Here is a 121,896-nt window from a genome sequence, read left to right as displayed (position 1 = left end):
TAAAAATATTTATTACAGTCGGTGTGTTTGAACGGTGACGGCCACAGTGCGTTTGTGGTTTACGGAGATCACGGGACCCCGAGCCGCTGGAGTCGCGCTGCGCTCCAGTTGGCGGCCAGACCCCTGCAGAGCCGACACTTGCTAAATGGCCCGTTCTCCTCCTGAAAGCGCGCCCAGCGGGGAACAAGTTACCATGGCAACGACGCTCATGCGTCAGGGCACGACCCGGGTGAAAGTTCAGGGGTAGCGTCGCGAATCCCTAGGCGCTGCGGCCCCGTCTAGGCCCGAGTTGAAGCCAGAGGCAGAACGACTCCCACAGTCCTGGCCGGGAGAGCCCGGCCCAGGTCTGGCGCGAACGACGCGCGCCTCTTGCCCTGCTCCGCCCCGCCCGGCCGGCGGGTAGGGGAGCACCGCGCGGATGCGCGTTCAGGCCGGGAGGCGGGGCGGCCTGCGCGATCTGGGTTCCTCACCGCCCGGCGCCCGCGGGAGTTGCCGTTAGCCATGGAAACGCTCGGCGGACTCCGGCGCCGCAGCGGTGAGCTGGTTGCCCGGCAGCCACAGCCTCTCGGTCTTCGGGTTCGCGCCGCAGGCAGCGTCCGAACGGGAGCGACTAACCGGAGTTTACCTGCAAAAATGCGGTCCCCGGGATGCCTTCACGTCGCCTCTTCTCTCGGGTGACTGGAGGTACGTTCAGTCTCTGACACCCACCTGGTGACTTGTTGGTCGCCTTAATTTCCAAGTCTATGCAGAGTCACGTTGTTCTGGCCTTTTTAATTGCCACAGGTTTCTCGCTCTTCGTTATAAAAATCTTTAAATTTAACTGATGCTAGAGGTATCAATCCAGTATGATATTCACTTTCTTTCGAAAGGCTACTTTAGCCTGGTAGGTACAGCATTTTGTTTCCAAGAAACACTTGCTAAATGGAAAACGGCACTTAGAGCCTTGATTTAGGGATGGCCTTGTTACCCTAGTAAAGTTTGCAAATTATATGTCCCTTACGTAGTACTCCACTCTTTATCTCCTTATTTCTAACTAAACCACTTTTGCCCCAAAATGATCCAACTCCTGGCCTCTTGCACGTGAATAATTTTCTTCAGTGATCTGCCCCTTCTCCACAACTCTATGTTAAGGACCAGCCTTTTCTGCAATGAGTCTACTCCATCAAAAGTTATTTCTCAGGGCTCTACATGGGTTATCTGCTCTTTACCAATCATTTCTCTCTTATTCGGCTGTACAAAAGGTGTTTTTTCTCTTCATTAAATTACTCCTAGGGCAAAGACCTTCCTTTCTGTTATTCACTACCACCCACACCAAATCTCAAAACCATTACCATAACTCCAGAGCCAGACTCCAAGTCCAGATTTTACCATTCTAGTAATTTAACTGTTTGGGCACCTGTCATCTACTCAAATTGCCCACTTAAAAAGCTGGCTGCTGTTAACTGCCACAGAAAATACTAGATTGGAGACATTTTCTGTTTCTTTTTCTTTTGTAAGAACTTTATTGAGTTGTAATTCACATTCCATACCATTTATCCATTAAAAGTGTACAATTCAGTGCTGTTTAGTATACTCACAATGGTGCAACCATTACTACAGTCAGTTTTAGAACTCTTTTGTCACTCCAAAAAGAAGCCCTGTACCCTTTAGCAATCACTCCCTCCTCACCCTTTCACCTTCCCCCCACCAGCCCTAGGCAAATACCAGTCTGTATAGATTTTTGTGTATTCTGAACATTTTATATAAGTGGAATCCTAGTGTAGCCTTTTAAGATTAGCATGCAGTTTCCAAGGTTCATCCATGTTGTGGCATGTATCAGTACTTCATTCATGTTCATAGCCTAGTAACATTCCGTTGTATGAATGTACTACATTTTATTTCAATCATTGATGGATATTTGGGTTGTTTCCATTGTTCAGCTATTAACAATATTTCTGCTATGAATGTTCATGCACAAAGTTTTGTGTAGACTTATGTTTTCATTTCTCTTAGGCAGATCTCTAGGAATGAAATTGATAGATCATGTAATAATGCTATGTTTAGCCTTTTGAGGAACTGCCAGGCTGTTTTCCAAAGCAGCTGCACCATTTTCCATTCTAATTTGAGGGTTCTAATTTTTCCACATCACCAATGCTTGTTATTATCTCGCTCTTTGATTGCTAGTTGAGTAAATTTGAAGTAATCTCTCATTGTGGTATTGGTTTGAGTTTCTCTAATAAGTAATGGTGTGTTGAGCTTTGTCTAATGCTTATCAGGCATTGGTGTATTGTCTGTGGTGAAATGTCTTTTCAGATTTTTAAATTGACCATTTTTTAAAATTGAGTGATTTGTTTTTTCATTATGGAGTTATAGGAGTTCTTAATACAGTTGACTCTTGAATAATACAAGAGCTGGGGCACCAACCCCACACAGTTGAAAATTTGTGTATAACTTTGACTCCCCCACAGACTAGCCTACTGTTGACTGAAAGCCTTACTAATAACATAACAGTTGACTAACACCTATTTTGTATGATAGATGTATTATCAATATGTCTTCTTACAATAAAGTAAGCCTAAGAAAAAAATTAAAATTACAAGGAAAATATATTTACAGTACTGTATTTATCAATACCATAAGTTTACATTGTCTATTTACAAGATGAATCATCTGTTACTACCTTGTTAATCCTGAAAATAAAATATTTTACCAGAAAAAAATTGGACTTGTTTGGGAATAAAAAGCAGTGAATTACAATTCAAGACAAGCAAGCTCCAGCAAGATCATAGGCAAGTCCACAGGAAGTGCAGAATTGGGAGGGCTGTTCTAAGCAAAAAGACCATTTAAGTACACTGGGAGTTCCAAGTATGGTGGCTTCTTATTCGTTTGAGGTATGACAGCCTGTCATTGGCTGAGCTCTTGACAGGGGTGGAAACCTTCCTCCTGCTAGGCAGTAAAGTAGTTAAAATAGTGTACACTTGAAAAGTGTCCCTCCCTCTTTCAGGAGGGTTGGGGTCTGCAATTGAGGAGGAGTAGGAGGTAAGTACTCCCTCTGTTGGCCTCCCATTGTCATTTTGGTGAGGTCACATATTATAGTATTGGGCATGCCTAACTTTTTCTTAAATGTTTTTGGTATTTCTAGACCATTTGGTTTGTCTGCGAGTTATTTCAAAATGCTGCAGATCTCCAAAAAGTTTTCCAGTATATTTATTGAAAAAAATCCAAGTAAAAGTAGACTTATATTGTTCAAACCCATGTTATTCAAGGGTCAACTGTATATTCTAGATATGAGTCTCTTTTAAAGTGACATGTATCTATGCACACACACAAGCACATATACATACATGTAATGAATATGCTCAAAGAGGTAGACCATATGCATGAAATAATAATAGGATTCTATAGAAAGGAGCATCCAGGAATTAAAGAAGTTCTCTTAGAAATTAGTAACATGAGAGCAAAGATTTAATAAAATTTCACAAACATACTAGAAGATAGTAAGTTTCCTGAAAGTATAACAAAAATATAGGAGGCAGAATGCAGAGGTATTCAATAAATATGTGTAGCTTTTTTAGGTTGGCTCTGATTTTTTTTTAAATGAAAGTGTTGGCAGGAATGTGGAGAAACTGGAACCCTTATACACTATTGATGGGGATGCAAAATGGTGTGTCCTCTATGGAAAAACAGTATGGAAAGCTCTCAGAAGATTAAAAATAGAGTTACCATATCATCCAGCAATTCCACTTCTGGTATTTATCCCAAAGAATTGAAATCAGAATCTTGAAGAGAGACTTGCCCTCTCAAGTTCATTGCAGCATTATTCATAATAGCCCAAAAGTATAAACAAACCAAGTATCAATCAGCAGATGAATGGATAAAGAAAATGTGATATATTCATGCAATGGAATTATTATTCAGCCCTCAAAGGAAGGAAATACTGCTATATGTGATAACATGGATGAGCCTTGAAGTCATTATAGTATATGAAATAAGCCAATCACAGAAGGACAAATACTGCATGATTCCACTTACATAAGATATCTAAAATTGTCATACTCCCAGAAACAGAGAGTAGACTGATGGTTGCTGGGGCTTGAGAGAGGAAGAAATAGAAAGTTGCTATTCAGCAAGTCTAAAGTTTTGGTTATACAGGATGAATAAGATCTGGAAGTCTATTGTTCAACTTTGTGTCTAGTTAACAATATGAAGAAATACTTAAACATTTGTTAAGAAGGTAGATCTCATGCTAAATGTTCTTGCCATTAAAAAATTTGAGTCTAATAGAACAGGGGAAAAATGTGTGTATTCAATGGATGAAATCAACCAATCAGTAAAAATAATGTGATTTTTTAAAGAAACCTTCACTGAACAAAAATTAGACAATTGCTAAAACTTCTATTTTTAGGAATTCTATTTGCCAAACTTAGAGAACCATTCATTTTGTATAATTCCCCAAAAGTGCCACATTTTGCTGTCCCTTTGTTTTAAGGGATTTTTCAGGCTGGTGTCTTACATGCTTGCTAAATTAAAGTTTTCATAACTAAGAATTCCCTTCTAGTACATAGCCAAATTGATCTATATTTCCTACCCTTCTAGATAATTCATAAGAAACATGATTCAAATTCCAAATAAAGCAGCATTTCTCTGGCTATTTTGTTGGCCCACTTTTGGAGTAGCATATGAAGAAAGCATATAGCCTAAATCAGTATTGTGATGCCATCTTTATCCCTTAACCTCTCTTTTCACAGCCTTTTTTTTCCCCGATAAGCCTTGAGCCATTTTTCATTTTTAACATGTTGGAGGTAGCTGCTATATGGATACATCAATCCAGCTGGGAATTGACACTCTTTCAGAATTTATGTCAACTTCTCTCACATTCAGGGAGTAAGTTTTAATTGTTGTGATTTTATTTTCCATGCTAGTAATACAGATGAAGATTTAGAAGATTTCTCCATGTACATGTGACTGTTGCTTCCAACAAAGAAAATATTTTTTTAATATTCCAGGATCTATAATTAAAAGTCAAACAGTACCAATTTATCATAATTTTTGCCTTAGTGAATATCCAGTATTTGTCATGTAGTCCTCTTTTATCTTTAAGATAGTAGGAAAAATACACTTTAAGTCAGTTTTTTAGCAATGTGATATAGAACTTGCTACCTGTGAATTTTCCCTCATAGTTTTTTCCTTCTGTACCTTTGTTCATGACATTCTTCCTTGACTGGTATGTCTTTTTAATTCTCCTTGACTTAGCTAAATCTTTAAGGTTCTGATTAAAGCCTAGGTCAATCTATTTCTCAAAGTAGTTTACATAAAACACTACACAAGTGATCTGTTACTGGATACTGTGGAAAAAATGAGGTCTGTGGTCAAATAAGTTTAAGAAACTCGATACATTTTAAGCAGATTTGCGTGGTTACTTTTTTTTAACTTCAAAGATGTCTCAAAGTCTTTAGTTTGCTGATACCCATTGTGAGTCTTCAAAATGATAGTCTTGGGTGTCATTTCTCCAATATCTTTGACCATAGACCCCTTTTCAAGAAACACTGGAACAAATCCCAAATCCTTCAGCATTTCTTTTACTATCCCATTAAAATAAATCTCCATTTCAGTGTCCTTCCCCATGCTTTCCGAGGCTTCTTGACGGAATTTATATTCTCTCCATGCTTGATCTTGTCTCACCTCATTACTGACTGCTCCTGCTTTATTTGGCCTTTTGTGCCTTGTGTTCTTTATCTGCTTTTCTCTCCTACCATGAACAAGCTCCTCCTTCCTGTGAAGGAGACAGAGCAAATTAAAACTGGACTGCTGACATGCTAAAGTCCTCTGGCTGTTTCCTTCTCCATGGGAGAAAACCAGCGGTGTTTGTCCCTCAGCCCATTGGCTCCTGTATTTCTTTGGGATATACTGCTCTAGACAGAATCTTCTCTGAGCCAGTAATACTAACAGTAGATGTCATTGTTTGTTCCATAATAAAAATAAATGAAGATACTTCCCAAACATTTAAAAACTGGGAATAAAGAATTTATAGGCTTCCTGTTTTGAGTAGCACAGGCTATGCCAGAAGTAGTTTTCAAAATTTCCTTTTTAAACAGTAATATTTAATGGTTTCTGATTTTAATCATTGAGGCCAGAGCATTAATGTATTACATGCCTTTCCATGCCATGGTATTCTGCTGATTATGGAGAATCAAAAGTATCTAAAGATTGGGCCCAGCTCACAAATAACTTAGTAGAGAAAATATATAGATAATGACACATGAAGAAGTGCCCTATGTTGATACATGTTACAAGATGAATAGTATGAACATGTAATGTTTCTGATACACAGAGAGAAGGGAGGCACAGTTTGGCCCAAGTGCTTTGGGAAATTGTCAGAAAGGATTAGACTGAATCTCGAAAGTTGACAAAGATTATAATTAGGGAAGGGAGGAGAGGCCATCTTCAACAAAGGAGAGAACAAGAACAGAGGCACCTAGAAATGTGTTTGTGGGGCATGGGATCAAGAGTTCTAGAAGATGTTTGATAATTTGAAGAGGTGTCAAAATATTATATGTAAAATACATAGACACACACACAGAAAACAGCCTAGTGTGATGCCCTGAAACTTTACACAGACTGTATACCATATATACACACATGTATTGGTACTCCTTTTTTTTTTAATACAGATGGGGTCATCAGTGTCTTTATTTTACTTTTCATCATATCATGGTCATCTTTCTACATTTCCACATCAACAATAGATCTTTAGACTATTCCACTGCTTGGGCTATAATCAGAGTATTCCATTGAATGGGTGGGGACATTTCAACTAAACTTTACAGAAGACTCAGTACTAAACTTTTAAAGGTAAATGAGTATGAGTAGTAATATGCAGCTAGATAATCTGATTTTTATAAAGTATCTTCAGTTTCTGGCTTTCCCCTCTCCCCACCCTGGCTTTCTTTCTTTCTTTTTTTTAATTGAAGTATTGTTGATATATAATTTTATATTGGTTTCAAGTATATAATACAGTGTTTCAAATTACCCATGTTATTAAATCCTCACCCCCACTAGTGAGTTATTATCTGTCAAAATAGAAGTCATGGAATCATTGGCTGTATTCTCTGTGCTGTACTACCATCCCTAAGACCAACTTATATTATGACTGAGACTTTCTGTGCCTTTTTATTCCCCTTACCCTCCCAACTCCTCCCCCATGGTAATCACCAGTCACTTCTCATTCTACTGCTGTTCTGTTCATTTTGTTTTTAGATTCCACAAATAAGTAAAATCATGCAGCTGCTGATGGTATCCTTTGCTGTACAGAAGCTTTTTAGTTTGATGTAGTCACTTGTTTATTTTTGCTTTTGTTTCCCTTGCCTGAGGATAAGTGTCCAGGAAAAAATTGTTCATGCTTATGTTCAAGAGATTTTTGCTTGTGTTTTCTTCTAAGAGTTTTATGGTTTCATGTCTTACATTTAGGTCTTTGATCCATTTTGAGTTTACTTTTGTGTATGGAGTTAGGTGGTAATCCAGTTTCATTCTCTTGCATGTAGCTGTCCAGTTTTGCCAACACCAGTTATGAAGAGACTGTCTTTTCCCCATTATGTATCAGTGGCTCCTTTATTGTTTATTAAGTGACCTTATATCTGGGCTCTTTATTCTGTTTCACTGATCTATAGGTCTTCTTGTGTCAGTACATACTGTTTTGATTACTGTACCTGGCTTCCTTACTTAGTGAGCCATCTTTACCTTATTCCTGGATTGTGTCAGTGGAGCAGGAGGAGCCAGTATTTACCTGTCTTCCTGGGGAAATTTCAGACACATCCGGATTTCAAAAAGCCCAGGCCATCCATCCAAGTTCTTTTACCTGTCTGATTGTATCTTCCCTAGATAATTGAAATGAGAATGTTTAACCCCTCTCACAGGAATGTGCCCTTGTTTACTCTGTGGCCACTACAGAATAATCATATGAAAATAGAGTATGGTGAGCCTGACGTCAGTATAGGTCATGAGCTCACTCAGAGAGGTAGGAGGCAGTCTTTATTTCGAGACCATCAGTGACTAAGGTTTCATTTGGCCCTGCAGTTCTGGTATTTTGTGAGTTCTTGTAGGGCTGTCATATGAGTAAGAGCTGTGACTTGTTCTGTGTACAATTAAGATCAACGGCTGTAAGATACAAAGTGGTGGTGTTTATAGTTTTAAGAACTTCCTAACAGTGTAACAAGAGGTGCTGTGAGGTCATAATTCTGTTACTGAGTCCAAGCTTATTCCTTGATGGACACTTGAGTTCCATCTTTTAGTTATTGTGAATAATACTACTATGAAAATGAGTATATAAATATCTCTTTGAGAACCTTCTTTCATTCTTTGGGGTATATATCCAGAACAGAAAATCCTAGATCATATGGTAATTGATTTTCAGTTTTTTGAGGAACTATCATAGTGTTTTCCACAATGGTTATACTATTTTATATTCCCACCACAAGGGTTCCCTTTGTCCCACATTACTGCCAACACTTGCTTTCTGTTTTGTTTTGTTGTGTAGTAGTCATCCTAATCGGTGTGAGGTGGTGTGGTGATAGTTTTGAGTTGCATTCCCTTAAAGATTAGTGATGTGGACCATCTTTTCATGTGTCTATTTCCATTTGTGTATCTTTTTTGGAGAAATGTCTATTCAAGTCTTTTGTCAATTTGTGATTGGGTTGGTTTTTTGTTGTTGAGTTTTAGAAGTTCTGTCTTTTCTGAAAATCTGTCCCTTATCAGATATGTGATTTGCAAGTATCTCCTCCCATTCTGTGGGTTGCATTTTCACTCTGTTGATAGTACCTTTTGATATACACAATTTCAAAGTTTTCACGAAGTCCGACTTTTTTCTTTTGTTACCTATACCTTTGGTGGTGTATCTAAGAAGTCATTGTCGAATCCAGTGTCTTCTAAGAGTTCTACTGCTTTAGGTCTGACACTTAGATCCTTGATCCATTTTGAGTTGATTTCTGTGTATGGTATTAGGCCAGGGTCTATCTTGATTCTCTGGTATGTGGTACCCAGTTTTCCCAGCACTATTTGTTGCAAAGATCGTCCTTTCCCCAGTGAATCACCTTGGTTCCCTTGTCAAATATTTGACCATGTATGTGTGGATTTATTTCCCAGCTGTTTTATTAAGTTGGTCTATCCATGTGTCTTTGTGAATGAAGGTGGCTTTAAAGTTCATTTTTTTGTAGCCCAACATATCCCTGAGGTAATACTTCTTTAGCTGATCTGCGTCAGGTAACTTTTTCAGAATAGCTGCTGAATATATCCCAGGAAGAGGAAAACTTGAAGAGAATCCATGTTATATCATGCTTAAATTTTTGTGGCCCTTAAATGAAAATAATCTAGACTAACGCATACACATGCTATTACTGTTTTTTGCTTTAATAGTTCTGGTGAGTTTCTGGAAACTGACAAGAAAGACGCTAAAAATTGATTCATGAAGTAGTTTGTCTGTGGTAATGTAGCTAATAATTAGCATTTACTCTGAGACCTGGAGTCTTTTGATATCCAGTTGATTGTTTGCCCTAATGCATGTTGAGCTGCCAATCAAAATGCTACTATTTTAGCAGAGTTCAACTTTTAAATTACCGGAAAAATCCTAAGATTACTGTAATTGCTCATTGATGTGTCCAAGAGTTAGTATTTCTATTTCCATATTCCCCTTCTATTTCCATTTAAATTCAAGGGAATTAGATAGAATATCCTTTTATAGAGCAGGAGGTTGGCAAACTGACCCACAGGACAAATCTGGCCCAAAGCCTGTCTGGGTAAATAATGGAACACAGCCACTCATACCCATTTATTTATGTGTCATCTATGGCTGCTTTTTTGCTACAACAGCAAAGTTTAGCCATTGTAACAGAGATCATATTGTCCACAAAGCCTAAAATATTTATTAGCCCTTTACAGAAAAACTTGCTGACCCTTGTAATAGAGAAAATGTTTAAAAATAAACAACAAAAGTTCACAAAGGAATGATTAAACCATCGACAGATCTGAGTTGAGAGAGTACTGGCTTTTTAAACTTTCCTTTGACCTCAGAATCTAAAAATGTGAGTTATTTTAATATCTCATTTCATATATTAAGTTCCAAATAAACTAATAATGAATGTGATTTTCTTTCAAGGGAAAAATAACCTAGCAAGTGCTTAGGGCCAAGTGTGTGTCAGACAGTGGGGAAGGGCTAGAGAAGTAAAGCTATAAATCCTGCCCTTGAAGGAGCTAAGGAGATAAAATAGAAATGTGAGTTTCTCTTACCATATTTTAAGTATGACATTTTCAAAAACTGACTTTTTTCTTTTTCCTAGAAACTGCTGTATTACAGAAAAGGATGTAACTTTCAGAGTAACCCTGAGCAAGAAGGATGAGTCCAGATGTGCCTCTGCTGAATGATTACAAACAGGACTTCTTTCTGAAGCGCTTCCCACAAACTCTTCTTGGAGGCCCTCGACTCAAATTAGGCTATTGTGCCCCTCCTTATATATACATTAATCAGATTATCCTTTTTCTGATGCCATGGGTTTTGGGTGGCACAGGAACACTTTTGTACCAGTTAGGCATCCTGGAAGACTATTACGCAGCAGCACTTTCAGGGGGACTAATGCTTTTCACTGCATTGGTCATCCAGTTCACAAGTGTATATGCCAGAAACAAATCGGTGACAGTAGAAAGAATGCTAACCACAGATATCTTAGCAGAGGAAGACGAGCATGAATTTACAAGTTGTGCTGGTGCCGAGACTATCAGATTTCTAATTCCTGGCAAAAAATATATAGCCAATACAATTTTTCATTCTGTTCTTGCAGGGTTAGTGTGTGGCCTTGGAACATGGTATCTGCTCCCGTATAGAATAACCTTGCTGTATGGCAGTGCAGGAGGCACTGTTCTACTGTTTATCTTTGGATGGATGACATTATGTACAGGAGAATATTCATTAATTGTAAACACAGCTACAGAGACTGCAACTTTCCAAACCCAGGATACTTATGAAATCACTCCTCTTATGAGACCTCTGTATATTTTTTTCTTTGTTTCTGTAGATCTTGCACACAGGTAATAAGCTATCAAATATTTTATAACTTGATTTGTTTTTAAGCAGAAATAGTAAGAGCACTCCTTAGTATTAAAAAATTGAATATGAATTGAAAGCCATCAAGACCAAACCATGGTGATAGGGTTTTGATGATTAATATTAGGATTAACCTCTATTAAACAATCATACCGAAGCAGTCATTAAATCTTATTGATGAGTAAAAAGAAAACCTTTTATAAGATAATATAAATAAGCAAAATCTCAATCCTGTGTCTTACTTTAATAAGAGCTATGAATCTTACGACAGCCTGGCTGAAACCTGTGAAAAGAAGTGGAACTTTCCTGTGAAGGGAAAGTGAAGAATTTAAAATTTATACATATAAATAATATGTACAGACTGAGAAATTTAAGATGAACAGAATAACATTTTTAATTTTGTTATAGTAACTACATAGACAGAATATTGATTTTTAAAATTAGTTTGGTACATAAGGAAAAGAGAAAACAGCATTAAAAAAAATTGTTTGATAACTCCTTTTGCTTGCCTTTTCTAAATTTGACTTTTCTTTCTCTGCCTCTAGAGATTGCAGCTTTCTCTTTCACAGATTTGTGTCCAGGTAGAAAGGTACAGGCATGTTAGCGACTGAATGCTTTTCTGTCCCAACCCCCACCCCTACCCAGATTCATATGTAAAGTCCTAACGGGCAAGACTGTATTTGGAAATGGTGGTCTTTGATAGATAATTAGGGTAATGAAGGTGGGGACCTGATCTCATGGGGTTACTGTCTGTGTAAGAAGAGACAACAGAGCTTGCTTGCTCTCTCTCTCTCTACTCTGTGAGGATACAGTGAGAAGCTGACTGCAAACTAAGAAGAGAGCTCTCATCAGAACCTGATCAGGATGGCACTCTGATTCCAGGCTTCCAGCCTCCAAAACTGTGAGAAATAAATTTCAGTCTGTAGTTTAAGCCATCAGCCTGTGGTATTTGGTTACAGCAGCCCAAGCTGACTGAGATAGTTGATACCAAGAGGTAGGGTGCTCCTATAACAGACACCTAAAAGTGTAGAAGTGGCTTTGGAACTGGGTAATGGATAGAGACTGCAAGAGTTTGGGGTGCATGCTAAAAATATAGACATTAAAAGCATTCTGGTGAGGTTTCAGATAGAAATGAGAACATGTTACTAGAAACTGGAGAAAAGGTAATCCTTGCTATAAAGTGGCAAAGAACATGATTTAACAGTTTTCTAATGGGTTGAGGGAGGTAGAATGATGAAATTAGATATATAGTAGAGGAGATTTCTAAGCAAATTGTTAAAGCCTGACCTTCCTGACTGCTTATAGTAAAATATGAAAAGAGAGAGATGAATTGAAGAAGGAATTGCTAAGCCAGAGGAACCAGAACCTGAAGATTTGGAAAATTTTCAGCCAATCAATATTGCAAAAAATGAGAAACCATATTCTGAAAAGAACACCAGTGGTGTGGCTGGACTAGCAGTCGTGAAGAGTATGTGGATTATATGAGCAGAAATACTGCTAGTTTGAACTAAAGGGGATGGAGACAAGCTGGAATGAATGAAGCCTCTTAGATTTGACAGGACGGGAGTGACAGAACTATTTGGCTGTGAACATGTGCTATTCTTTAAAGAGAGGGAAAAATTACCCCCCAAGTGATTTAGAGATTACCAGGGCTGCCACCATGGTTTCAACAAGCTAGAAGGCCTCTGCTGGAAGCCCAGGTGTTGGTACCTCCTGCAGAGAATTGAGGTAGGATTCCCCTTCTAGGGCTGTTTGTACTACTGGGGGCCAACTGTGGAACCAAAGAGGATAATTCAGCCTTAAGATTAATGGAATTTGCCTTACTAGGTTTTGGATTTATTTAGGACCTGTCACACCTTCCTTCTTGTTTCTCCTTTTGGAATGGGAATGTCCATCCTATGCCTGTCCCATTACTGTATTTTGGAAGCATATAACTTGTCTGCTTTCACAGGTTCACAATTAGAGAGGAATTTTGTCTCAGGATGGATCATACCTCAGGTTTCACCTATGCTTGATTTAGATGCTCTTCAGATGAAACTTTGGACTTTAGAGTTGATGCTGGAGTGAGTCCAGATTTTGGGGGCTGTTGGGATGAAGTGAATGTGTTTTGCATAAAAGAAGAACATACATTTGGAGGACTGGGGTGGAATGTTGTGAACTCTGTGTCCCCACAAAATTCCTGTGTTGAAGCCCTGCCCCCGAGTGTGATGGTATTTGGGAGGTAATTAGGTCATCAGGGTGACCCTAGTCTGATTGAATTTATGTCTTTAAAAAAAGAGATACCAGGGAATTTGATTTCTCCCTCTCTCATGTGAGGATATAGCAAGAAGTTGACTGTCTGTCTGCCAGAAAGAGTTCTCATTAGAACCTGACCGTGATGTCACACTAATTTCAGCCTTCCTGCTACCAGAGCTATGAGAAATAAATGTCTATTGTTCAAACCACTTAGTCGATGGTATTTTGTTATGGCAGCCCGAAATAAGACAAAGCATTTAAAAATATTTAGCCAGTTTGCGTAATGAATCTGACCTATTCTTAGGTATCCATTTACCATTCCTTAAGTCTTAATCTCTTCTAATTGTGCTACGTTTATGGGTTGAGGATACTGTAATACCCTTATAGTTCTTCACCTACAAATACGTAGAGGGAGAATTAATTTATGGGAAATTCATTTGTAACTGGTTTCTTAGTACCACTACTATTTACTACCTATAAAATATAGGTAAATACTCGATTTTGAAAAGTTGGCAATAAAATTGAGTTTGAATGTATGTGTATACATTTGATCCCTTTTAAAAGATTTAAGTTTATAACATTATTTTCAGAATATAGATTCTTGAGTTACTATCCCACTGTGCTGTTTCTGTAATCAGAAATTACATACTGCTTTAACACATCTTTGCATTTATAATTATGTCCTAGGTTCTTTAGTATATTTTTTTAATCTCAATAATTCGATTATCTTGACTTTCTGCATTAGTTATTTCTAAATAAAAAAGTTTACTACATTCTAGTTGGACTTAATACAGTTTCAGTGTTTACAGTTTAATAGTTTACAAAGTTTTTTCAAACTACAACTAAAGACAAAAGCAGTCCCCAAATCTGTTTTTAATGGAAAAAAATGGCATGTTTGTGTTGAAAAATTACTTCCAACTTCACTTTTAGAAATTTTTAGCTTCTGATTAACAAAAGAATCAAGATGCTCTCTATATAGTAAGTATAATAATGCAAATAAATGTAAAGTGTATATACTATCCAAATTTGGACAGTTGTCAGATATCAAATTTTGTATTAACTTTATTTCAGAGAATGTGAGGGTTGAAGAGATGAGCGCCACAATGTAGTAATCTTTTCTCTTTCTCCATTCTTTATTCTACCTCATTCAGTTTTGTATTAATACTTTTAAATGACTTTTTCTGTTCATTTTTATCAAAGGCAAATGTTAATCTACAGTGCTTAGTTCTAGACTCAGAAATTGAATGAATAGTGCATATTTATATCATTTTAGCCATTATATAGAATTCCTTTTACTTGATATGTGGATCTTAGTGAGTGACAGAATCTGGAATGTTTTTATTTCTGGATTCAAAACAAGGTTTTTTTCTTGAGGGCTTAGAATTTTTGCCCTAGAAAATTCCTGTTGCATTATTAGAAACATTAGAATTTAAACATTTTTGCATATAAAAGAACCACAATAATCACATATTTAGGGCTGAGTCATGCAGACAGGAAAGTAACCATGATGTTTGGTCTAAATTACATGTGCTTATATTTATACAGATTTCCTGTATATAAATACTTTTCTGTGCCTTGCTTGTTTAAAAAGAAAAAGAGATTTGAGGGGTAAAATTGAATGTGGGTAAAATATTTCTTGAGTATTAATTATTTTTATACAAATGATGGTATACTTGAGCATATTGGCAAGAAAAGTGCTATCTTAAAAAAAAAACTACATAATAGGCATATTTTCCTTGACCTTCCTGTGGCTTATTGTATGTGGTTTGATTCCATTATTTAAGGGTTTTTCTCAGAATGAAATGAATTTTAAAATTATATTACAAAAGATATGTCTTTTAATTTAGTATCATGTTGTTAACCTTGTATTCATCAATTATCTGCTTATAAAAATTTGAAGGACATACAATTGAGGCAGAGTATGTTAGCTGGCATACTCCTGGTATCTGTGTGAACACACATTATGCCATATTATATCCATAGTTGCTATACATTTGCTTCTGGGCTGTTAACATACACTTAAGTGGATAATTAATACCGAATTATTGTTGTCTTTCTCCTTGACTTTGATTCCTCACAGCTCAGGTATTCAAGTACAATTATGGTATAAATTTTGAGATATCGTTTTCTCTTTTGAAAGTTGTCTTTGGAGCTCCTAGTTTCCAGGCAAAGTATTTGGTTAGCCTTATTCCAAAAAATTATAATATATTGATGTTTATTCTTTGGTGCTTTGAAGTTTTTTATTACTTGCAGTGATTGAATGATGTTACATTTAACTAGTAAGTGCTGCACCAAGAACCAGTTTCTCTACTTAAGATAGAAGCCATCTCCAATTTATGAGATTGTTCTGTGCAAGTTTGTGTTCTCAAATACCACTGTTTATATTAAATAGAAACAATGTTATAAATGTGAATATTATGTATTTTATTTCAGAGATACATGAAATCTCAATTTCTGAAGTCAAATTATATACCTGCTGTGATACATCTTTGCATTTAAAATTACGTCCTAGGTTCATTTACATTTTTTGAATCTCAGACAGTTAATAATTTGTTCTCAGGCTAACTCATAGAGACACATGCATAACCTAATGGTGCTGATTTCTGATACTAATGATACTGACTTTAAGTTCTGGGACCTGCAAGTAGTAAGCCAGTACAGGAGAGAAGAAGAAAGAGAAGTGCTTTCTGTCTTTGCTGGCTTCTAATGTGTGAACTGCAGTAAGGCTTTGGCTTTTCCAGTGCTACTTGCAATTTCAAATTAAAAAAATTTTTAGATCTAAAGCATCTTTGGTAGGATTTTGCTGACATAGTTGAAACATTTAAGGCAGAAATATTTTTGCCCTGGGCTCAGTTTGATTCTACAAATCCCTAAATTCAATTTCATTCAGTAAATTACTTTTAATTACTTCCTCCCCACATTTGAATCCACATATCATCTAACTGCCAAATTTATACACAATTGAGTAGGAATACTTTCTGGTACTTGGGAAAGACAGTGGTTACAATTTATATGTGTTGATCTTATAATGATCTTCTATGAGCAAGTTGGGACTAGGACTTTTCTGTAAGTGTTCTTTTGTTTGGGTGGGACAGAGTATGTGTTTCGTTTTTCCTGGAAAGATCCTCTTCTATATATAACTATGATTTAAGTGTTCTATTTTTCTTACAGGTTCATGGTAAATATACCAGCTCTAGGACAAATGAATCAGATTTTACACATCTTGTTCATATTTTTACCCTTTCTGTGGGCACTTGGGACTCTGCCTCCACCTGATGCATTTTTCTTGTGGGCAATGGAGCAGATTTTAGAGTTCGGCCTTGGAGGCTCATCTGTGTCAACCCATGTTCGGTAATTATCCTAAATATCAAAGTTACATTAAGTTGAAGATTTTTTATTTTCAAGCAAATCTTTTTTCTTTTTCTTCTCTGCAGGTTATTAATAACATTCATCATTTCTGCTGGAACAACTGTAACATCGTATTTCATTCCAAGCAGTGTTGGTGTGGTTCTTTTTATGACTGGCCTTGGGTTCTTACTGAGTCTTAACCTAAGTGACTTGAGTCTTGTCTTCAAACACAGTGTGATCAGACACACAGTTGGAACCAAATCTGAGGCTTTACCCAGTGGTTCAGAAAAACAGTTTACTTGGAAGGAATGCCTTTTCTATATCATCATATTAGTCTTGGCTCTCTTAGAAACTAGTTTGTTACATCACTTCGCTGGTTTCTCACAGATTTCAAAAAACAGTCCCCAGGCCATTGTTGGCTGTATTTTGATGATATTACTTGTAATATTATGGATACTTAGAGAAATTCAAAGTGTCTACGTCTTTGGAATTTTCCGAAACCCTTTCTATCCCAAGGATATGCAAACTGTGACTTTATTCTCTGAGAAGCAAACAAGGCTTGTGAAGATTGGTGTTGTCCGACGGATTTTGCTAAATCTAGGTAGGAAGATAAAATTTGTTAACCTTTTGTTATTTCTAGAAAGTGTACACAAATATTATGGAATGTCTATATTTGTGTAATATTATATTGCATACAAGTGTTCTTTCATGTTTTGGATTATTAGTTTTTTTAGTTTAATGTTTTTGCTCACAAAAAACTCATAACTGAGCAAAATAAAATATGATAGAAGGGGTTACTTTGCCTTAATTATATTTGCCTCTCTTTTTTGTTTGTCTTAGTGTCACCTTTTGCTATGATAGCATTTCTTTCACTGGACAGTTCCTTACAAGGGTTCCACTCTATGTCTGTCTCCATTGGATTCACAAGAGCTTTTAGAATGGTAATAGTATTTTCCTCTTGCTGAGTTTAATTGTAATTTTGTTTATTCCAACAGTTTACTTAGATAATAAATTCTACCTAATAAAATGGATAATTTGTGTACTGCAGGTATGGCAGAATACAGAAAATGCTTTATTGGAAATAGTCATTGTATCAGTAGTGCACTTGTTGATCTCCAGTACAGATATATGGTGGAACAGAAGCCTGGATACAGGAATCAGACTCTTACTGGTAAACACAGTTTTTAACAGCTTTGTTGAGATGTATTTCACATACCATAAAATCATGTACTTAAAGTGTGTAGTTAAGTGCTGAACAGAACTTTGTAGTCATCACCGCAATCTAATTTTAGAACAATTTTTAGCATCCCCAAAAGAAACCTCATACACATTAATAGTCATTCCCTATTCCCTTTCTCCGTCCTATCCATCCCCCACTCCAGCTCCAGCAATCATTCATCTATTTTCCATCTTTTTAGATTTGCCTATTCTGGACATTTCACATGAATAGAATTAAATAACATGATCTTTTGCATCTGGCTTCTTTCATAAATATATTTTCAGGGTTTGTCCATGTTGTAGCATGTGTCAGTATATTATTTTTTATTGCCAAATAATTTTTCATCATATGGGTATATCATATTTGGTTGATTCATCAGATGATGGATATTTAGGTTGTTTCCACTTTTTGACTATTATGAATAATGCTGCCATGAACATTCATGTACAAGTTTTTGTATGGACATATGTTTTCATTTTTCTTGAGTATGTGTGCCTAGGACAAGAATTTCAATCATATAGTAACTCTGTGTTTAACATGCCAAGGTAGTGCCAAAATTTCTTCCAAAAGTGGTTGTACCATTTGCATTACCACTAGCGATGTATGATTCTAGCGTCTCTACATCCTAACCAATGCTTGTTATTTGAATTTTTCATTGTAGTCGTCTAGAGATTGTGAACTGCTGTCTCACTGTGATTTTCATTTAATTTCTCTGAATGCTAATGATGCATCTTTTCATATGTTTATTGGCCATTTCTATGTTTTTGAGAAATGTTAGTTCAAATCCTTTGCCCGTTTTTATTTGGCTTATTGACTTTATTGTTGAGTTATAGGTTTTTTATATATCCTGGATACAAGTTCCTTGACATATCTATGATAGTCAGAATTTTATTTAATATTCTGTATGTTTTCTTTGACTTTCTTGATAATGTCCTTTGAAGCAAAAAAATTTTTAATTTTGATATACCATTTATTTTTTTCTTTTGTCATTTGTATTTTTGGTGTCTGATCTAATAAACACTGTCTATTCAGAAGTCATGAAGATTTACAATATTTTCTAAAGAATTTTGCATTTTAATTCTTACATTTGGATCTGTAATCTACATTGAGTTAATTTTTGTATATGATGTGAGGTAGGGTTCCAAATTCATTCTTTGGTATATGGATATACAATTGTCCGACACCATTTTTTGAAAAAACTATTCTTCCCTCAGATTTTTCTTGGCACCCTTGTCAAAAATCAAGTAACAAATGTAAGGTTTACTTCTGGACTTCTAGTTCTTTTCCATTCACCTGTGTGGCTATCCTTATGCTAGCATGACACTGTCTTCATTACTATAGCTTTGTAGTAGGTTTTCAAATTGGAAGTGTGAGCCTCTGACTTTGTTTTTTTTTTCCAAGACTGTTTTGGCTGTTCTGATACCCTTGCAATACCATATAAATACCAGTTTGAGCATTTCAATTTTGTAAAGAGGCATCAGAGACTTTGATACAGAGTGCATCAAATCTGTAGCTCAATTTAGAGAGTATACTGCCATCTTAAAAATACTAATTCTTCCCATTTATGGACATGAGATGTCTTTACATTTATTTAGGATTTATTTATTTGAACATTTTTAAATTTTCAGTGTACAAGTCTTATGCTTTTATAAAATTTGTTCCTAAGTACTCTTTTTGATGATATTGTAAATGTATTGTTTTCTTAATTCATGTTTTGCTTGTTACTGCTGGAACATAAAATTCAATTGATTTTTAAATGTTAACCCTATATCCTGAAACCTCACTGAACTCCTTTATTCTAAAAGATTTTTAGCATATTGTTTAGGATGTTCTATATGTAAGATCTGCCAGTCTACCAATGTCATCTGCCAATTAGATGTAGTAGAGATAGGTTTGCTTCTTTCTTTCCAATCCGGATGGCTTTCATCTCTTTCTTACTTAATTGCCCTGGCTAGAACATCCAGTATAATGTTGCATAGAAGCAGGAAGAATGGACATCTTATGAGGAAAGCCTTCCATCTCTGTCCATTAAGTTGATGTCAGTCTTTTACCATTAAGTGTGATATCAGGTAAGAGTGTTTCATAGATGCTCTTTATCAGGTTGGTGAAGTTCCTTTCTATTCCTAAGTAAGTCTTTTTATCGTGAAGGGTGTTAGATTTTCTCAAATGATTTTTCTGTATCTACTGAAATGGTCCTGTGGTTTTGGTCCTTTAATCTCTTAACATGGTATAACATATTACTTTTTGATTGTTAAGCCAACTTTGCATTCCTAGAATAAATCCCACTTGGTCATGTTGTATAATCCTGTTTATATGTTGCTGGATTCAGTTGGCTAGTATTTTGTTGAGAATTTTTGTGTGATTGATATATATATATATCTGTAGCCTTCTTTTCTTGTTAAAACTTTGGTTTAGATATCAGAATATCATTGACCTCATAGAATAAGTTGGACATTTGTACTAATTATTCCTTTTTTTTGTATCATTAATCTACAATTACATGAAGAACATTATGTTTACTAGGCCTCCCCCTTCACCAAGTCCCCCCCACATACCCCTTCACAGTCACTGTCCATCAGCGTAGTAAGATGCTGTAAAATCACTACTTGTCTTCTCTGTGTTGCACAGCCCTCCCCGTGCCCACCCCCCACTATACATGCTAATTGTAATGCCCCCTTTATTTTTCCCCACCCTTGTCCCTCCCTTCCCACCCATCCTCCCCAGTCCCTTTCCCTTTGGTAACTGTTAGTCCATTCTTGGGTTCTGTGATTCTGCTGCTGTTTTGTTCCTTCAGTTTTCCTTTGTTCTTATACTCCAGATTTGAGTGATATCATTTGGTACTTGTCTTTCTCCACCTGGCTTATTTCACTGAGCATAATACCCTCTAGCTCCATCCATGTTGTTGCAAATGGTAGGATCTGTTTTTTTCTTATAGCTGAGTAATATTCCATTGTGTGTATGTACCACATCTTCTTTATCCATTCATCCACTGATGGACATTTAGGTTGCTTCCATATCTTGGCTATTGTAAACAGTGCAGCGATAAACATAGGGGTGCATATGTCTTTTTCAAACTGGAGTGCTGCATTCTTAGGGTAAATTCCTTGAAGTGGAATTGCTGGGTCAAATGCTATTTCTATTTTGAGCATTCTGAGGCATCTCCATATTGCTTTCCACAATGGCTGAACTAATTTACATTCCCACCAGCAGTGTAGGAGGGTCCCCCTTTCTTCACAACCTAGCCAACATTTGTTGTTGTTTGTCTTTTGGATGGTAGCCATCCTTACTGGTGTGAGGTGATATCTCATTGTGGTTTAAATTTGCATTTCTCTGACGACAAGCAATGTGGAGCATCTTTTCATGTGTGTGTTGGCCATCTGAATTTCTTCTTTAGACAACTGTCTATTCAGATCCTCTGCCCATTTTTTAATTGGATTATTTGCTTTTTGTGTGTTGAGGTGTGTGAGCTCTTTATATATTTTGGATGTCAACTGTTTATCGGATCTGTCATTTATGAATATATTCTCCCATACTGTAGGATACCTTTTTGTTCTATTCATGGTGTCCTTTGCTATACAGAAGCTTTTCAGCTTGATATAGTCCCACTTGTTCATTTTTGCTTTTGTTTCCCTTGCCTGGGGAGATATGTTCAAGAAGAGGTCACTCATGTTTATGACTAAGAGAATTTTGCCTATGTTTTTTTCTAAGAGTTTTATGGTTTCATGACTTACGTTCAAGTCTCTGATCCATTTCGAATTTACTTTTGTGTACGGGGTTAGACAGTGATCGAGTTTCATTCTCTTACATGTAGCTGTCCAGTTTTGCCAGCACCATCTGTTGAAGAGACTGTCATTTCCCCATTGTATGTCCATGGCCCCTTTATCGTATATTAATTGGCCATATATGTTTGGGTTAATGTTTGGAGTCTCTATTCTGTTCCACTGGTCTGTGGCTCTGTTCTTGTGCCAGTACCAAATTGTCTTGATTACTGTGCCTTTGTAGTAGAGCTAGAAGTTGGGGAGTGAGATTCCCCCCACTTTATTCTTCCTTCTCAGGATTGCTTTGGCTATTCGGGGTCTTTGGTGTTTCCATATGAATTTTTGAACTATTTGTTCCAGTTTATTGAAGAATGCTGTTGGTAATTTGATAGGGATTGCATCGAATCTGTATATTGCTTTGGGCAGGATGGCCATTTTGAAGATATTAACTCTTCCTAGCCAGGAGCATGCGATGAGTTTCCATTTGTTAGTGTCCCCTTTAATTTCTCTTAAGAATGTCTTATAGTTTTCAGGATATAGGTCTTTCACTTCCTTGGTTAGGTTTATTCCTAGGTATTTTATTCTTTTTGATGCTGTTGTGAATGGAATTGTCTTCCTGATTTCTCTTTCTATTAGTTCATTGTTAGTGTATAGGAAAGCCACAGATTTCTCTGTGCTTATTTTGTATCTTGCAACTTTGCTGTATTCCGATATCAGTTCTAGAAGTTTTGGAGTGGAGGCTTTAGGGTTTTTTATGTACAATATCATATCATCTCCAAATAGTGACAGTTTGACTTCTTCTTTACCAATCTGGATTCCTTGTATTTCTTTGTTTTGTCTAATTGCCGTGGCTAGGACCTCTAGTACTATGTTGAATAATAGTGGGGAGAGTGGGCATCCGTGCCTTGTTCCCGATCGCAGAGGAAAGCTTTCAGCTTCACACTGTTCAGTGTGATGTTTGCTGTGGGTTTGTCATATATGGCCTTTATTATGTTGAGGTACTTTTCCTCTATACCCACTTTGTTGAGAGTTTTTATCATGAATGGATGTTGAGTTCTGTCAAATGCTTTTTCAGCATCTGTCAAGATGATCATGTGGTTTTTGTCCTTCTTTTTGTTGATGTGGTGGATGATGTTGATGGATTTTCGAATGTTGTACCATCCTTGCATCCCTGGGATGAATCCCACTTGGTCATGGTGTATGATCCTTTTGATGTATTTTTGAATTCAGTTTGCTAATATTTTGTTGACTATTTATGCATCTACGTTCATCAGGGATATTGGTCTGTAGTTTTCTTTTTTGGTGGGGTCTTTGCTTGGTTTTGCTATTAGGGTGATGTTGGCTTCATAGAATGAGTTTGGGAGTATTCCCTCCTCTTCTATTTTTTGGAAAACTTTGAGGAGAATGGGTATTATATCTTCTCTGTATGTCTGATAAAATTCCAAGGTTAATCCATCTGGCCCAGGGGTTTTGTTCTTGGGTAGTGTTTTGATTACCACTTCAGTTTTGTTGCTGGTAATTGGTCTGTTTAGATTTTCTGTTTCTTTCTGGGTCAGTCTTGGAAGGTTGTCTTTTTCTAGGAAGTTGTCCATTTCACCTAGGTTTTCCAGCTTGTTAGCATATAGGTTTTCATAGTATTCTCTAATAATTGTTTGTATTTCTGTGTGGTTCATCGTGATTTTTCCTTTCTCGTTTCTGATTCTGTTGATGTGTGTTGACTCTCTTTTTCTCTTAATAAGTCTGGCTAGAGGCTTATCTATTTTGTTTATTTTCTTGAAGAACCACCTCTTGGTTTCATTGATTTTTTCTATTGTTTTAATCTTCTCAATTTTCTTTACTTCTTCTCTGATCTTTATTATGTCCCTCCTTATGCTGACCTTAGGCCTCATTTGGTTTTCTTTTTCTAATTTTGATAATTGTGACATTAGACTATTCGTTTGGGATTGTTCTTCTTTTTTTAAATATGCCTGGATTGCTATATACTTTCCTCTTAAGACTGCTGTTGCTGCGTCCCACAAAAGTTGGGGCTTTGTGTTGTTCTTGTCATTTGTTTCCATATATTGCTGGATGTCCATTTTAATTTGGTCATTGATCCATTGATTATTTAGGAGCATGTTGTTAAGCCTCCATGTGTTTGTGAGCCTTTTTGCTTTCTTTGTACAATTTATTTCTAGTTTTATACTTTTGAGGTCTGAAAAGTTGGTTGGTAGGATTTCAATCTTTTTGAATTTACCGAGGCTCTTTTTGTGGCCTAGTATGTGGTCTATTCTGGAGAATGTTCCATGTGCACTTGAGAAGAATGTGTATCCTGTTGCTTTTGGATGTAGAGTTCTATAGATGTCTGTTAGGTCCATCTGTTCTAGTGTGCTGTTCAGTGCCTCTGTGTCCTTACTTATTTTCTGTCTGGTGGATCTGTCCTTTGGAGTGAGTGGTGTGTTGAAGTCTCCCAAAATGAATGCATTGCATTTTATTTCCTCCTTTAATTCTGTGAGTATTTGTTTCACATATGCTGGTGCTCCTGTATTGGGTGCATATATATATATATAAAATGGTTATATCCTCTTGTTGGACTGAGCCCTTTACCATTATGTAATGTCCTTCTTCATTTCTTATTACTTTCTTTGTTCTGAAGTCTATTTTGTCTGATGTTAGTATTGCCACACCTGCTTTTTTCTTCCTTTTGTTTGCATGACATACCTTTTTTCATCCCTTAACTTTTAATCTGTGCATGTCTTTGGGTTTGAGGTGAGTCTCTTGTAAGCAGCATATAGATGGGTCTTGCTTTTTTATCCATTCTATTACTCTGTGTCTTTTGACTGGTGCATTCAGTCCATTTACATTTAGGGTGATTATTGAAAGATATGTGTTTATTGCCATTGCAGGCTTTAAGTTTGTGGTAACCAAAGGTTCAAGGTTAGCTTCTTTACTATCTTACTGTCTAACTTAACTTGCTTATTGAGCTATTATAAACACTGTCTAGTGATTCTTTATTTCTCTCCCTTCTTATTCTTCCTCCTCCATTCTTCATATGTTGGGTGTTTTTTTCTGTTCTCTTTTTAGGAGTGCTCCCATCTAGAGCAGTCCCTCTAAGATGTCCTGTAGAGGTGGTTTGTGGGAGGCAAATTCCCTCAACTTTTGCCTGTCTGGGAATTGTTTAATCCCTCCTTCATAGTTAAATGATAATCATGCTGGATACAGTATTCTTGGTTCAAGTTCCTTCTGTTTCATTGCATGAAATATATCATGCCACTCTCTTCTGGCCTGTAAGGTTTCCTTTGAGAAGTCTGATGATAGTCTGATGGGTTTTCCTTTGTAGGTATAGGCGACCTTTTTTTTCTCTCTGACTGCCTTTAATACTCTGTCCTAGTCTTTGATCTTTGCCATTACAATTATTATGTGTCTTGGTGTTGCCCTCCTTGGGTCCCTTCTGATGGGAGTTCTGTGTGCCTTTGTGGTCTGAGAGGCCATTTCCTCCCCTCGTTTAGGGAAGTTTTCAGCAATTATTTCTTCAAAGACACTTTCTATCCCATTTTCTCTCTCTTCTTCTTCTGGTACTCCTATGATGCGAATATTGTTCCATTTCAATTGGTCACACAGTTCTCTTAATCTTTCATTCCTGGAGATCCTTTTATGTCTCTCTACATCAGCTTCTCTGCGTTCTTATCCTCTGATTTCTAGTCCATTAATGTTCTCTTGCATCTTGTCCATTCTGCTTTGACGTCCTTCCAGAGATTGTTTTATTTCTCTATTCTCCCTCCTTAGTTCTTGCATATTTCTGTGCAAGTCCATCAGCATGGTTATGACTTTTGTTTTGAATTCTTTTTCAGGAAGATTGGTTAAATCTATTTCCCCAGATTCCTTCTCAGGGGAAGATGGAGAAGATCTCTGGGTTAGTCTTGTACAGATCAAATTTATTTGCCTTTTCATGTTGATACATGCAGTGGTATGCTATTGACTCGTCTGTCAGCTGGGAGAGTCAAGACTATTTCCACTTGCTCCTGGCCTTTCTTTACTGGGACAATGGCAACCCCTAGCACCTTGTTTTGGGCAATTGCATGTAGACTGGGTCTCTGTATCTTGCCTGGCCGCTATGGAGGAAGCTCCCTTGCTGTTGGCATGGCCAGCCTCAGGCTGCTACTCTGCTATGGTGGGGCCCTGGAGGAGGGATAGACAGGGGGCTGTTTGGTTGTTTACTGCCGTGAGGGGTCTCAGAGCTGTTGCCCAGGGGGTTAGTGTCCCTGGAGTTCCCTGGGAATCCCAGCTGCTGGGCTAAGTGTCCCGGGATGCTTCCATCCAGCTCTGGGGTCCCTGCCCCTTTAAGACTTTCAAAAAACACTCGCTTTTCTTTGTACCAGGGGCACCGGCTGCGGGGACCCACTCACAGGTCTTACTACCCTGTTTCCCTAGTTTCCAGCACCCCATGCACGCACTGTGTCTGCACTCTGGTGCGGATGGCTGGGGCTGGGTGATTAGCAGTCCTGGGCTCCCTCTCCCTCCCTGCTCCAATTCCTCTCCTCCTGCTGGGAGCTGGGGTAAGGGGCGCTCGGGTCCCGCCGGGCCGGGGCTTAAATCTTACCCCCTTCACCAGGCGCTGGGTTCTCGTGGGTGTGGATGTAGTCTGGCTGTTGTCCTGTGTCTTCTGGTCTCTCTTTTAGGGATAGTTGTATTTGTTGTATTTTCAAAAATATATATGTTTTTTTGGAGGACATTCCTATTGTCCTACTCACGCTGCCATCTTGGCTCAGCCCCTCCTCTCTCACAACCAGCTTTTCAGACCACAAAGGTATAAAACTAGATATAAATTGTACAAAGAAAGCAAAAAGGCTCACAAACACATGGAGGCTTAACAACATGCTCCTAAATAATCAATGGATCAATGACCAAATTAAAATGGACATCCAGCAATATATGGAAACAAATGACAAGAACAACACAAAGCCCCAACTTTTGTGGGACGCAGCAACAGCAGTCTTAAGAGGAAAGTATATAGCAATCCAGGCATATTTAAAAAAAGAAGAACAATCCCAAACGAATAGTCTAATGTCACAATTATCAAAATTAGAAAAAGAAAACCAAATGAGGCCTAAGGTCAGCATAAGGAGGGACATAATAAAGATCAGAGAAGAAGTAAAGAAAATTGAGAAGATTAAAACAATAGAAAAAATCAATGAAACCAAGAGGTGGTTCTTCAAGAAAATAAACAAAATAGATAAGCCTCTAGCCAGACTTATTAAGAGAAAAAGAGAGTCAACACACATCAACAGAATCAGAAACGAGAAAGGAAAAATCACGATGAACCACACAGAAATACAAACAATTATTAGAGAATACTATGAAAACCTATATGCTAACAAGCTGGAAAACCTAGGTGAAATGGACAACTTCCTAGAAAAAGACAACCTTCCAAGACTGACCCAGAAAGAAACAGAAAATCTAAACAGACCAATTACCAGCAACAAAACTGAAGTGGTAATCAAAACACTACCCAAGAACAAAACCCCTGGGCCAGATGGATTAACCTTGGAATTTTATCAGACATACAGAGAAGATATAATACCCATTCTCCTCAAAGTTTTCCAAAAAATAGAAGAGGAGGGAATACTCCCAAACTCATTCTATGAAGCCAACATCACCCTAATAGCAAAACCAAGCAAAGACCCCACCAAAAAAGAAAACTACAGACCAATATCCCTGATGAACGTAGATGCATAAATAGTCAACAAAATATTAGCAAACTGAATTCAAAAATACATCAAAAGGATCATACACCATGACCAAGTGGGATTCATCCCAGGGATGCAAGGATGGTACAACATTCGAAAATCCATCAACATCATCCACCACATCAACAAAAAGAAGGACAAAAACCACATGATCATCTTGACAGATGCTGAAAAAGCATTTGACAGAACTCAACATCCATTCATGATAAAAACTCTCAACAAAGTGGGTATAGAGGAAAAGTACCTCAACATAATAAAGGCCATATATGACAAACCCACAGCAAACATCACACTGAACAGTGTGAAGCTGAAAGCTTTCCTCTGCGATCGGGAACAAGGCACGGATGCCCACTCTCCCCACTATTATTCAACATAGTACTAGAGGTCCTAGCCACGGCAATTAGACAAAACAAAGAAATACAAGGAATCCAGATTGGTAAAGAAGAAGTCAAACTGTCACTATTTGGAGATGATATGATATTGTACATAAAAAACCCTAAAGCCTCCACTCCAAAACTTCTAGAACTGATATCGGAATACAGCAAAGTTGCAAGATACAAAATAAGCACAGAGAAATCTGTGGCTTTCCTATACACTAACAATGAACTAATAGAAAGAGAAATCAGGAAGACAATTCCATTCACAACAGCATCAAAAAGAATAAAATACCTAGGAATAAACCTAACCAAGGAAGTGAAAGACCTATATCCTGAAAACTATAAGACACTCTTAAGAGAAATTAAAGGGGACACTAACAAATGGAAACTCATCGCATGCTCCTGGCTAGGAAGAGTTAATATCTTCAAAATGGCCATCCTGCCCAAAGCAATATACAGATTCGATGCAATCCCTATCAAATTACCAACAGCATTCTTCAATAAACTGGAACAAATAGTTCAAAAATTCATATGGAAACACCAAAGACCCCGAATAGCCAAAGCAATCCTGAGAAGGAAGAATAAAGTGGGGGGAATCTCACTCCCCAACTTCTAGCTCTACTACAAAGGCACAGTAATCAAGACAATTTGGTACTGGCACAAGAACAGAGCCACAGACCAGTGGAACAGAATAGAGACTCCAAACATTAACCCAAACATATATGGCCAATTAATATACGATAAAGGGGCCATGGACATACAATGGGGAAATGACAGTCTCTTCAACAGATGGTGCTGGCAAAACTGGACAGCTACATGTAAGAGAATGAAACTCGATCACTGTCTAACCCCGTACACAAAAGTAAATTCGAAATGGATCAGAGACTTGAACGTAAGTCATGAAACCATAAAACTCTTAGAAAAAAACATAGGCAAAATTCTCTTAGTCATAAACATGAGTGACCTCTTCTTGAACATATCTCCCCAGGCAAGGGAAACAAAAGCAAAAATGAACAAGTGGGACTATATCAAGCTGAAAAGCTTCTGTACAGCAAAGGACACCATGAATAGAACAAAAAGGTATCCTACAGTATGGGAGAATATATTCATAAATGACAGATCCGATAAACAGTTGACATCCAAAATATATAAAGAGCTCACACACCTCAACACACAAAAAGCAAATAATCCAATTAAAAAATGGGCAGAGGATCTGAATAGACAGTTGTCTAAAGAAGAAATTCAGATGGCCAACACACACATGAAAAGATGCTCCACATTGCTTGTCGTCAGAGAAATGCAAATTTAAACCACAATGAGATATCACCTCACACCAGTAAGGATGGCTACCATCCAAAAGACAAACAACAACAAATGTTGGCTAGGTTGTGAAGAAAGGGGGACCCTCCTACACTGCTGGTGGGAATGTAAATTAGTTCAGCCATTGTGGAAAGCAATATGGAGATGCCTCAGAATGCTCAAAATAGAAATAGCATTTGACCCAGCAATTCCACTTCAAGGAATTTACCCTAAGAATGCAGCACTCCAGTTTGAAAAAGACATATGCACCCCTATGTTTATCGCTGCACTGTTTACAATAGCCAAGATATGGAAGCAACCTAAATGTCCATCAGTGGATGAATGGATAAAGAAGATGTGGTACATACACACAATGGAATATTACTCAGCTATAAGAAAAAAACAGATCCTACCATTTGCAACAACATGGATGGAGCTAGAGGGTATTATGCTCAGTGAAATAAGCCAGGTGGAGAAAGACAAGTACCAAATGATTTCATTCATATGTGGAGTATAAGAATAAAGGAAAACTGAAGGAACAAAACAGCAGCAGAATCACAGAACCCAAGAATGGACTAACAGTTACCAAAGGGAAAGGGACTGGGGAGGATGGGTGGGAAGGGAGGGACAAGGGTGGGGAAAAGTAAAGGGAGAATTACAATTAGCATGTATAGTGGGGGGTGGGCATGGGGAGGGCTGTGCAACACAGAGAAGACAAGTAGTGATTTTACAGCATCTTACTACGCTGATGGACAGTGACTGTGAAGGGGTATGTGGGGGGGACTTGGTGAAGGGGGGAGCCTAGTAAACGTAATGTCCTTCATGTAATTGTTGATTAATGATACCAAAAAAACAAAAACAAAAACGTTGGTTGGTAGGATTTCAATCTTTTTGAATTTACTGAAGTTCTTTTTGTGACCTAGTATGTGATCTATTCTGGAGAATGTTCCATGTGCACTTGAGAAGAATGTGTATCCTGTTGCTTTTGGATGTAGAGTTCTATAGATGTCTGTTAGGTCCATCTGTTCTAGTGTGCTGTTCAGTGCCTCTGTGTCTTTACTTATTTTCTGTCTGGTGGATCTGTCCTTTGGCGTGAGTGCTGTGTTGAAGTCTCCCAAAATGAATGCATTGCATTCTATTTCCTCCTTTAATTCTGTGAGTATTTGTTTCACATATGCTGGTGCTCCTGTATTGGGTGCATATATATATATAATGGTTATATCCTCTTGTTGGACTGAGCCTTTTATCATTATGTAATGTCCTTCTTTATTTCTTGTTACTTTCTTTGTTCTGAAGTCTATTTTGTCTGATAGTAGTACTGCAACACCTGCTTTTTTCTCCCTGTTGTTTGCATGAAATATCTTTTTTCATCCCTTGACTTTTAGTCTGTGCATGTCTTAGGGTTTGAGGTGAGTCTCTTGTAAGCAGCATATAATGGGTCTTGCTTTTTTATCCAATCTATTGCTCTGTGTCTTTTGACTGGTGCATTCAGTCCATTTACATTTAGGGTGATTATTGAAAGATATGTACTTAGTGCCATTGCAGGCTTTAGATTCGTGGTTACCAAAGGTTCAAGGTTAGCTTCTTTACTACCTTACTGTCTAACTTAACTTGCTTATTGAGCTATTATAAACACAGTCTGATGATTATTTCTCTCCCTTCTTATTCCTCCTCCTCCATTCATATGTTGGGCATTTTTTTCTGTGCTCTTTTTAGGAGTGCTCCCATCTAGAGCAGTCCCTCTAAAATACCCTGTAGAAGTGGTTTGTGGGAGCCAAATTCCCTCAACTTTTGCTTGTCTGGGAATTGTTTAATCCCTCCTTCATATTTAATTGATAATTGTGCTGGATACAGTATCGTTGGTTCAAGGCCCTTCTGTTTCATTGCATTATATATATCATGGCATTCTCTTCTGGCCTGTAAGGTTTCTGTTGAGAAGTCTGATGATAGCCTGATGGATTTTCCTTTGTAGGTGACCTCTTTTCTCTCTCTGGCTGCCTTTAATACTCTGTCCTTGTCCTTGATCTTTGCCATTTTAATTATGTGTCTTACTGTTTTCCTCTTTAGGTCCCTTCTGTTGAGATTTCTGTGTGCTTCCGTAGTGTGAGCAACTATTTCCTATCCCAGTTTGGGGAAGTTCTCAGCAATTATTTCTTCAAAGACACTTTCTATCCCTTTTTCTCTCTTTTATTCTTCTGGTACCCCTATAATGCAGATATTGTTCCTTTTGGATTGGTCACACAGTTCTCTTAATATTGTTTCATTCCTGGGGGTCCTTTTATCTCTCTCTGTGTCAGCTTCTATGCGTTCCTATTCTCTGGTTTCTATTCCATCAATGGCCTCTTGCATCTTACCCTTTCTGCTTATAAATCCTTCCAGAGATTGTTTCACTTCTGTAATCTCCCTCCGGCTATCATCCCTTAGCTCTTGTATATTTCTCTGCAGCTCTGTCCACATGTTTATGATTTTTATTTTGAATTATTTTTTAGGAAGACTGGTTAGGTCTGTCTCCTTATCAGGGGTTGTGATTTTGGTCTGTATCAAATTTTTCTGCCTTTTCATAGTGATGGAGATGGTTTGTGGAGCTGGTGCAAGTGATGGCTGGGAGAATGTCCCTTGTTGGTTTGTGGCCTTCCTCTCCTTGGAGAACAGCAACCTCTAGCAGCTTGTGCTGGGCAGCTGCGTGCAGACGGGGCTTCTGGGATTCTTGCTCAGCCGCTATGAAGTTTAGCTCCACGTTTGCTGTGGGTGTGGCCTGCCTTAGGCTGCTGCTCCGATATGGTGCAGCCGCGTAGAAGGGCAAATGGCCAGGAGGCTGTTTATATCCATGAGGGGCCTCCAAGCTGCCCTGCTGCCCAGGGAGTTAGAGTACTCAGAGTTCCCCGGGATTCCCAGCCACTGGACTAAGTGTCCCAGGACGCTTCCATCCAGATGTGGGGTCCCTGTCCCTTTAAGACTTTCAAAAAGCACTCGCTTTTCTTTTTCCCAGGGGTTCTGGCTGCAGGGACCTGCTCACAGGTCTTACTATCCTGTTTCCCTAGTTTCCAGCACCCCATGCACGCACTGTGTCTGTGCTTTGGTGTGGATGGCTAGGGCTGGGCGTTTAGCAGTCCTGGGCTCCCTCTCCCTCCCTGCTCCGACTCCTCTCCTCCCGCTGGGAGCTGGAAGGAGGGGCGCTGAGGTCCCGCAGGGCTGGAGCTTGTATCTTACCCCCTTCACGAGGCACTGGGTTCTCGCGGGTGTGGATGTACTCTGGCTGTTGTCCTGTGTCGTCTGGTCTCTCTTTTAGGAAGAGTTGTATTGTATTTACAAAAATATATGTGGTTTTGGGAGGAGATTTCCACTGCTCTACTCATGCCGCCATCTTGGCTCCGCCCATATTAGTTATTCTTAAATGATTTTTAGTATTCAGTGTGTATCTTAAATATTTTGTAGTATGTAATATTTTGTGGTATGGAAGCCATCTGAGCCTCAGCTTTTCTCTGTGTGTAGCTTTTAAATTACTAGTTCAGTTTCTTTACTTGATAAAGTTTACTCAGATTTTCTATTTCTTCTTGAGTTGCTTTTGGTAATTTATGTCTTTCTAGGAACTTTTCAGTTTCATCTAAGTAATTTATTGGCATATAGTAGTTATTCAGTGTTCTCTTATAATCCCTTTTACTTTTTTTCTGTAAGATTGATAATAATTACCTCTTTCCTGATTTTCATAATTTGACTCTTGTTTTTTTTTTTTTCTTGGTCTTTCTAGCTTAGTTTTCTCAGTTTTGTCAATCTCCTCAAAAAAGAGCTTCTGTTTTCATTAGTATACTCTATTGTTTTTCTGTTCTCTTTTTTATTAATTTCTTTTCTAGTCTTTATTATTTCTGTCCTCCTACTTACTTGAGAAGGTTTAGTTTACTCTTTATTTTCTAGTTTCTCTAGTTTCCTAAGGTGAAAAATTAGTTTTTGATTTGGGATCTTTCTTCTCTTTTAATAAAGCATTTACAGCTATAAATTTCCTTTTGAGCACTGTTTTAGCTGTGCTAACAAGTTTGGTATGTTTGGTTTTTGTTTTAGTCATCTCAAAGATTTTTTTATTTTATCTTTTGGTTTCTTCTTTGACCCATTGGTTATTTAACAATGTGTCTTTTTTTTTAAATTAAATTATCATTGATATACAATCTTATGTTGGTCTCAAATATACAACACAGTGACTCAACAGCTACCCATAGTATTAAATCCTCATCCCCTCTAAAGCGGTTACTATCAGTATAGTAAGATGTTAGGGAATCACTGACTATATTCTCCATGCTATACTGCCTTCCCCATGACCAACTTATCTTGTGATTGCAAATTATTATGCCCCTTTATAAAACCCTTCACCCTCCCCCAACTCTCCCTACCCCATGCCCTCCCTTTTGATAACCACTAGTCCCTTCTTGGTAACTATGAGTCTACTGCTATTTTGTTCCTTCTCTTTTGCTTTGTTTTTATACTCCACAAACAAATGAAATTATATAGTATTTGTCTTTGTCTGACTGGCTGATTTCACTGAGCATAATACCCTCTAGATCCATCCATGTTGTTGCAAATGGGAGGATTTCTCTTTCTTTTATGGTTGAGTAATATTCCATTGTGTATATGTACCACCTCTTCTTTATCCATTCATCTATTAATGGACACTTTGGTTGCATCCATATCTTGACTATTGCAAATAGTGCAGTGATAAACATAGGGGGGCCATATGTCTTTTTCAGTTGGGGATTTTGTTTTCTTCAGGTAAATTCCGAGGAGTGGAATTACTGGGTCAAATGTATTTCTCTTTTTAGTTTTAGTTTTTTATTTTTTTCTGTTTTTTTAATTAAGGTGTCATTGATACACTATCTTATGACGGTATCATATGAGCAACATTGTGGTTAGTGCATTCACCCATATTAACAAGTCACCTCCCACAACATGTTGTACTCACTATCTATCAGCATAGTTAAGATGCTATGGAGTCACTGCTTGTCTTCTCTGTGCTATACTGCCTTCCCTGTTACCCCTCCTACATTATGTGCATTATGTGTGTTTATCATGATGTACCATAATTCCCTCATCACTCCCTCCCCATCCACCCTCCCTACCTCCTTCCCTTTGGTATCCTCTGGTCTCGGAGTCTGTGAGTCTGCTGCTGTTTCCTTCATTCAGTTTGCTTTGTTGTTATACTGCACAAATGAGTGAAATCATTCAGTACTTTTCTTTCTCCTCCTGGCTTATTTCACTGAGCATAATACCCTCTAGCTCCATCCATGTTGTTGCAAATGCTAGCATTTGTTTTCTTCCTATGAGGGGATAATATTCCATTGTGTATATGTATCACATCTTCTTTATCCATTCATTTATTGATGGGCACTCAGGTTGCTTCCATATCTTGGTTATTGTAAATAGTGCTGCAATAAACATAGGGGTGCATATATCTTTTTGAACTTGGGATCTTTTTTTCTTTGAGTAAATTCCTAGAAGGGGAATTCCTGAGTCAAATGTTATTTCTATTTTTATTTTTTTGAGGAACCTCTGTATTGCTTTCCACAATGGTTAAACTTGGGAATTTACATTCCCACCAACAGTGTAGGAGAGTTCCTCTTTCTCCGCATCCTTGCCAGCACTTGTTCCTTGTCTTTTGACTGATGGCTGTCCTGATGTGAGGTGTTATCTCATTGTAGTTTTAATTTGCATTTTCCTGATAATTAGTGATGTCAGGGATCCTTTCATGTGCCTTCAGCCATCTGAATTTCTTCTTTGGAGAAGTGTCTTCATATCCGCCTCCCATTTTTAATGGGGTTATTTATTTTTGGGGTTTGAGGTGTGCCGGTTCTTTATATGTTTTGGATGTTAATCCCTTGTCAGATATGTTGTTCTTGAATAAATTCTCCCATACTGTAGAATGACTTTTTATTCTACTAATGGTGTCCTTTCTGTACAGAAGTTTGGGGTTTGATGTAGTCTCATTTATTCATTTTTCTTTTGTTTCCCTTGCCCAAGGAGATGCGTTCAGGAAAAAGTTGCTCATGGTTATATTCAAGAGATTTTTGCCTGTATTTTCCTCTAAGAGTTTTATGGTTTCATGACTTGCATACAGATCTTTGATCCACTTTGAGTTTACTTTTGTGTATGGAATTAAACAGTAATCCAGTTTCATTCTCTTACATGTAGCTGTCCAGTTTTGCCAACACCAGTTGTTGAAGAGGCTGTCATTTCCCGATTGTATGTCCATGGCTCCTTTATTGTATATTAATTGGCTGTGGATTTATATTAATATGTGTGGGTTTATATCAGGGCTCTCTAGTCTGTTTCATTGGTCTATGGATCTGTTCTTACGCCAGTACCAAATTCTCTTGATTACTGTGTCTTTTTAGTAGAGCTTGAAGTCGGGGAGCATAATCCCCCCAGCTTTATTCTTCCTTCTCAGGATTGATTTGGCTATTTGGGTTCTAATGTGGTACCATATGAATTTCAAAACTATTTTCTCTAGTTCATTGAAGAATGCTATAGGTATGTTGATAGGAATTGCATTGAATCTGTAGATTGCTTTAGGCAGGATGGCCATTTTAACAATATTAATTCTTCCTATCCATGAGCACGGGATGTGTTTCCATTTATTGGTATCTTCTTTAATTTCTCTCATGAGTGTCATATAGTTTTCCAAGTACAGGTCTTTCACTTCCTTGGTTAGGTTTATTCCTAGGTATTTTATTCTTTTTGATGCAACTATGAATGGAATTGTTCTCCTGATTTCTCTTTCTGCTGGTTCATTGTTAGTATATAGCAATGCCACAGATTTCTGCATATTAATTTTGTGTCCTGCAACTTTGCTGAATTCAGATATTAGATCTAGTAGTTTTGGAGTGGATTCTTTAGGGTTTTTTTTAATTTTGGTATCATTAATCTATAATTACATGAGGGGCATTATGTTTACTAGGCTCCCCTCTTCACCAAGTCCCTCGCACATACCCCTTCACAGTCACTGTCCATCAGCGTAGTAAGACGCTGTAAAATCACTACTTGTCTTCTCTGTGTTACACAGCCATCCCTGTGTCCCACCACACCATACATGTTAATTATAATGCCCCCTTTCTTTTTCCCCGCCCTTGTGCCTCCCTTCCCACCCATCTTCCCCAGTCCCTTTCCCTTTGGTAACTGTTAGTCCATTCTTGGGTTCTGTGATTCTGCTGCTGTTTTGTTCCTTCAATTTTCCTTTGTTCTTATACTCCAGATTTGAGTGATATCATTTGGTACTTGTCTTTCTCCACCTGGCTTATTTCACTGAGCATAATACCCTCTAGCTCCATCCATGTTGTTGCAAATGGTAGGATCTGTTTTTTTCTTATAGCTGAGTAATATTCCATTGTGTATATGTACCACATCTTCTTTATCCATTCATCTACTGATGGACATTAGGTTGCTTCCATATCTTGGCTATTGTAAACAGTGCAGCGATAAACATAGGGGTGCATATGTCTTTTTCAAACTGGAGTGCTGCATTCTTAGGGTAAATTCCTAGAAGTGGAATTCCTGGGTCAAATGGTATTTCTATTTGGAGCATTCTGAGGAACCTCCATATTGCTTTCCACAATGGTTGAACTAATTTACATTCCCATCAGCAGTGTAGGAGGGTTCCCCTTTCTCCACAACCTCACCTACATTTGTTGTTGTTTGTCTTTTGGATGGTAGCCATCCTTACTGGTGTGAGGTGATATCTCATTGTGGTTTAAATTTGCATTTCTCTGATGACAAGCGATGTGGAGCATCTTTTCATGTGTGTGTTGGCCATCTGAATTTCTTCTTTAGAGAACTGTCTATTCAGATCCTCTGCCCATTTTTTAATTGGATTATTTGCTTTTTGTTTGTTGAGGTGCATGAGCTCTTTATATATTTTGGATGTCAACTGTTTATCGGATCTGTCATTTATGAATATATTCTCCCATACTGTAGGATACCTTTTTGATCTATTGATGGTGCCCTTTGCTGTACAGAAGCTTTTCAGCTTGATATAGTCCCACTTGTTCATTTTTGCTTTTGTTTCCCTTGCCTGGGGAGATATGTTCAAGAAGAGGTCACTCATGTTTATGACTAAGAGAATTTGGCTATGTTTTTTTCTAAGAGTTGTATGGTTTCATGACTTACGTTCAAGTCTCTGATCCATTTCGAATTTACTTTTGTGTATGGGGTTAGACAGTGATACAGTTTCATTCTCTTACATGTAGCTGTCCAGTTTTGCCAGCACCATCTGTTGAAGAGACTGTCATTTCCCCATTGTATATCCATGGCCCCTTTATCGAATATTTGTTGGCTATATATGTTTGGGTTAATGTTTGGAGTCTCTATTCTGTTCCACTGGTCTGTGGCTCTGTTCTTGTGCCAGTATCAAATTGTCTTGAATACTGTGGCTTTGTAGTAGAGCTTGAAGTTGGGGAGTGAGATCCTCCCCCACTTTATTCTTCCTTCTCAGAATTTCTTTAGGGTTTTTTATGTACAATATCATGTCATCTGCAAAGAGGGACAGTTTAACTCTTCCTTCCCAAACTGGATGCCCTTTATTTCTTTGTATTGTCTGATTGCCATTAGAAGTGGGAAGAGTGGGCATCATTGTCTTGTTCCCGATCTTAAAGGAAAAGCTTTCAGCTTCTCGCTGTAAAGTACAATGTTGGCTGTGGGTTTGTCATATATGGCCTTTATTATGTTGAGTTACTTGCCCTCTATACACATTTTGTTGAGAGTTTTTACCATGAATGGATATTGAATTTCGTCAAATGTTTTTTCAGCATCTATGGAGATAATCATGTGGTTTTTGTTCTTCTTTTTATTGATGTGGTAGATGATGGTGGATTTTCGAATGTTGTACCATCCTTGCATCCCTGGAATAAATCCTACTTGATCATGATGGATGATCTTTTTGATGTATTTTTGAATTTGGTTTGCTAATTTTTGAGTATTTTTGCATCTATGTTCATCAGGGATATTGGGCTGTAATTTTCTTTTTTTCTGGTGTCTTTGCCTGGTTTTGGTATTAGACTGATTCTGGCCTCATAGAATGAGTTTGGAAGTATTTCCTCTTCTATTCTTTGGAAAACTTCTTTAAGGGGAATGGGTATTAGATCTTCACTAAATGTTTGATCAAATTCAGCAGTGAAGCCATCTGGTCCATTGGTTTTGTTCTTAGGTAGTATTGTTATTACCATTTCAATTTCATTGCTGGTAATTGTCTGTTCAGATTTTCTGTTTCTTTCTGGTCAGCCTTGGAAGGTTGTATTTTTCTAGAAAGTTGTCCATATTTTCTAGGTTATCCAGTTTGTTAGCATATAATTTTTCATAGTATCCTCTAATAATTCTTTGTATTTCTGTGGTGTCCATAGTGAATTTTCCTTTCTCATTTCTGATTCTGTTTATGTGTGTAGACTCTCTTTTTTTCTTGGTAAGTCTGGCTAGGGTTGATCTACTTTGTGTATTTTCTCAAAGAACCAGCTCTTGCTTTCATTGATTCTTTCTGTTGTTTTATTCTTCTCGATTTTATTTATTTATTCTCTAATCTTTATTATGTTCCTCCTTCTCCTGACTTTGGGCCTCATTTGTTCTTCTTTTTCTAGTTTTGTTAATTGTGAGTTTAGACTGTTCATATGGGATTGTTCTTCTTTCCTGATGAGGCCTTTATTGCAGTATACTTTCCTCTTAGCACAGCCTTCACTGTGTCCCAGATTTTGTGGTGTTGAATTATTGTTGTCATTTGTCTCCATATATTGCTTGATCTCTGTTTTTATTTGTCATTGATCCATTGGTTATTTAGGAGCATGTTATGAAGACTCCATGTGTTTGTGGGATATTTCATTTTCTTTGTGTAATTTATTTCTAGTTTCATACGTTTGTGGTCTGAGAAACTGGTTGGTACAATTTCAATTTGTTTGAATTTATCGAGGCTCTTTTTGGTGCATAGTTTATGATCTATGCTTGAAAATGTTCCATGTGCACTTGAGAAGAATGTGTATTCTCCTGCTTTTGGGTGTAGAGTTCTGTACGTGTCTGTTAGATTCATCTGGTCTAATGTGTTGTTCAGTGCCTCTGTCTCCTTATTTTCTGTCTGGGTGATCTGTCCTTCAGAGTGAGTGGAGTGTTGTAGTCTCCTAGAATGAATGCATTGCATTCTATTTCCCCTTTTAATTCTGTTAGAAATTTTTTCACATACGTAGGTGCTCCTGTGTTGCATGCATAGATATTTATAATGGTTATATCTTCTTGTTGGATTGACATCATCACATAATGTCATTCTTTGTCTCTTGTGACTTTCTTTGTTTTGAAGTCTATTTTGTCTGATACAAGTACTACAACTCCTGCCTTTTTCTCCCTATTAGTTGCATGAAATATCTTTTTCCATCCCTTCACTTTTAGTCTGTGTATGTGTTTGGGTTTAAAGTGAGTCTCTTGTAGGCAGCATATAGATGGGTCTTGTTTTTTATCCATTCAGTGACTCTATGTCTTTTGATTGGTGCATTCAGTACATTTACATTAAGGGTGATTATTGATAGGTAAGTACTTATTGTCATTGCTGGCTTTAGATTCGTGGTTACCAAAGGTTCAAGGTTAACTTCCTTACTATCTAAGAGTCTAATTTAACTCATGTAATATACTATTACAAATACAATCTAAAGCTTCTTTTTTTCTCCTCCTTTGTCTTCCTCCTCCATTCTTTATATATTAGGTCATATTCTGTACTCCTTGTCTATTCCTTGACTGACTTTGGGGTTGGTTAATTTAACTTTGCATTTGCTTAGTAATTAGCTGTTCTACTTTACTGTGGTTAAACCTTAGGACACTTCCATCTATAGCAGTCCCTCCAAAAAACACTGTAGACATGGTTTGTGGGAAGTAAATTCTCTCAGCTTTTGCTTATGTGGAAATTGTTTAATCCCTCCTTCAAATTTAAATGATAATATTGCTGAATAAAGTAATCTTGGTTCGAGGCCCTTCTGCTTCATTGCATTAAATGCATCATGCCACTCCCTTCAGGCCTATAAGGTTTCTGATGATAGCCTGATGGGCTTTCCTTTGTATGTGATCTTATTTCTCTGTCTGGATGCTTTTAATACTCTCTCCTTATCCTTGATCTTTGCTGTTTTAATTACTATATGTCTTGGTGTTGTCTTCCTTGGGTCCCTTGTGTTGGTAGATCTGTGCACCTCCATGGCCTAAGAGACTATCTCCTTTCCCAGTTTGGGGAATTTTTCAGCAATTACCTCCTCATAGACACTTCCTATCCCTTTTTCTCTCTTCTTCTGGTACCCCTATAATGCAAATATTGTTCCGTTTGGATTGGTCACACAGTTCTCTCAATATTCTTTCATTCTAAGGGATTCTTTATTTCTCTCTGTGCGTCAGCTTCTTTGTATTCCTCTTCTCTAATTTCTATTTCATTCATCCTCTCCTCCATCATGTGTATTCTGCTTTTAAAACTTTCCATTGTATGTTTCATTTCTCTTATTGTATTACATAATGATTGGATCTCTGACCGGAATTCATTTCTGAGTTCTTGAATTTTTTCTGTACCTCCATGCGCATGTTAATGATTTTTGTTTTGAAATCCCTTTCAAGAAGATTCATGAGGTCAATTTCATTTGAATCTTTCTCAGGTGTTGTATTCATAATTTTACTTTGAACCAGGTTTCTTTGGTGTTTCATATTTGTACATGGCACCCTCTAGTGCCCAGAAGCTCGACTCTCTGGAGCTTCTCTGCCCCTGAAGCAATGTTGGGGGTCACAGAGGAGCAGTATTGGTGCCTGGGGGGAGGAAAGAGTTGTTTTCCTGCTTCCCTGCTGCTGCTATGCCTGTCTCCCCTGCCAGAACCAGTGGGCCAAGCCCACAGTTATAAGCCTCTATGCTTTGCATTTGTAGTTGCTGTAGACAGGGCTTCCCTCTAGTTGGCCTAATGCCAGGGTAGGGTTTGCTGGTTTGTGAGTCAGGTGGGGCTGACTGGGAGAAAGGCATAGTAGGCTGCATATCATGGACGGAGTCCTTGGAACTGTGTAGCCAGCCAGGGAGCTGGAGCGCCTGAGGATCGTGAAAGTTTCCAGCCTGATGGGTAGAGTGCACCCAGACAATTTTGACTACCTGTCCTTTCTCCTGAGCAGTAAGCTCTGTGCTGTCCTTGCCCCTTTAGTAGCTGTCTTGCTGTTAGGAAGTCTCTCAGACTGCCTGCCTTTCTTTTGTCCCAGAGCAGCCAGATATGGATCCCTGCTCTCCACAAGTGGTTGGAATCTCAGTGTCTCCAGGAATTCTGCCTATCTTAGCTTTCCAACCCCCTAATCACAGGAGTACCAAGAAAGCTCCATGGAATGTAGGTTTGTGCTCCCAGAGCAGATCTCCAGAGTTAGGTATTCAGCAGTCCCTGGCCTCCAGTCCCTCCCCACTGTGTTTATGTTCCTCCCACCAATGAGCTGGGGTGGAGGAAGGGCTTGTTTCCTGCCGGGCCATGGCTTTGGTACGTTATCCTGTTATGTGAGGTTTATTCTTTTCTCCAGGTATATGCAGTTTGGCGCAGACCTCTTTCCTGTTGCTCTTTCAGCATTAGTTGTATTAATTATATTTTCATATTATATGCAGTTTTAGGAGGAAGCCTCCTTGCCCCTTTAGCACCTCTCTTGCTGTTGAGAAATTTTTCAAAGTGCCTGCCTTTCTTTTGTCCCAGAGCAGCTACTTGTGGGTACATATTCTCCACAAGCAGCTGGAATCTCAGTCTCTCTGAGTATTCTGCCTCTCTTTACTTTCTAACCCCACTAATTAATCTCCAGAGCTCCATGTAATGTGGGTTCTTGCTTCTGGAGTACATATTCGCCGGTTGGTGTTTAGCAGTCCTGGGCTTCTACTCCCTCCCTTCTCTGTTTCTCTTCCTCCCTCCAGTGAGCTGGGGTGGGGCGAGGGCTTGGGTCCTGCCAGATCGCCGCTTTGCTACTTTACCCTTTTCTGTGAGATTTTCCTCTTTTCCCCAAATGTAGGCCATCTGTTGCAATCTTCTTTCTGGTCACTCTTTCAGGATTTGTTGTATTTGCATATTTTTGTGTTATATGTGGTTTTGGAAGGAGGTTTCTGCCTCACTTCTCATGCTGCCATCTTCCCCCACCACCACCAAAACAATCTTATTTTTTTTAACTCTATTTTTAGTTTTTTGAGGAACCTCCACATTGCTTTTCACAATGGTTGCACACCAATTTACATTCCCACCAACAGTGTAAGAGGGTTCCCATTTCTCCACATCCTTGCCAGCATTTGTCATTTCTTGTTTTTTGGATAGTGGCCATCCTAACTGGTGTGAGGTGGTATCTCATTGTGATTTTAATTCACATTCTCTAATTATTAGTGATTTGGAGCATCTTTTCATGTGCTTGTTGGCCATTTGTGTTTCTTCTTTGGTAAAGTGTTCAGGTCCTCTAACCATTTTTTAATCAGATTTTTGGGTGTTGGGTATATGAGTTCTTTATATATTTTAGATGTTAACCCTTTATCACATGAATTGTTCATGAATATATTCTCCCAACCATGTCTCTTAATTTCCAGATTTCTTTCTGTTACTTCTTTATTTCTGTTGTTGATTTCATTCTGTTTTGGAAAACCATACTTTGCATGATTTGTATGAATACACTTAATATGATTTCAGTCTACTGAGGCTATTCTTATGACATCACTTTTGTTCCTTAACCTGTAAAATTCTGTCTAAAGCAAGGATAAATTAAGGATGGGAATTTAACTCTTTACAACTTCTGGTCTTCTCTTATGACCTAGCAAGCATGTAATATGAAGCTTAGTCAATCCTAAGATATTGCTAAAACTGTTTGTTTTCCTTAGTATTACATTCTTTTTTTCATAAAAGAGTCCAACCTTTTAAAAGTGTAGATTCATTTATTAACTTTGGGATTTGAGAAAATTTTAACAAAACATCTCATATCAGGGGTATTGGCCCAAAAATATTAGGGCAATAATAAAAGTATATAATTTTTATGAATACACTTTAGGACTTAAATCATTTTTATGTCTCTACAGATTGGTATCTTGCGTGATCGTCTGATTCAGTTCATCTCTAAATTGCAGTTTGCTGTGACTGTACTTTCAACATCATGGACAGAGAAAAAACGTCGAAAATCAACCACCACTTTATGTATAGTTAATATCATCTTCTCTCCATTCGTGTTGGTCCTCATAGTTTTTTCTACACTACTCTCCTCTCCCTTACTCCCCCTCTTTACCCTTCCTTTATTCTTGGTGGGGTTTCCCCGACCTATTCAGAGCTGGCCTGGAGCGGTGGGCAGCACGGCCTGTGTGTGTGCAGATACAGTATACTACCGCCAGATGGCCCCAGGCTTGACCACGGCACTGCAGTCTGCGATGGCAGCTGGGAGTTTGGGTAAGAAGATGGGCAGTGTTTAAGAAACTCTTGCCTAATGTGTTAAGGTACAAAAAAAATGAACATGTGGAAAAAGTCTTTTGTTTCATCCATTATACTGGTTCTAATCCTTTGATATGTAGACAGAAGGACTTAGTATAAAGTAGAAGTATATCCCCTGATCCTTATTTTGAGATAAAGTTAAAAAATAAAATACTAAGAGAAAATTTCATTACGGTGATTTGACAAAATTTTTAAAAATGTTTTCTTGAATAAAATTAGGTTATAGTCCCCCACCAGTGAAACATGAAAACAGCTTATTACCCAAAACTTCCATGAATTTATAATGAGTTTATGTGAAGTAGATGTGATAGTTTAGATCCATAAAGAGTGAAAACTAGCTTTACATTATATCAGAATGAAGAGCTTAAGGTTTTGTTCCTACCTTCTTAGTTATTGTATAGCAACACAAGCAGTCTGACAAGGTTAAAGGTCAAAATAACATGAAAGCTATGGTCAGTGATGAGTAGCCTCCCCAAAATGAAGCACTTTTAGCAAGGAAGTACATTTTTGATGAGCATGAACTAATATTATGTGTCAATGTTTATATCATACATAAATAGTAAATTCAACTATATTGTACTTCTTAAGGTAGGTTTTAGGTAAGATTTAAGTTTGATGACAATAGTATGTTGATTCTTACCCTATACCTTAGCCTCTGAATCTGATTTTAGAAATATCCAGTGACAGTTCCTGGTAAACTAATTCCAGGCAAAGTAGTGATTTTGAATTAGCATTTTAATGAAATGCTTAAGTTATAGAGTCCAAGCTCGTGCCACATTCTGCATGACATGCCAATAAGTTGAGAAGCAAGGTGTTTTTATTTGGAAAACCAGCAGACCAAGAAGATGGCAGACTAATGTCCTGAAGAACCATCTTACCTCAGGGTTAATTTCAAGCTGCTTTTATGCTAGGGAAAAGGAGAGTGGGGGGAAGCAGGTTAGGAGGTGACTGAGACTGTAGACATACGGGCACCAGCGAGGGCCCAAGGAGAGCTGAGAAATTCCATGTCCTTGGTTAGTTGACTCTCACTGACCTAGGTCTGGGTCATGGTATTCTGTAAATCTTTGACAGGTCAATCATTTTCATACATATTTCTCCATCTCCTCAGGGGAGGCAAGCTTTGGGTAAGGGGCTATTTTCAGAAATCTCAAACTATAAGCAAAATTCTTTTTGATGATTAATAAGCCTACATGCATGGCTGTAGGGCTGAGCAGAAGCACCCCCATACACACTTTTTTTTTTCTTTTGGCAAAGGTTAAGGCAGCAAAGGAGACATATATAAAATGGAGGCAGAGATGCCAAGCTTTTTCTATCTGTTACACTTACTTGGGTTTAGCTTTTCTAATTGTCTAGCTATATATTACCTAAATATCTTCATAATAAGGTGGAAATTATGCTTTATTATCAAATCAGTAACACAGCCAAAATGTGTATAGTATATAAAGTGTCTCCTGGGAAGAAAAATAATGAGGTAGGTAATATTTCACACACATCTGATTGACAAAAATGTAGAAGTCTGATAATATCAAGTTTTGGCTAAGGTGTGGGGAGCCGGAACTTTCAAACTCTGCTAGAAGGAAATGTAAATTCATACAACCATTTTGAAAAGTAAACCAAATAATCTGTAGTGAAGATGTACAGAGCCTATGGCCCAGCAATTCCAGTTTTAGATTACTCGATCCATGATTCTATTTCTAGAGAAACTCTTAACACATGGGTTTTGGATGTCCCCAAGATGACCCTCAGGTTTGATTCATTAGGAGGATTCATAGAATTCACCATATAATGATACTCATGCGTAAGATTTATTATAGCAAATGGATACAGAGCAAAATCAGCAAAGGGAAAAGTCACATGGGGTTAAAGAGACCAGGTGCTAGCTTCCAGGCATCCTCTGCAAGAGGAGTCACACACTTAACTCCACAGCAATGCACTGTGACAACATGGGTGATTTGTTGACTACCACGAAGCCTATTGGAGACTCAGTGCCCAGGGCTTTCACTGGGGTCTTGTTATGTAGGTGCCTTCTGCCTACACATACCAAAATTCCAGACTCCCAGAAGGAAAACAGTTGTTCAGTGTATAATATTGTTTGTACAACAGTTTAGGCACAGTGAGAGATTCTTAGTCAGGCTGGGTGAGAACTCTTCTGAAAGTTCCCAGATACCAGCGAAGGGCCAACTTTGTAAGCAGGCCTTTCAAAGCATAGCAGTCAGTTCTGCTATGTGAACTCCTTCTGCATATGCTGTACAAGCAGACTTGTACACAGATGATTTCTGCAACATTATTTGTAATAGTGAAAAATTGGAAATATCTGGAATATTAATAGGGAAATGAATATTCAAATTTAGTTATATACATTCAGTGAATTCTCAACAGCAATTACCTTGAAAGACAGCTGTCTGCAGTTGACATGCCATTTTGCAGTTGAAATCTCAGAGATGTAAGGTTGAGAGAAAAACTTAAGTTTTAAAAGTAGTTGTTTGGTGTGGTAGGTAGCAGTTTATAAGTTAAATTTTAAATAGCAGTTAAATTTTTAACACCACAAAACAGTTTTGTATGCATGTATATAAAAATGTCCAAATGCTAAGTTAGCTTTTATATATTTAATATTGATCCAAATATATTTAACTTGCATTTAGGATTTTAAATAGCAGGTTCAAATTTGTTGTTTTTCTGGAAAATATATTCTTGAATTCTTATGTATTATCACCTGTGGATATTCTCTTCCAACTGTTGCTGTAAAGAACTTAATTTAATGCCTCCTGATATACATTAGTTTTTGTTTTTGATGTAAAAAGAGGGTAGAAGGAGTTATGAATCATTTCCAAGTGTGTTATTAATATTAAAGGTTCCTGTGGCAAAATAAAACAAGCTTGAATACTTACTTTCTTTTTCTGATTTGTTTTAGGTCTCCTCTTACCTGGATCTCATTACTTGGGCCGTTTTCAGGATCGTTTAATCTGGATAATGATTCTGGAACGTGGTTACACTTATTGCTGTATTAACATTAAGGTCAGTGTACATTTGAAACCTCTGGTATTTTTATAATACGTGAGCAGAATTTTACTTGTTATGTACACATCAAACATGTAATAGCTCAGTTTGGAAAAGTATCCTTTTGATTATCTATGGAAACACCTACAGATTTTTCAAATATATTTCAGTATGTCATATTGATAGGCATACTAGTGTAAATAGAGCACAGTAACAAAATATACCTGTCCCCTTTTAACCTAGTTAAACATCTCAAAGTGTGACTCAATAGTATTTTTTCACTCTACCATATAAGCATTCTCAACTTAATACAAACCTCTTCTCACCCAAACCCCTTCCTGCGATACCATTTTTCTCCTTCCTTTTAAAACAAAATGCCTTATTAGAGTTGCTTATAATCATATCTCCAATTTCATTTCACCTATTCTCTCTTCTGCTTACTCTAGGTTTTTGACTCTAATACCTGTTACATCGCCAAAACTACTGTTGTCAAGGTCTCCAATGGCTGTCATGTTGCTAAATCCAATGATCACTTCTCAGGCTCAGTTTTACTTGTCAGTAGCGTTTGACAGTTGATCTCTTTTCTCTGCTTGTTTCATTTGTTAATAATCTTGTCAGGCTCCTTTGATGGTTCCTTTTCTTTTCCTTCATCTCTTAATGTCAGAGTGTCTCAGAGCCCAGCAGTTCTTGGCTACAGGTCTATCCTTCTGATTGCTCAGCCCAAAAACATTTGGGCTTTAGTCCAGTGATACCTGGTTTCTTGTTTACTTCTTTATCCCACATCCAGTCAAACAAGAAATCCTGTTGGTTCCACCTTTAAGTTATATCTTTATCCCACCACTTCTCACCCACTGCTTTAGCCACCCTCATCCCTTTCCTGGGTAATTGTATGAGCCTCCTAGTTGGTGTGCCTGTTCTACCTGTGCCCCTCTACAGTGTCTTCTCAACCAGTGATCTTTAAAATCTAAGTCAGATCATATCACTTATCTACTTAAAACCCTGCAGTGGAATATTCATATTTGACCCGATTGTTTATAGTTCATAATGCATGATCAAAACTGAAAGTTTCTGTGATGACTGCCCTTGTACTCTTCACCATGTAAGAACTTATTCACTATGTAAGAATTTGTTCACCATCTAAGAACTTGTTCGTTATGCTTCAGAAGATTGGAGACTGATGAGAATTAGGCTTGAGATGGATTAATGATTGTGCATTGAGCATTGACTTCCCTATACAGAATTTTATTGTTGTTAACAACCATTTGATCAATAAATATGAGAGATGCCCTCTCAAAAAAAAAAAAAAAAACCCTGCAGTGGATCTCTTTTATTCAGAATAAAAGCTAAGGCCCTACATGGTCAGGTTTCCTATTTCCTCTTTCGCCTCATCTACTACTTTAACCTTCTCACTCTACTCCAGCATACTGGCCATTCCCTCTACCTGGAACACACTTCCTTCAGGTAACATTCAGCTGACCCCTTCACCATCTTCAAATATTTGCTCAAATGTCACTTCTCAGTGAGGTCTACTATGCCCATCCTATTTAAAATTGCATTCCTATGCCTATCCCAGCACTTTCAGTCCTCTTTGCCTTACTTTGCTTTTTCATAGCTCTTATTCCTTCTTAAAAACTATACTTAATTAGTTTCATTTAATGTTGATTGCCTGTGTCCTACCACTCTCCAATGTAAATGTCACAAGGTCAGAAATCTCTTGTTTTTATTTGGGGGATATATCCTAAGCCCCTGGAAGAAATACATGGCACATAATAGGCCTTTAATAAATATTTATTGAATGAATAGTGAATGAATAATTTTTTTGTCTTAGCACAGACTGGATAAAATTGCTAGTGAGTAAAAAGCTGTTACTTTAGTCCAGTGGTTCTCAAAATGAAATTCCCCAGATTAGTAATATTAACATCTGTGAACTTGATAGAAATGGACATTCGTGGGCACCACCTCAAAACCACTGAATCAGAAACTGGGGGAGGACTTAGGAATCTGGATTTTAATTACCTCTCCAGTGACTCTGACTCACTAAAATTTGAGAACCACTGCTCTAAGTCTAATCTGTACAAGTAGGAGAAGGCAGAAAAAAATCGTGCAAAATGTTGACTTCCCATTGCTTAATTTAATTCTATGTTTAAAATGGCATGTTTTATAATACCTGATAATGTGGGTCTCTTTATTGATCTTTTGTGCTCCATAACATATGTGGCATAAAGATAAAGCTTTTGGTGGCAATTCTTTTTTCTTTCTTTTGAATTTTTTGGAAACAAGCTGGCTTAACAATATCATCCACTAACATTTATATAATGCTTGAAAGTTTACAAAGCACTTTCATTACTTCTTTCAATCTTCACAACCCTATGTGCTAGGATTATTTTTCTTTGAAAGAGAAGGAAAAGGAATCTCAGAGAGGATAGGTGACCTCAAGATTGTGTCTTAGCATCTGGTAGAGCCATGATTAAAAAACAGGTTCTGATGTCACATTCCTGGATCATAATATAACCTGACAGCACTGCCTTTTATTAAAGGCACTGTTACTTTCTTAAAAATGTATAAATAAGAAAAATATTAATAGTAAACAGTGACCTTGTACATCCTCTTCTCGTGATTCCTTCTAGGGAAATATCAGAAAGCGTTTAAAATTCATATAAGAACACATTCATAAAATCCATTCTTTCAGCATATATTTGTTGCATACCTGTGTGTGCCAAACACTGGTTTAGGCCCTGTGGATACAGTAGTGGCCAAAATAGGGCTGCCATATGGATTTACATCATAGCTGAAGGAGACAGTGACCCAGCACAGACCTGTATTATGTTGTCATCATTGTGATTCAGAAAACTGGAACTAGAGAGCAGTCAGATAAATGGTGGTATATCCATACAGTAGTATAATGCACTCATGATCTAGGATGGAAAAGATACCAAATTACTGCATATAATGTATAATTGTAATTTTGCTTCCCCTCCCCCAATTGTTAAATATAATTTTTAAAAGTTTATAATAACTTGACTGTCTCAACTACAGATACAGTCTTTTAAAATTATGGTCATAGGCAGTAAAATTGTTTTCCCAATTTCTAGTGGGATTTCTATAACTTCTTTTAACATAATAGCATTATTTTTCATTTCTATATCCAACATCAAATGTGTTAAATATCAGTAAGTTTGAGTGAAGGTGTAGCTCTTGAATTAAAGAAATTTTTTTATATTTTTCCATGTTTCCATTATGAGAATCCACTCCACAGGTATTTACAAAACTAGTTGCTTTTCCCTGTAATAAGTGATTACATACTCAAGTACTTCTCTGTTTCCTTTTTAGGGGTTAGAATTGCAAGAGACAGCCTGTCATACTGCTGAAGCTCTAAGAGTTGATGAAGTTTTCGGAAGTGCCTTTGAACAAGAAGAATATGCAAGAATATGTTTTATTAATGAACACTTTGGAAATATCTTGACACCCTGTACTGTTTTGCCAGTGAAACTCTATTCTGATGCCAGGAGTGTCCTATCTGGCATAATTGATTCTCATGATAACTTGAAAGAATTTAAAGGTGACCTTGTTAAAGTTCTTGTGTGGATACTTATTCACTACTGCTCCAGAAGGCCCAGAATGCAGGAGAGTTTTCACAAAACTGAAAGTAAAAGGAAAGCATCTCTAATAATCCTGCCTACTTTGAATACTTTACCGCAAACCCAATCCTCAGAAGACACAGATAGTTTAAATTCAGAAATTTTGGATGACTGGTCTGATGATATTTTTGGTAATGAGCCAACTATCAAAAAACCAAAAGAAAAAAAAGATCAGTTGAAAGTTTTGCCAGGTATAAGTTTGCCTATTCCAGGATCAGTAGAATCACAGAGGGTTGGTGATCATTCAACAGGAACAGTTCCTGAAAATAGTCTTTACAAAGCAGTTGCATTGGGATACCCTGCTATTGACAAGGGAAAACAAGAAGACATAGCTTATATCCCGCTCATGGAGTTCAGTTGTTCTCATTCTCATTTGTTAAGCTTACCTGAAGAGTGGATGTCTAACTGTTTGCCTCATTCCAAAATGAGGGAGATGAGCTCATTATTTCCAGAAGACTGGTACCAATTTGTTTTAAGGCAGTTGGAATGTTTTCATTCAGAAGGACATACCTCAAATGTACTGGAAGAAATTGCAAAGGACAGAGTTTTAAAAGACTTTTATATTCATGCAGTAATAACTTGTTATTTTAGTTTATTTGGTACAGACAATATGGTTCCTAGTCCTGCTCATATATTTAGAGTTTACAATGGTGTTTTGCCTTGGTCTTTTGCTTTGAATTGGCTCTTAGAAAAACCAGAACTGTTCCAACTAACACTGAAAGCTTTCAGGTAATTCATCTTGATATATACAAGTCGTAACATTGTCAGAAAAAAATGTTGATATTTTTTTGCCTATCACCTAGAAGGAGTTGCTCCTTCATTTGCAATTTAAAAATAATCACTTTCCTAAAAATGAAAAGAATCTTAGTAGGTATTATGACTGTATCAGGAGTACACTTTAATTTGTACTTCCATTTGTTTATGTGGAGAATCTATTTTACATATGGTTTACTGGATTTTTTCACTTTAACTCCATCATTTCTTTCTGCTCTTTTTACCTGAAAAACATATGACTTCAGCTTAATGACTTTAAAATATTGGTTGTACAAAATCTTATTTCATCTATAAAGTTAATTTTTTTTTATTCTACAATCTTTCTCTACTTATAGGTATACTCTGAAGCTAATGATTGATAAAGCAAGTTTAGGTCCAGTAGAAGACTTTAAAGAGCTAACTAACTGCCTTGAAGAATATGAAAGTGACTGGTACATTGGTTTGGTATCTGATGAAAAGTGGAAGGAAGCAATTATACAAGAAAAGCCATATTTATTTTCTCTGGGGTATGATCCTAATATGGTAAGGTTAAAAATTTATTTAAACATTTTCATATATTCATCTTAAAGAATGGGAATAGTTATAAAGTATTTGAACTAAGTGATAGAGATATAACATTCTAGGCATGGATATATACTAATTACAGTTTTAAGGTGTTTTTAATCATGAATGTATGGCTAATATAATCTAATCCTAGAATGACGGATTATTTAGTTTTGCGAACCTAATAGTCAATTTAAAATGTTGTGTAGCCATTGTGCAATAACTGACCTATGAGATAATCAATTAAATGTAATAAGCTATATCATTTGACAGAATAGATTGTATTCCTGTGCCAAATTCAAGTGTATGAATTATCAGTTTGGATTTGACTCCTAGAAGAAAAGTTAGTTTGTTAAGTGGCAAAATAATTTCTTTTGCTGGTACCTCTGTTTTATTTGAAGCAAATCTGACCTGTGAAAATTCAGAGATCCCCAATAGGGAATGACTTTTTAAAGATAATTTAGTACTTTTCTCATTGAATTTAAAATGTCATCAAGAATGCACAACATGAAAGATTCAATGTTATAAGCTTATTGTGGTTTCCATGTCTGGTATTACAGCTTGAGGGGCTCCACACATGTGATCCACAACTAAAATGATCAAAATTGTTTCAAGACTTGGAAATGGCCCTAAGGGCATGCAGCAAATGAAGAAACTTACTTATTCAAGAGTATCAGCTAAAACCCAGTAAGAATAGTGAGGGACTGTAGTATTTGAAGCAAAACCCATCCCCTCCTAGCTCAGAAAGACAGAAACTCCACCTAGACTGGTACAGCCAAGAAGGGTTACCTCTCTACTGAGCTCCCAGTTGGAAGACTGTTTCCCAGCTGAGGAAGAACTTCACATTCCTCCTCTTAATGCAAGTTACCTTCCTCAAAACTTACCTGTTGGGAGGCTAGGTACAAGGGATGGAAACTCCCTCTGGCCAACGTGACTTTGCTGGGTGGAGGCTTTACTCTGAATGTGGTGCCACTAAGAATAATGAGGCCCTGATCACCCACACCTACTAAGAAGGTGGAGGTTCTATATTGCAAGAGGCATGCCAAGATCTCAGGTCACTGTTCCCCCTCTACCAAGTGCTTCCCTCCTAAAGTAGAGGTTTTGCTCAAAGAGAAGCATGATATTGTTTCACCACCAGATCCAGAACTCTGGCTCAAAGATTTTGCCCAGTGGGAAAAGCAGACCATTAAAAAAAAAAAAAAAAAACCCGCATCTCTTCCCAAAGGAACTAACTTTATTTGCAACATAGTGTGAACACAATAATGTCTAAGATACTCTCAAAAGCAGTGAAGGTTGTGGAGAAAAGTAATTAAGAGGTTATTGCTAAATTTATTAGATTAGATACACTGTAGGCTGGGTAGATTAACAGAGAGAACCAGTGAAAGAAACAGCAGGCAAGAGCCCTCCTGTGGTCAAAAATACATCTCAAACATTGACCTCCAAAGCTCTACCTTTGAAGCAGTCCAAATTTAATTGGATCAGTCTGTGAAGCAATTTACACCCTGGGTTATTGTTAAAAACTTAAAGCAACCAGCTGGCATTCGTTGGACCTTAACAGCTGGGTGTGAGCACTTAAACAGATAAAGGGAGCCCTGCCAAAATCATTTCTATCCCTTGTTAACTATGGACATTCATAAGGCTGCACGACCTGAAGTACAACATCAAAGACTTCTCACTTGTGAAAGGAAGTTATCTTTACTAAAATCAACCAGACATTCACTAAATAAATGATAAGCAAATAAAAAGCTCTGGGGTAGGAGTGGGCAGGATCAGTTCCTAGAATTTCTACAGTGTTATCTAAAATATATAGTATTCAACAACAAAAAAGAGTCATGAAAGGAAACAGGAAAGTCAGACCATACACAAGGAGGAAGAAAGACAGCAGAAATTGCCTGTGAGAGCTACAGGATTTCAGATTTAACAAAAACTTCAAAGTAGCTGTTATAAATATGTTCAAAGGACTGGAGGAAACCATGATTTAAAAAGTAAACACAGAAAGTCTCAATCATAATATAAGTTGGTCATGGGGATAGTAGTACAGCATGGAAGAATAGCCAATGATTCTGCAACATCTTCCTATGTTGACAGTAACTGCACTAGTGGGGGTGAGGATTTAATAATACTGGTAATTGTTGAACCACTACATTGTATCTTAGAAACCAATATAAGATTATATATTAATGATACTTCAATAAAAAAAAATAAACAGAGTGGGTATGTAGGGAATATACCTCAACGTAATAAAGGCCATATATATCAGCCCACAGCCAACATCATACTCAATGGTCAAAGGCTAAAAGCTTTTCCTCTGAGATTAGAAACAAGACAAGGATGCCCACTGTCACCACTTTTATTCAGCATAATATTAGAAGTCCTAGCCAGAACAATCAGGCAAGAGAAAGAAATAAAATTCATCCAAACTGGAAAGGAAGAAGTAAAACTGTTTTTAAACAAAAAGAAGATTTCAAATCCATGATTGTTGGAAACAGAAAGAACATTTCAAATCAATAGCTTAACCTTTTCCTTATGACACTGGGGAAAAAAACAAACTGAACTTAAGACAAACAGAGGAAAATTAATATTGGAGAGGTAATTATGAAATAGAGAACAGACAAAAAATAGAGATCATCGGTGAAATGAACAACTGCTTCTTTAAAGATATCAACAAAACTGGAAAACCTTTGGCTGGTTTGACTAAGACAAAAGAGAAGATTAAGATTACCAGAATCAAATGAAAAAGGGGACATTACTACTGAGCATACAGAAATAAAATGATTATAAAGAAATACTATGAACAGTTGTATGACAATTAATTATATAACTTCAATGAAATGGACAAATTCCTGCAAAGACAAACTACTGAAACTAACTCAAGAAGAAACAGACATTCTAAACAGACCTATAACAAGTAGAGATTGAATCAGTAATCAAAACCCTAACCATAAATAAAACCCAAGAACCAGATGGCTTTACTGCATAATTCTGTAAGGTATTTAAATAATAATTAACACTAATTCTTCACAAACTCTTCGAAAAAAACGGAAGAGGATGGAGTTCTTTGCAATTTACTCTATAAAGCCTGTATCACCATGATACCAAAAGCATACAAAAACTACAGACCAGTATTTCTTACCAATGTGGATGTAGAAATCCTTAACAAAATACTAGCAAACTGAATCAAGCAATATATAAAAAGAATTATAGACCATTACTAAGTGATATTTATCCCAGGATAAATATTAAATCAATGCAGGCTTGCTTTAACATCCAAAAATCAATGTAATACACCATACTAATGAAAAAACAAAAAAACATATAATCATCTCAGCAGACACAGAAAAAGCAGTTGAGAAAGTTCAACACCCTTTCATACTGAAATGAACTAGGAATAGATAGTAACTTACTCAGTTTGATAAAGACATCTATGAAAAACTCATAGATAACATTATACTTACTGGTGAAAGACTGAATGCTTCAAAGATCAGCAATAAGACAAGTATGTCCACTCTTACCACATTTATTTAATGTAACACTAGAGGTTCTAGCCAAACTAATTAGGCAAGAAAAAGAAAGAAATGGCATTCATATTGGAAAGGAAGAAATAAAATTATCTCTATTCACAGATGACATCTTATTTATAGAAAAATCTAAGGAATCCACTAAAAAACTTAGAACTAAAAAACAAGTTCAGTATGGTTGTAGATTACAAGATGAAAATACTAAAATCTTTTGTAATTTCCATGTACTGGGAATGAAGAATCCAAAACTGAAATAATTAAGAAAACAATTCTACTTATAATAGCATCAAAAAGAATAAAATACTTAGAAATAAGTTTAACAAGAAAAGTACAAAAGTTATTCTATGAAAACTGTAAAACATTGTTGAAAGAAGAAATTAAAGATCTAAATAAATGGAACATCCCATGTTCATGAATCAAGCTATATTAACATAGCAATACTCCCCAGATTGATCTATAGAATCAATGTAGTCCCTATAAGAAAGTCAACTGGCTTCTTTGTGGAAACTGGCAAATGGATTCTAAAATTCATACGCAATTGCAAGGGACCCTGAATAGCAAGAACAATTTTTTAAAAGTTGGCAAACTAATGTTTTCAAATTTCAAAACTTACTACAAACCAACCAAAAAACTGAAGACAGTGTGGCACAGGCATAAACATAGATATATAAATCAATAGGATTGCATTGAAATTCAGAAATACACTCATGTGTCTATTATGACCAACTGATTTTTTAACAAGGATGCCAAGACCATTCTATGGGGAAAGAATATAGTCTTTTCAACAAATAGTGCTGGGACAATTGGATAGCCACATTCAAAATAATGACATTTGACCTATATTAGTTTCCAGGGGTGCTGCAACAAATTATGTAAACTGGATGGCTTAAAACAGTAAAAATTATTCTTTCACAGTTCTGGAGATCACGTCTGAAATCAAGGTGCCAGCAAGGCCACACTCCCTTAGGAAACTTAGGGAAAACTCCTTTCTTACCTCTTCCAGTTCCTGGTGACTCCAGGCATTTCTTGGCTAGTTGTAGCATATACTCCATTCTCCACCTCTGTCTTCACATGGGCATCTTTCCTATATTCCCCTGTGTCACGTCTCCCACTACTTTTCTCTCCTTAGATTTAGGGCCATCTGAATTCAGAGTGAGCTCTTCTCAAGATCCTTAAATATATCTGCAAAGACCCACTCCAAATAAGGTCACATTCAGAGGTACAGTGGGTTAAGACAGAGATATACCTTATTTAAGTGATACTGTTCAACTAACTGCAAACCTTTACTTCATACTATATAAAAAAATGAACTCAAAATGGATCAAAGACCTAAATGTGAGAGCTAACAACATGAAAATCTTGGAAGAAAACATTGGTATAAATCTTCATAATCTCAAACATCTCAGTGGATTCTGAGATACGATACCAAACCCATGAAAAACAAAAGGAAAAAAAGATAAGTAGGACTTCATCAAAAGTAAAAACATTTGTGTTTTAAAGGACACAATCAGGAAAGTTAAGATACCTTACTGATTGGGAAAAAATATTTGCTATGATAAAGGACTTGTTACTAGAGTATATAAAGAACTCTTACATTTCAGTAAAAAGACAAATAACCCAATCTAAAAATGATCAAAGGATCTGTATATCTATTTCTCCAAAGGAGATATGCAAATGGGGCAGCTAAGCACATAGAAAAATGGTCAGTATCGGCATCCAAGATTAAAGATGGCAGCATGAGAGGAGAGACAGAGGCTTTCTCCTAAAACCGTATACAATTAGAAAATAGCGTTGGTGCAACTAATCCTGAGAGAGCAACAGGAAAGAGGATGGCGCCAGACTGCACACACCTGGAGAAAAGAGCAGACCTCACGGAACACAGTAACGTACCAGAGCCATGGCCCAGGAGGACCCAAGCCCTTCCCCCACCCCAGCTCGCTGGTGGGAGTAAGAGAAATGGAACAGGGAGGGAGGGGAAGGCCTGGGACTGCTGAATACCTAGCTCTGGAGATTTGCTCTGGGAGCACAAACCTACATTTCATGGTGCTTTCATGATACTCATGTGATTATGAGGTTGGAAAGCTAATACAGGCAGAATTCATGGAGAGACTAAGATTCCAGCTGCTTGTGGAAAGCAGGGATCCGTATCTGGCTGCTCTGGGACAAAAGCTTATACTTGTGTGCTCAGCCCACTGGTTCAGGCAGTGGAGACAGGCATAGCAGCTGGGAAGCAGGAAACAGCTCTTTCCTCCCCCCAAGCACCAATACTGCTCCCCTGCAACCCCCGACATTGCTTCAGGCGCTGAGCAGCTCCAGAGTAGAGCTTCTGGACACAAGAGGGTGCCATATACAAATATGAAATACCAAAGAAACCTGGTCCAGAGTAAAATTATTAATACAACTCCTGAGAAAGATTTAAATCACATGGACCTCATGACTTCCTGAATGGGAGTTCAAAATAAAAATTATCATCATGCTAATGGAGGTACAGAAAGATATCCAAGAACTCAGGAATGAATCCAGGTCGGAGATCCAATTTTTGAAGAGCATGATGGAGGGTATTAAAAGCAGGTTGGATACAGTGGAGGAGACGATAAATGAAATAGAAACTAGAGAAGAGGAATACAAAGAAGCTGAGGCACAGAGAGAAAAAAGGATCTCTAAGAATGAAAGAATATTGAAAGTACTGTGTGACCAATCCAAATGGAACAATATTCGCATTAAAGGGATACCAGAAGAAGAAGAGAGAGAAAGGGATAGAAAGTGTCTTTGAGGAAGTAGTTGCTGAAAACTTCCCCAACTTGGGGAAGGAGATAGTCTCTCAGGCCATGAGGTGCACAGATCTACCAACACAAGGGACCCAAGGAAGACAACACCAAGACATATAGTAATTAAAACGGCAAAGATCAAGGATAAGGACAGAGTATTAAAAGCATCCAGACAGAGAAATAAGATCACATACAAAGGAAAGCTCATCAGGCTAACACCAGACTTCTCAGCCGAAACCGTACAGGTCAGAAGGGAGTGGCATGATGTATTTAATGCAATGAAACAGAATGGCCTGGAACCAAGATTACTTTATCTGGCAAGATTATCATTTAAATTTGAGGTGGTATTAAACAATTTCCACATAAGCAAAAGCTGACAGAATTTACCTCCCACAAACCATCTCTACAATCTATTCTGGAGGGACTGCTATAGATAGAAGTGTTCCTAAGGTTTAATAGCTGTCACCAGAGGAAATAAACCCACAGTAAAGAAAGTAGAACAGCTCGTTACTAAGCAAATGCAAAATTAACATAACTATCCCCAAAGTCAATCAAGAGATAGACAAAGAATACAGAATATGATACCTAATATATAAAGAATGGAGGAGGAAGAAAAAGGAGGAGAAATAGAAAAGAACCTTTAGATTGTGTTTGTAACAGCATATTAAGTGAGTTAAGTTAGACTCTAAGATAATAACGAAATAAACCTTGAACCTTTGGTAACCACGAATCTAAAGCCTGCAATGGCAATAAGTACATATCTTTCAATAATCACCCTAAATGTAAATGGACTGAATGCACCAGTCAAAAGACACAGAGTAATAGATTGGATAAAAAAGCAAGACCCATTATATGCTGCTTACAAGAGACTCACCTCAAACCCTAAGACATGCACAGACTAAAAGTCAAGGGATGAAAAAAGATATTTCATGCAAACAACAGGGAGAAAAAAGCAGGTGTTGCAGTACTACTATCAGACAAAATAGACTTCAGAACAAAGAAAGTAACAAGAAATAAAGAAGGACATTACATAATGGTAAAGGGCTCAGTCCAACAAGAGGATATAACCATTATATATATATATATATATATGCACCCAATACAGGAGCACCAGCATATGTGAAACAAATACTCACAGAATTAAAGGAGGAAATAGAATGCAATGCACTCATTTTAGGAGACTTCAACACAACACTCACTCCAAAGGATAGATCTGCCAGACAGAAAATAAGTAAGGACACAGAGGCACTGAACAACACACTAGAACAGATGGACCTAACAGACATCTATAGAACTCTACATCCAAAAGCAACAGGATACACATTCTTCTCAAGTGCACATGGAACATTCTCCAGAATAGACCACATACTAGGCCACAAAAAGAGCCTCAGTAAATTCAAAAAGATTGAAATCCTACCAACCAACTTTTCAGACCTCAAAAGTATAAAACTAGAAATAAATTGTACAAAGAAAGCAAAAAGGCTCACAAACACATGGAGGCTTAACAACATGCTCCTAAATAATCAATGGATCAATGACCAAATTAAAATGGACATCCAGCAATATATGGAAACAAATGACAAGAACAACACAAAGCTCCAACTACTGTGGGACACAGTGAAAACAGTCTTAAGAGGAAAGTATATACCAATTCAGGCATATTTAAAGAAGGAAGAATACTCCCAAATGAATGGTCTAATGTCACAATTATCGAAATTAGAAAAAGAAGAACAAATGAGGCCTAAGGTCAGCAGAAGGAGGGACATAATAAAGATCAGAGAAGAAGTAAAGAAAATTGAGAAGATTAAAACAATGGAAAAAATCAATGAAACCAAGAGGTGGTTCTTCAAGAAAATAAACAAAATAGATAAGCCTCTAGCCAGACTTATTAAGAGAAAAAGAGAGTCAACACACATCAACAGAATCAGAAACGAGAAAGGAAAAATCATGATGGACCCCACAGAAATATAAAAAATTATTAGAGAGTACTATGAAAACCTATATGGTAACAAATAGGAAAACCTAGGCAAAATGGACAACTTCTCAAGTGCACATGGAACATTCTCCAGAATGAACCACATACTAGGCCACAAAAAGAGCCTCAGTAAATTCCAAACAATTGAAATTCTACCAACCAACTTTTCAGACCACAAAGGTATAAAACTAGAAATAAATTGCACAAAGAAAGCGAAAAGGCTCACAACACATGGAGGCTTAACAACATGCTCCTAAATAATCAGTGGATCAATGACAAAATTCAAATACAGATCAAGCAATATATGAAAACAAATGACAACAACAACACAAAGCCCCAACTTCTGTGGGACACAGCAAAAGCAGTCTTAAGAGGAAAGTATATAGCAATCCAGGCATATTTAAAGAAGAGAAACAATCCCAAATGAATAGTCTAAGGTCACAATTATTGAAATTAGAAAAAGAAGAACAAATGAGGCCTAAATCAACAGAAGGAGGAACATAATAAAGATCAGAGAAATAAATAAAATTGAGAAGAATAAAACAGTAGAAAAAATCAATGAAACCAAGAGCTGGTTCATTGAGAAAAATAAACAAAATAGATAAGCCTCTAGCCAGACTTATTAAGAGAAAAAGAGAATCAACACACATCAACAGAAACAGAAACGAGAAAGGAAACATCACGATGGACCCAACAGAAATACAAAGAATTATTGGAGTATACTATGAAAACCCATATGCTAACAAGCTGGAAAACCTAGAAGAAATGGACAACTTCCTATAAAAATACAACCTTCCAAGACTGACCAAGGAAGATACACAAAATCTAAACAAACCAATTACCAGCAAAGAAATTGAAGCAGTAATCAAAAAACTACTGAAGAACAAAACCACCAGGCCAGATGGTTTTACCTCAGAGTTTTATCAGACATACAGAGAAGACATAATACTCATTCTCCTTGAAGTTTTCCAAAAAATAGAAGAGGAGGGAATACTCCCAAACTCATTCTATGAGGCCAACATCACCCTAATACCAAAACCAGGCAAAGACCCCACCAACAAAGAAAATTACAAACCAATATCCCTGATGAATGTAGATGCAAAAATACTCAACAAAATATTAACAAACAAATTAAAAAATATATCAAAAGGATCATACACTGTGACCAAGTAGGATTCATCCCAGGGATGCAAGGATGGTACAACATTCGAAAATCCATCAGCATCATCCACCACATCAACAAAAAGAAGGACAAAAACCACATGATAATCTTGACAGATGCTGAAAAAGGATTTGACAGAATTCAACATCCATTCATGATAAAAACTCTCAACAAAATGGGTGTAGAGGGCAAGTACCTCAACATAATAAAGGCCATATATGACAAACCCACAGCAAACATCACACTGAACAGTGAGAAGCTGAAAGCTTTCCTCTGTGATCAGGAACAAGACAGGGATGCCCACTCTCCCCACTGTTATTCAACATAGTACAGGAAGTCCAAGCCACGGCAATTAGACAAAACAGAGAAATACAAGGAATCCAGATTGGTAAAGAAGAGGTCAAACTGTCCCTGTTTGCAGATGCCATGATATTGTACATAAAAAACCCTAAAGACTCCACTCTAAAACTACTAGAACTAATATTGGAATTCAGCAAAGTTGCAGGATACAAAATAAACACACAGAAATCTGTGGCTTTCCTATACACTAACAATGAACTAAGAGAAAGAGAAATCAGGAAAACAGTTCCATTCACAATTGCATCAAAAAGAATAAAATACTTAGGAATAAACCTAACCAAGGAAGTGAAAGACCTATACCCTGAAAACTATAAGACACTCTTAAGAGAAATTAAAGAGGATACTAACAAATGGAAACTCATCCCATGCTCTTGACTAGGAAGAATTAATATCGTCAAAATGGCCATCCTGCCCAAAGCAATATACAGATTCAATGCAGTCCCTATCAAATCACCAACAGCATTCTTCAATGAACTGGAACAAATAGTTCAAAAATTCATACGGAAACACCAGAGACCCTAAATAGTGAAAGCAACCCTGAGAAGGAAGAATAATGTGGGGGGGATTTTGCTCCCCAACTTCAAGCTCTACTACAAAGCCACAGTAATCAAGACAATTTGGTACTGGTACCAGAAGAGAGCCACAGACCAGTGGGACAGATTAGAGACTCTAGACATTAACCCAAACATATATGGTCAATTAACATATGATAAAGGAGCCATGGACATACAATGGTGAAATGACAGTCTCTTCAACAGTTGGTGCTGGCAAAACTGGACAGCTATATGTAAGAAAATAAAACTGGATCACTGTCTCACCCCATACACAAAAGTAAATTCGAAATGGATCAAAGAGCTGAATGTAAGTCATGAAACCATAAAACTCTTTGAAAAAAACATAGGCAAAAATCCCTTGGACATAAACATGAGCGACTTCTTCATGAACATATCTCCCTGGGCAAGGGAAACAAAAGCAAAAGTGAACAAATGGGACTGTATCAAGCTGAAAAGCTTCTGTACAGCAAAGGACACCATCAATAGATCAAAAGGCTTCCTACAGTATGGGAGAATATATTTATAAATGACAGATCCGATAAAGGGTTGACATCCAAAATGTATAAAGACCTCACGCACCACAACAAACAAAAGCAAACAATCCAATTAAAAAATGGGCAGAGGAGCTGAACAGACAGTTCTCCAAAGAAGAAATTCAGATGGCCAACAGACACATGAAAAGATGCTTCACATCGCTAGTCATCAGAGAAATGCAAATTAAAACCACAATGAGATATCACCTCACACCAGTAAGGATCGCTATCATTGTAAAGACAAACAACAACAAATGTTGATGAGGTTGTGGAGGAAGGGGAACCCTCCTACACTGCTGGTAGGAATGTATATTATTTCCACCATTGTGGAAAGCAATATGGAGATTCCTCAAAGAGCTCAAAATAGAAGTACCATTTGACCCAGGAACTCCACTTCTAGGAATTTACCCTAAGAATACAGCAGCACAGTTTGAAAAAGACAGATGCACCCCTGTTTATCGCAGCACTATTCACAATAGCCAAGAAATGGAAGCAACCTAAGTGTCCATCAGTAGATGAATGGATAAAGAAGATGTGGTACATACACACAATGGAATATTATTCAGCCATAAGAAGAAAACAAATCCTGCCATTTGCAACAACATGGATGGAGCTAGAGGGTATTATGCTCAGTGAAATAAGCCAGGTGGAGAGAGACAAATACCACATGATTTCACTCATATGTGGAGTATAAGAACAAAGAAAAACTGAAGGAACAAAACAGCAGCAGAATTACAGAACCCAAGAATGGACTAACAGTTACCAAAGGGAAAGGGACTGGTTAGGATGGGTGGGAAGGGAAGGATAAAGTTTGGGAAAAAGAAAGGAGGCATTACTATTAGCATGTATAATCTGGGGGGCGGGGCATGGGGAGGGCTGTGGAAACCAGAGAAGACAAGTAGTGATTTTACAGCATCTTACTACGCTGATGGACAGTGACTAATGGGGTTTGTGGGGGGGACTTGGTGAAGGGGTGAGTCTAGTAAACATAATGTTCTTCAAAAAATAAATTCTCAGTATCATTTGACATCAGGAAAATGAAATCAAAACCACAAGATAACACCTCATGCAAAGATATATACACAGTAGGATGGCTAAAATAAAAAAGGCAGATGATTAGTTTTGTTGAGGATATAGAGAACTAGAAATTTAATATAGTGCTGGCATAAATGTGAAATGGTGCAACTGTTTGGAAAACATCCTGGCAGTTTATTAAATGATTAAATATAGTTAGTATATGACTTAGTAATTCCACTCCTAGGTATATACCCAGGAGAAATGAAAACATAGATTCACATAAAAGCTTGTACATGGATATTTATAGCAGCATTATCTGTAACTGCCAAAAGGTGGAAACATCCCAACTGTCCATCAACTGATGAGTGAGTAAACAAAATTGATTACTTAAAATTGTAGTTTATTCATACAGTGGAATATTATTCATCCATGGAAAGGAATTAAGTACTGATACATGTTATAATATGAATGAACCTTGAAAGCAATATGGCAACTTTAAAAAGCCAGTCAAAAACACCACATATTATATGATTCTATTCATATGGAATGTCCAAAATAGGCAAATCTATAGAGCTAGAAAGTACATTAGTGGTTACTTAGGACTTGGCGGAATGAAGGGATAGGAGGGTAATACCTATCAGGGATTGTTTGAAGTCATGAAAATGTTCTAAAATTGACTGTTGTGACAGTTGTACATACTTGAGTATATTAAAAACAATTGTACACTTCACATGAGTAAGTGTTTGAAATGTGAAATATATCTCAATAAAGCTGTTTTTAAGAAGAACCTATTGGATGGTTCCCCTGATTAGTATATGACTTACACATTGCTCAGGCCAGATCGGGTGAGGAAATAGAATAGAAAAGGGAAGAAAAGTAGCTGAGATTTTTGCTTTTCTGATCCTTGAGTGAAATGGCTTGAGGGAATGTTTCCCTTCATACTTTTGAGTTCAGAGAGCTACTAAATGGAAGTATTCTTGATTCTGAAGATAAGCAACTTGTGTATACATTTTAATACACCACTTTGTTTAATTTTACCTAACTACCATGTAATTTTGCTCTCCATTTCTAAATAGAATATAAAGGCCTGAATATCTCTTATTTATTTTTCCCTCCCTTCTCCCCATTGTACTTTAAAGGGCGTTTACACTGGGAGAGTACTTACCCTTCAAGAATTATTGATTCAAGTTGGAAAGTTAAATGCTGAAGCTGTTCGAGGTCAGTGGGCCAATCTTTCCTGGGAATTACTTTATGCCACGAACGATGATGAGGAACGTTACAGTATACAAGCTAATCCACTACTGTTAAGAAACCTTACAGTACAAGCAGCCGATCCACCCCTGGGGTACCCAATTTATTCTTCAAAACCTCTCCATATACGTTTGTATTAGAGCCCATTTTGATTTGTAAGTGTGTTGTCATCAAATTAAATATTTTTATTTTTCCATTTTAGAAAAGTAACATTATTCTTCTTAACTTCCCTGGACTTCCCTCTCTCCTCCCACAAGTCAGATGCCTGAGAAAAGCTAAGCTCTATAAAGTTGATTCTCTTAGCTACCTTAATGGTTAAACAAACAACTTGATGTCCAACATAAAAGGTAGAATTAGTTGGCCAACATTTGTGCCCCATGGATTGTGGTAGGCTTTGGTAAATATAAAACATTTGTATAAGATTAGATAATGAATTTTTTAATGCTGTCTTAAATGTGATAGGTGACTTGCATAACAGAAGTCAACAACTATGTAATTTTTACATGCTTAAAAGATACACATATAAATGTTTTTAAATAATGACTGAATCCTTTTGAAGGTTGCATAATGTATATCTACTTGAAATATAATTTTATGGTATTTTCAAACTTTATGCTGTTTTAACATTTTAACTCTTTCAGTAAAATCTTTTCCTTCTTTTGCAAGTATCCTTTTGACATATGTGAAAGGAAAAGGGTTCACATCTTGTTCATCATGTGAATACTCATAGGATTAACAGTGTTAGGATAATCTGAGTATGACTGCGAGAGGCCATTCTGTAGATCTGGCTCCATGTGATTTGCTCTGCAGTTGAGTAAACTGCCTCCAAGGAATGACTTACCCAGTGGGACTTTTGGTTATTAGTGTCTTAAAATATCTGACCTGAAGGCAGAAAGAAATGAAAAATTTTTTTCATAATGTGATCAGGATTTTATTTTAACTCTCTTGCTGCTCATAGATAAAGAGAACAGATTGAGGAGGGAGTAGCAAAATGGTAAAGGGGAACAAAAGGTACAGACTTGGTTATAAATAAATAAGTCATGGAGATGTAGCATGGTAATGATAGACTATTAACTGAGAGAGTAGATCTTTAAAGTTCTTACTGCAAGGGAGTATAAGAACAAAGAAAAACCTGAAGGAACAAAACAGCAGCAGACTCACAGAACCCAAAAATGGACTAACAGTTACCAAGGGGAAAGGGACTAGGGAGGATGGGTGGGAAGGGAAGGATAAGGGGAAAACAGGGCATTACAATTAGCACATGGGGGGGACACGGGAAAGGCAGTATATAAAGAGAAGACAAGTAGTGATTCTATAACATCTTACTATGCTGACGGACAGTGACTGTAATGGGGTATGTGGGGGGGACTTGAAAATAGGGGGAGTCTAGTAACCATAATGTTGTTAAAGTAATTGTACATTAACGATACCAATATATATATTTGAAACAAAAAAAAAGTTCTTACCACAAGAAATTTTTTAACTGTGTGACATATCAACTAGACTTATTGTGATGATAATTTCACATTATGCATAAATAGCAAATCATTGTTGTACACCTGAAACTAATATGTTACTGTTAATTATACTGCAATAAAAAAAGGATTAGTAAGCATTTTCTTAATTCTATGATCAGTGTAACCAACAGAAATATTAAAACATCCTTCTTCTAAGGTTGCCCTTTGGAAAAGCACTTATATGTGTGGATTTGTTTTACTTTCTTAGGTATTAAAGAAATTATAAGATCTAAGAGAAAAAGGGATAATGAAATCTTCCTCTTTGACCTTGAGTTTTAAAATCTCAAATCTCAATGGAAAACAGTATTAACTCTTGCTTCAGGGAATCATAACCTTGGAAGTTAATCTTTTAATGGTTAATTTAAAATCATTATGTTAGGCAGAAGACAGACATGAAAGGGTGGAGAGAATTAAGGCAGTAAAGCCCACTAAAAAGGACTCATAGTGTTACCAAAGAGCCAGAAGGGACTCACAGAGTTAATCAGTAGTTGAAGTTTCCGAGGTTAGGAGTGTCTTGGGATGTCCAGATATTCCCCAGATGAAAAATAATTCTCCAGATAAAAGTATCAGAGTGCACGTGCCGGGGGATGATCATCAAAAAGCCTCCACAGGGATCCGGACGATGCTGCGGTTGTGGCTGCATCCAGCCCACCGTCTCCTGGACTTGCCATAAGAAGGAGGAGGGAGATGTCTAGGCTGGCATGTGCATACAGTGAGACAACGAATTTGACTGGATCTGTACTGTTGGAACTCAACCAGGAGTTGGGAGGGGTGCAAGTTGTAGCACCCCAAAATCTCATGACTATAGACTATCTATGGTTAAAAGAACATATGGGATGTGAACAGATCCCAGAAATGGGCTGCTTTAATTTGTCTGATGGTTCAAGTACAGTTGGAAAATATCCATCATATCATAGATAAATTTTCACAAATGCCTAGGGTGCCTAAATGGTTTTCTTGGCTTCACTGGAGATGGCTGGTAATTATAGATTTGCTTTGTTTATGTCACCGTATTCCTATTATGTTAATATGTGTGTGCAAATTAGTTAGTAGTTTAAAACCTATACATACTTAAGGTACTCTACAAGAAGATATGTCAAAGAAATAATCAATCCTCCCAAGTTTCCTTCATATGCTACATCTATAGCTTTTCTTCTTCCTTCCTAATTACAAACCTTAAATAGAATTCGTGCCTCATATCGAATTTACCGAGTATCATAATTCCTCCAGGTGGTAAAGATACCTCGAGACAAGTGCTGGGCATAGAAGCCACAGGGCATAAATCTGCAAAGAAGTAAAAAGCTAACCTTTGCAAACAATATGGCTTCTCTCTCACTTACCAACTTTACATTTCCCTGTATGGCCCCGGAAGATGACTGGTTAGCCAGAGACGGGTAAGATTCCTCAAGGGAGGAACAACCTAAGACAGGCACAGTCGCAGGGGGGCCATCAGGTGAGAATTTGGGGATCAACAGAGGTGAGGCTCAGAACCTCACCCCCCCTGCTTTGAGAGAAATCTTCTGCATCCGTGGATGTCTTGCTGCCCTTGTCTAGCCTGGATTAATACTTAGTCCATAGGCACACACCTGATCATCTGATCATCTACATTTGCCTTCTTACAGCACTAAACTATGTTTTCTACCTTTATCTTGCATCTACCTACCACTTCAGCATTTTATTAAAAATAAAAATAATAATAATAATAGGAGAAATGTGGGATCAACATATAAATCAAGTACAAAAATCAAATGAATATTCATATTTGACCTGATGGTTTATAGGTCATATTGCATGATCAAAACCGAAAGTTTCTGTGATGAATGCCCTTGTACTGTTCACCATGTAAGAATTTATTCACTCTGTAAGAATTCGTTCACCATGTAAGAACTTGTTCGTTATGCTTCAGAAGATTGGAGACTGACGAGAATTAGGCTTGAGATGGATTAATGATTGTACATTGAGCATTGACCCCCCTATACTGAATTTTATTGTTGTTAACAACCATTTGATCAATAAATATGAGAGATGCCCTCTCAAAAAAAAAAAAAAAAAAAAAAAAGTATCAGAGTGCAGCCCATGTCTTCATTGTACCAATTAGATCAGGCCTTCAAGGCCAAAGATTGTCTATCAAGGACTTCTGTGTCCTTCCTCATGAGGTAGGACAGGGAAATAGAACAAGGTCATGCCATTGTAAAATCTACCTAGCCTGAGAGAAAGGCCCAGTTTATTCTTTAACTTAATTGATATGCTGTGTTCTTCCTCTTCTTCCAGCCCCTTAATCAGTTAAGTAACTTTGTAACTAGGATAGGAGATAGACCTTTGAAAAGTAAATAAGCTTTGTGGATAAAGAATACTGAGATCTGAACGAACAGTCACCTAAATAACCCTATTCTTAAGACAAAACTTCAAAGGAATTATAAATCACCTGTATACATCATGCCTTAGGCTGACTCCTACCCATAAAGCCCTATAAAACCCCAACCCCTAAACCCTTAAGTGTGCCTCCTGAGGTTCCCCACACTTCCCTTTCTTCTAGTGTGTGTACTTTTTGCCTTAAATAAAGACTTCTTACTATGCAACTTAAATTTTGTCTCTGCGCTTTTCCAGTGGTGAGCGCCTTTGTCACTTTGCTGTTTCATTCTGTTCTCCAGACTTCACTCTGTCTCTGTGCTGCTCCAGATAAGTAGGAAGGGGCTACTGAGAGCTCTGATTTGGGCTTGCAAGTTCCTGTTGTTTGGGTGACCTGGCCAGGCCTGCAGCTATATGATCATGCCTGCCTGAAAATCTCTTTTCTTTGCATTTGGGAAGTTCCCAGAGCATAATCTCACTGCATCCAGTGCTCTGCGGCTCCCCCAAGTCCTGGGGTGATAGGGACTTAGTTCCTTTGCAGTGCAGATTCAGGTGGACAATGGACACCAGTTGACTCTTTTAGGAGCTGGCAAGGGATATGCCCTATGCTGAGCAGAGTTCAATGAGCTTCCCTTTTCCTCCCTGTTTTTCCTTGCTCTCTGTTGCCTGCAAGGCAGCTGCCATTCCCTGCTATTCTCACTTTAATGAATTCCTTCCTTCCCATTCTCTCTGACTTCACTGCATCTTTGAAGAGACTTTCTTCCCAATTAGAGCTTCTTATTCTTTTTTTTTTCTGAAGAGCACACCCCCCATAATTCTATGAAGCAATGGCAAATACTCTTAGAATGAACAGTTGGGATGCTAAGAAGGGAAACATAGATGTTTATTAGTATGTGGTTATAAAAAGAAAGAAATGAGGAAAGGTCTCAAAATAATAACTTAAGTTCCTACCTCAAGAAACTAGGGGAAAAAAGCAAAATAAACCCAAAGTGAGCAAAAGGAGGGAAATAATAAAGAGAAGAAATCATTGAAATTGAAAACAAAATAGAGATAAAAAAAATACTGGTTCTTTGAAAAAAAAATTGATAAACCTGTAGAAAAACTGACAAAAAAGACAAATCATTACTATCAGAAATTAAATAATGAATATCACTACTAATTGAGCAGCCATTAAAAAAAATAAGAAAATACTACAAACTTTACATTCATAAATTTGACCACTTAGAAGAAATGATCCAATTTTTGAAAGCCATGAGCTACTAAAACCTACCAAAACTCAAACAACTGAGATGAAATAGACAATCTGGATATCCTATCCCCATTAATTTGTAATTTAAAATCTCCTGAAAAAAGAAATAACCAGACTCAGATGCTCTAGCTTATTGATTTTTAGATGCATATATGTTGCATGTGTCAACAGTTTTGTTCCCTTTTCTGCTGAGTAATAAATACTCCATTGTATGGAATCTACCACAATTTGTTTATGCTATTTGCCTGCTGTTGGACATTGAAGTTGTTGCCAGTTAGGGACTGCCATGTAAAATCTGCCATGAACATTCATTTACAAGTCTATGTGGACAGGTTTTCATTTCTTTTGGGAAAATACTGAGGACTAGAATGGCTGGATCATATGGCAGGTGTATGTTTATCTTTTTAAGAAACTTACCAAACTATTTTTCAAATCAATTGTACTATTTTATATTCCCACCAGCAGTATATGGAATGATTTCATTTATATAAAACTCTAGAAGATACAAACTAATCTATAGTGACAAAGTACGTCATTGGTTTCCTGGGATGGGGTACAAGGGAACACAAAGGGGCACAAGGGAGCTTTTGGGGCTGATGGATATGTTTAGTCTCAATTGTGGTAATGGTTTCACAGATGTGGACATGCAAATGTATCAAATTGTGTATGTTAAATATGTGTAGTGTATTATATATCACCTATACGTAGGTATAAGGCGTTAAAATAGGATGATGCTTATTTAATCTACCTCTGAATAAACCGACTGTGACTCAGATCTCACGTGACTTGCTGGTACGCCCAGTAGTTGAGCTGCCTAACCCCAAAGCTACTGGTTAACTCTTGCACTGACTCACAAGCTGTCAAATTGCAACACCCATCTATGGCTCACTTTGAGCATTGATAGAATACACCATTTCTGTCCTTTTTCAAAGGGCCATTCAAGATAATGATTAGGAAATGAGGTGTCAGTGCCAAAAGTCAATACTAAAAACACTTGGTTTCAAAGCTCTTAACTATCTTTGGCAAAATGAACTTTGACAAAAAGCTCTGTCCATCTTGGGCTGCTAACAAAAAAGATTAAGGAAGAGATTTTCTACACAGATAAGGCCTGTAATTATACATGCTATAGGAAAACACTACAAAGATGAATTTTTAAAGACCGTTTTATTTATGTCTCTTCTTCCCTTTATTGGCTGGAGTAATTAAGCAAGCTGAACTCATTTTTCCTTCATTTCAATCTCTGTTGCTTTTTCACTCATGACATTCTGGAGTTAAGGGATGCCTGGTTTATATGCTCTCAATATTGTGACTAGCACAATACCGAGCACTGGAGACTCAATGATAAGTAAAACAATTGTCTTGAACTCCAATCTACTATCTAAATTCCACCCCTTCAAGGTTCAGTGCAAGTCATGAATGGCTTTTTCCATGAATGGCTCCTACACTATTCTATTTGCAAATGGGCCCCTTTTCTGAACTGTTTTTTTGGTCTGTATGGTGCCACATTACATGTTATTTTGTAGCATTCTATAATTGTCCAACAATTCATCTTTTTGTTTTGACCCCAGGTGCAGGGTATTCAATAATCATTATTCCCATTTTCATCACTGGTTATGCAAGAGCCTTCTGTTTATTAGTTTAGCCCCATACTACATCCCTCCCTACCCTCTCCATCCTAAGCAACCATTATAGTAAGTCTAATATATGTCTTATCGTATGTTTTCTTATAAAATGAGCACTACCTTCTGTGCACATAAATTTAAATATATATAAACAGTTGTCAAATAGTTCATTTACTTTCTTCCTTCATCACCACGCTTGGCATGTGTTCATGTTGCTGTGTGTTCATTTATTCTATTGCTTCTCCCTGCTGTCCTATGGTCTACCTCCACCATGTCACCTTCCTTCTTTCCCACAGGTAGCCACCAGGGTGGCCTCCAGCTTACCCAGAAACTGTTCTGGTTATTTTTATGGTACTTTGGCTATACCCAAACTATGAACTTCTTCTAAGAACTGTTCTTTTGTTACACCTCTCTTGACAGCAGATAATCAAGGAATATTTTGCAGATTTTCTATTGTGGCCTACACATTTTCCACTGTAAGGTGCTAAAAATTAAAGTAAAATTAATCCTAACAACTAGAGTAAGGAGTTGCCAGTGGAGTCTTCCTGAGCTGGGTTTAATCCTGGCTTCACTTTACTGGCTCTGTGACCTTGGGTAAGTAACACCTACTTGTTTTGGCATCTCTTTCTTTATTTACAGAGACTGGTGATACCATGTACCTGAGTGAGCTAATTAAATAAATTAACTAATACAAAGAACCTCAGTATAGCAAATGGCATATAATAGGTGATACACAAATAATGTAATAATATAAATTATGTATAAATAATAATGTAATAAATTATGGCTGCTATGAACCCTACCTACTGCTTCAAATTACAGTCGTTTATAGAGAGTGTGCACACCTTGAAGGCAGAGCTGTTTCAGATACTTCTTTGTACCTGCTCATTAGCCAGCACTCTGCTTTGTGTAATATTCCATACATTGTTGTTAAATGGATTACTGTTATTCTTTGTGTAGCATTCTGTTAACCTATATTTTAAGCATATATGCTAGAGTATTTTTAAATGATCTTTTTATCCAAGAATATATTATGTTAATATCTTTATTGCAAGATTCATAGCAATCTTTTATTATTTATTGCATGTTGAAAGTTGTATCCAAAAGTAAAATTACAGATTAGTCTTCAGTATATAAGAAGATTGTTGTTTTCATGTTTTCCATTTCTTCCTCCAATGGCTTGAAAAATCCAAGTACACTTTCAGTCATGTTTTGTCTTCCAGATTTTAAAATAAGAAGAATCTGCATCCTATAACACAGTGATAGTAACATCAGTCAGTCCCTCCTTGTATTTACTCCAGTTTTGACAATTAATTTCTTCTGTTTTCAGGAGTTACAGCATTATGATTCACTGTTAATAATCCTTATAAAACCTGGGCAAATACTTAAATTAGATAAAAATCATAGCCAAAATTCTAGATCTATACAAAATCTCCAATGGCATAGCATCATTATCTTCTCTGTCTGGTATAAATATCATTGGTTAGCATCTATTAATGCCATTTTTTAAGTGCTGAAATCTCTATCATTATTATTCTGGGTCAGTATATCATGCCTACACTCATCTACCTTAATAAATAAAATGAACAGGATATTTAGAATTGAAATATTTGACAAATAACTCTAAAATGATTTGTGAATTTCTAGTATATTGCTTAAACAATAAAACAAGGTAACTTAATAATTCCTAAGATACACATTTATCACTTCCAAGAATTTGCACTAAGACAAAAAAATATGTAACACAATATTAAGTGCAGCTATTATTCCTGACCCCTAAAAATAATAGATTCATAAAGTTCAGGCCATGTTCGTAACCTAAAGAATAGAAGCAAATTCACGTATTATCAACAAGTACATTAACTGGCATTGTTTTAACTTAGATGCCTATAAACAAATCTCAATAAGGAGATGGATATATACAATAGAAAATGGTGGGGAAGAAAACAGGGAGGGGAGAATTAAGTTAAAAAAACGTGAAAACAATTTTTTAAAGTTTCCATGATGTTGTGTGAAGAATGAGGTATTATGTATCAGAAATGGTATTGGAAAATGAAAAGAAACCCAGTTTATCATAAACAAGTAATAAGACCAAGTAATAGCAATATATGAAAGTTGGTGGTAGGAAGAGAAAGGCCACTGTTCTTAGCAAAGACTAGATGTAATCAAATGCTAGATTTACTGAGTAATGTTTTTATTTTACAGTTTGATATTCTATAAACAAGACAAAATAACCTTACAGACATTCTTGGAAGAACAACTGCTAAACGGGGACAGAAGCTCTGGCCCCTGGGCCCTCTTTTCCCTCTGAAACAATTATTTCTAAAAATGTATTCTCTCTCTGCCCTTTTATGTAACTCTTTGATCTTTACTATTCTTAGCTGAGTGTCCTGCTACCATCAAAACAAAAGCATTACCAGCTAACAGTTAATAAGCATAACACTCCTGTGTGTTTTAAGAGCTTTCTGAATACTCATTTAATCTCTGTACCAATCCTGACTAGGTGCTATTATCACCATTCATCTCCATTTGTAGAATAGGGATACTGATTTACAAAGCAGTAACCTGCCCAAGGCCATGGAATGAGGTTATGAAGTAAAGCTGGTATTTCAACACAGGCAACTTGGCACCAGGCTCCCTGCTCTTAACCAGGATGCTCTGTCACCTCTCTAGTAAAGTGGCCTTTCCCCCTCAACTCTTAACCCTCACTGGGCACAATACCACTTTATCAGCTGTCCTACAAACTAAAAATTTAGGTGTAATATTTTATGAAGCTCTACCTTTAGAACCATCCCACACTAGCAAACCAAGTCCACCATTAGCAAATACTTGTAAATGATTTGGCCCAAAACAAAATGGTTCACATTACAACTTGGTAGAAAATGAATAGCTCCCTTCATGATTGTATAAGCTCTTGGACATGTTAGTGTATCAAGCGAGTTTTAAGTCTCTATGTATGCATTTTGTTTTTTTCACATTCATTTTCACAGTCCTGCAAAAAGATGCAACAAATTAAATGTCTTAACATTTCATGGATTGCTGAAATACTGGTAGGTTATATGATAATTCATACGGTATGATCCCAGTTTACAATTCTCTTCATACATGAATCCCTACTAATGTACTTATAAAAGAAGGCAGTAATCACTGAAATAAGTATTTTAACAATAAAATCCATCCACATCAAAAAACCTTTCTTTGCGTAATCATATCCATAATTTTTTAATTAACTCATACTTCCTGTGCTGTTTATACACTGAACTCTTTAAATGATCTCAATTTTCTCAGGAATAGTTCATAATATTCCTCAATTTTCTGTATGAATGAGTGCTTGAAAAAATAAGTAATCAGCATATTTTCTCAGACATGAACACTGGGACATCTCAGAGGTGCACAGTGTTTCCAGAATGAGGCAAGAGAAACCAGTACAACCCAGAGGGAGCACTTTTGGTCTAACAGTGCAGTAAGTGCTTTGACAAAGGTAAGCATGGGGTTGAGGTTTACCTTGTCTTGGGGAGAAATGGGAGGAGAGATCAGGTATCAACCCAAGGAGGTGACACCAGAGCTGAGACTTGTAGGACACTTAGCAGCTTGTGGCAAGAAACTAGAGAAACAGCATTCAGTTTCTGATACACCAGTCAGTAAATGTATAAGAAAAAATGGCAACCCTTGTTTTGATTGCACCTTACAGAAAAGTTTCAAGTCAGTAGTAATCTATTATAAATTTACAGATATGCATAGAGGATGGAATACTTTTTATATCTTTTGTATTTATATCATGAGGTTGGCAGAGAGTAAGAAAGGTTTATAAAGACTAGACAGTTTCGTATTTTCCTACAAGATATGTATTAAGAAATGTATAAATTGGTCTTACCACACCACTCTTAAAGTTCTCAATCCTTTTCTTCCCCAATTTGTTGGTTAGCCACCAGGCCCAGGTTGGCATATACTGCCACAAATATGCAATTAACAAGAAAGGTTGATCCGCAATCCAAACTTCTTTCAAATCATTGGCCATGCTGACTAACATCAGCTGCACACAACGACTGGTTGGCATCTTGTAGGACTGGCCTGTGCTGCTGCCTATAGTCTAAGAAAATTTTTAAAAATTAAGCGAATGCTGAGTAATTATATTTACCCAAGGTATTTCACAGAACTTTTAAGCTAGAAAGAGCCCAATGTCATCTAGTTGAGTGACTCCATTAGTAGAACCTCATGCCCCTTAAGGAGTCCCCTTAGATACTAACGGATATCTATAAACAATTTGTAGTATTTCAAAAAGCCTAACAGAAATCATACATTTATCAGATAAGATTGTACAGGCTAAATAAAAGATGAAAGTTCTTTGCTTTTAATTAGAATTGCATCATCTTAATGTACTTAATGAGAATTACATATCACTTTAGCAGTAAGTTTTTGAACAAATTATTAATACATTTAGCTAATGAAATTCTGTGAAACACAGAGTCCATGGGGATGAAATAGAGAAAGAAGATAAAAGTGGTTTCTTGGTAGTTAACAAATCTGGTACACTAGAGTCTAGTTAATCCACTACCACTCTATAAATAACTGAAGCCAAGAAAGGAGTATATGCTCACACTGGTCTAACCATGTCTACATTCCAAGTCACTTTTTCTCATAAAAGGGAGCTTATGTTACCTAACAATCTCCACAGAAAATGTGAAAATATAATACCTGTGAACATTTACATAGAAGCATATCCAGATCTATGTCTCAGTAGAAATAGTTATTGATGGAAAAGGAAAATTTCATAGTCTTTAGAGGGATTTTGTAATGTTGTGTGACACTGGATTCTTCATGAGACATTTGTTAGTCTTTTGATAGATCATTATGTGTAACCTGTGAGCTGAGGGAAGCACAGGGTGACTGAAGCTAACCTAAAGTTACAACTTAACACTTTTTCTAAACTCCTTCACCATAATCCCTCTTTAAAATCCCCGTAAGATGTAAGTACTAAAATCTAACCACACAGAACCTTCCAGTGTAGCTATACTTCACGAATTGATAGAAACTGGGTTTTTAAAATGTTGATAGCCCACATAATACTGGGTTACTTATAAGGAGTAACTTAGCAATCTCTTTAGCCTTTATTAAAACCAGATTCTGAAGTACACAGCACAGGAAATATAGTCAGTGATACTGTAATAACTTTGTATGGTGACAAATGATAACTCTAAGTATCAGGGTGAGTATTTAATAATGCATATAATTGAATTACTATGTTGTACATCTGGAACTAATATACAGATATATGGTATATCAACTACATGTCAGTAAAAAAATGATGTCAAAGCACTGTCAGCAAGCCTTAACACTTCCTAGTGCCATCAGTTTCCTAAATAATTCATAAGCAGTTCTAATATTAAAACCCTGAGGCATAGAAATACAACACCAATATATAACTACTAAAGCATTCAAATTCTTCTCCAATTAGAAATGTTTACCTTTGAGGCTTCTTCAGTTAGGGCATTCTTCACAATATCTGATTGCACAGGTCCTGGGCAAATGTTAGAAACTATTATACCTGGGTATGCAGTAAGTTCAGTTCGGAGGCTATTAAAAAAACCCTAGTAGGCAAAAAAAAAAGGGCAAAATTAAATACATACTTCATGTTTACTGTTTGCATGCAATTACTTTTCTTCAATTTTTTTATGAAGAATAGCAGCACATTATCAAAATTTGTTTTGAAATGCCTGAGTAAAGGACAAGAAATGTCACTGTGCCAGCTTATCAGGCATTTTTAACTAAGACCAAAGGCAATCTAGAACAGGCATTCTCAGCTCTTTGCTGGCAAGAATAGTTTACCCCTTTTGGCAGTGGTGGCTTATGCCACTGATTTTTATAGTAGGCAAGCACTAAATAGGGGATTCAGATCCACCCTCCTCACACCAGTCCCCATGTCCCCACTCCAAAAGGGATGTATGTTCTCCACTGAGAATCACTGAGTTTGAGTTACTTTATCCCTCAAAGTGGTCTAACATGCCAATGTTGGTGCAAGAGGAAGTAACTAGTATTTAACAGAAACTATCATGGGGGAAGAATTCAGCTTTTTCAGATAATTCGTTTTGGCAAACACCTTTTTGAGTGGTAAGAGAGTACATGGCTAGTTAAAAATGTAGTATGGCTGCTTACTCAATGACTTTTGTAAAAACAAGCTAGACCTTCTAGACTTAAATTTGCTGGCCATTTCTAAACCAAATAGGGAATAAACATCTTCTCCTCATCTCTTTTCCTAAATTAGAAAATGTTTCAGGCTACACTGTTAAAAGCTGAGTTAACTGCTGAAATGGGTAAGCAGCTAACCCAGGGTATTCATTTATGATCTAACAGCATTAAACAGTTAGCAGCCCTTATTGCTGACCTCTGGCAAACACAGGCCTATGAGGCTTCATGCTTTCAGAGACTAATATGGTGCTTGACTCAGATAGACAGGAAAAAAGACTTTGTTTAAGTGAGAGAACTCCCACACCCTTACCATTCTGTCCATCTAAATCAAAAGAGGAAAGAGGACACCATAAAAGCCAACACATCAGACACTAAAATCTCTCCTTGTTTGAAATCTAGTATAGTGTGTGAATTTTTCAATAACAAAGAGATTCACTCTATAGTTTGCTGAGAATTGGGGAAGGAAATGTGCTCTTCAAAAAGAGCCTCCTGGTCTCACTGTTCAGCTACTGACATAACCAAATAGAGTCTGAACTTGCCACATTGTGTCAGAGGATCAAATCCAGCAATAAAACAGTGAGCCTTGGACTGCAGGCCAGACAACTCATGCTGTGTTTTACTGCAGACATCTTGCAGGCCTCATGAGATACTTGGTGCCAACAGATGGAATGGCTGCCTTCCCTCATGTGCCTGGCAGGAATTGCCTGATACATGATTAGCAAATGCGAGGAGATCATCAGTAACAGCATTCCATTTCATCACCCTCTGCAAATGTCTGCTCTTCACAGCACTAAAAGGGTACCCTAAAGAACCAAACTTCAGATTTTTCTGAAACTGGTGACCATTCGGCTATTGCATCTCAACAGTGAAATATTCTACTTAAACTGACCTTCAACAGCATTAATTAAAAATTGTGTCTCCTTCTCACAAACTCCAAGAAGGGACTAGCAGTTTCCAAAGGGGAAGGGTAGGGGGGAGGGGAGAAGGGGATTGAGGCACATGTAGTGTGGGGGGAATCATGGGGAAGACACTATAGCACAGAGAAGGCAAATAGTGACTCTGGCATCTTACTACACTGATAAGACAGTGACTGCAATGGGTTTGTGGGGGGACTCGATAATATGGGTGAATGTAGTAACCACATTGTTTTTCATGTGAAACCTTCATAAGAGCGTGTATCAATAATACCTTAATTTTAAAATATTGTATCTCCTTTAATATCCTATTGGCCTTATGATTTAATTTGTTCTGTGTGATAGTTAAACATTTCCTCATATCTGCTCTTCAGCCAACACTAAAGATTCATTTCTTTCTATTATTCACATCTCATAAGCTATGCAACCAAATCAACTTTTCTCCTAGCCTCTGCCTTGAGTAAATTTTCTTCTTCCAGTGAAGCCAGAGAAGAGTCAAGGCTAGTCCCAGTAGGGATATAAAGCCCAAGGCTATTTATCCAGTGGGCAGTTCCTATTTCCGATATACATGTATATTTATAAGACCAGGTAAATAAACACCAAATACAATGGGGAGGAAAGAGAAATCACAGAAATGGGGAGAACAATTACATTGTGAAGTGTGTGTAGAAGAAATGAAGAGCAGATCCCAAATTTGCCATGATGTGATAGAAATGAGGATAAGGTAAAGGGTGATATGTTGACTAGACTATATATCCTTATCATATTTCTATCTCCAGGATCTGTTACCATGCATGGCACAGGGTAGATGCTCAGTGCATGCTTGCTGACGTAGGAAGAGGCATGTGAGGCTCAAATCTATTTTGGTACCTTCTGAGGATGTCTCCCAGAGGTCCCTACATCACTCCTTAGTTACAAGGACCTCCTGCAGTGATGGTCGTATCCCCCACATACACATTGGGTCAGTTCTGTCAGAGTTGAGTTTGAGCAACCTTACCCGAAGAGCATGTTTGCTGGCACAATATCCACTAGAAAGGGGTGCAGCTATGATACCCAGGAAGCTATTCACAGTAACAATCTTTCCTTGCTTCCTCTCGATCATGTGAGGCAGAACACACTTTGTCAAGGACAAGGTCCCTAGGTAGTTAAGCTCAATTAGCTGCTTGTAGACATCCACGCTGGTGTCCACAAACAATGAACGCTGGGATACTCCACCATTGTTGACCAGAATGTCGATCTAGTTAAAAAAAAAAATCAGAAAAGGTGCACTTTGGAGATGATTTATACATAGACTGATCGAATTCCTAGGGATGGTTGGTTATTGTTTAACTTCAATCAATGGAACAGAATGGTGTATTTCCAAAAGTCAGCAATAAAAAGATAAAACAGAAGCCAGAATTCCCCTATGGAATTAAATTCCCACCTTAAGTGACTTTGGAAAGCAGTGTCATAAAAGCAAAAGGCACATTGAATTTTTAGCTTTCTTTCCTACATTGAGGAATTAGTACTTATAAGGTATGAAAAGTTTTAATTACATAAGCCCTCAGAAAGTAAGAGGGTCAACTCATGGGCCTGACCTTAACTGCATGGACCCATTTGCCTAAACCCTATTTAGTGAGCAGCTCAGATGGGAATCCCTTTGGAGCTACTTCAAGCAATGCTACTTACTTTACCAAACTCCTGGAGAACTGTTTTGGTAGCCACTTCATGGGAACTTCGGTCAGTCAGGTCAAGGGGCAAAACGAGTATATCTTTTCCTTTTAAAATGCCATTCTCTAAATAAAGACACTTAAAAATTAGTGTGAAAGTCATGTGATAGTTTAATCGAGCTCCTTGCTACTTACATGAAGTGTCAAGTAAGGTGAGTATTTCACCCTACAACTGAAGTTGGTAACAGACTCATTTCTGGATGGCCCCGGGAAGAGTTTCCCTCAGTGACCAAGAGGACTAGTAGTAATATAGCAACATCTTATCAGACAAAAATCTTGTTGGGTATACAGCAAGTACAGTGGCTCTCTTTGACTTGAATATACACAGTCTAACACTGGAAAAGGCTCTAGAAAAAAAAATTATACTACAAGCTAAAAAGAGCAAAATTTTGGAGCAATTTCTTTAGAAGTACATCTGTTTGATAACTTCACAAAGTTTACTCTTTTACATGCCTTTAAAAACAAAAATTATTTGTTCTTCAAATCAGTAAGCAGCTCAGAGTTCACCAGTAGGATTCCATGAGACAAACAAGAAAAAAGACACAATTCTAAAATTTCCAGCCAAGAAACATGTTGAGCCATAATGGTCCTTTCTATTTCTGTTCATCAAAAGAACAATTGAAACTCGTTTTCTTGGACTCTAACCTTGAAATGGAACAAGTAATGCCAGGAAGAAAAACAAGCAAGTAAATATAAAAGGTGTAAAGCTTTGTGAGGAAAGGAGTAAACTGAAAGTTTGCACTAATGATCTGACAGATAAAAGAAAAACAATCAGCTTCACTCCAGCTGAGGAATGCCGACATGGTTCATCTCACCCTGGGCAGAGCTTGGCAAGTCTCAGTGGTGGAGGAGGAACTACCATAAGTGGCCCAGAGCAAATACACAGCAGCCTTTGAAAGCAATATTGTGAAAGAGGCCCTGTGGTGTTGGCAACTAACTCCCTTTTTTGGATAATTAACTCCATTACCAAAGTGAAAGAAAAATTCTTAAAGAATGGTAAGGAGAGAAATGACCAAAAAAGTGGTCTGCCAGAGAATTCAAAATTATCTCAGTTTAGGTACCAAATGTCCCCTGAGAAAAAACTTTATTACTTGAGGCTGCTTTCAATGTGAATATAACTATACCAAAACCCAAACCCCAAACCAAACAAAACACTGCTGCTCTGTATATGAAAATGAGAGATTATATCTCAAATTGCCTTTTTAAACCTAATTCTATTCCTGTTTTCATCCTTTACAACAAGAATCTTATGCCATCCATTATGACTTTATTATCTGACATTTTAGCAAAATGAATAAGGATGTTTCTAATTAAACTTCTATGGTTACAAACATGTATGTCATATGTAAGAGCTAAACTGTTCTTTCTCTATGTGAGATGGTAACTAAAAATTCAACAGCATTTGAGAGAATTGGTGGCCACTCCCTAATGCCAAGAGTCGTACAAAAAAAAAAGGTGGAAGAAAAATATTAAAAAAAAAGAAAGGCAAGGTCAGGTGACAAAAGGAAGAGGATTTGGGTCAAGACACTTAGAGCATCTGGAACCAGAGCGTATTGCCCAGGAAAATCCCACTCTTACCTCAAAATTTCCCAAAACTGTATTTGAGTTTGGACTCTGATTCATTTCTAGGAAGCACTGCTGCTGTTCAGACTGACTTACCGAGGCATCTTCTTTTCACCCTCTCCAGCTCCTGCACTCTTCGGGCTGACAGCACAAGAGAAACTCCCAGTTTAGACAGCTGGTAAGCCAGCTCCTCACCAATCCCACTTGATGCTCCGGTCACCCACACCACCATATCAGACAGCTCCCATTCTATTGAGAAAGGAGGGGGGATTGAGGGGTGAAAATAAGCTATGAATTACACCCATAAATCAAAGTTAGAAAAAAAAAATAGTTTTAAACAATACCACTACATATGAAGACATAATGTGTAGATTTAAAAATTTTAAATATCCTATATTTATGGCCTTGATTATAGAGATGGTCTCGTGGGTGTATTCTTATCCCCAAAGTTGTATACATTAAATATGTAATTTTTTATATGATCGTTATATCTCAATAAGGTGATTTCCATTTTTTTAAATTAAATATCCTAAGAAAACACCTAATTTTTTCAAAGCATGAATACATATCATAGTACAGTTATCAACATATTGTTTTGTCTATTCCAGACTTGGGTGAGTTTTTCAGATTTTACTTAAGGTAAGCCTTGTAACTCCATGGGCTGACTCCAAGTCTCTCTTTATCTATGTATCTCATAGAGAAAAGTAAGACTAAGTGAAGAGAAAATCTGCATGAACTCACTTTCTCACTTTACTTATCCATAAAATGAGGGACTCATATGAGATGATCACTAAAGTCCCATCCAGTGTTTATTATTCTAACTTCTTACAGTGGAGGTACTGATGATCAATTTGAATATACCAAGTTCTACTCTGTGGCACCACGGACTCAATTCTGGACTTGTAAAGTAACGTTCTCCCACTTGTCAATCATTCCTGATGCCTATCAATAAAAGATCATTTTGTAAAAGTGCTCTCCAAGAGCCTGAGCTTTTGTCTTAGGAGCATCTACTAGTTCACCCAAGATGAAATGCATATGACAAAGACGGTAAATGTTGTACTCTGCTTGCCCAATTATGTTCTTGTTAAACATTATAAAATAAAACATTATAAAATAATGTTACGGTACTGAAGCAAGGAGGAACAGTTTATTCTACTTGTCCAAAGAAAAACTTATTTGCACTGCAAGAGATGGGTAGCCACCTGATTTCATGGAATGTCACTGAGGTGCAACATTTCTGTGTTCCCTGTTTATTAAAATATGTGTTATTTATCAAAAATAGTAACCAAGGTATCACTTCCCATACACATTTCTGGTTTGGCCCATAAAAATTAAAATCAAGAAACTAGGTTACTTCTTTGGTCAAACAATTCTAAAACCTAATATCTGGTTAACAGTACAAGCTCTTGGAGTCAAGGTTCAAATCCCAGCTACAACACACAGCAGTGAAATGCTACCATGTGAAAATTTGGTGCCTTACTTTGCCACAACTGGGAATGGGGTTAATAATAAAATCTCCATCATAGGACTGTTAAGAGAAATGAGCTAAAAGATGTAAAGCTCTCAGAATAGTATCTGATATATATACTCAGTACTTAATAAGATGTCATCCGTAAATATTGCTAAAATTGTTGAATAAAGGGACTTTCTGGCAGCAAAAGAATATTCCCTCAATAACTTGTTCTTCTAATTTGCCCAGCCAGGGGTATGGAGTTACTAACTATAATGGCTTAAGATTTTTTCATTACTTCCTATGTGCTTAAACATATTTCCCGATTAAAGCCCTCACAAGAAACTTAATAGGAATGATCTTAATTTTACAAAAAATGAAATTGAGGTTTACTAAGATTAATTTATCCCAGCAGACTGTAAATTCCTTTAAGGCTAGGTCCCTGTCTACCTTGTTCATTTGCTGTGTCCTGCTTAGCATAGAGACTGGAATATAGAAAGGACTCCATAAATAACTGTTGAAGAAACACCCGGGAACCCTAGCAGAGCTGGGATATAAGCCCACGTATACATAGCTCCAAAGCACCCATTTGGACCACTAGCTTATGGTGCCCACATTTTAATATGATCAATATTTTAAAACCCAGCTGTTTCTTAGTCATTCAAGTAAATGCAACGTGTCCTGAAGAGCGAGGTTTCAGGTAAAAATCTGAAGACAGAAACATCCCAAATACTATATCTAGGCTATGGTGCATTTCTATCATATGAAGAAAACTGAATAACCTTCCTGAAGAACTTCATCAGGAACAGCAGAATTTACATTCAGTCATGTATTCATTAACTGACTACTCATTTTTCCAAAGTTCTGCAATACTTAGATTCCAGGGTGAACAGTTTGTTATAGCTATTTCCTAACTAGCATAGAAGTAACACAAATTTCTTCATTTTTACACCAATAAACAAGTAGTTAAAGCCAATGATGAAAACCCCCAGGCTTGTGTTTACCACAGAACACCTACAGCCCTCGCACCCTTCTGCCCACTTGGAGAAGAAAACTTTTTTATTTAGCACCAACTTTCGTTTACCAGTTCCACAGAATCTGGCATGCACAATGGCTTCCCCTAAAGAGCCTCTGAAAGCAGATTCTCAGAGTTGGAAGGAAATTTATAGTTCAACCCTAAACGCAGTTTGGAAATTCTATTCTCAAGCTGTTGAGTAGTCTCTACTTAATTCTCTCACAGGATAAAGGAACAAATTACCTCCAAGGCACCCACTCCATTTTTCATTCACTCCCATCTAATCATTCAAGGGGTAGGAATCTTTCCTACACAGACGCACTCTCCCTCTCCCTTCCACCAAGCAGCACCTGGCAGTGGTTCTGTCTTGTGGTTATGTTAGAAAGAGTCCATCTTCTGTCATGTCTTACACAGGACAATCCCTTGGGGATTTGAAGACAGCTGTTATGTTCTCCCTAAACCCTCTCATCTCTTGCTTCTCTACGGCTAAACAGTCACCTCCAATTTCTGCTCCCTTCCCTCAGATGACATGGCAGCATCAGATTTCCTCACTCTGCTGCACACACCCCTCTGCACAAGCTCTGGTGGGTCTAGTTCCTATTGAAGGGAGCTGGCCAGAGGGCCAAGGATTCCTGTGGATATGGACAATTCCCTTGTCCCCCAGAATATGGGCTCTGTGAGGGCCTGGATAGTGACTGGCTCATCATTGCTGTGTCCCCAGTGCCCAGCACAGAGGCCAACTTACACAAGCAGGTATTCAGAAGATACTTATTGTGGTTTGCAGTTTGCTATACTTCCTTGCACTAAATGCCTCCAAGTCTGCCTGTCTTTTCTGGCAATCACTTCACAGTTGGCTCACTGAGGTGACTGTCAACTAAAACACGTGTTCCTCACATGTGCTGCTGTTGAGACTGTTCTTACTCTGGACTTGTGCCACGGATTTTTCTGGATCTATGTGCAATATCTAAAATTAGTCACTGTTAAATTTCACCACGTGAGATCTATACTTGGAAATGCAGAGAATTTATCTAGAAGGATACATAATAGGTGGGAAATGGTGGTTGCTTCCAGAGAGATATATTGGGTGGCTAGGGTACAAGGGTGGAAGACAGCTTTACTCTTCAGCATATATCCTTTTGTATTTTTTAATTTGGAATTATGTGTCTATTTTTTAAAGTGACAAAAAAATAATAAACATAGGAGACAAAGAGGTTAATTTTTTTTTTTAACCTCAATAGCATCTGTCCATCTTTCCATTACTAGTCTAAGCTGTTTTGGAAACCTGAGTCTATCTCCATGTTCCTTTAACTGTGTCTTTATTGCCCCTCACCCCCAATCCCCTAAGGGTCTTTCTAGTCATTTTTTTCCCCAAATAACTACCCCCATGAAATTTTAATTCCACAGATATACTGAGTATCTGTTTATGTACAGTATATATATATATCTGTGATTTATATATAAAAGGAGTTCTAAAAAGCTTACTCTAGTCAATACAGATTTAAGAATGACTAAATTTAAATATATCTGGTTTAAATACTAAACTGAATTTAAATATTTAAATAGAATGACTAAAATTAAATTTCATGGACTCTTTAATAGTTGTCTTGAGGGCCAACAGTTTCAAAGGTTCTGGAGGGCCTTGTGCTTAACAGGAAGAGTACAAATATTCCCAACCCTTGAACGCAGCCTCCTCCTCCTCCTGTTCCTGTTTAACTTTTTTTTTAACTAGATGAACCAAACAAAGCATCAAAATTGTTTTCCACCCCACCCCCATGGAATTAACACAGTCTCTGAGTTGGACTGGCCATCTCAATTTAATTTGGAAAGCATGTTACCAATATATTTTTTTTTAAATAACATTTTTTATTTAAATACTTAAAAGTTAAAATGTAAAAGCCCTTACCATTTAACTTGGCTTTATGACTATATGTTGAATAACTTAATGTAATTTATTTACTTGGATAAATGGTAACGTATCAAATTACATATGCAAGTCATAAAATTATGTAAGTACATAATAGCAACATAATTAAATGTATTTTTAAATCCTTCAAAACTTTTTCCAAGGGAAGTAAAATACTGAAAGAATTAAGTTAAATTTCTTTAAAGTTTTTAGTCACCTTAACTTTTAACTTCTGTTTGATATGTGAAAATAACTTTTAATCTAACTAGCTTCTAGATTTTAGGAAAAACTTTTTCCATTCTGCACTTGACATAATGCGCTGAATAACTTTTACAGAATTAAATAATAAAATAAGTTTAACTATTTTGACGTCATTCTCAAAATCCAAGTTAACACAAAAGGACTGAGGATCTAACGTGAAGACACCCACACAGCAGTCAAAAGACACCCATGCTCGCGCTGCCTACCAGTCACAGCCATCTATTTGCCACAGTCTCACAGGGCTGACCCTGCGTAGGTGTAGTGTACTTTCCCTGAACTCAGTGTCAGCACTGCACGTATTACGCCCAAGAAAACCTGAGGAAAATTTAATACTAAGGAATAAGATTTTGTTGAGTAAGGTTGAGCTTTGGAGGGCCACAAAACACAGTACCATCTAAATTTTTTTTTCACAGCCCTGAAAGCCATACCACTCCTCTTTCCTCCCCGGCCCATTTTGAAAGCATAGTCCGTTTTCTGAGCTACTTAGCTATCATTTCCGAGGAAACCGCCTCACATATTTTGGGAACTTTCAAACAGGAAACTAGGTCTAGGGAAAACTCACTTTCTCCCAGCCCTTACGGAGCTAAAGCCTAGCTTTGGGCGGGTCATTCAATTTCTTTGAACTTCAGTTTCCCTACTTGGAAAAAAGATTAAATTAGTATTTCCTACTTTGAGCAGCTGTTAAGGTTTGAGATCACGGTCTAAGCGGCGGAGCACACTGCTCAGCACATAGAATGTTCTCACTAAACGGCCATCAAATTTTAAGCAGGGAACAGACAAAACTGGGAGAGGCAGAATGCCCCTTGGTCTGCCAGTAATCTTGCTCCGGGCAAAATGCCAATCCCGTTCTTTCTAGGGTTATATTTTTATCCCAATGAGTAGATACATGGGTGACTCCGGATTATCTCAAGTTTTATTTCAGAACTCCAACAGTGAGAAGTGGAAGATAAACAACTTCAGGAAGTTGGGAAACCGATCTCCAGTCCTCAAAAAGGCTGCCTTAGAAATGCAGGAAGACGCGCTTGCGTTTGTTGCCCTGAGTATCGTCCTCCGACACTGCATCCGACCCCCCCGAGAGCAGGTGAGTCAGTCACACCTAGTGCGTTCTCAGTTTAGCGGCCACCCAGGCCCGTGCCTTCCGGGACCGAAGACAAAGGCGCCGGGCCTCTGCGCCCCCCCACCACCACCACCCGCAGCCCAGGGAGAGGCCCGGAAGCCCTCGGCCGCCTCACCTGGGCGTCGGCCCTGCCACTCGGCCCACAGCAGGGTCAGGTCGCCGTCGGCTCGCACGAAGCGCAGCAGCTGCACCCCCAGCGCCAGCAGCGCGCCCAGCGCCAGCAGCCAGAGCACCAGCTCGCAGCTCATCGCGGCGCGCCCCGCTCTGCAGGGGGGAAGCACCGCCGCGCCCGGCCCAGAGCTGCGGCGCCGGGCTCCGCCCCGACAGCGAGCGGCGTGGGCGGGGAGCGGCCGGCGCGCCCAGCCCGCGCCGCCCGCCGGGTGGGGATACCGCCCTTGCGCCCCTGGGGCGGCCAGGCCGGGATCCCTCAGTTGCCCGTGGAGACACTAGTAAATTATTTCCCTTTTATGTACCCGCAAAGACTATGTAAGGAATCTTAAATGAGAAAATGCCCTCATTAGCTTGTCACCTTTTCAATATTGGTTTTATTTTTCTTATGATAAGTTACTTATTAAACAAGGTACCCAAAACACCACGCTCAGTCTCACTACAGTGACAAACTCTAGCCCAGGGTTTCCTCTGAGCCTGTTTCCCCTTATGTAAAATGTAAGGGTTGAGTTGGATTTAGTTTTCCAAGCCAGACCACATCGTGGATGTGTGAACTTGGGTTCTCTGTCACAGACTCCAGCTTGCGGAGCGTGGAAGGGGATTAGAGCTGCAAATGGCAAGTACAGAAGTGGAAGAAGGGACAGCAGGTAACCTGTCCCACCCTGGAGGTTAAGAGGTCTACTTGAGCTCTGAACATCTAAGCCTCAAAAATAAATCTTTGTCTTTTAATCTGATGATTTGATCCAGGATGAGCTTCTCATTCATTACAGTGTATGTATTCTGTAAACTTATGTACATAATTAAAAACACCTATGTATTAATTTAGAGACTGTGCTGGTTAACTTTATGTGTTGATTTGGCTAGGCTATAGTGCCCACTTTTTGGTCAAACACCAGTATAGTTTTTGCCAGGAAGGTATTTTTTTAGATATGACTAACATTTAAAATCAGAAGATCTTAATAAAGCAGATTAGCCTCCATAATGTGGGTGGGTCTCATCTAATCAGTTGGAAACCATAAAAAAAATACCCAAGGTCCCCCAAAGAAAAGGGTATTCTGCCTCCAAACTGCCTTTGAACTGGAACAGCAACATCATCTTTTCACAGGTCTCCAGCCTTCTGGCCTCCACACAGATTTCAGATTTACTGGCCCCCAACAATCACATGAGCCAATTCCTTAAAATAAATCTGTGTGTGCATGTGTGTGTATCTCCCATTGGTTCTGTTTCTATGGAGAAGCCTGACTAATACACAAACCATAAAACACAGTCATCTCACCTCACCGTTCTTGCAGTGGAAAATGAAAATAAATTAACGTAGAAATTTCATTTTACCTGATAGAGGCATAATTCATTTTAGAATTAAATTATATGTTTAAAGAATCCATTGCTATCATCAGAGGAACAGTGATTATAGCTAGTATCTTTGCCATGCACAATCGTTATTTATTCTATTCACTAGTGAGAAAAACCCAGTCCCAGAATCTGCTGCTGTGGTGAAGATACTCAGCAAGTTCTTTTCACAGTAGCATGTCAGGATTGCCTCCTCCCATTCTGCACAGAATTTATCTCAAAACTTAGAAGCAAAGTGCTTGAAGCAAATGAAAGGCACATGAATGAAGGAAGGGAGTCTGGGCCTGATAGGCAGAGCAGTGGGGCCCTGGCCACTCCTGGATCAGTGCATTCAAGAGCTGACACAATTTTAACCATCTAAATATAAAATTCCAATAATTTTTTAAAAAACAGATTCAAACTTAAGCTACATTATTTCCTCTATGAACACAGAATCTTAACTGCCAGGAGACAAGGAAAGACTCACTCTCACTTCAGCCCCACTTTCATTCTTGTTTGGAATGAGCATGGTCTGCTCCCTCTCCTCAAATCTCCGTTTCTTTTGAAGAGAGTGGCCCACAAGACAAGGCAGTGTTCCCTCAGTTAGGACGGGGTCCTTTCAAAATCAGAGAAGAAAGACTGCCACCATCTGCAATATTTTAGCACCTCACAAGGTGATTCTGACAGATACCCTCAGCTGAAATATCTGTTTTGGCAAGCCATATCCTAATTTGATGCCAGATCCTCCCCTACCCAGGGCATGATTCATATCCTAAGGTAAACAACAGTAAAAACAGAATGTAATCAAAACACAACAGTCTAATTACACAAAATATTAAGACTCTTCTTGATTAATTTCCACCAGGATGTACTTCATAATGTGTAATTCCATCTTACTGAACACCTGCATGTGTTAGACAAGCATCAGTGCAGCAGTTTTCTTAAATATTTAAAAGCAAGAGGGTTTTCAATCCACAAGCTTCATAGGGACCCAGTTAGAGTGCTTAGAAAGTAGGTCACAGCTGAAAAAAATGGATAGACAAATGAAGAAAGTTCTAGGTGTTGATGCAACAGAACTTGCATCTTCTCAAAGTCCCAGAATATCTCGTCTGCTCTGATGTCAAAGTCTGTCCCTTGGCAGACGCTGGATATAACATTAAAACAGTGATGAAAGTGAGAGACTGTGGCTTCCCTCCTTAATGTTTCATTTTCCAGTCTTGCCTACCAAGCTTTCCTTTTCTGTCATTTTTAAACGTTTTGAAAAATGTTTCTTACAGCGATTAAATTTTCTCAAACAGCTCTTCCTTCTCTCATCCCAGTATCATTGCAAACCTCTATGGTCTCTCCCCACTCCCATCCTCTAGAAAGCTTTTCCTGGCTATCTGGAGCAAATATTGCCTCCAGCCTGGTCTCACCCCCTTTGACAATTACTTCTGATAGGAATGAAACCTGATATCACTAATTATTTTCAAGGTTAATGTATTATTGTCCCCATGGTACTTTAAACTCCTTGAGATAAAGTAGCAAAGTTGGTGCTTCTTTTGAAGAGTCTACAGTACTTAGCTTAGTATTAACATAACAAACCATAAGCCTATGTTGAATTAACTACTCATTTCCCTGAAAGTTAAACCTCCTTGAAGTTCTCAACTAAGGTTGATAGTAGAATGGAATTATTAGAATTTAGTAAATCAATCTTCTCTGAGTGTCATTAAATTACTTTGAATAAAATCCCAACTGAGGCCTTTTCTATAATCAGCAACCTTAGTTTAATTTCAGTTGTGATAGAATGCTGTTCCACTTTCCCTTCTTTTAGTAATGGTCAGTTTTGATGGTATGAGCTCAGGCCTCTTCAGGATAGATCAGCCAAGATGAAGGCAATTTTCTGCGTAAGAAAATTGTCACCTTCCATAATAGAAGCACATATAAAACTAACTTTAAAAATCCAGATCCTCCAAGAACAGCAATATCTCGGGGGAAAGAAGAAAGACTCTGTGAGTGGAAACAGACTGAGAAAGTCAGAGGTGAGGGTGATATTCTCCCTCAAGAACAAGACATAACAACAAAGCAAAACTGATGGAACAAAACAGCAGCAGACTCATAGGGACTCCAAGAAGGGACTAGTGGTTACCAAAGGGAAGGGGTGTGGGAGGGCAGGTGGGGAGGGAAGGAGAAGGGGATTGTGGGGTATCATGATTGGTGCACATGGTGTGTGGGGTCAGGGAAAGACAGTGTAGCTCAGAGAAGACAGGTAGTGACTCTGTGACATCTTACTACACTGATGGACAGTGATTGCAATGGGGTATGGGGGGACTTGATAATAAGGGTGAATCTAATACCCACATTGTTTTTCCTGTGAAACCTTCATAAGAGTGCATATCAATGATACCTTAATTTAAAAAATGCTCTAAGGGACTTGAAAAATGAAAAAAAACAAGAGATCGTATTGAGGGTGTTTCTATATAAATTTGAGGACAGGCTTGTCCATTTTTACAAAACAGGCCATTTGAATATTGATAAGGAATGCATTGACTTTGAGATAGTTTGGGTATTACCATCTTAACAATTAAATACGAAGTATTCTGGTCTATAAACATAGAATGTCTTTCCACTTGTTTGTATCTTTTTAAGTTTCTTTCAGCAATGTTTTGTAGTTTTCTGTGTACAAATATTTTACTTCCTTGGTTAAACTTATTCCTAGGTGTTTTATTCTTGATGCTATTATAAATGGAACCGTCGTCTTAATTTCCTTTTTTGTATTCATTTCTGGTGTATAGAAACACAACTGATTTTTTAATATTTATCTTGTATCCTGCAACCTTGCAGACTTACTTAGCACTAATAGTCTTTTTGTGGATTCTCAGGATTTTTCTAGACATACAGGATCATATCATCTGTGAATAGAAAGGTTTCACTTATTTTCCAATTTGGATGACTTCTATTTCCTTTTCTTGTTTAATTTCTCTGGCTAGCAATTACAGTACAAAGTTGAATAGCAGTGGTGAAAGCGGGCTTTCTTGTCTTGCTCATGATCTTAGAGCAAGTTTTCAGTATTTCAACATTGAGTATGATGTTAGCTGTGGGTTTTCAAAAATGCCCTCTATCATGTTGAGGAAGTGTCTTTATAATTCTAGTTTTCTGGGTGTTTTTATCATGAAATGGTGTTGAATTGGTCAAATGCTTTTTCTGTATCAATTGAGATGATCATGTGTTTTTTTCTCCCTTCATTTTATTAATACAGTGTATTACATTGATTGGTTTTTCTTATGTTGAATCACCCTTGCATTACTGGGATAAATAAGGCTTGATGGTGGTGTACAATCCTCATACTATGCTGTTGGATTTGGTTTGCTAGTATATTGTTGAGGATTTTTGCATTGCTATTCACAAAGGATATTGGGCTATGATTTCTTTTCTTATGATGTCTTTCTCTGGCTTTTGGTCATGGTGATACTGGACCTACAAAATGAGTTAGGAAGTTTTCCCAGCCTTTCATTTTTGGGGAAGAGTTTGAGGATTGGTGTTAATTCTTTTATAAATTTTTAGTAGAAGTCCTCTATCAAAATCCTGATAACATTTTTTCGCAGAAATGGAACAAGCAATCCTAAAATTTGTGTGGAACCAAAGAAAGACCCCAAATAGCCAAATCAATTTGAGAAAGAACAAAGCTGGTTTCAAACTATGTTGCAAATCCATAGTAATCAAAACAGTATAGTGTTGGCATAAAAACAGGCACATAGATCAATAGAACAGAATAGAGAGCCCAAAAATAAATTCATGCTCAATTATGGCCAATTAATTTATGACACAGGAGCCACGAATATACAATGGGGAAAGGACAGTCTCATCAATAAATGGTGTTGGAAAAACTGGACAGCCACATGCAAAAGAGTGAAATTGGGCCCCTATCTTATACCATACACAAAAATTAACTCAAAATGGGTTCAAGACTTGAATGTTAGACTTGAAACCCTAAAATTCCTAGAAGAAACATAGGTGGGAAGCTCCATGACATTGGTCTTGTGATAATTTTTTGGATTTGACAACAAAAGCAAAGGCAACAAAAGCAAAATAAACAAGTGAGACACAGCAAACTAAAAAGCTTCTGTGCAGCAACAAAACGAGAAGTCCACCTACCAAATGGTATAAATATTTGCAGTCATATTATCTGATAAGGGGTTATATCCAAAATGTATACAAAACTCACACAACATAATAGCAAAAAGAAAACCAAACAATACAATTAAAAAACGGACAGAGGCTCTGAATAGACATTTTCCCAAACAGAACATACAGATGGCCAACAGGTACATAAAAAGGTGGGAAACATCACTAATCATCAAGGAAATACAAATCAAAGCCATGGTGAACTATGACTTCACACCTGTTAGAATGGCTATTTTCAAAAAGACAAGAAATAACAAGTGTTGGCAAGGATGTGGAGAAAAAGGGTCCCTGGTGCACTGGTGGTGGGAATGTAACTGGTGCAGTCGCTGTGGGAGACAGATATAGAGGGTCCTCAAAAGGTTAAATAAAACCACCATATGGTCTAGCAAATCTACTTCTGAGTATTTACCCAAAAGAAACAAAACACTAACTTGTAAAGATAGATGCACGCCCAGGTTCTTTGTAGCATTGATTACAATGCCAAGACAGGAAGCAACCTACTACCCATGGAAGGATAACTGAATTAAGGAAATGTGGTACATATATGCAATGTAATATTATTCACCCATAGCAAAGAAGGAAATCTTGCTATCTGTGACATGAGTGGACCTTGAGGGCATTATGCTAAGTGAAATAAATCAGACTGAAAAGATGAATACCATCTGATCTCACTTAAATGTGAAATCAAAAAACAAACTGAAAAACCCAACAAACCAAATTCATCAATGCAGAGAACAGATGGGTGGTTGCCAGAGGAAGGGGGTGAATGTGGGGGCAAAATGGGTGGAAGTAATCAAAAGGCATAAACTTCCAATTATAAAAGAATAAGTCACGTATAGTTAATAGTACTGTATTTGTATGTGAAAGTTGCTATGAGAGTAGATCTTAAAAGTTCTCATCACAAGATAAAAAATTTACAACTGTGTAGTGATGGATGTTAACTAAACTTCTTGTGCTGATCATTTTGCAACGTATACATTATTGAACCATTATGTTGTACACCCAAAACTAATATAATATTATGTGTCAATTACATCACAATATAAAGGTGATGAAGTACTCATCAAAAAAGAAAAAGAAAACGAAACGCAGATGTCTCCCATCTTCAGTGGGATGTTCCCGAAGAGGAGGCTCCTGCGGACCCACAAAGCGGAGTATCAGCAACAGCCACAGCACCTCCCACCCTGGTCTTTTGCCCCTGGTCCCACGTGTCCAGTATGATTCCTGCAGAATCACTTGTGAAGCTTCGCTGCTCCCGCCCACATCGCAGTCACAATAATGTTAGTGCCAAGGCTTCCATCTCCAGGGTTTCTAGTCTGCAGGAGACAGGACGGTCACTGGCTTCCTGAAGGAGGAAGGAAAGCATCTCCCCCCGCCCCCGCCTTCGGTCCTAGACTCGGCCCTCGGACTCACAAAGGCTTGTGTAAACCAACCAGGTCCAACCCTTTGCTCCGCAGGGGCTGCACACCAGGCTGAGGCCCAAGTGGGGACAGTGGGCACCACCGGTAACAGGAACCATCTTCCCAGCACAAGCCCCAGCCAAAGTCTCTGAGGGGCGCTGACGGGAATGGGACTGGGAGAGTGTGACGTGGTGTCTACACCACTCAGTCGAGGCTGGCCGTGAGAAACGTACCTTTTTATTAGTATCTGGGCTGAGGCAGCACAGAAACTTAGATGTTCAGGCAGCAAAGCTGAGGACCATGCTGCTTCTCCTTTGTAGCAAAGGCGCTTTTATTGAATTCAAAGCATCCAGGGTAAAACTACCTATTGTCTGTCAAAGGCTTTCTTTAAAAAAAAATTTTTTTTTAAGGTTTTTATTACAAACTAAAAATTTTCATTTTCTAGTCAAGGCATCCATCAATAAGTCAGCACTGCTCTCTACTGGATGATCTGTGTTACTACTCAATAGTGTCCAAGGTGATTTAAATAGAATTTTTTATTATTTTTTCTTAAATTCAATGAAAGAAGCATGGAAACCAGGACATCCGAGCTGTCTGGATATAATACTATACCAGATAAAATGTTCCTCAAAAATAAGATTTCGTTTTCTAGTTTGGAAAATTATAAGTTTAAAAAATGAATCCCTATGTGTTAAAAACAAAGAGAAAGGAAGAGCCAGAGAGAAAGATAGAGATAGAGATGAGAGAGAGAGAGACAGAGATAAAAAGAGAGACATATATCAGAGTGAGTTCTCATCAAAATAAATGGGGACTGGCTTCCTATATTGGCAACCTCAAAAATAAACTCAAACAAATGCTTTCTTTGTGACATCACCAGCTGCAGTTCTCAGAATGTGTATGCTAATTCAAACTCATGGAATAAGCTCTTTATCTTCTTGAGACAAAATTAAAGCTGTGAGTTTGGTCACCTCTAATGATTGGTTCTCCTGTGAAAATGTTACACGTCTATCAAAGCAGATGAAACTGTGGTGGATCAGGAGTCAGCCAGCAAACTGTAGTAACCGACACAGTAATAAGCATTAAAACCCACTGAACTCTAGCCCGAATTTTGACTCATAAGATAAAAAATAAACATAATTAAAAGATACTACTACATGAGTAGCTTTTACAAAGAAAAAAATCCGAATACAAATTAAACTGTCTGCCATAGATCACCATGACAAGAACACAGGATGCAAGCTTATTAAAGCAAATGCAAATGCAGAATGAGTCATCATTTCTGGGTTAAAAACTCAAACCAGACTCCAACTCGACCTGCACCATCTCCCCAAGAAGCTGTCTCAGTTTCTTGGGGTGATGATTTTGGTATAAAACAACCTGGATTCCAGTTCTAGTTCTTCCAGTGTGTGGCTTTAAGAAAGAGCTCTCTATTCTTACCTGTAAGGTGGAGATAATAATATGTAACTCACAAAGTCTGAGGAAAATGAAATGAAAGAAAGCATGTAAGTCACTTAACACAGATCTGGCATATATTAGGTTTGCGGTAAAAATATGTTTTTCTCTTCCCTCCAAACTCCTATATCTGCCCAGTTACTAGACAACTCCAGGTGACGTGGAGGTAGCCATCACCTGCAAGCAAATGTCTACAACTCTTCTACATCCTTTTTCCTAATTACTGTCACCATTATTCACCCAGTTGTCCAAACCACAAGCCTGAACATCACCACAGATTCCATTCCCCTGCTCACTTCCACATGTGCTTGCAGAACTCCTTCTCCACCTTCAAGCCTCAGTGCAGATGTCACCTCTCCTGGGAAGAGCCTGGATTTCTCTGCCCCTCTCAGGCTGTTAAATTCTTAACTTGATCCCATGTTTCCTAAGTACCTCATATCTGTGTCTATTAGAGAACTAGTTACACCATTTTGTTATGACTTGTTTCTCTTCCCCAGTGGGCTTTGGGTACATTTGTGGTGGAGATTATGTCTTATTCAAAGTTTTATCCCCAAAGTTTCCTAGCATTGTACCTGCCACACAGAGATGCTGAAAAACATTTGTGAAATAAATTAATAAATGGATGCATGGATTAATGAATATCTTGTTGGAGTTTCTGAAATGCTAATCTCACCTGTTGCCCCATGGAGAAATAGGGTTAGGAGATAGATGGAAAATGCCAGATGGATCTAAAGCCAGGATCAGGCTTCCCATTCCTTCCCACAGGTTTTAATTTCAAGACCTTGGAAGTCAGGCAAGAGTTGCTGAGCAGCTACCTTGCCACAAAGGAAATGGCCACCTACCTCATACCTACCACGCACAGAGTAGAGACAGGCCTGCCTCTGAAAGCCCACCCTTTGGCTTTGACCCTGATGTGCTTACCCACAGAATCAAGGGCAGAGGACAATGCACGCTTGTTGCAGACCTGGCAGTTCTAAAAATGAGAATGCATACATTAGTGCAAGTTGTTCCCTGTACAGGGTGCTGGCAGAGGGGCAGGTAGGAGCTGATGTCCTGCCCACACTCCATTAGCTAAACTGGGCATGCTGGTTTGAGTCTGTATTTATTGCATTGAGATACCAGCTGTTCGTCAAGCCCTGTGATTGGAAGGCTGTGTCCCCCTGGGGAGGAGGGAGGGTTTGTCTCACGTGTACAAAAGCTCCATGTGAACTCACGGGGTTCTACTACATATGCTTCCCTCCAATTGGATGAGTCTTTCCTCTTCCCTTGGAGAAGAATATAGCAGAGGGAAAGGATAGAAACTCCCTTCCCAATACTTCCAAAGAGCAGACATTTCATTTTTATGAGCTAGGAGAGGAAGAGAATAGTTCTGCCTTAAAAAAGAATAGATGAAGAGGAACCCTCCTACACTGCTGGTGGGAATGTAAATTAGTTCAACCATTGTGGAAAGCAGTATGGAGGTTCATCAAAATGCTCAAAACAGACTTACCATTGGACCCAGGAATTCCACTCCTAGGAATTTACCCTAAGAATGCAGCAATCAAGTTTGAGAAAGACAGATGCACCCTATGTTTATCGCAGCACTATTTACAATAGCCAAGAATTGGAAGCAACCTAAATGTCCATCGATAGATGAATGGATAAAGAAGATGTGGTACATATACACAATGGAATACTACTCAGCCATAAGAAGAGGGCAAATCCTACCATTTGCAGCAACATGGATGGAGCTGGAGGGTATTATGCTCAGTGAAATAAGCCAAGCGGAGAAAGAGAAATAACAAATGATTTCACTCATCTATGGAGTGTAAGAACAAAGGAAAAACTGAAGGAACAAAACAGTAGCAGAATCACAGAACCCAAGAATGGACTAACAGGTACCAAAGGGAAAGGGACTGGGGAGGATGGGTGGGTAGGGAGGGATAAGGGGGGGAAAGAAGAAGGGGGGTATTAAGATTAACATGCATGGGGGGTGGGAGAAAGGGGAGGGCTGTACAACACGGAGAAGACAAGTAGTGATTCTACAACATTTTGCTATGCTGATGGACAGTGACTGTAAAGGGGTTTATAGGGGGTACCTGGTATAGGGGAGAGCCTAGTAAACATAATATTCATCATGTAAGTGTAGATTAATGATAACAAAAAAAAAAAGGAAGAAAGAAAAGGGGGATTACTCCCTGATAGGATAAAACTAACTGTAAATCAACAATTAATGCATGCTTTATCCTTAATTTTGATCACTTAAAGGGTGTCAGATGATCGGCTATGGAGGTACATTTTTCTGATAATATTCCTTTCTCTTAAGGAAAAAAAAAAAAGCAGTTCCTGTGTGGTGACCTCCAATGAGTTCTACACAATGGTATAAAGGGCATATCAAAGTGTAGGCAAAAAGTCTGTTTGTGTTTATACAGAGGATCAAAGCCTAATTTGGCTACCCAGAAAATGAACTAAGATACGATATGAAGAAGAACTTCCAACATCAGCACTCTCTGGAAGACTCATACCAGAAGATGATCATCAAAAAACCTCAACAAAGATCCAGGAGCTACTACAGCTGTAGCTGCATTCATCCCACCGGTTCCTGGACTTGCCATGGGAATGAAGAAGGAGATATCTAAGCTGGCCTGTGCATACAGTAAAACAACAAATTTGACTGGATCTATACTGTTGGAACTCAACCAAGAATTAGGAGAAGTACAAGTTGTAGTGCTCCAAAATCTTACAACTACAGACTATCTACTATTAAAAGAACATATGGGATGTGAACAGTCCCCAGGAATGGGTTGTTTTAATTTGTCTGATTTCTCTCAGACTGTTCAAGTTCAGTTGGACAATATCCACCATATCATAGATAAGTTTTCACAAATGCCTAAGGTGCCTAACTGGTTTTCTTGGTTTCACTGGAGATGGCTGGTAATTATAGGTCTGCTTTGGTTATGTAACTGTACTCCTATTATGTTAATGTGTGTGCACAATTTAATTAGTAGTTTAAAACCTATACATGCTGAAGTTACTCTACAAGAAGATATGTCAAAGAAATAAACAAACTTCCCATGTTTTCTTCCACCTGCTACTTCTATAGCTTTTCTTCTTCCTTCCTAATTACAACCCTTAAATAGAATTCGTGCCTCATATCGAATTTACCGAGTATCATAATTCCTCCAAGTGGTAAAAATACCTCAAGACAAATACTGGGCATAGAAGCCACAGGGCATAAATATGCAAAGAAGTAAAAAGCTAACCTTTTCAAACAATATGGCTTCTCTCTCACTTACCAATTTTACATTTCCCTGTATGGTCCCGGAAGATGACTGGTTAGCCAGAGATGGGTAAGATTCCTCAAGGGAGGAACAACCTAAGACAGGCACAGTCGCAGGGGGGCCATCAGGTGAGAAATTGGGGATCAACAGAGGTGAAGCTTAGAACCTCACCCCCCTGTTCTGAGAGAAATCTTCTGTATCCGTTGATGTTTTATTGCCCTTGTCTAGCTTGGATTAACACATATTCTACAGGCACACACCTGATCATCTACATTTGCTCTTTTACAACACTAAACTATGTTTTCTACCTTTATCTTGCATCTACCTACCACTTCAACATTTTATTAAAAATAATAATAATAAAGAGAGAAATGTGGTATCCACATATAAATCAACTATAAAAATGAAACAAATATTCATATTTGAACTGATTATTTATAGTTCATAATGCGTGATCAAAACCGAAAGTTTCTGTGATGACTGCCCTTGTACTGTTCACCATGTAACTTATTCACTATGTAAGAATTTGTTCTCCATGTAAGAACTTGTTCGTTATGCTTCAGAAGATTGGAGACTGACGAAAATTAGGCTTGGGGTGGATTAATGATTGTTCATTGAGCATTGACTCTCCTATACAGAATTTTATTGTTGTTAACAACCATTTGATCAATTAATATGAGAGATGCCCTCTCAAAAAAAAAAATACACACTTCCAATTGTAAAATAAATAAGTAACCGGGATGTAATGTATAGCATAAGGAATATAGTCAAAATACTGTAATAACTTTGTATGGTGATAGCTGGTAGCTAGAATTATCATGTATATAAATGTTGAGTCATTGTGTTGTACACCTGAAACTAATGTAATACTGTATGTCAACTACCCTTCAATAAAAAATAATTATCTACAAAAAAAAAAAAAAGAATAGATGGGGAGAAGAAAATTAATCTTAATTGAACATCTGCTGTGTGCCAGACTGTGGATCACATAATCTGGATAAACCGTTTCATGTTGTTCAAACAGGCCTGTAAAAACTGGAATCTTCAAATGTGTGTACTGAGGATTAGAGCCAGGAAGACCACACACCGTGCCCCTTGAATCCAGAGCCCATCATCTTACCATCAGGTGCTTGCACTCTTCCAGCAGATCATCCCGCTGAACAGCGGCTTGCTCTTTAGTGTTCCCGGGAGTACAGAGCATGGAGGTGAACAGTGCGGGCACAACGGTCATCCCAGTGACCTCAACTGAGAAACACCATCAAGGTAATACCCAGTTCTCAAACAGGTGCATCCCAAAAGTTCATGCCAAGGCTAGAACTTAGCAAATACATTTCCCACATTGTAAATAAAGGTTAGGTTCTTGGGCTAGCTCACAAAACTGTTTTGAGTGCAGTTTGGAACCCTAAGCCCTGAAAGAGAGCGTCTCTGATCAGCTGTGAACATTGAGTGCTACAGGGCACCCTTGTGAGAGATGGACTGACTAACTGCACACACAGGGGGCGTGTAAGGCAAGCAATATAAAATGAAGGCTCTTTGTAATGCGTCCTACAAATACGTTCTGAAAATCTCTATTGCAGGGTCTCTTACTCCTGGCACTTTAACATTTGGAGCCAAATCACTCTGCTGTAGGGGTTTGGGCACAGTGTAGGATGTTCAGTGCCTCTCTGGCCTTGGCCCACTAAATGCCAGGAACATCCCCACCATCAGGTTTTTGTTTACAGCCAAGGAAAAGTCCCCTGGAAGACCAAGACCTTTGCGACTTTGGAATGCAGTGGTCTCAGAAAGAAGGCTTGCAACCACTTCAGTCTTCTGCCATTCTCAAAGGCCAGAAGTTCAGGTTTCTGTAGGTAACCTACTAATAGGCAGAAACACATAACATTTTTAAAAGTAAAACACAAGTTTTGAGGGTTGTGAGGGATTTTTTAAATACCTTTAAAGTATTAATACTGCTAAAGATCTAGGTATTTTCAATACCTAGAAAGATTTAACACCATTTTCATAAATAAGGGATGACTAAAAATTGCTTTCCAGTCTCAAATACAGTAGGTCTTTCACCAGAACAGTCTAGGATATTTTAGGTGAGTTATGATATGCTTGTTTTAGGGTGGTGATTTGGCATCAATAATGGGCCAGAAAAATGTGGGTGTGGACATAATGAAGCGATTGTACTGTTGGAAATAGTGTACCTCACGTCTCTCATAGAGGGTCATGCTACCTTCACAGCACAGGCCAAGAAAATCCCCATGATACTAAGCCACAGAGAGGCGTCTCAGATTCCACAAAGTACTTTGAGTCCCCTACTTCTTTATCCCATCTCACTATTCTCTGCTTTCAAATGAACAAAAAGTGATTTCCTTCCCAGGCCATCAAGTTAATGCCCAACTGACCCCTAGGGGAGTTAACTTTTCTTTTATATGAAAATTAAAATTCTTATCTGATCAACATCAATATCTCCATTTGAAAATGAATAGAGAGGCAGAGAGTTGCTGTAGCTCTCTAAATGTCACACAAAGCAGAGAAGGAATCATATTCCAGGACTCTTGTCTCCTCAGCCTTCTGTAGACATCATTACACGTTCTCCGCCTGATAGCTGAATTCTGGAGGCTCTCTGTGATCATCAATCTGACCTCTCAACTACATCCCTAACGCCAAAGCTTTCAAAGACAGTTGAAAACATTCACGGGTTGCTTGTGAGCAGAGTGCAAGGGTTAAGAGTAAGGGTTCTGGAGCAAGATCTGAACCTGGATCCAGAATCTCAGCTCTGCCACTTACTGGCCCTCGGGGCCCCATGGGGCTCTCATCTCAACCTCTGCCTGCCTGTTTCCTCTTCTATCCAATGGAGATAGTAGAAATACCTACTTCTTAGGACGGTTATGAGGAATAAATGAGTTAATATTTGTGAAGTTCAGAGAATAGTGTCTAACAACTAGCAAGTGCTATAAAAGTATTTGTTTAAAAAATTATAAAATAGGTAAAGCAACATGAGGCTTTTGTTCCATTATTGCAATCAGCAATGCCCTTGGGGGACATTAGGAAATAGGCTTTTTGTCTTTCCTACCTACACTTCTTTCTTTCAGTCCCTTCTTCCTTTTTCTGTGTTCATCTTGAGCCCCCTTTCCATATTCCTACCAGAGTATTAACAGGTCACAGCTAGTGATATCTAGGTGCCAATCAAAGCATCCTTCTCTGGGAGGCCGTTGAATTTTCATCAGAGCTTAAAGAAATGACTCTGAAGGTGGCCACATCAGCGAGGAGCTGTACTTTCATCTGGGGGACCCTTGTGTGTCTGGTCTGCACACCCTTGAGGCTGGCCCTAGGGACAATGGTAATGTGGATTCATACCTTTGAGCTTAAAGATTAAATTTAAAAAATAAGTGGCTTCAGAGTTCTGTATTCTAGCATATGGCAATCGTGGCACTGTCTTGAAATGAGTCATCCTAACCCAAGTTAAAAGCAGACATCATTTCCAGATGTAAAAAAATTTTTATTTTTCAGTAAATAGAAAAGCAAGCAAGATGGAGCATGGTTTTTAATACTGCTTCTTTTACTAGGTGTTAATGTTTACTCACTTCTGATTTTCCTGTGATGATCCCCTTGTAAACTGTGGCCTAAATGCATTTAAATTACCTTTGAATATCCCAAGCAATCCTTACTACCATGGAAACAGAACCAAGGATATGCAAGATGACTCCTTAGGGGCCTAATTTGGTGCTTTACATACTTTTGATTGGTTGCTCCCTGCTCTACCACCCCTTCTCTGAAGTGCAATCATGTCGTTGGGTTTATTTTTATTATCCATGGGAGCACACAATTCACCAAATAGTGGAAATTGCCATTCATCCATCAGACTCCTTCCAGAGACATTCACAATCATTGGAAGCATCAGCAAGGGCAAATCTATACGTGTCAGAGAGCCTAGCAACTTGGTCCAGAAGGATTTAGGCATTTGTTCGGTGGCCTATAAGGTAACCTGCACCTTTTGTGCATTTATTGTCAGAGGAGGAAAGAGCACGGCCTGGGTCCCCGAGGAACCGTGCCCAGTGCCCTGGTCCCTGAGAATGTGACTTGACAGTTCTACATACAGTTCTATCTAAAGGGCATATGAGACAGTAACATGAGGGGACCAAAACCGAGAAATATTAAACTTCTGACTGGTGGTAAAGTATTTATAACCTTAATAAAGTAACTTAGCTGTTTTTCTTCTCTATGTAACATGGCCATTTATAGAGTATAGCATTAGGACTTGGGTTCAGTTTGAGGTCAGTGCTTATTAATGATCCTTTGTGGGGAAGATTACATATAAAGAACAGATATTTCCCTTGCCTGTTCCATCAATCTGTGATAAAGATGGGAGAATAATGTCCAGGTCAAGTCTGCCTTTCTTATTCAAAAAAATATCAGCTGAGGTATGAGCATTTATCTAAGCCATTTAAAGGCATTTAAATACATGATTTTGTTGGGGACAGGGCAGAGGCCTTAAAGCTGCATTTAGACAGAGTGCATGCTCTTTTTTCCTTAGCCTGAATATTTATCTGGGTTGCTGTTATGCTTCCTAAAATAGCTAGATTCATGAAATGTGCAAAGGCATAAAACAAATATTTGTGATTTGGGATTCATTTTGTTCTTCTCTTTGTAGAATTACTTGAAATTCTCTGGGCATGCTGAGAGACTAGCTGCTTCAAAGAATAAGTTTTATCATGACAATGAAAGGGCACAAAGACCAGACAAGCTGAGCCTACCTGACCTTTGTCCTACATAGAAATGACTATGACATTTACATGTTGAAAGATGAAAGCACTAAGATTAATCTTAATGGTATATAAAAGTTCCTATACATCTATGAGAATTATATTACTAAACATATCCACAGATACTTCTAGTAGAAATATTTATGATACTTCTAATAGACAAAGAAGGTGGACTGATAGGTTATGTGCATGGATATAAAATTAGTACATAGAAACTTGAAAGAAAATTTAATTAGTATTCAGATAAATGAAAAAAGCTATTGTATAAACTGATTAGCAAAAGCAATTTAATTATCCAATGCTGGCAGTTCTGGAAAGTGAGGCAGACATATATCATGTCTGGGGCCACCAACATCTTTTGAACAACCTTCTTATATTTGAGGAAGTTGTTGAATTATGAGTCTTGCTGCTTAAGGAAAAATACAAAACTCATTTTTCCAAGCTCCTTTGCAGAAGGGTTGTAGACAAGTAACCCATAAATATATCTAATTAAGAGTTTAATACAGAAGAGAGAAACAGGAGGAGGTGGCTGATGCACAGAATACATTTTCAAGGGACGGCAGTTTCCGACATCAGCCACTGTCCAGACTCAGCAGGTGTACTGTGGTGGTTTCGCCTCATGACAACCCCACAGTCTTCTGTGTAACAGTCCCGTAGTGTGGTGTGGCCATCCTTCACAGCTGTGGAGTCTTCAAGACCTACTCTCGGGACCTTTGGAAGGGTCCTTAGTTTGCAACTGAGGGCCCAGATTAATACGGTATATACATTCAAACATCCTTGGCACAAATGTGAATTGAAACACCACTTTTGTAAAGTACTTTGTCTTATATAAATCAAGATCCAGAAAAACATTCATCACTGACTCATTAACACTCTTCTAAGACTTTATGCCAAGGAAATTGTCCAACAGAAGGAAAACAGCCATATGAATGGGCATGATTTAAAATTTCGAGGGATTAGAAATCTGAAGGCTCAGCAACAGGGGAACAGCTAAGTCAGTTAGAGTATACCCTTGGTAGTCAGTAGAATGTCAGCATCTCTACACAGTAGAGGTTGGGATACATGATTTTCCTGGGGACAGGACAGAGGCCTCAAAGCTGCACTTAGACAGAGTGCATGCTCTTTTTCCTTAGCCTGAATATTTATCTAGGTTGTTTTTGGGGAATGAAGAATGGGATCAAGGGGCACTAAAACCTTCCCTAATGATCTCCCCTGGAGCTGCCACTATTGACAAAATATGCACAGTGGCCAAAATAATTATTAGGAAGCTTATGTAGCAAGGTAGGGGGGAAAATTAATGATATCTTGTTAAGGGACTACAGCAAAGCATACAATTATATCTATATTGTGACTAGAGTAAAAAATTGAAATAGCAATTTGAGCCAGGTCTGGAAGGAAATAGAAAAGCAGTATGATTTGTTGATTGGCAGAATTGTCAGTAAATATTTTGTTCTTGTTTTCTGCTAATATCGTTTAATGCAACCAATATCTTTATGCTTTACAAAAATTTTCTTTGTGTTAAAAATTATATCTTTTCTTTGGCAATATCTCAGTGATATTATGGCAGTGCAGCTACTGGCTCAGTCAGGATGACTTTGACACTTACTGCCTTTTGGCGGAGCTAGATGCAGTCTGGGCTATAGGCAACCTGGCTACTTCTGGTGTGCGTGGACCCAAAGGACCAGAGTAAAAGGCCCCACTGTGAAATTGCCAGCCATAAAGGCCTTTCCCCCGTAACTCTAAACACACACCCACTCACATGGGGCAGTGGGGACTGCTGGGGAGAGCAAATTGGCACACCTCTTTGGCATTATCTAGTAAAGTCAGATATCTATGCACTATGACCCAGAAATTCCACTACCGTGTATTTATCCTGGAGAAACTATTGACGCATTTGTACTGTTCAATATGTGCAAGAGTGTTATAGTAATACTATCCTAATTCAGCAAAAACTGAAAACACCAGAGGTCATCAACAGTAGAATGGATTTAAAAAATGGGTAAATAAATGGGTGCAATCACGTAGTACTATGTAACAATGAATATATACATACTACATTTGGACTCAACAAAATGAAGCTCACAGACATAAGGAAAAAGGAAAGAAGCAAGATATGTGGCATGATCCTACTCATAAAAAAGTTTAAAAGCAGGCAAAATTAAACTATGAGATTAAGGATGTATATGAAATTGGTAATATCATAAAGTAAGGAAATGATTAACTCAGATGTCAAGACAGTGATTCCCTATGGGGGGTGGGGGGAAGGAAGAAAGAGCTGTGCTTGGAAAGGTGCACCCAGGGTTTCCCAGCCTGACCATGTTCTTTCCTGCTTAGAGGGTGATTTGCCGATGTTCTCTTCATAATCCCATAAAACAGTGGTATGTTTGTGTTTATGCTCCTTCCTGTGTGTACAGTTTATATTTTTTAAAAAGAAACAGAGGAGACACTAATAAAAAGGTCTGTGTGTCAGGGATGAGGAGGTGTAGAAAGCACCTTTTCTAAGAACAGAAACCACTTGCAGGTAACTGAAGTAGGAGTTCAAGGCTATAGAAGTTAGTTGAGACCTTGATTGATGCCAGAGAGCCACTGCCAGGGTTTGGTTATCCAGGAGCAAGGTTCAGCAGCACTACTTAGTCAATACATGTGATCGATTGAATTCCCAAAGCAAGGTGTTAGACCACCAGGATTGTGCCTCTGAAACTCAGGGTGGTGGAAACTGAGCTCTCTGCAGCTCCCATAGGCTGGCACACTGAAAGAGGGGGTCCTTTCGTGTGGTACCTTCTCCTGCCATCAGAGAAGTCAAGGTTGCAGCTTTTGGATCCAAATTAAGGTTGCCCATCACTGTCATGAAAAGTCATGAACACAGGCATGTTTATTAACTGGCCAATCCAGTTGAAATCCCATGAAAGTGCTCTGAGAGGAAGGGGGAAGGTGTTTCATGGACTATTAGCCTGGAGACAGGACTCCAGTAACTTTAAATGGAACCTAGAATGGAACCTAGAGTGGTGAGGCCTAAGAGTTGTCACTACATACCTCTGTGACCAAGAAGCTACCCGCCTGACTCCCCTGGTTATAACCTGCTGTAGGGGAAGTTAAGCTCATTGAGCCTTCCTTAAAAGGCCTTGGAAAGCAAAATACCCTGCAAGCTGTTCAGGTGACTGGTCAGCAGGGATGGCGTGACCCAAACTAAACATTCTATCAAGAACCAGAAGTTTGTGTCTGTTACCTGTGCATTTGAAAGCTATCATTAAAGCTCAAGACCTGAGGATTTTCAATGGCTTTAGTTTACTTTATGTTCCTGCAACACTGCTAAAACTTGGGAATAAGCAAAAAAAGATTACTCAGTGTTCTTGCAATATAGTGCTGAGCTTGACTTTCTACTGCCTGGGCTATTTACAACTCTGTAGGAGTGGAGGTGAACTTACAGATTCTTGTCTGGTAGAAATGCAAATAATTTCTGGCTGGTGAAACAGATAACCCGAAAGGTTATAGTATGGCCCTTTGGATATTAAGTCGTTTGTATACAGCCCAGAAATCTTATGTTAGCAGTGTCAAAAATACCTAGTTTCTCAAATGCTCTTTGGACAGGTTTTAAAATAATCAGAAAAAGGCAGAAAAAGAAAACAAGAAACTTTGTTCTGTGAAAGACCGTGTGAATAGGATAAACAGACAGCTGCAGACTGAGAGAAAATATTTACAAATGACCTATCCAACAAAAAACTGGTATCTAGAATATATAAAAGATAGAAACACTAAAAAAAAAACAAATAATCCTATAAGAAACTGGGTCAAGGTGGCAACTACACTTATTGTGGTAATCATTTAGTAATGTTTATAATTGTCAAATCACTGTTGTACACTGAAACCAATGTAATATAGTATATCACTGTATTTCAATACATAAGAAAATGAATCAAAGTCATGAACAGATAGTTCATTGAAAATGGTAAATATCCACCATCATTAGCTATAGGGAAATTCAAGTTGAAACTAAAATGTGATACCACTGTATACCTATCAAAATGGTGAAAATAAAAATTAGTGACAATACTAAATGCTGGTGAGGAATACAGAGAAACTGAATCACTCTTACACTGCTAATGAGAATGTAAAATAAGAAAGCCATTCAGGAAAACAGTTTGGTAGTTTCTAAGAAAACTAAATACACAAATACCATACAACATAGCAATTGCACTCTTGGGCATTTATCCCAGAAAAATTAAAGTTTACGTCCAAAAGAAAGCCTGTACACGGCTTTATTCATAGTAGCCCCAAACTGGAAATAACCCAAAGGTCCTTCAACAGATAAATATGTAGTTAAACAAACTGCGACACAGCCATACCATGAAAAACTCGGCAAAAAAGAGAAAAACTATTGCAATAACTTGGATTAATCTCCAGGGAGTTCTGCCTTGGGGTGAAAAAGAGCCAGTCCTAAAAGATTACATACTGTATTATTCTGTTTGTTTAACATTTTAATGTTAACATTTAACATTCCAATATTTAATATATTTTAATATTTTGAACATTTAACATTCTATTTATTTAACAGTCCTTATTTTAAGTTATTTGACAAATGTAAATACTCATTTAACTGATGTAATATAAAATTTTAGAAATGGACCAGTGGTTTTCAGGGTTTAGGGGGTAAGGAGGCAGGTGTGCGTATGAAAGAGAACAGGAGAGATACTTCTTAGGGCAAAAGAACAGTTCTTACCTTGCCTGTGATGGTGAATACATGAACCTGCAGATGTGATAAAATTGTATAGAACTAAATATACACACACACGCAATAAGAAATCTACACAAGATCAGTGTATTGTATCCATATAAATTCTCTGGTTGTAATATTGTACTATAGTTTTACAAGAGGTTACCATTGGGGGAAACTGTATTATTTCTTACAATTACATATGAGTACACAATTATCTCAATTAGCATTTCAACTAAAATAACAACACATGCATTTTGTAGAAATATAGAAAATAAAGATAAAGTATAAAGAAGAAAAAATAATCCTCAATTTCATCATTTAGAAATAAACAGTTAAGACTTTAAAATATATCTGTCCAGCCTTTTAAAAATTCATATTAAAAATATTTAAAGTTTAAAAATTGCATCATTTTATAAGCTAATGTTTTCACTTAATATACTGTGAGCAGTTTTCCATATCATTATGTAATCTCTTAAAACATTGTTTTTAATGACTGTATATTATCCCTTCATATGGGAAAAAAAACACAATCTGTTTACCCAGTCCCTTGTTTTGTTCTATTTTTCTGTTATCAGAACTTTTCATGAATATTTTTGCAGATAAACCTTTGACCACATCCCTGGTTATTCTCCTCAAATACATGTTAAGAAGTGGAATTACTGTTCAGAGGGTATAAGCATTTTTAAGACCTTTGATATTTATCACTAAAATGCTCTGAAGAAAGGTCATAACACTTCTTAATATACTCCTATGAACAGTAACTGAGAATTATTTATTCCCCAAACTCACAAATAATGAGGACTATAATATATTAAAAATTGATATTTTTTAAATAAAATTTAATGAAATACAGTATCTTATTTTTAAACTTTGTATTCTTTTAAATATTAGTTCAATTAAAAATGTTTTATATATAGCCATTCCTTCTTTTGGAAGTTTACCTTCCATGTCTTTTATCCATTATTCTGTTTCAGTGGGCACTGTATTTTCTTATTGATTTAGAAATGATCTTTATATATTAATACTCAACCCAATATGCAACTTTTTTTCCAAATCTTTAATTTTTTTAATGTATGGAAGTTTCACATTTTTGTGTATTCAGATTAAGCTTTTCTTTGTAGCTTTCTTTAATTTCAAGCTTATTAAGTCCTTTCTCACCATGATGACTGATTATTAGTTATCTTTATCATCTATATTTATTTCTCATCTTTTTTTTTCATTTTTTTACATGTAACTCTTTAATCCACATAGATTTTGCCATGAAATATAAAAGTAGATATGACAACTTTTCTTAATTGCCCATCATTTGTCTTACCACTATTTATTGGATAGCTCAACTTTTCTTCCCAAATTTTTAATGTCATTTTGTCAGATACTAAATTCTTCTATGTTTGGGGATTGCTTTCAAAGACTTCAATTCTGTTCCGTTGTTCTTTTAACTGTTGGAATAGTCTCACTTTGTTTTATTGACTGTATTGATTGATTGTATTTATATATTGTAATGCCTGGAAATGCAAACCTTCATTTTATTATTTTTCTTTTGAAAGTTTTCCTGACTCTTCTCAATATATTTGACAGAGATTTTGCTGACTTGGCATTCATCTAAATGTATCTTATACTTCCATTTCTCTGACTGCTAATTATAATAGGGAGCATGTACTGAGTGCTTTGTGTGAAGCACTGTTCCAAGGTGCCTCATTTAATTACAGCAGTGACCCTATAAGGTGGGTACTTTCACTGTCTGTTTTACAGAAGAGGAAGTGAAAGCGTGGAGAGCTTAAGTAAACTTGCCTGAGGTCACATAGCTAGCACCGGGCTGAGCTACCGTTGCATGTAATAACGCTCACTGAATCCAGGCGGTCTGGCTCCAGAGCTCACTGTCTGTCAAACAGTATAGCTGGGTTTAATATTATCTTGACTTTTTTTTCCTTTAAACTGGAAACACTGTAATGTAATAAGCCTTTGAGACTTCAGTGACTAAGAACACTGTTCAAATAAGCTTTGTACACATATTCTGTAGCAATATACATTTTCCCTTTAAAGTGATGAAGGATGGAATTTTCTTTGCATTATGAAATAGTGCTAAGAGTGCTGAATCTCAACAAAGGAAAAAACAAAAGGCAGAAACTATTCCTAGAAGGGCCCTGGACTTGGTGACAGGGAAACAAGAGTTCTAGACCTTGTTGGGGTGCTAACTAGTTTTTCCTGCACCCAAAATGTCTTCTCTATTAGTCTGTAACTCTGGCTAAAATTCCACTATTACAGATTCATTACTCTAGTTAACTCTCTTTCTAAGATCTGACTAGCTCTGGTGACACAAAATTGTCAGGGTATTTATTATCTATACTATGGTGTGAATATACTTCCTCCTAAGAAACCAGCCCGACATAGTAGGAGTTATTGTGGCCAAACAGGGAGATGGAAATAGGAGGCAGAGCTATTTTGGACTCTGGAGAGGACGGCCCTGAGAGGAAAGTCTACATCACAGGAGACCACAATACCAGGGGGAAATTCAATACCAGGGGGGAAAAGGTGTGTGGGAAGGCAGAAGGGAAGTGACAAAAATAGGCAGTTGGAGAGCAGCCTCAGGAGAAGGAGGTGAAAGGGCAGGTTGGGAGGAAGAAGAGGGACTGGCGGAGAAGAAGGGGGAGAGCCTCTTCTGCTTGAAGTTTTCCCAGGACTGGTGCCAGGTACAGGGAGAATTCTAAAAGACGGACTTCCTCTGGTGAGCAGAGAGGGAGGGAATGTAAAAAGAGTCTGCACCCTTGACATTCACCCAGAGGCTCTGAGGTTCATTGGAAAAGATGCTATTTCTAAGAGTGTGCAAAAATACACCCATAACACCATAAAAGGAGACAGCTTTTTAGACTTTCCTCAAATCCTCAGGCCTGTGAATTTCTTCAACCAATTCCTTGGTACATCATTTCTCTAACAAACCTTCCCCACTTGCCACTGCCAAAGTGATGCTGAATTTCAGTACCTTGAAATTCAATACCAGGGGGCAAAGGTGTGTGGGAAGGCAGAAGGGAGGTGGTGGTCAATAACATTATCTTTTATATAAATTCCTAGTAGCTCACACAAATACTTCTTATTTCTTTGTGTTTTGTGGGTGTTGTGAGTGGAACAGTTTTAGTGGATCTGCCTATTGTTAAGAAAGCAATGACATAGGAAAAGAACAAAGGGAGCTTCTCCCCTCACCTACCACATCGTAGTATATCTCCTCCAGATTTTTCAAAATGGTATCACACTATTGTGCCCTCGTCATTTTCACTTAATATTGTGCACTCCTCTGTGTCAATAAATGTCACACTCCATCTTATTTCTATGATTTCACAGTATTCCCACTGTATTCGCTGTGCTGTAGTTTATTCAACAAACCCCACTGATGGACATTTAGGTCATTACAGTATCTTTCCATTATACATTATCCTTGTACTAATTGTCCCCAAAGTATTAATTTCCTAAGAAAATAATTGCTGAGTCAAATGACACATATATTAAATTTTACTGTACATTTTTATATCTACATTCATTTTGCCTGTGTATATCCTTTGCCATGTCTTTTGATGGTGTCTGCCTTTTCTCAGGAATGATTTTCAACTTGTCCTATTGTTCCTTGTTCCATTTCACAATTGGTAGAACATTTGTCAGGTTAATAGGGAACTCACAGATCTGCAAAATTGGGCCATCCTTTATTATTTAGATCTTAAGGCAGTCGTCCTAGGAGCATCAGACATCCAGCTACAGGCAAGTGAAAAGTCTACTTGAAAAGAAAACTGCAACAGAGGAGTGTATTCTCTATGTTCATTGTGAAACATTATATCTTCCTTATGATTGTCTTGGTAAAAATGAGTTAGGGAAAAAATGGAGTCTTTTTAGGCTTGATTATCTTGGCGTATATGAGAGAAAATCTGGGAAGGAGCTGCTGAGGCCAATGACTCTCCTTTCCCTTTAAGCTGAGCAATATATAAAAAGATCAAAGTCTTGGGCATAATCTCTTCCTGGGCCATTTAGCTATATTTTCCTCCTCAGAGTCTGCTGAACCTTTAAACCTTGCCAGACTTAATAAATGAAAGCTGGAGAGTATGAGAAGCCCAACCAAGACCATGTGGGTGGCAGGGCAGATCTGCTCGCCCTGTGCAAAAAGTAGCAGCATAATGTTAGAGCAAATTAGATGTAGTCCATGGGCTGCAGGCTGAGCTGGGCTGTACTGAGGATCAGGCCATAGTGCCTATTATAAAAGCAATGGGAGAAGAAAAAAGAAGAAAAGAGAATGAAAATAATGCTGAATCAAGAGAGGAGGGTCTCCAAAATCTCCCAGGTTGGGGCCATGGTCATGGTCATCGATGACAGTGTTGGGGTGTGACTGAAGAAAGTTAAAAATTTAATTTAAATTAAATTAATTCAACAAATATGTGCCGAACATTAACTGGATCTTCTCTCCTCCCCAGCAGATGTTTTAAGACTCTACGTCTCTGTTCTCTTACATATCTCTTTCTCTCTCTCCTTGCCACCTCCTCTCCCTTCCTTCCTTCTTCCTATCTTAGGTGCTGAAAAATCCAGGGGTGAGTGAGACCTATATCATTTCTTTCTCTCTATGAATGCCTTCTTCCTTGCCTACAAATTATCACAGGTTTTTCTTATTCTAAAGGATTTCTTCCTTTAACTATGTTCTCTCTTTCGGCAGAGGTCAGGGGATCATTTATGTCACAGTTAAACTTCTTAGTATCCATTCACTCTTTAACCAGGCTTTACCACTAAACCTTTTCTGAAGCCATGGTCCAGTGTCCCAAGAGGCTGATGGCCTTTGGGGATATCCAGCACAGAAACGCCTTCATATGTGAGAATTCTCCTGAGCCCATGAGGCTTGGTATATGCCAAGCCTCATTGACCCTTTCGTGCAAATTGAAGAGGATCAGACTTGTCTTTCTCCTTATAAGAATGTGAGTACATGATCTACATTTGGCCAATGGGATTGGCCAAAAATGCAAAAAGAACTTGGATTTCAAAGAGAATGAAGCAAGAACATAGGGGCAGTAAGAGATTGTTTACAGCAACAGGGTGAGGTTGGAGTTTCCAGTTGAATGTAATGCATCCCTCAGAGTGGTGCAGCTGGAGACAGTTCTCACCAGACAGCTCCTTGGGCAAGACCCTAGCCCTGTTTCCAGCTTCCCAGCTTCATGGGCTCCCTTCAGGATTCTCAATCTGGTTCTTCTTTCTTACTGTTCTGAGTCATCCAGTATTCTCCTAGCACACCCTTTTCTGCTGAAGTTGGCCAGAGCTAGTTTGGATTCTTTGCCACCAAGAACCCTGACTGATAAAGAAACCCTGGCCCTCATCACCATGCAAAGGCCTTTTCTCAGCTGCATCCTCCCTTAACTCTTTGTAGGATTTGAAACAAATCCACTCCCTTCTCACACCCTTCTCATGTTGTCCTCAATTACCACATAATCTCTGAATGTCCTCCTCTCTCTCTTCTTGCTCCTTCCCATCCCTTGTATGGATAGTTTTATTTCTCTCGTTCTGTCTTGACTCTTCATTTCTCTCTTTAAGGTCTCCCCAATGATCTCACTCTCTCCTATGACTTCAGCTAATCTTTAAACTTAGCCTGTGGTCCAGGACACCTCCATCTTTATGTTCTGTCAGTACCACAGACTTGGCGTCACCCTCTGCCCCTCCGTCTGTTCTCTTGGTCATCTGGATGTCACACCTCAGAGGTACCATTGATTCTTCCTTCTCTCTTACTCCCAACATTAATTCTGCATCAAGACTTTGCTTTCTAGCCTGAAGGGCTCACAGGAGAAGCCATGTTCTCTTTTCAGGGTCTCAAAGCATTGTCCATAGAGAGGCTGTGGTAGTAAATGATCTCTAAGATCTGTTCCCACTCTAACACTCCAGGGTTGAGTAGGTGCCAGTGTTGCTGTGGACGCTGCCTCTTGCTGTCACCCCTTCCTTCCATGCTCAGTGGTCACTGCAGCCATAAGGCCCTCACTGCTAGGGACCATACAGTAGTGACTCAAAGCGGAGGTTCTGGAATCAGGCATACTCGCTCAGACTCTGGTTCTGCCTCTACTACTTGTAAAGTATGACCTTGGGCAAGTTGTTTAGCTAGTCTGAACCTCATTTCCCATTTCATATGGAATGACAATAATATCTAACGGGTTGTTGTTGGGATTAAATGAAATAACACCTGTCAAGTGCTATGCCTGGAATCTAATGAATACTACATAAGTGCAGATTTTATTATCATAAATTCTTCCATAGACTACTCCAGTATCCTCCCAGTTGTCTTGCCATCATGAGCCTGTCTACCATTCCACGTCATTATACTCAATTAAACTCAGCTTAATAAAGTTTTATACCTTAATATACTGAATAATAATTTTAAAAGTCCTTCAAAATACAAATTGGGTTTTTTATGCCCAAAATAGTTCTCAACAACCCCAAATAATTTATCTTGATGTAACCTTGCTTTTCAGTCCTTCTCTCAGTTTCCAAATTCCCTATTCTCAGGAGAAGAGCACATTTTTCTGACCAGGCCACATCAGGGACAGAGAGCTGACAAGGCTGTAAGTGGGCTAGCCCCAGTCAGGTGACCAGAGGGTGGGATCTCATGATCTGCTGTCCAGTCAGCTGGGGCTGTGGGTGGGCCAGGGCTCCTTAGAAGGGATTTATGGGTAGGCAGGAAATAATTGACATCCTCGGTACAACAATATTCTTTTCTACTCTATTCCATTGCCACCTAGAGAACTCCCACCCATACTTTAAGTCCAATTCAATACTAACTCATTTCTGAAGTCTTCATTGACCCTCTCAGTCAAAGGTGACATGTTGTCTTATTGCCCTCCCCACATGCTTGGTTTGCATCTCTGTATGGCCATCATCATATTCTATCTCCAGTTATAAGGTTCTTATTTCACTCCCACACACACATCCTCTAATAACTGGACTATATGCTGCTCAGAAGCAACATCATATTTTCTAGTTGTTAAAGATAATTGACAGCCAGTTTGCTCAGAACCCTCCATTATCAGTGGATCCTGGACCAGCCATGTGAAAAACACCTTTAGCACCTGTTCTAATGCAGATTCCTTGCCTCCATTCCAGAACAAATGAATCAGAATGGGAAGGGAGAGGGGTGAGGCCCAGGAATCTGCATTCTCCCTTGTCTCCCAAGAGATTTCTATATACACAGTCATCTGGGCTCTCCTCTCTAGCAACTGTTTACCCCAGTGAAGATGAGCAGTTTCCCATGGTAAACCGTAGAAAGAACTGTGCTTAGCTGTGAACCGTAGAAAGAACTGTGAACGAAGCAAGATGGCTCCCATCCATGCCCTTAGCAAGCATAACCTCCTCTCTCGAGCCCTTGCCACCAATCTGGACCTCAGAGTCCGCGTGCCCTGTCTTTACCAATGCCTGAGAAGAGATTCAGATGGCTTTTCAAGTGCTGAGAGCAGCTGTTGTTACTCATGTCACTTTCATAATTGTAGCCCAAGAGAAATGCCTGAGAATGATAAATGCGTTGAGCTCTGCTCCTAGGTGCTAAACAATGAGATGGAAAGCTTAGCCTTGCACTACACCTCCCTGCTGACCAGACACAAATGTGGTTTCCCAGTGAGGTTGCAAGGACAGCAGGTGGCTGAAGAGAGAGAGAGAGAGAGAGAGAGAGAGAGAGAGAGAGAGAGAGAGAGAGAGAGAGAGTGTGTGTGTGTGTGTGTGTGTGTGTGTGTGTGTGTGTGTGTGTGTGTGTGCGTGTGTAGGCACCATCTGCTTTCCACAATATGGACAGGAATCATAGCCCTGTGACTTAAGCTGGAGCTTGGGCTCTAGGTCAGGGATTCTTTGTCCTAGCTGCTCATTAGAATCACTTGGGCAGCCTAAAAAAACAATCCCCATGCCCAGGCTGCATCCCAGACCAATTAAATCAGAATCCCCGGGGCTAGGACGTGGCATCAGAACTTTTGAACAGCTCCACAGCCATTCCAGTGGGCAGGCAGCTGAAAAGCCTCTGCTCAAGGGAAAGCTAATATGTCAGTTACCCACAGTAATTAATAACCTCTGCTCACTGTTATCATAATCAGGTGTGGAAGCCATAGAGGCTTATGCTGAAACACCTACCAACTGAAACATGGCCAAATTCTGACACTGCTGGATCTGAACCAGTGGCTGTCTCAGGCCCAGGTAAAACGTCTCACCAATGTAATTCTAATTCTGTTAGACAACCGGATTTTACTACTCATGCTGAACAACTCATTCCTTGATAAAATGGAAAAACTTTTGGTCCCAGAGGGTACAGGAATCCCCTCGGCTGTCAGGGCTCTCCACTCTGCCTGTGGAGTCCAGATCTGCGTGTGCCCATGTGTGTGTTTTCATACCATTTCTTCTCAGAATGGTTGTTCTGAATTTTTACGGTAAGGAAGACCAGGGAGAAGTGGTGGAGTGCTGGCATACAGGTGTATCACTTTCTATTTGCCTAAGTCACGATTTTTCAATGGTTTTGGGTCATTTAAAAGCCCTTATTTGCTAAGCACTATATGGATATGATCTTGCTGAATTTACACAGCTCTGTGAGATAAGTGTTATTTCCAGTCTACAGGTGAGGAAATTAAAGAGCTCAGAAATACAACTTGCCTGAAGTCCACTTGAATCCAAATTGATCTGATGTCAAAGTACCGGCTCTCAGCCACATTATCCTGCTCCTTAGAGCATTTTTATGGTCATCTACATGCCCCTTAGTCTGTGTCAAATATTAACAAAATGTGCTTTTTACCCTAAGTAATGTGATAAACTCTCTTTACTGATCAGATCCACAGTTAGTTTATGGATCTCTACAGATGCACAATGGTCAACGTTGCTAAAACAGCGCTATGCCCAAATTGAGTGCTTAATAAATGTTTGCTGGTGAATGGATGATTGGATAGATGGATGATGGATGTGTGGATGGATAAACAAATGAAGCATTTAATTGTAACCTACACATTTTTTCTTATTAGGTTAAGCTCCTTGCCGGAAAGGGCTATGTTGTGTTAACCATTGACTTTGTGCCTAGCATAGTACCTGGCATTCACCAAGTGTTCATGTGAAAGAGGGAAAAGTACTTACTGAATCCAAAATTGTTCTGTTGGTAGGATTCAAAGAAAATATATTTCAGTATCTCTATAGAGTGAGAAGGCCTAAGTCTTACCTAAACCCAGGAAAAAGCACACCAAAGAAATGGCTGAAAATTGAGAAATGTAGAGAACTTCATGTTTTCTCTATAAAATAAGCATCCACACATTTCTATTTGTTTCCCTACACTTGGAAAATACGAATTTTAAAATAACGTTGCACTGATTTTATTTCTCAGTGTTGGGAATGCAGAGTTTCAGGGTCAGCCCTGTGAGAGAGCCCGTGAGAGCTACAGTCATGGTGAGCAGCACCTGTGGGAGGGGAAGAGGGAAGCCAGTCGGTGTGCAAAGAACTTGTGACAGCTGGTAAGCATCATACCTGTCAGGGTTCAGAGTGGAAGTGTTCTCCTTGCTGTCCAGAATCACCTTCCTTTGGTGACTAGATGAAGAATAGATGGAGACTATTCCTCTTCATCCTCCACTCTTATAAAAACCTCGTGAATTCACTATATGGACTACGCCATCACCCACCCACCTTGGAATAATAATCTGACACTCACCCCTTTGCTTCCTGCTCATACTGATGGAAGGGCCTGGTTTACTGCCCAGCTCCCGACGAGGTCTGCCCTTACCTTTGGAGATTCTTTCGCAAGGCATGACCTAGCCAATATCCTTGTGACTCAGAATCTTCACTTCCTAACCTCTGATGAGCACCTCCATTCCTCTACAGCCACCCATGGCCACACTCTGCTACTTGCTATCACCAGAAATTCATCACCTCACATATCAAAACTTTAAACATCCCATTTCTCATGTATAATCTCCTCCTCCCAGAGTTCCTGCTTGGCCTCATTGAACTTTTTGATCCATAGATCCTTTTACCTTTTTAATTTCACATCATGCCCTTTTTGCCCTCTCCTCCCCCAGAACAGTTTAGATTCCTGAACCTATCACTGCAATTGTCCTATTGCAATTCCTATGTCCTATGCTGGGCCTACTTGGCCTCTTCTTCCATGGCATCTACCTACACACCCCTATCCCTGCTGACCTTCACCATCTACCTCCCCTGTCCGTGCGTAAGCAACTGTGTTGTCATAAAAAAATCACAAACCAATCCAGGTTGGAGTTACAAAAAAGTCCCAATTACAGATGTGAGTGGGTCTACATGACCCAACAACTTACTTTTGGTCTCTAGAAAGCCTGAGTTTCCATTTTCTTCAACTACTGTTTCTCTGACTCCCTTTCCACCTCCCTCAGAAGACCACCTGTGGCAGACATTGTGGGTTTGTCCATGTTTCCAGAATTCTAATTCTATTTCAGTGACAGGGAATTACATTTGGGCTAAGCCAGCAGTTTTTCACCTGTGTTATGCAACCTTCAGGGGAACACAGAGACTTTCTACGGAGATACGAGTATGGATCCTTTTGTAAGTTTTGCTGTACTGATCCACATGAAAATACCTTACTGGTCCTCTGTTCTCACCTCCCCTCTTGCAATTACCCTTCTTGGACTTTACAGAAGAAATTCATACATTTTAGCTTTTAAAAATCTTACTGTGGGGAATTGTACAGTGATCTAAGCTCTCATGTACTAAATCAAGGGATATTTCAAAATATTGGTACCAGAGAAGCTTTCTTTAATTAAGGCACCATAAACTCATGATAGGGGTTCATGTCTTTATAATGTATTTCCATTAAGAGTGAAGCATAGTTTTAGAAATGGGGCATTTGGCCTATATTGGGATGTTTTGAGTTAAGATGAGTTGTAGAGCATGGCAGTGGGAGTGGCGACAATTTTCATTTAATGTCTTCAAAGAAGTGTTGAAGAAAGGTTATTTCATTTATGCTTGCTAAATGCATCCATGGCAGGAATCCAGGATCTCTCTTGGAACTCGTGTGTTCAAGATTGTAAAAAGCATGCTGGAAAAACATTGATTGCATCAAAGCTAGTCTCTCTGAATCTTCAGCATTTACAACAGTGAAAAGGTTTTGGATGGAAAGGTTTTCTTTTCTCTGCATCAGTATTTGTGTTTCAGCTTCATACTTGGTTGGATTTCAAGGAGGAAGAGGTGAAAAGTTCTATGCTGACTTCTGGCAGGTGAACAACACAACTCAGAGCAAAAGGAACATGGATCAGAGTAAAGGTTTTATCCATTTGTTCAGACTAGTAGGAAAACATTTTCACTAATATGTATCAAAACATGATTGAGTGTTAACAAATCCACATTCATTTTTCCTTAGTGAACATCTCCTACTGGCTGTCAGCATCAAACACTTCCTTGCTTATTTATTTATACCTACCATCCTCTTACCTGTCTGGACAATCTAACAAGAATATGTAGAGGATTCTGCTCTGCACTTACCTGCTCATGCTGCAACATCGCACAACCCCAGGGGGCATCCTTCCCAGGCAGCCCTCTTAACAACATTCATTAATGATCCTTTTGTAAGCCTAATGGCTAATTTGCTTCTCTATTTGGGTGGCTCACAGGCATCTCAGATGAAAGATTTACAAAACCAAACTCTTAACCTTTACCCACACAACTGTGTTCTCTTTCTGGTCTTCTACCTCATTAAAGGACAACTTCATCTATCCAGATGTTCTAGAACACTGGGTGCATTATCCTTCAAAGGGCCTTTGCCTTCAATCTCTCTCCCTCCTTCCACCCCAGCTTCAGCCCCACATAAGCCACACCATGCCCTCTAGATTACACCTCTAAAATATTTCCTGTTTCAATCCACTGTTTTTCATTTCTATTCTAACCACAATCCAAACCACCAAAATCTTTTACAATAGCTTCTTGACTGGCTGTCTTCCATCCTTTCTCAGGTCCATTCTTCACACAGCAATCAGAGCAATGCTTGAAAAGATAAATTTGATTCTATCACTTCCCAATGAAAACCTCTCAATGGCTACCCTTTGCACATGGATAAAACCCCACTCTCTTTCATGTTACCTTCAAGGTGTGGCATAATTTGTCTCCCTCCTACCATCCGTTTCATCATGTGTCTGTGGCTCCGTGTATAGCCTTGGTTCACTGTGACCCAACCACATCAGCCTCCTTTGGTTCCGGGAGGGTACCAAGTTCTTTGTATTCAAGGCCTGCTAAGTGTACAATAATCTTTGCCAGGCTTTGCCTTCTAGTCTAAACTTAAATGTCATATCCTCAGAAAGTCCTTTCCCAATACCCAATTCCAAGTTATACCCCTTCAATTTCTCTATAACACAAAGTTTATCATTATCTGTATGCATTTTCCCACTTTTTTGCTATTTCAAACAGTGCTTCTCTAAACATTTTAAATATGTATGCAAGAGTTCCTCTAAGTGTTTTCCAAACTGTGGGTCCCAACCTGCTAGGGGGGTAATAGTTTTTTTAATTAAAGAAAGAAAAATAAATCAAAGAGAATAGAAGAGAAAATACTAGAGTTGTAACATACATAAACTTTGTTTTATGAAACTTTTATTTTAGTGTGCGTGTGTTCGTGTGTGTAAAATAAGGTAAAATAGATTTATTACAGTGGGTCAAAGTCAAAAAAGATTGGAAAGCCACTATTACAGGGTATACTTTAGGAAAGGTCATGGTGTTCATGTCTAACTTTAAACACAAATATAGAACTCAAAAGCTCCAACAGGGAAAAAAAGAAAAAGTATGTATGCTTTGCACTTTGCCCTTGGTTTACACGTGTTAATTTCCATAAACCTTTGTTCATTAACAGCCCCTTCTCTTTTTTAAAGGGGGAGATTCTTAGAGTAAAATATCTTACAAATATTGTAGAACAGGTAAGTTATTTATGTAGAAATAGGTGTCATTTAAGCACGCAGCACAGTGACAGAAACCAGGAGGCCTGAAGTTCTAGCATGCATTCTCTTTTCATAACTTTCCACATAACCAATTTACATTACAGCTAGAAATAAATCCTCCATGTTTATTTAAACACTGAAAGTGAAGAACACATTTATTTTATTGTATAAAACTCTACTGGAAGAATCCTGGCTGCTTAGGATAGTAATCCCCAATGCATGGACAAAATACCATCTCCGTGTGCTGTTTTCTATTCTTGGTTCCGTTTGGGGTACTGCTGCCTTTAATCTACCTTTACTGCCCAGCAAAGATCTGTGACTGTGCCCATCCTCC

The 121,896-nt window shown here is 38.1% G+C and overlaps 2 protein-coding genes and 1 long non-coding RNA gene across 5 annotated transcripts; 2 read left to right on the top strand and 1 right to left on the bottom strand.

Moving 5' to 3' along the window:
* The first annotated feature begins 218 nt into the window (after positions 1-218).
* On the top strand, positions 219-66,179 carry PCNX4 (pecanex 4). Of its 2 annotated transcripts, XM_037006866.2 has the most exons (11): positions 219-684; positions 10,308-11,052; positions 16,475-16,654; positions 16,738-17,252; positions 17,492-17,592; positions 17,700-17,822; positions 43,072-43,432; positions 46,386-46,489; positions 49,802-50,838; positions 51,219-51,405; positions 64,453-66,179. In XM_037006866.2, the coding sequence occupies exons 2-11, from the start codon at positions 10,364-10,366 to the stop codon at positions 64,702-64,704; spliced, it is 3,549 nt and encodes a 1,182-aa protein (XP_036862761.1). In that variant the 5' UTR covers positions 219-684; positions 10,308-10,363; the 3' UTR covers positions 64,705-66,179. The 2 variants fall into 2 exon arrangements, with proteins under 2 accessions (XP_036862761.1, XP_036862770.1); XM_037006875.2 differs by lacking the exon at positions 219-684 and having other exon boundaries at positions 11,052-12,796.
* Positions 66,180-72,330: 6,151 nt separating this feature from the next.
* Positions 72,331-87,728, bottom strand: DHRS7 (dehydrogenase/reductase 7). The gene is made up of 7 exons (XM_017673758.3): positions 87,535-87,728; positions 81,770-81,922; positions 80,070-80,176; positions 79,399-79,638; positions 76,767-76,889; positions 75,176-75,391; positions 72,331-72,550 (listed from the first exon to the last, which is right to left on the bottom strand). Exons 1-7 carry the CDS (start codon positions 87,665-87,667, stop codon positions 72,503-72,505), a joined length of 1,020 nt encoding a protein of 339 aa, XP_017529247.1. The 5' UTR covers positions 87,668-87,728; the 3' UTR covers positions 72,331-72,502.
* On the top strand, positions 86,182-88,788 carry LOC140850743 (uncharacterized). 2 transcript variants are annotated; one of them, XR_012133805.1, is made up of 3 exons: positions 86,280-87,383; positions 88,161-88,358; positions 88,693-88,788. It is a non-coding gene; the product is annotated as an uncharacterized lncRNA (long non-coding RNA). The 2 variants fall into 2 exon arrangements; XR_012133804.1 differs by lacking the exon at positions 88,693-88,788 and having other exon boundaries at positions 86,182-87,383; positions 88,161-88,414.
* Positions 88,789-121,896: the final 33,108 nt, after the last annotated feature.

This window comes from Manis javanica, chromosome 8 (genome assembly GCF_040802235.1).
Source record: "Manis javanica isolate MJ-LG chromosome 8, MJ_LKY, whole genome shotgun sequence".
Lineage (NCBI taxonomy): Eukaryota > Metazoa > Chordata > Mammalia > Pholidota > Manidae > Manis > Manis javanica.
Note: the sequence above shows the minus strand (reverse complement) of the source record. Positions and strands in the feature narration are given on the sequence as shown.

Excerpts from the sequence above, each read along its gene's own strand:
- PCNX4 (XM_037006866.2), top strand. The coding sequence starts at position 10,364 with ATGAGTCCAGATGTGCCTCTGCTGAATGATTACAAACAGGACTTCTTT. Across the intron at positions 43,433-46,385 it reads GATGGCAGCTGGGAGTTTGG|GTCTCCTCTTACCTGGATCT; the intron begins GTAAGAAGATGG and ends GATTTGTTTTAG. Across the intron at positions 51,406-64,452 it reads TGGGGTATGATCCTAATATG|GGCGTTTACACTGGGAGAGT; the intron begins GTAAGGTTAAAA and ends TGTACTTTAAAG.
- DHRS7 (XM_017673758.3), bottom strand. The coding sequence starts at position 87,667 with ATGAGCTGCGAGCTGGTGCTCTGGCTGCTGGCGCTGGGCGCGCTGCTG. Across the intron at positions 81,923-87,534 it reads GTGGCAGGGCCGACGCCCAG|AATGGGAGCTGTCTGATATG; the intron begins GTGAGGCGGCCG and ends CTTTCTCAATAG. Across the intron at positions 79,639-80,069 it reads TTCTCCAGGAGTTTGGTAAA|ATCGACATTCTGGTCAACAA; the intron begins GTAAGTAGCATT and ends TTTTTTAACTAG.